Source organism: Cavia porcellus, unplaced genomic scaffold (assembly GCF_034190915.1).
Source record: "Cavia porcellus strain 051 isolate PalLab524CR breed Dunkin Hartley unplaced genomic scaffold, mCavPor4.1 scaffold_22, whole genome shotgun sequence".
NCBI classification, from domain to species: domain Eukaryota; kingdom Metazoa; phylum Chordata; class Mammalia; order Rodentia; family Caviidae; genus Cavia; species Cavia porcellus.
In genome coordinates, this window is record NW_026947505.1 from 3,063,034 (window position 1) to 3,207,212 (window position 144,179).

Genomic DNA, 144,179 nt, shown 5'->3' on the forward strand with positions numbered 1-144,179 from the left:
ACGTGATGTTTTTCTCACTCCTACTAGTGAATGTAATGTAACACACACCCATACAATGCGCACCACCCCGCGATGTTTTTCAGAAACCTATCCTACATTGCCACTGCATGTTCCCTGACTTCCCCATGCTGACCACCCCGCTGTGCTTTTCTCCATCCTACATTGCCACTCACTGCCTATCCTAATTCAGACCCTCCGATTCGCACCACCCCGTGATGTTTTTCTCACTCCTACTAGTGAATGTAATGTAACACACACCCATACAATGCTCAACTCCCCGCGATGTTTTTCTCACTCCTACTAGTGAATGTAATGTAACACACACCCATACAATGTGCACCACCCCGCGATGTTTTTCAGAAACCTATCCTACATTGCTACTGCATGTTCCCTGACCTCCCCATGCTGAGCACCTCTCGGTGCTTTTCTCCATCCTACATTGCCACTCACTGCCTATCCTAATTCAGACCCTCTGATTCACACCATCCCGTGATGTTTTTCTCAATCCTACTAGTGAATATAATGTAACACACACCCATACAATGCGCACCACCCCGCGATGTTTTTCAGAAACCTATCCTACATTGCCACTGCATGTTCCCTGACCTCCCCATGCTGACCACCCCGCTGTGCTTTTCTCCATCCTAAATTGCCACTCACTGCCTATCCTAATTCAGACCTTCCGATTTGCACCACCCCGTGATATTTTTCTCACTCCTACTAGTGAATGTAACGTAACACACAACCATACAATGCGCACCACCCCGTTATGTTTTTCTCACTCCTACTAGTGAATGTAATGTAACACACACCATTACAATGCGCACCACCCCGTGATGTGTTTCTCACTCCTACTAGTGAATGTAATGTAACACACACCCATACAATGTGCACCACCCCGTGATGTTTTTCTCACTCCTACTAGTGAATGTAATGTAACACACACCCATATAATGCGCACCACCCCGCGATGTTTTTCAGTAACCTATCCTACATTGCCACTGCATGTTCCCTGACCTCCCCATGCTGACCAGCCCGCGGTGCTTTTCTCCATCCTACATTGCCACTCACTGCCTATCCTAATTCACAGCCTCCAATTCACACCACCCCGTTATGTTTTTCTCACTCCTACTAGTGAATGTAACGTAACACACAACCATACAATGCGCACCACCCCGTGATGTTTTTCTCACTACTACTAGTGAATGTAATGTAACACACACCATTACAATGCGCACCACCCCGTGATGTGTTTCTCACTCCTACTAGTGAATGTAATGTAACACACACCCATACAATGTGCACCACCCCGCGATATTTTTCAGAAACCTATCCTACATTGCCACTGCATGTTCCCTGACCTCCCCATGCTGACCACCCCGCGGTGCTTTTCTCCATCCTACATTGCCACTCACTGCCTATCCTAATTCAGACCCTCCGATTCACACCTCCCCGTGATGTTTTTCTCACTCCTACTAGTGAAGGTGATGTAACACACACCCATACAATGCGCACCACCCCGTGATGTTTTTCTCACTCCTACTAGTGAATGTAATGTAACACACTCCCATACAATGCGCACCACCCCGTGATGTTTTTCTCACTCCTACTAGAGAATGTAATGTAACACACACCCATACAATGCGCACCAACCCCGCGATGTTTTTCAGAAACCTATCCTACATTTCCACTGCATGTTCCCTGACCTCCCCATGCTGACCACCCCGTGGTGCTTTTCTCCATCCTACATTGCCACTCTCTGCCTATCCTAATTCAGACCCTCCGACTCACACCACCCCGTGATGTTACTCTCACTCCTACTAGTGAATTTAATGTAACACACCCAAACAATGCGCACCACAACGTGATGTTTTTCTCACTCCTACTAGTGAATGTAATGTAACACACACCCATACAATGCGCACCACCCCGTGATGTTTTTCTCACTCCTACTAGTGAATATAATGTAACACACACCCATACAATGCGCACCACCCCGCGATGTTTTTCAGAAACCTATCCTACATTGCCACTGCATGTTCCCTGACCTCCCCATGCTGACCACCCCGCTGTGCTTTTCTCCATCCTAAATTGCCACTCACTGCCTATCCTAATTCAGACCTTCCGATTTGCACCACCCCGTGATGTTTTTCTCACTCCTACTAGTGAATGTAACGTAACACACAACCATACAATGCGCACCACCCCGTTATGTTTTTCTCACTCCTACTAGTGAATGTAATGTAACACACACCATTACAATGCGCACCACCCCGTGATGTGTTTCTCACTCCTACTAGTGAATGTAATGTAACACACACCCATACAATGTGCACCACCCCGCGATGTTTTTCAGAAACCTATCCTACATTGCCACTGCATGTTCCCTGACCTCCCCATGCTGACCACCCCGCGGTGCTTTTCTCCATCCTACATTGCCACTCACTGCCTATCCTAATTCAGACCCTCCGATTCACACCTCCCCGTGATGTTTTTCTCACTCCTACTAGTGAAGGTGATGTAACACACACCCATACAATGCGCACCACCCCGTGATGTTTTTCTCACTCCTACTAGTGAATGTAATGTAACACACTCCCATACAATGCGCACCACCCCGTGATGTTTTTCTCACTCCTACTAGAGAATGTAATGTAACACACACCCATACAATGCGCACCAACCCCGCGATGTTTTTCAGAAACCTATCCTACATTTCCACTGCATGTTCCCTGACCTCCCCATGCTGACCACCCCGTGGTGCTTTTCTCCATCCTACATTGCCACTCTCTGCCTATCCTAATTCAGACCCTCCGACTCACACCACCCCGTGATGTTATTCTCACTCCTACTAGTGAATTTAATGTAACACACCCAAACAATGCGCACCACAACGTGATGTTTTTCTCACTCCTACTAGTGAATGTAATGTAACACACACCCATACAATGCGCACCACCCCGTGATGTTTTTCTCACTCCTACTAGTGAATATAATGTAACACACACCCATACAATGCGCACCACCCCGCGATTTTTTTCAGAAACCTATCCTACATTGCCACTGCATGTTCCCTGACCTCCCCATGCTGACCACCCCGCTGTGCTTTTCTCCATCCTAAATTGCCACTCACTGCCTATCCTAATTCAGACACTCCGATTTGCACCACCCCGTGATGTTTTTCTCACTCCTACTAGTGAATGTAACGTAACACACAACCATACAATGCGCACCACCCCGTTATGTTTTTCTCACTCCTACTAGTGAATGTAATGTAACACACACCATTACAATGCGCACCACCCCGTGATGTGTTTCTCACTCCTACTAGTGAATGTAATGTAACACACACCCATACAATGTGCACCACCCCGTGATGTTTTTCTCACTCCTACTAGTGAATGTAATGTAACACACACCCATATAATGCGCACTACCCCGCGATGTGTTTCAGTAACCTATCCTACATTGCCACTGCATGTTCCCTGACCTCCCCATGCTGACCAGCCCGCGGTGCTTTTCTCCATCCTACATTGCCACTCACTGCCTATCCTAATTCAGACCCTCCAATTCACACCACCCCGTTATGTTTTTCTCACTCCTACTAGTGAATGTAACGTAACACACAACCTTACAATGCGCACCACCCCGTGATGTTTTTCTCACTACTACTAGTGAATGTAATGTAACACACACCATTACAATGCGCACCACCCCGTGATGTGTTTCTCACTCCTACTAGTGAATGTAATGTAACACACACCCATACAATGTGCACCACCACGCGATGTTTTTCAGAAACCTATCCTACATTGCCACTGCATGTTCCCTGACCTCCCCATGCTGACCACCCCGCGGTGCTTTTCTCCATCCTACATTGCCACTCACTGCCTATCCTAATTCAGACCCTCCGATTCACACCTCCCTGTGATGTTTTTCTCACTCCTACTAGTGAATGTAATGTAACACACACCCATACAATGCGCACCACCCCGTGATGATTTTCTCACTCTTACTAGTGAATGTAATGTAACACACACCCATACAATGCGCACCACCCTGCGATGTTTTTCAGAAATCTATCCTACATTGCCACTGGATGTTCCCTGACCTCCCCATGCTGACAAGCCCGCGGTGATTTTCTCCATCCTACATTGCCACTCACTGCCTATCCTAATTCAGACCCTCCGATTCACACCACCCCGTGATGTTTTTCTCACTCCTACTAGTGAAGGTGATGTAACACACACCCATACAATGCGCACCACCCCGTGATGTTTTTCTCACTCCTACTAGTGAATGTAATGTAACACACACCCATACAATGCGCACCACCCCGTGATGTTTTTCTCACTCCTACTAGAGAATGTAATGTAACACACACCCATACAATGCGCACCAACCCCGCGATGTTTTTCAGAAACCTATCCTACATTTCCACTGCATGTTCCCTGACCTCCCCATGCTGACCACCCCGTGGTGCTTTTCTCCATCCTACATTGCCACTCTCTGCCTATCCTAATTCAGACCCTCCGACTCACACCACCCCGTGATGTTATTCTCACTCCTACTAGTGAATGTAATGTAACACACCCAAACAATGCGCACCACAACGTGATGTTTTTCTCACTCCTACTAGTGAATATAATGTAACACACACCATTACAATGCGCACCACCCCGTGATGTTTTTCTCACTCCTACTAGTGAATGTAATGTAACACACACCCATACAATGTGCACCACCCCGTGATGTTTTTCTCACTCCTACTAATGAATGTAATGTAACACACACCCATATAATGCGCACCACCCCGCGATGTTTTTCAGTAACCTATCCTACATTGCCACTGCATGTTCCCTGACCTCCCCATGCTGACCAGCCCGCGGTGCTTTTCTCCATCCTACATTGCCACTCACTGCCTATCCTAATTCAGACCCTCCGATTCACACCACCCCGTTATGTTTTTCTCACTCCTACTAGTGAATGTAACGTAACACACAACCATACAATGCGCACCACCCCGTGATGTTTTTCTCACTACTACTAGTGAATGTAATGTAACACACACCATTACAATGCGCACCACCCCGTGATGTGTTTCTCACTCCTACTAGTGAATGTAATGTAACACACACCCATACAATGTGCACCACCCCGCGATGTTTTTCAGAAACCTATCCTACATTGTCACTGCATGTTCCCTGACCTCTCCATGCTGACCACCCCGCGGTGCTTTTCTCCATCCTACATTGCCACTCACTGCCTATCCTAATTCAGACCCTCCGATTCACACCTCCCCGTGATGTTTTTCTCACTCATACTAGTGAATGTAATGTAACACACACCCATACAATGCGCACCACCCCGTGATGTTTTTCTCACTCCTACTAGTGAATGTAATGTAACACACACCCATACAATGCGCACCACCCTGCGATGTTTTTCAGAAACCTATCCTACATTGCCACTGGATGTTCCCTGACCTCCCCATGCTGACAAGCCCGCGGTGATTTTCTCCATCCTACATTGCCACTCACTGCCTATCCTAATTCAGACCCTCCGATTCACACCACCCCGTGATGTTTTTCTCACTCCTACTAGTGAAGGTGATGTAACACACACCCATACAATGCGCACCACCCCGTGATGTTTTTCTCACTCCTACTAGTGAATGTAATGTAACACACTCCCATACAATGCGCACCACCCCGTGATGTTTTTCTCACTCCTACTAGAGAATGTAATGTAACACACACCCATACAATGCGCACCAACCCCGCGATGTTTTTCAGAAACCTATCCTACATTTCCACTGCATGTTCCCTGACCTCCCCATGCTGACCACCCCGTGGTGCTTTTCTCCATCCTACATTGCCACTCTCTGCCTATCCTAATTCAGACCCTCCGACTCACACCACCCCGTGATGTTATTCTCACTCCTACTAGTGAATGTAATGTAACACACCCAAACAATGCGCACCACAACGTGATGTTTTTCTCACTCCTACTAGTGAATGTAATGTAACACACACCCATACAATGCGCACCACCCCGTGATGTTTTTCTCACTCCTACTAGTGAATGTAATGTAACACACACCCATACAATGTGCACCACCCCGTGATGTTTTTCAGAAACCTATCCTACATTGCCACTGCATGTTCCCTGACCTCCCCATGCTGACCACCCCGCGGTGCTTTTCTCCATCCTACATTGCCACTCACTGCCTATCCTAATTCAGACCCTCCGATTCACACCACCCCGTGATGTTTTTCTCACTCCTACTAGTGAATGTAATGTAACACACACCCATACAATGCACCACCCCATGATGTTTTTCTCACTCCTACTAGTGAATGTAATGTAACACACACCCATACAATGCGCACCACCCCGCGATGTTTTTCAGAAACCTATCCTACATTGCCACTGCATGTTCCCTGACCTCCCCATGCTGACCAGCCCGCGGTGCTTTTCTCCATCATACATTGCCACTCACTGCCTATCCTAATTCAGACACTCCGATTCACACCACCCCGTGATGTTTTTCTCACTCCTACTAGTGAAGGTGATGTAACACACACCCATACAATGTGCACCACCCCATGATGTTTTTCTGACTCCTACTAGTTAATGTAATGTAACACACACCCATACAATGCGCACCACCCCGTGATGTTTTTCTCACTCCTACTAGTGAATGTAATGTAACACACACCCATACAATGCGCACCACCCCGCGATGTTTTTCAGAAACCTATCCTACTTTGCCACTGCATGTTCTCTGACCTCCCCATGCTGACCACCCAGCGGTGCTTTTCTCCATCCTACATTGCCACTCACTGCCTATCCTAATTCAGACCCTCTGATTCACACCATCCCATGATGTTTTTCTCACTCCTACTAGTGAATGTAATGTAACACACACCCATACAATACGCACCACCCCGCGATGTTTTTCAGAAACCTATCCTACATTGCCACTGCATGTTCCCTGACTTCCCCATGCTGACCACCCCGCTGTGCTTTTCTCCATCCTACATTGCCACTCACTGCCTATCCTAATTCAGACCCTCCGATTCGCACCACCCCGTGATGTTTTTCTCACTCCTACTAGTGAATGTAATGTAACACACACCCATACAATGCGCAACTCCCCGTGATGTTTTTCTCACTCCTACTAGTGAATGTAATGTAACACACACCATTACAATGCGCACCACCCCATGATGTTTTTCTCACTCCTACTAGTGAATGTAATGTAACACACACCCATACAATGTGCACCACCCAGCGATGTTTTTCAGAAACATATCCTACATTGCTACTGCATGTTCCCTGACCTCCCCATGCTGAGCACCTCTCGGTGCTTTTCTCCATCCTACATTGCCACTCACAGCCTATCCTAATTCAGACCCTCCGATTCACACCACCCCGTGCTGTTTTTCTCACTCCTACTAGTGAATGTAATGTAACACACACCCATACAATGCGCACCACCCCGTGATGTTTTTCTCACTCCTACTAGTGAATGTAATGTAACACACACCCATACAATGCGCACACCCCGCGATGTTTTTCAGAAACCTATCCAACATTGCCACTGCATGTTCCCTGACCTCCCCATGCTGACCAGCCCGCGGTCCTTTTCTCCATCCTACATTGCCACTCACTGCCTATCCTAATTCAGACCCTCTGATTCACACCACCCTGTGATGTTTTTCTCACTCCTACTAGTGAACGTAATGTAACACCCACCCATACAATGCGCACCACCCCGTGATGTTTTTCTCACTCCTACTAGTGAATGTAATGTAACACACACCATTACAATGCGCACCACCCCGCGATGTTTTTCAGAAACCTATCCTACATTGCCACTGCATGTTCCCTGACCTCCCCATGCTTACCTCCCCGCGGTGCTTTTCTCCATCCTACATTGCCACTCACTGTCTATCCTAATTCAGACACTCTGATTCACACCATCCCGTGATGTTTTTCTCACTCCTACTAGTGAATGTAATGTAACACACACCCATACAATGCGCACCACCCCGCGATGTTTTTCAGAAACCTATCCTACATTGCCACTGCATGTTCCCTGACCTCCCCATGCTGACCACCCCGCTGTGCTTTTCTCCATCCTACATTGCCACTCACTGCCAATCCTAATTCAGACCCTCCGATTCGCACCACCCCGTGATGTTATTCTCACTCCTACTAGTGAATGTAATGTAACACACACCCATACAATGCGCACAACCCCGTGATGTTTTTCTCACTCCTACTAGTGAATGTAATGTAACACACACCATTACAATGTGCACCACCCCGTGATGTTTTTCTCACTCCTACTAGTGAATGTAATGTAACGCACAGCCATACAATGCGCACCACCCTGTGATGTTTTTCTCACTCCTACTAGTGAATGTAATGTAACACACACCCATACAATGCGCACCCACCCCGCGATGTTTTTCAGAAACCTATCCTACATTTCCACTGCATGTTCCCTGACCTCCCCATGCTGACCACCCCGTGGTGCTTTTCTCCATCCTACATTGCCACTCACTGCCTATCCTAATTCAGACCCTCCGACTCACACCACCCGGTGATGTCATTCTCACTCCTACTAGTGAATGCAATGTAACACACCCAAACAATGCGAACCACCCCGTGATGTTTTTCTCACTCCTACTAGTGAATGTAATGTAACACACACCCATACAATGCGCACCACCCCGTGATGTTTTTCTCACTCCTACTAGTGAATGTAATGTAACATACACCCATACAATGTGCACCACCCCGTGATGTTTTTCAGAAACCTATCCTACATTGCCACTGCATGTTCCCTGACCTCCCCATGCTGACCACCCCGCGGTGCTTTTCTCCATCCTACATTGCCACTCACTGCCTATCCTAATTCAGACCCTCCGATTCACACCACCCCGTGATGTTTTTCTCACTCCTACTAGTGAATGTAATGTAACACACACCCATACAATGCGCACCACCCCGTGATGTTTTTCTCACTCCTACTAGTGAATGTAATGTAACACACACACATACAATGCGCACCACCCAGAGATGTTTTTCAGAAACCTATCCTACATTGCCACTGCATGTTCCCTGACCTCCCCATGCTGACCAGCCTGCGGTGCTTTTCTCCATCCTACATTGCCACTCACTGCCTATCCTAATTCAGACCCTCCGATTCACACCACCCCGTGATGTTTTTCTCACTCCTACTAGTGAAGGTGATGTAACACACACAAATACAATGTGCACCACCCCATGATGTTTTTCTCACTCCTACTAGTTAATGTAATGTAACACACACCCATACAATGCGCACCACCCCGTGATGTTTTTCTCACTCCTACTAGTGAATTTAATGTAACACACACCCATACAATGCACACCACCCCGTGATGTTTTTCAGAAACCTATCCTACTTTGCCACTGCATGTTCTCTGACCTCCCCATGCTGACCACCCAGCGGTGCTTTTCTCCATCCTACATTGCCACTCACTGCCTATCCTAATTCAGACCCTCTGATTCACACCATCCCGTGATGTTTTTCTCATACTACTAGTGAATGTAATGTAACACACACCCATACAATGCGCACCACCACGCGATGTTTTTCAGAAACCTATCCTACATTGCCACTGCATGTTCCCTGACCTCCCCATGCTGACCACCCCGCTGTGCTTTTCTCCATCCTACATTGCCACTCACTGCCTATCCTAATTCAGACCCTCCGATTCGCACCACCCCGTTATGTTTTTCTCACTCCTACTAGTGAATGTAATGTAACACACACCCATACAATGCGCACCTCCCCGTGATGTTTTTCTCACTCCTACTAGTGAATATAATGTAGAACACACCATTACAATGCGCACCACCCCGTGATGTTTTTCTCACTCCTACTAGTGAATGTAATGTAACACACACCCATACAATGTGCACACCCCGCGATGTTTTTCAGAAACGTATCCTACATTGCCACTGCATGTTCCCTGACCTCCCCATGCTGACCACCCCGCGGTGCTTTTCTCCATCCTACATTGCCACTCACTTCCTATCCTAATTCAGACCCTCCGATTGACACCACCCCGTGATGTTTTTCTCACTCCTACTAGTGAATGTAATGTAACACACACCCATAAAATGCGCACCACCCCGTGATGTTTTTCTCACTCCTACTAGTGAATGTAATGTAACACACACCCATACAATGCGCACCACCCCGCGATGTTTTTCAGAAACCTATCCTACATTGCCACTGCATGTTCCCTGACCTCCCCATGCTGACCAGCCCGCGGTCCTTTTCTCCATCCTACATTGCCACTCACTGCCTATCCTAATTCAGACCCTCTGATTCACACCACCCCATGATGTTTTTCTCACTCCTACTAGTGAAGGTGATGTAACACCCACCCATACAATGCGCACCACCCCGTGATGTTTTTCTCACTCCTACTAGTGAATGTAATGTAACACACACCCATAAAATGCGCACCACCCCGCGATGTTTTTCAGAAACCTATCCTACATTTCCACTGCATGTTCCCTGACCTCCCCATGCTGACCACACCGTGGTGCTTTTCTCCATCCTATATTGGCACTCACTGCCTATCCTAATTCAGACCCTCCAACTCAAACCACCCCGTGATGTTTTTCTCACTACTACTAGTGAATGTAATGTAACACACACCCATACAATGCGCACCAGCCCGCGATGTTTTTCAGAAACCTATCCTACATTGCCACTGCATGTTCTCTGACCTCCCCATGCTGACCACCACGCGGTGCTTTTCTCCATCCTACCTTGCAAATCACTGCCTGTCCTAATTCAGACCCTCTGATTCACACCATCCCGTGATGTTTTTCTCAATCCTACTAGTGAATATAATGTAACACACACCCATACAATGCGCACCACCCCGCGATGTTTTTCAGAAACCTATCCTACATTGCCACTGCATGTTCCCTGACCTCCCCATGCTGACCACCCCGCTGTGCTTTTCTCCATCCTAAATTGCCACTCACTGCCTATCCTAATTCAGACCCTCCGATTTGCACCACCCCGTGATGTTTTTCTCACTCCTACTAGTGAATGTAACGTAACACACAACCATAAAATGCGCACCACCCCGTTATGTTTTTCTCACTCCTACTAGTGAATGTAATGTAACACACACCATTACAATGCGCACCACCCCGTGATGTGTTTCTCACTCCTACTAGTGAATGTAATGTAACACACACCCATACAATGTGCACCACCCCGTGATGTTTTTCTCACTCCTACTAGTGAATGTAATGTAACACACACCCATATAATGCGCACCACCCCGCGATGTTTTTCAGTAACCTATCCTACATTGCCACTGCATGTTCCCTGACCTCCCCATGCTGAACAGCCCGCGGTGCTTTTCTCCATCCTACATTGCCACTCACTGCCTATCCTAATTCAGACCCTCCGATTCACACCACCCCGTTATGTTTTTCTCACTCCTACTAGTGAATGTAACGTAACACACAACCATACAATGCGCACCACCCCGTGATGTTTTTCTCACTCCTACTAGTGAATGTAATGTAACACACACCATTACAATGCGCACCACCCCGTGATGTGTTTCTCACTCCTACTAGTGAATGTAATGTAACACACACCCATACAATGTGCACCACCCCGCGATGTTTTTCAGAAACCTATCCTACATTGCCACTGCATGTTCCCTGACCTCCCCATGCTGACCACCCCGCGGTGCTTTTCTCCATCCTACATTGCCACTCAATGCCTATCCTAATTCAGACCCTCCGATTCACACCTCCCCGTGATGTTTTTCTCACTCCTACTAGTGAATGTAATGTAACACACACCATTACAATGCGCACCACCCCATGATGTTTTTCTCACTCCTACTAGTGAATGTAATGTAACACACACCCATACAATGTGCACCACACAGCGATGTTTTTCAGAAACCTATGCTACATTGCTACTGCATGTTCCCTGACCTCCCCATGCTGAGCACCTCTCGGTGCTTTTCTCCATCCTACATTTCCACTCACAGCCTATCCTAATTCAGACCCTCCGATTCACACCACCCCGTGCTGTTTTTCTCACTCCTACTAGTGAATGTAATGTAACACACACCTATACAATGCGCACCACCCCGTGATGTTTTTCTCACTCCTACTAGTGAATGTAATGTAACACACACCCATACAATGCGCACACCCCGCGATGTTTTTCAGAAACCTATCCAACATTGCCACTGCATGTTCCCTGACCTCCCCATGCTGACCAGCCCGCGGTCCTTTTCTCCATCCTACATTGCCACTCACTGCCTATCCTAATTCAGACCCTCTGATTCACACCACCCTGTGATGTTTTTCTCACTCCTACTAGTGAACGTAATGTAACACCCACCCATACAATGCGCACCACCCCGTGATGTTTTTCTCACTCCTACTAGTGAATGTAATGTAACACACACCCATACAATGCGCACCACCCCGCGATGTTTTTCAGAAACCTATCCTACATTGCCACTGCATGTTCTCTGACCTCCCCATGCTTACCACCCCGCGGTGCTTTTCTCCATCCTACATTGCCACTCACTGTCTATCCTAATTCAGACCCTCTGATTCACACCATCCCGTGATGTTTTTCTCACTCCTACTAGTGAATGTAATGTAACACACACCCATACAATGCGCACCACCCCGCGATGTTTTTCAGAAACCTATCCTACATTGCCACTGCATGTTCCCTGACCTCCCCATGCTGACCACCCCGCTGTGCTTTTCTCCATCCTACATTGCCACTCACTGCCAATCCTAATTCAGACCCTCCGATTCGCACCACCCCGTGATGTTATTCTCACTCCTACTAGTGAATGTAATGTAACACACACCCATACAATGCGCACAACCCCGTGATGTTTTTCTCACTCCTACTAGTGAATGTAATGTAACACACACCATTACAATGTGCACCACCCCGTGATGTTTTTCTCACTCCTACTAGTGAATGTAATGTAACACACAGCCATACAATGCGCACCACCCTGTGATGTTTTTCTCACTCCTACTAGTGAATGTAATGTAACACACACCCATACAATGCGCACCCACCCCGCGATGTTTTTCAGAAACCTATCCTACATTTCCACTGCATGTTCCCTGACCTCCCCATGCTGACCACCCCGTGGTGCTTTTCTCCATCCTACATTGCCACTCACTGCCTATCCTAATTCAGACCCTCCGACTCACACCACCCGGTGATGTCATTCTCACTCCTACTAGTGAATGCAATGTAACACACCCAAACAATGCGAACCACCCCGTGATGTTTTTCTCACTCCTACTAGTGAATGTAATGTAACACACACCCATACAATGCGCACCACCCCGTGATGTTTTTCTCACTCCTACTAGTGAATGTAATGTAACATACACCCATACAATGTGCACCACCCCGTGATGTTTTTCAGAAACGTATCCTACATTGCCACTGCATGTTCCCTGACCTCCCCATGCTGACCACCCCGCGGTGCTTTTCTCCATCCTACATTGCCACTCACTGCCTATCCTAATTCAGACCCTCCGATTCACACCACCCCGTGATGTTTTTCTCACTCCTACTAGTGAATGTAATGTAACACACACCCATACAATGCGCACCACCCCGTGATGTTTTTCTCACTCCTACTAGTGAATGTAATGTAACACACACACATACAATGCGCACCACCCAGAGATGTTTTTCAGAAACCTATCCTACATTGCCACTGCATGTTCCCTGACCTCCCCATGCTGACCAGCCTGCGGTGCTTTTCTCCATCCTACATTGCCACTCACTGACTATCCTAATTCAGACCCTCCGATTCACACCACCCCGTGATGTTTTTCTCACTCCTACTAGTGAAGGTGATGTAACACACACAAATACAGTGTGCACCACCCCATGATGTTTTTCTCACTCCTACTAGTTAATGTAATGTAACACACACCCATACAATGCGCACCACCCCGTGATGTTTTTCTCACTCCTACTAGTGAATTTAATGTAACACACACCCATACAATGCACACCACCCCGTGATGTTTTTCAGAAACCTATCCTACTTTGCCACTGCATGTTCTCTGACCTCCCCATGCTGACCACCCAGCGGTGCTTTTCTCAATCCTACATTGCCACTCACTGCCTATCCTAATTCAGAACCTCTGATTCACACCATCCCGTGATGTTTTTCTCATACTACTAGTGAATGTAATGTAACACACACCCATACAATGCGCACCACCACGCGATGTTTTTCAGAAACCTATCCTACATTGCCACTGCATGTTCCCTGACCTCCCCATGCTGACCACCCGGCTGTGCTTTTCTCCATCCTACATTGCCACTCACTGCCTATCCTAATTCAGACCCTCCGATTCGCACCACCCGTGATGTTTTTCTCACTCCTACTAGTGAATGTAATGTAACACACACCCATACAATGCGCACCTCCCCGTGATGTTTTTCTCACTCCTACAAGTGAATATAATGTAGAACACACCATTACAATGCGCACCACCCCGTGATGTTTTTCTCACTCCTACTAGTGAATGTAATGTAACACACACCCATACAATGTGCACACCCCGCGATGTTTTTCAGAAACGTATCCTACATTGCCACTGCATTTTCCCTGACCTCCCCATGCTGACCACCCCGCGGTGCTTTTCTCCATCCTACATTGCCACTCACTTCCTATCCTAATTGAGACCCTCCGATTGACACCACCCCGTGATGTTTTTCTCACTCCTACTAGTGAATGTAATGTAACACACACCCATAAAATGCGCACCACCCCGTGATGTTTTTCTCACTCCTACTAGTGAATGTAATGTAACACACACCCATACAATGCGCACCACCCCGCGATGTTTTTCAGAAACCTATCCTACATTGCCACTGCATGTTCCCTGACCTCCCCATGCTGACCAGCCCGCGGTCCTTTTCTCCATCCTACATTGCCACTCACTGCCTATCCTAATTCAGACCCTCTGATTCACACCACCCCGTGATGTTTTTCTCACTCCTACTAGTGAAGGTGATGTAACACCCACCCATACAATGCGCACCACCCCGTGATATTTTTCTCACTCCTACTAGTGAATGTAATGTAACACACACCCATAAAATGCGCACCACCCCGCGATGTTTTTCAGAAACCTATCCTACATTTCCACTGCATGTTCCCTGACCTCCCCATGCTGACCACACCGTGGTGCTTTTCTCCATCCTACCTTGCAAATCACTGCCTATCCTAATTCAGACCCTCTGATTCACACCATCCCGTGATGTTTTTCTCAATCCTACTAGTGAATATAATGTAACACACACCCATACAATGCGCACCACCCCGCGATGTTTTTCAGAAACCTATCCTACATTGCCACTGCATGTTCCCTGACCTCCCCATGCTGACCACCCCGCTGTGCTTTTCTCCATCCTAAATTGCCACTCACTGCCTATCCTAATTCAGACCCTCCGATTTGCACCACCCCGTGATGTTTTTCTCACTCCTACTAGTGAATGTAACGTAACACACAACCATAAAATGCGCACCACCCCGTTATGTTTTTCTCACTCCTACTAGTGAATGTAATGTAACACACACCATTACAATGCGCACCACCCCGTGATGTGTTTCTCACTCCTACTAGTGAATGTAATGTAACACACACCCATACAATGTGCACCACCCCGTGATGTTTTTCTCACTCCTACTAGTGAATGTAATGTAACACACACCCATATAATGCGCACCACCCCGCGATGTTTTTCAGTAACCTATCCTACATTGCCACTGCATGTTCCCTGACCTCCCCATGCTGACCAGCCCGCGGTGCTTTTCTCCATCCTACATTGCCACTCACTGCCTATCCTAATTCAGACCCTCCGATTCACACCACCCCGTTATGTTTTTCTCACTCCTACTAGTGAATGTAACGTAACACACAACCATACAATGCGCACCACCCCGTGATGTTTTTCTCACTCCTACTAGTGAATGTAATGTAACACACACCATTACAATGCGCACCACCCCGTGATGTGTTTCTCACTCCTACTAGTGAATGTAATGTAACACACACCCATACAATGTGCACCACCCCGCGATGTTTTTCAGAAACCTATCCTACATTGCCACTGCATGTTCCCTGACCTCCCCATGCTGACCACCCCGCGGTGCTTTTCTCCATCCTACATTGCCACTCACTGCCTATCCTAATTCAGACCCTCCGATTCACACCTCCCCGTGATGTTTTTCTCACTCCTAATAGTGAATGTAATGTAACACACACCCATACAATGCGCACCACCCCGTGATGTTTTTCTCACTCCTACTAGTGAATGTAATGTAACACACACCCATACAATGCGCACCACCCTGCGATGTTTTTCAGAAACCTATCCTACATTGCCACTGCATGTTCCCTGACCTCCCCATGCTGACAAGCCCGCGGTGATTTTCTCCATCCTACATTGCCACTCACTGCCTATCCTAATTCAGACCCTCCGATTCACACCACCCCGTGATGTTTTTCTCACTCCTACTAGTGAAGGTGTTGTAACACACACCCATACAATGCGCACCACCCCGTGATGTTTTTCTCACTCCTACTAGTGAATGTAATGTAACACACACCCATACAATGCGCACCACCCCGTGATGTTTTTCTCACTCCTACTAGTGAATGTAATGTAACACACACCCATACAATGCGCACCCACCCCGCGATGTTTTTCAGAAACCTATCCTATATTTCCACTGCATGTTCCCTGACCTCCCCATGCTGACCACCCCGTGGTGCTTTTCTCCATCCTACATTGCCACTCTCTGCCTATCCTAATTCAGACCTTCCGACTCACACCACCCCGTGATGTTATTCTCACTCCTACTAGTGAATGTAATGTAACACACCCAAACAATGCGCACCACAACGTGATGTTTTTCTCACTCCTACTAGTGAATGTAATGTAACACACACCCATACAATGCACACCACCCCGTGATGTTTTTCTCACTCCTACTAGTGAATGTAATGTAACACACACCCATACAATGTGCACCACCCCGTGATGTTTTTCAGAAACCTATCCTACATTGCCACTGCATGTTCCCTGACCTCCCCATGCTGACCACCCCGCGGTGCTTTTCTCCATCCTACATTGCCACTCACTGCCTATCCTAATTCAGACCCTCCGATTCACACCACCCCGTGATGTTTTTCTCACTCCTACTAGTGAATGTAATGTAACACACACCCATACAATGCACCACCCCATGATGTTTTTCTCACTCCTACTAGTGAATGTAATGTAACACACACCCATACAATGCGCACAACCCCGCGATGTTTTTCAGAAACCTATCCTACATTGCCACTGCATGTTCCCTGACCTCCCCATGCTGACCAGCCCGCGGTGCTTTTCTCCTTCCTACATTGCCACTCACTGCCTATCCTAATTCAGACCCTCCGATTCACACCACCCCGTGATGTTTTTCTCACTCCTACTAGTGAAGGTGATGTAACACACACCCATACAATGTGCACCACCCCATGATGTTTTTCTCACTCCTACTAGTTAATGTAATGTAACACACACCCATACAATGCGCACCACCCCGTGATGTTTTTCTCACTCCTACTAGTGAATGTAATGTAACACACACCCATACAGTGCGCACCACCCCGCGATGTTTTTCAGAAACCTATCCTACTTTGCCACTGCATGTTCTCTGACCTCCCCATGCTGACCACCCAGCGGTGCTTTTCTCCATCCTACATTGCCACTCACTGCCTATCCTAATTCAGACCCTCTGATTCACACCATCCCGTGATGTTTTTCTCACTCCTACTAGTGAATGTAATGTAACACACACCCATACAATGCGCACCACCTCGCGATATTTTTCAGAAACTTATCCTACATTGCCACTGCATGTTCCCTGACTTCCCCATGCTGACCACCCCGCTGTGCTTTTCTCCATCCTACATTGCCACTCACTGCCTATCCTAATTCAGACCCTCCGATTTGCACCACCCCGTGATGTTTTTCTCACTCCTACTAGTGAATGTAATGTAACACACACCCATACAATGCGCAACTCCCCGTGATGTTTTTCTCACTCCTACTAGTGAATGTAATGTAACACACACCCATACAATGTGCACCACCCCGCGATGTTTTTCAGAAACCTATCCTACATTGCTACTGCATGTTCCCTGACCTCCCCATGCTGAGCACCTCTCGGTGCTTTTCTCCATCCTACATTGCCACTCACTGCCTATCCTAATTCAGACCCTCTGATTCACACCATCCCGTGATGTTTTTCTCAATCCTACTAGTGAATATAATGTAACACACACCCATACAATGCGCACCACCCCGCGATGTTTTTCAGAAACCTATCCTGCATTGCCACTGCATGTTCCCTGACCTCCCCATGCTGACCACCCCGCTGTGCTTTTCTCCATCCTAAATTGCCACTCACTGCCTATCCTAATTCAGACCCTCCGATTTGCACCACCCCGTGATGTTTTTCTCACTCCTACTAGTGAATGTAACGTAACACACAACCATACAATGCGCACCACCCCGTTATGTTTTTCTCACTCCTACTAGTGAATGTAATGTAACACACACCATTACAATGCGCACCACCCCGTGATGTGTTTCTCACTTCTACTAGTGAATGTAATGTAACACACACCCATACAATGTGCACCACCCCGTGATGTTTTTCTCACTCCTACTAGTGAATGTAATGTAACACACACCCATATAATGCGCACCACCCCGCGATGTTTTTCAGTAACCTATCCTACATTGCCACTGCATGTTCCCTGACCTCCCCATGCTGACCACCCCGCGGTGCTTTTCTCCATCCTACATTGCCACTCACTGCCTTTCCTAATTCAGACCCTCTGATTCACACCACCCCGTTATGTTTTTCTCACTACTACTAGTGAATGTAACGTAACACACAACCATACAATGCGCACCACCCCGTGATGTTTTTCTCACTCCTACTAGTGAATGTAATGTAACACACACCATTACAATGCGCACCACCCCGTGATGTTTTTCTCACTCCTACTAGTGAATGTAATGTAACACACACCCATACAATGCGCACCACCCCGCGATGTTTTTCAGAAACCTATCCTACATTGCCACTGCATGTTCCCTGACCTCCCTATGCTGACCAGCCCGCGGTGCTTTTCTCAATCCTACATTGCCACTCACTGCCTATCCTAATTCAGGCCCTCCGATTCACACCACCCCGTGATGTTTTTCTCACTCCTACTAGTGAATGTAATGTAACACACACCCATAAAATGCGCACCACCCCGTGATGTTTTTCTCACTCCTACTAGTGAATGTAATGTAACACACACCCATACAATGCGCACCACCACGTCATGTTTTTCGCACTCCTACTAGTGAATGTAATGTAACACACACCCATACAATGCGCACCACCCCGCGATGTTTTTCAGAAACCTATCCTACATTGCCACTGCATGTTCCCTGACCTCCCCATGCTGACAACCCCGCGGAGCTTTTCTCCATCCTACATTGCCACTCACTGCCTATCCTAATTCAGACCCTCCGATTCACACCTTCCCGTGATGTTTTTCTCACTCCTTCCAATGAATGTAATGTAACACACACCCATACAATGCGCACCACCCCGTGATGTTATTCTCACTCCTACTAGTGAATGTAATGTAACACACACCCATACAATGCGCACCACCCGGTCATGTTTTTCTCATTCCTACTAGTGAATGTAATGTAACACACACACATACAATGCGCACCAACCCGCGATGTTTTTCAGTAACCTATCCTACATTGCCACTGCATGTTGTTACCTCCACATGCTGACCACCCCGCGGTGCTTTTCTCCATCCTATATTGGCACTCACTGCCTATCTTATTTTAGACCCTCCGATTCACACCACCCCGTGATGTTTTTCTCACTCCTACTAGTGAATGTAATGTAACACACACCCATACAATGCGCACCACCCCGCGATGTTTTTCAGAAACCTATCCTACATTACCACTGCATGTTCCCTGACCTCCCCATGCTGACCACCCCGCGGTGCTTTTATCCATCCTACATTGCCACTCACTGCCTATCCTAATTCACACACTCCGATTCACACCAACCCGTGATGTTTTTCTCAGTCCTACTCGTGAATGTAATGTAACACATACCCATACAATGCGCACCACCCTGTGATGTTTTTCTCACTCCTACTAGTGAATGTAATGTAATACACACCCATACAATGCGCAAAACCCCGCGATGTTTTTCAGAAACGTATCCTACATTACCACTGCATGTTCCCTGACCTCCCCATGCTGACCAGCCCGCGGTGCTTTTCTCCATCCTACATTGCCACTCACTGCCTATCCTAATTCAGACCCTCCGATTCACACCACCCCGTGATGTTTTTCTCACTCCTACTAGTGAAGGTGATGTAACACACACCCATACAATGTGCACCACCCCGTGATATTTTTCTCACTCCTACTAGTTAATGTAATGTAACACACACCCATACAATGCGCACCACCCCGTGATGTTTTTCTCACTCCTACTAGTGAATGTAATGTAACACACACCCATACAATGCGCACCACCCCGCGATGTTTTTCAGAAACCTATCCTACATTGCCACTGCATGTTCCCTGACCTCCCCATGCTGACAACCCCGCGGAGCTTTTCTCCATCCTACATTGCCACTCACTGCCTATCCTAATTCAGACCCTCCGATTCACACCTTCCCGTGATGTTTTTCTCACTCCTTCCAATGAATGTAATGTAACACACACCCATACAATGCGCACCACCCCGTGATGTTATTCTCACTCCTACTAGTGAATGTAATGTAACACACACCCATACAATGCGCACCACCCGGTCATGTTTTTCTCATTCCTACTAGTGAATGTAATGTAACACACACACATACAATGCGCACCAACCCGCGATGTTTTTCAGTAACCTATCCTACATTGCCACTGCATGTTGTTACCTCCACATGCTGACCACCCCGCGGTGCTTTTCTCCATCCTATATTGGCACTCACTGCCTATCTTATTTTAGACCCTCCGATTCACACCACCCCGTGATGTTTTTCTCACTCCTACTAGTGAATGTAATGTAACACACACCCATACAATGCGCACCACCCCGCGATGTTTTTCAGAAACCTATCCTACATTACCACTGCATGTTCCCTGACCTCCCCATGCTGACCACCCCGCGGTGCTTTTATCCATCCTACATTGCCACTCACTGCCTATCCTAATTCACACACTCCGATTCACACCAACCCGTGATGTTTTTCTCAGTCCTACTCGTGAATGTAATGTAACACATACCCATACAATGCGCACCACCCTGTGATGTTTTTCTCACTCCTACTAGTGAATGTAATGTAATACACACCCATACAATGCGCAAAACCCCGCGATGTTTTTCAGAAACGTATCCTACATTACCACTGCATGTTCCCTGACCTCCCCATGCTGACCAGCCCGCGGTGCTTTTCTCCATCCTACATTGCCACTCACTGCCTATCCTAATTCAGACCCTCCGATTCACACCACAGCGTGATGTTTTTCTCACTCCTACTAGTGAATGTAATGTAACACACACCCATACAATCCGCACCACTCCGTGATATTTTTCTCACTCCTACTAGTGAATGTAATGTAACACACACCCATACAATGCGCACCACCCCGCGATGTTTTTCAGAAACCTATCCTACATTGCCACTGCATGTTCCCTGACCTCCCCATGCTGACCAGCCCGCGGTGATTTTCTCCATCCTACATTGCCACTCACTGCCTATCCTAATTCAGACCCTCCGATTCACACCACCCCGTGATGTTTTTCTCACTCCTACTAGTGAAGGTGATGTAACACACACCCATACAATGTGCACCACCCCGTGATATTTTTCTCACTCCTACTAGTTAATGTAATGTAACACACACCCATACAATGCGCACCACCCCGTGATGTTTTTCTCACTCCTACTAGTGAATGTAATGTAACACACACCCATACAATGCGCACAACCCCGCGATGTTTTTCAGAAACCTATCCTACATTGCCACTGCATGTTCCCTGACCTCCCCATGCAGACCAGCCCGCGGTGCTTTTCTCCATCCTACATTGCCACTCACTGCCTATCCTAATTCAGACCCTCCGATTCACACCACCCCGTGATGTTTTTCTCACTCCTACTAGTGAAGGTGATGTAACACACACCCATACAATGTGCACCACCCCATGATGTTTTTCTCACTCCTACTAGTTAATGTAATGTAACACACACCCATACAATGCGCACCACCCCGTGATGTTTTTCTCACTCCTACTAGTGAATGTAATGTAACACACACCCATACAATGCGCACCACCCCGCGATGTTTTTCAGAAACCTATCCTACTTTGCCACTGCATGTTCTCTGACCTCCCCATGCTGACCACCCAGCGGTGCTTTTCTCCATCCTACATTGCCACTCACTGCCTATCCTAATTCAGACCCTCTGATTCACACCATCCCGTGATGTTTTTCTCACTCCTACTAGTGAATGTAATGTAACACACACCCATACAATGTGCACCACCCCGCGATGTTTTTCAGAAACCTATCCTACATTGCTACTGCATGTTCCCTGACCTCCCCATGCTGAGCACCTCTCGGTGCTTTTCTCCATCCTACATTGCCACTCACTGCCTATCCTAATTCAGACCCTCTGATTCACACCATCCCGTGATGTTTTTCTCAATCCTACTAGTGAATGTAATGTAACACACACCCATATAATGCGCACCACCCCGCGATGTTTTTCAGTAACCTATCCTACATTGCCACTGCATGTTCCCTGACCTCCCCATGCTGACCACACCGCGGTGCTTTTCTCCATCCTACATTGCCACTCACTGCCTTTCCTAATTCAGACCCTCCGATTCACACCACCCCGTTATGTTTTTCTCACTCCTACTAGTGAATGTAACGTAACACACAACCATACAATGCGCACCACCCCGTGATGTGTTTCTCACTCCTACTAGTGAATGTAATGTAACACACACCCATACAATGTGCACCACCCCGCGATGTTTTTCAGAAACCTATCGTACATTGCCACTGCATGTTCCCTGACCTCCCCATGCTGACCAGCCCGCGGTGCTTTTCTCCATCCTACATTGCCACTCACTGCCTATCCTAATTCAGACCCTCCGATTCACACCTCCCCGTGATGTTTTTCTCACTCCTACTAGTGAATGTAATGTAACACACACCCATACAATGCGCACCACCCCGTGATGTTTTTCTCACTCCTACTAGTGAATGTAATGTAACACACACCCATACAATGCGCACCACCCTGCGATGTTTTTCAGAAACCTATCCTACATTGCCACTGCATGTTCCCTGACCTCCCCATGCTGACAAGCCCGCGGTGATTTTCTCCATCCTACATTGCCACTCACTGCCTATCCTAATTCAGACCCTCCAATTCACACCACCCCGTGATGTTTTTCTCACTCCTACTAGTGAAGGTGATGTAACACACAACCATACAATGCGCACCACCCCGTGATTTTTTTCTCACTCCTACTAGTGAATGTAATGTAACACACACCCATACAATGCGCACCACCCCGTGATGTTTTTCTCACTCCTACTAGTGAATGTAATGTAACACACACCCATACAATGCGCACCCACCCCGTGATGTTTTTCAGAAACCTATCCTACATTTCCACTGCATGTTCCCTGACCTCCCCATGCTGACCACCCCGTGGTGCTTTTCTCCATCCTACATTGCCACTCTCTGCCTATCCTAATTCAGACCCTCTGACTCACACCACCCCGTGTTGTTATTCTCACTCCTACTAGTGAATGTAATGTAACACACCCAAACAATGCGCACCACAACGTGATGTTTTTCTCACTCCTACTAGTGAATGTAATGTAACACACACCCATACAATTCACACCACCCCGTCATGTTTTTCTCATTCTTACTAGTGAATGTAATGTAACACACACACATACAATGCGCACCACCCCGCAATGTTTTTCAGAAACCTATCCTACATTTCCACTGCATGTTCCCTGACCTCCCCATGCTGACCACCCCGTGGTGCTTTTCTCCATCCTACATTGCCACTCACTGCCTATCCTAATTCAGACCCTCCGATTCACACCACCCCGTGATGTTTTTCTCACTCCTACTAGTGAATGTAATGTAACACACACCCATACAATGCGCACCACCCCGTGATGTTTTTCTCACTCCTACTAGTGAATGTAATGTAACACACACCCATACAATGCACACCACCCCGTCATGTTTTTCTCATTCCTACTAGTGAATGTAATGTAACACACACACATACAATGCGCACCACCCCGCGATGTTTTTCAGTAACCTATCCTACATTGCCACTGCATGTTGTTACCTCCACATGCTGACCACCCCGCGGTGCTTTTCTCCATCCTATATTGCCACTCACTGCCTATCCTAATTCAGACCCTCCGATTCACACCACCCCGTGATGTTTTTCTCACTCCTACTAGTGAAGGTGATGTAACACACACCCATACAATGCGCACCACCCCGTGATGTTTTTCTCACTCCTACTAGTGAATGTAATGTAACACACACCCATACAATGCGCAGCACCCCGCGATGTTTTTCAGAAACCTATCCTACATTTCCACTGCATGTTCCCTGACCTCCCCATGCTGACCACCCCGTGGTGCTTTACTCCATCCTACCTTGCCATTCACTGCCTATCCTAATTCAGACCCTCCGACTCACACCACCCCGTGATGTTTTTCTCACACCTATAGTGAATGTAATGTAACACACACCCATACAATGCGCACCTCCCCGTGATGTTATTCTCACTCCTACTAGTGAATGTAATGTAACACACACCCATACAATGCGCACCACCCCGTGATGTTTTTCTTACTCCTACTAGTGAATGTAATGAAACACACCCATACAATGCGCACCACCCCGCGATGTTTTTCAGAAACCTATCCTACATTGCCACTGCATGTTCCCGGACCTCCCCATGCTGACAACCCCGCGGAGCTTTTTTCCATCCTACATTGCCACTCACTGCCTATCCTAATTCAGACCCTCCGATTCACACCTCCCCGTGATGTTTTTCTCACTCCTTCCAATGAATGTAATGTAACACACACCCATACAATGCGCACCACCCCGTGATGTTATTCTCACTCCTACTAGTGAATGTAATGTAACACACACCCATACAATGCGCACCACCCCGTCATGTTTTTCTCATTCCTACTAGTGAATGTAATGTAACACACACACATACAATGCGCACCAACCCGTGATGTTTTTCAGTAACCTATCCTACATTGCCACTGCATGTTGTTACCTCCACATGCTGACCACCCCGCGGTGCTTTTCTCCATCCTATATTGGCACTCACTGCCTATCTTATTTTAGACCCTCCGATTCACACCACCCCGTGATGTTTTTCTCACTCCTACTAGTGAATGTAATGTAACACACACTCATACAATGCGCACCACCTCGCGATGTTTTTCAGAAACCTATCCTACATTGCCACTGCATGTTCCCTGACCTCCCCATGCTGACCACCCCGCGGTGCTTTTATCCATCCTACATTGCCACTCACTGCCTATCCTAATTCAGACACTCCAATTCACACCACCCCGTGATGTTTTTCTCAGTCCTACTCGTGAATGTAATGTAACACATACCCATACAATGCGCACCACCCTGTGATGTTTTTCTCACTCCTACTAGTGAATGTAATGTAATACACACCCATACAATGCGCAAAACCCCGCGATGTTTTTCAGAAACCTATCCTACATTACCACTGCATGTTCCCTGACCTCCCCATGCTGACCACCCCGCGGTGCTTTTCTCCATCCTACATTGCCGCTCACTGCCTATCCTAATTCAGACCCTCCGATTCACACCACCCCGTGATGTTTTTCTCACTCCTACTAGTGAATGTAATGTAACACACACCCATACAATGCGCACCACTCCGTGATATTTTTCTCACTCCTACTAGTGAATGTAATGTAACACACACCCATACAATGCGCACCACCCCGCGATGTTTTTCAGAAACCTATCCTACATTGCCACTGCATGTTCCCTGACCTCCCCATCCTGACCACCCCGCGGTGCTTTCCTCCAGCCTACATTGCCACTCACTGCCTATCCTACTTCAGACCCTCCGATTCACACCACCCCGTGATGTTTTTCTCACTCCTACTAGTGAAGATGATGTAACACACACCCATACAATGCGCACCACCCCGTGATGTTTTTCTCACTCCTACTAGTTAATGTAATGTAACACACACCCATACAATGCGCACCAACCCGTGATGTTTTTCTCACTCCTACTAGTGAATGTAATGTAACACACACCCATACAATGCGCACCACCCCGCTATGTTTTTCAGAAACCTATCCTACTTTGCCCCTGCATGTTCCCTGACCTCCCCATGCTGACCACCCCGCTGTGCTTTTCTCCATCCTACATTGCCACTCACTGCCTATCCTAATTCAGACCCTCCGATTCGCACCACCCCGTGATGTTTTTTTCACTCTTACTAGTGAATGTAATGTAACACACACCCATACAATGCGCACCTCCCCGTGATGTTTTTCTCACACCTACTAGTGAATGTAATGTAACACACACCATTACAATGCGCACCACCCCGTGATGTTTTTCTCACTCCTACTAGTGAATGTAATGTAACACACACCCATACAATGTGCACCACCCCGCGATGTTTTTCAGAAACCTATCCTACATTGCTACTGCATGTTCCCTGACCTCCCCATGCTGACCACCCCGTGGTGCTTTTCTCCATCCTACATTGCCACTCACTGCCTATCCTAATTGAGACCCTACGATTCACACCACCCCGTGATGTTTTTCTCACTCCTACTAGTGAATGTAATGTAACACACACCCATACAATGCGCACCACCCCGTGATGTTTTTCTCACTCCTACTAGTGAATGTAATGTAACACACACCCATACAATGCGCAGCACCCCGTGATATTTTTCTCACTCCTACTAGTGAATGTAATGTAACACACACCCATACAATGCGCACCACCCCGCGATGTTTTTCAGAAACCTATCCTACATTGCCACTGCATGTTCCCTGACCTCCCCATGCTGAGCAGCCCGCGGTGATTTTGTCCATCCTACATTGCCACTCACTGCCTATCCTAATTCAGACCCTCCGATTCACACCACCCCGTGATGTTTTTCTCACTCCTACTAGTGAAGGTGATGTAAAACACACCCATACAATGCGCACCACCCCGTGATGTTTTTCTCACTCCTACTAGTTAATGTAATGTAACACACACCCATACAATGCGCACCACCCCGTGATGTTTTTCTCACTCCTACTAGTGAATGTAATGTAACACACACCCATACAATGCGCACCACCCCGTCATGTTTTTCTCATTCCTACTAGAGAATGTAATGTAACACACACACATACAATGCGCACCACCCCGCGATGTTTTTCAGTAACCTATCCTACATTGCCACTGCATGTTGTTACCTCCACATGCTGACCACCCCGCGGTGCTTTTCTCCATCCTATATTGCCACTCACTGCCTATCCTAATTCAGACCCTCCGATTCACAATACCCCGTGATGTTTTTCTCACTCCTACTAGTGAAGGTGATGTAACACACACCCATACAATGCGCACCACCCCGTGATGTTTTTCTCACTCCTACTAGTGAATGTAATGTAACACACACCCATACAATGCGCACCACCCCGCGATGTTTTTCAGAAACCTATCCTACATTTCCACTGCATGTTCCCTGACCTCCCCATGCTGACCACCCCGTGGTGCTTTTCTCCATCCTACCTTGCCATTCACTGCCTATCCTAATTCAGACCCTCCGACTCACACCACCCCGTGATGTTTTTCTCACACCTATAGTGAATGTAATGTAACACACACGAATACAATGTGCACCTCCCCGTGATGTTATTCTCACTCCTACTAGTGAATGTAATGTAACACACACCCATACAATGCGCACCACCCCGTGTTGTTTTTCTTACTCCTACTAGTGAATGTAATGAAACACACCCATACAATGCGCACCACCCCGCGATGTTTTTCAGAAACCTATCCTACATTGCCACTGCATGTTCCCTGACCTCCCCATGCTGACAACCCCGCGGAGCTTTTTTCCATCCTACATTGCCACTCACTGCCTATCCTAATTCAGACCCTCCGATTCACACCTCCCCGTGATGTTTTTCTCACTCCTTCCAATGAATGTAATGTAACACACACCCATACAATTCGCACCACCCCGTGATGTTATTCTCACTCCTACTAGTGAATGTAATGTAACACACACCCATACAATGCGCACCACCCCGTCATGTTTTTCTCATTCCTACTAGTGAATGTAATGTAACACACACACATACAATGCGCACCAACCCGCGATGTTTTTCAGTAACCTATCCTACATTGCCACTGCATGTTGTTACCTCCACATGCTGACCACCCCGCGGTGCTTTTCTCCATCCTATATTGGCACTCACTGCCTATCTTATTTTAGACCCTCTGATTCACACCACCCCGTGATGTTTTTCTCACTCCTACTAGTGAATGTAATGTAACACACACCCATACAATGCGCACCACCCCGCGATGTTTTTCAGAAACCTATCCTACATTGCCACTGCATGTTCCCTGACCTCCCCATGCTGACCACCCCGCGGTGCTTTTATCCATCCTACATTGCCACTCACTGCCTATCCTAATTCAGACACTCCGATTCACACCACCCCGTGATGTTTTTCTCAGTCCTACTCGTGAATGTAATGTAACACATACCCATACAATGCGCACCACCCTGTGATGTTTTTCTCACTCCTACTAGTGAATGTAATGTAATACACACCCATACAATGCGCAAAACCCCGCGATGTTTTTCAGAAACCTATCCTACATTACCTCTGCATGTTCCCTGACCTCCCCATGCTGACCACCCCGCGGTGCTTTTCTCCATCCTACATTGCCGCTCACTGCCTATCCTAATTCAGACCCTCCGATTCACACCACCTCGTGATGTTTTTCTCACTCCTACTAGTGAATATATTGTAACACACACCCATACAATGCGCACCACTCCGTGATATTTTTCTCACTCCTACTAGTGAATGTAATGTAACACACACCCATGCAATGCGCACCACCCCGCGATGTTTTTCAGAAACCTATCCTACATTGCCACTGCATGTTCCCTGACCTCCCCATGCTGACCAGCACGCGGTGATTTTCTCCATCCTACATTGCCACTCACTGCCTATCCTAATTCAGACCCTCCGATTCACACCACCCCGTGATGTTTTTCTCACTCCTACTAGTGAAGGTGATGTAACACACACCCATACAATGCGCACCACCCCGTGATGTTTTTCTCACTCCTACTAGTTAATGTAACGTAACACACACCCATACAATGCGCACCACCCCGTGATGTTTTTCTCACTCCTACTAGTGAATGTAATGTAACACACACCCATACAATGCGCACCACCCCGCGATGTTTTTCAGAAACCTATCCTACATTGCCCCTGCATGTTCCCTGACCTCCCCATGCTGACCACCCCGCTGTGCTTTTCTCCATCCTACATTGCCACTCACTGCCTATCCTAATTCAGACCCTCCGATTCGCACCACCCCGTGATGTTTTTTTCACTCTTACTAGTGAATGTAATGTAACACACACCCATACAATGCGCACCTCCCCGTGATGTTTTTCTCACACCTACTAGTGAATGTAATGTAACACACACCATTACAATGCGCACCACCCCGTGATGTTTTTCTCACTCCTACTAGTGAATGTAATGTAACACACACCCATACAATGTGCACCACCCCGCGATGTTTTTCAGAAACCTATCCTACATTGCTACTGCATGTTCCCTGACCTCCCCATGCTGACCACCCCGCGGTGCTTTTCTCCATCCTACATTGCCACTCACTGCCTATCCTAATTCAGACCCTCCGATTCACACCACCCCGTGATGTTTTTCTCCCTCCTACTAGTGAAGGTGATGTAACACCCACCCATACAATGCGCACCACCCCGTGATGTTTTACTCACTCCTACTAGTGAATGTAATGCAACACACACCCATACAATGCGCACCATCCCGCGATGTTTTTCAGAAACCTATCCTACATTTCCACTGCATGTTCCCTGACCTCCCCATGCTGACCACCCCCTGGTGCTTTTCTCCATCCTATATTGCCACTCACTGCCTATCCTAATTCAGACCCTCCGACTCACACCACCCCGTGATGTTTTTTTCACTCCTACTAGTGAATGTAATGTAACACACACCCATACAATGCGCACCACCCCGTGATGTTTTTCTCACTCCTACTAGTGAATGTAATGTAACACACACCCATACAATCTGCACCACCCCGTGATGTTTTTCTCACTCCTACTAGTGAATGTAATTTAACACACACCCATACAATGCGCACCACCCCGTGAAGTTTTTCTCACTCCTACTAGTGAATGTAATGTAACACACACCCATACAATGCGCACCACCCCGCGATGTTTTTCAGAAACCTATCCTACATTGCCACTGCATGTACCCTGACCTCCCCATGCTGACCAGCCCGCGGTGCTTTTCTCCATCCTACATTGCCACTCACTGCCTATCCTAATTCAGACCCTCCGATTCACACCACCCCGTGATGTTTTTCTCACTCCTACTAGTGAAGGTGATGTAACACACACCCATACAATGCGCACCACCCCGTTATGTTTTTCTCACTCCTACTAGTTAATGTAATGTAACACACACCCATACAATGCGCACCACCCCGTGATGTTTTTCTCACTCCTACTAGTGAATGTAATGTAACACACACCCATACAATCTGCACCACCCCGTGATGTTTTTCTCACTCCTACTAGTGAAGGTGATGTAACACCCACCCATACAATGCGCACCACCCCGTGATGTTTTACTCACTCCTACTAGTGAATGTAATGCAACACACACCCATACAATGCGCACCATCCCGCGATGTTTTTCAGAAACCTATCCTACATTTCCACTGCATGTTCCCTGACCTCCCCATGCTGACCACCCCCTGGTGCTTTTCTCCATCCTATATTGCCACTCACTGCCTATCCTAATTCAGACCCTCCGACTCACACCACCCCGTGATGTTTTTTTCACTCCTACTAGTGAATGTAATGTAACACACACCCATACAATGCGCACCACCCCGTGATGTTTTTCTCACTCCTACTAGTGAATGTAATGTAACACACACCCATACAATCTGCACCACCCCGTGATGTTTTTCTCACTCCTACTAGTGAATGTAATTTAACACACACCCATACAATGCGCACCACCCCGTGAAGTTTTTCTCACTCCTACTAGTGAATGTAATGTAACACACACCCATACAATGCGCACCACCCCGCGATGTTTTTCAGAAACCTATCCTACATTGCCACTGCATGTACCCTGACCTCCCCATGCTGACCAGCCCGCGGTGCTTTTCTCCATCCTACATTGCCACTCACTGCCTATCCTAATTCAGACCCTCTGATTCACACCACCCCGTGATGTTTTTCTCACTCCTACTAGTGAAGGTGATGTAACACACACCGATACAATGCGCACCACCCCGTTATGTTTTTCTCACTCCTACTAGTTAATGTAATGTAACACACACCCATACAATGCGCACCACCCCGTGATGTTTTTCTCACTCCTACTAGTGAATGTAATGTAACACACACCCATACAATGCGCACCACCCCGCGATGTTTTTCAGAAACCTATCCTACATTCCCACTGCATGTTCTCTGACCTCTCCATGCTGACCACCCCGCGGTGCTTTTCTCCATCCTACATTGCCACTCACTGCCTATCCTAATTCAGACCCTCTGATTCACACCATCCCGTGATGTTTTTCTCACTCCTACTAGTGAATGTAATGTAACACACACCCATACAATGCGCACCACGCCGCGATGTTTTTCAGAAACCTATCCTACATTGCCACTGCATGTTCCCTGATCTCCCCATGCTGACCACCGCACTGTGCTTTTCTCCATCCTACATTGCCACTCACTGCCAATCCTAATTCACACCCTCCGATTCGCACCACCCCATGATGTTTTTCTCACTCCTACTAGTGAATGTAATGTAACACACACGCATACAATGCGCACTACCCCGTGATGTTTTTCTCACTCCTACCTGTGAATGTAATGTAACACACACCATTACAATGCGCACCACCCCGTGATGTTTTTCTCACTCCTACTAGTGAATGTAATGTAACACACACCCATACAATGTGCACCACCCCGCGATGTTTTTCAGAAACCTATCCTACATTGCCGCTGCATGTTCCCTGACCTCCCCATGCTGACCATCCCGCGGTGCTTTTCTCCATCCTACATTGCCACTCACTGCCTATCCTAATTCAGACCCTCCGATTCACACCACCCCGTGATGTTTTTCTCACTCCTACTAGTGAATGTAATGTAACACACACCCATACAATGCGCACCACCCCGTGATGTTTTTCTCACTCCTACTAGTGAATGTAATGTAACACACACCCATACAATGCGCACCACCCCGCGATGTTTTTTAGAAACCTATCCTACATTGCCACTGCATGTTCCCTGACCTCCCCATGCTGACCAGCCCACGGTGCTTTTCTCCATCCTACATTGCCACTCACTGCCTATCCTAATTCAGACCCTCCGATTCACACCACCCCGTGATGTTTTTCTCACTCCTACTAGTGAAGGTGATGTAACACACACCCATACAATGCGCACCACCCCGTGATGTTTTTCTCATTCCTACTAGTGAATGTAATGTAACACACACCCATACAATGCGCACCACCCCGCGATGTTTTTCAGAAACCTATCCTGCATTTCCACTGCATGTTCCCTGACCTCCCCTGCTGACCACCCAGTGGTGCTTTTCTCCATCCTACCTTGCCATTCACAGCCTATCCTAATTCAGACCCTCCGACTCACAGCACCCCGTGATGTTTTTCTCACTCCTACTAGTGAATGTAATGTAACACACACCCATACAATGCGCACCACCCCGTGATGTTATTCTCACTCCTACTAGTGAATGTAATGTAACACACACCCATACAATGCGCACCACCCCGTGATGTTTTTCAGAAACCTATCCTACATTGCCAAAGCATGTTCCCTGACCTCCCCAGGCTGACCACCCCGCGGTGCTTTTCTCCATCCTACATTGCCACTCACTGCCTATCCTATTTCAGTCCCTCCGATTCACACCACCCCGTGATGTTTTTCTCACTCCTACTAGTGAATGTAATGTAACACACACCCATGCAATGCGCACCACCCCGTGATGTTTTTATCACTCCGACTAGTGAATGTAATGTAACACAAATCCATACATTGCGAACCACCCCGCGATGTTTTTCAGAAACCTATCCTACATTGCCAATGCATGTTCCCTGACCTCCCCTTGCTGAGTACCCCGCTGTGCTCTTCTCCATCCTACATTGCCACTCATTGCCTATCCTAATTCAGACCCTCCGATTCACACCACCCCGTGATGTTTTTCTCACTCCTACTAGTGAATGTAATGTAACACACACCCATACAATGCGCACCACCACGTGATGTTTTTCTCACTCCTACGAGTGAATGTAATGAAAAACACACCCAAACAATGCGCACCACCCCGTGATGTTTTTCTCACTCCTACTAGTGAATGTAATGTAACACGCACCCATACAATGCGCACGACTCCGCGATGTTTTTCAGAAACCTATCCTACATTGCCACTGCATGTTCCCTGACCTCCCCATCCTGACCACCCCGCGGTGCTTTCCTCCAGCCTACATTGCCACTCACTGCCTATCCTAATTCAGACACTCCGATTCACACCACCCCGTGATGTTTTTCTCACTCCTAATATTGAATGTAATGTAACACACACCCATACAACGCACACCACCCCGTGATGTTTTTCTCACTCCCACTAGTGAATGTAATGCAACACACACCCATACAATGGGCACCACCCCGCGATGTTTTTCAGAAACCTATCCTACATTGCCACTGCATGTTCCCTGACCTCCCCATGCTGAACAGCCCGCGGTGCTTTTATCCATCCTATATTTCCACTCACTGCCTATCCTAATTCAGACCCTCCGATTCACACCACCCCGTGATGTTTTTCTCATTCCTACTCGTGAATGTAATGTAACACACACCCATACAATGCGCACCACCCCGTGATGTTTTTCTCACTCCTACTAGTGAATGTAATGTAATACACACCCATACAATGCGCACCATCCCGCGATGTTTTTCAGAAACCTATCCTACATTGCCACTGCATGTTCCCTGACCTCCCCATGCTGACCACCCCGCGGAGCTTTTCTCCATCCTACATTGCCACTCACTGCCTATCCTAATTCAGATCCTCCGATTCACACCTCCCCGTGATGTTTTTCTCACTCCTTCCAATGAATGTAATGTAACACACAACCATACAATGCGCACCACCCCGTCATGTTTTTCTCATTCCTACTAGTGAATGTAAGGTAACACACACCCATACAATGCGCACCACCCCGTGATGTTTTTCTCACTCCTAGTAGTGAATGTAATGTAACACACACCCATACAATGTGCACCACCCTGCGATGTTTTTCAGAAACCTATCCTACATTTCCACTGCATGTTCCGTGACCTCCCCATGCTGACCACCCCGTGGTGCTTTTCTCCATCCTATATTGCCACTCACTGCCTATCCTAATTCAGACCCTCTGACTCACACCACCCCGTGATGTTTTTCTCACTCCTACTAGTGAAAGTAATGTAACACACACCCATACAATGCGCACCACCCCGTGATGTTATTCTCACTCCTACTAGTGAATGTAATGTTACACACACCCATACAATGCGAACCACCCCGTGATGTTTTTCTCACTCCTACTAGTGAATGTAATGTTACACACACCCACACAATGCGAACCACCCCGTGATGTTTTTCTCACTCCTACTAGTGAATGTAATGTAACACACACCCATACAATGCGCACCACCCCGTGATGTTTTTCTCACTCCTACTAGTGAATGTAATGTAACACACACCCATACAATGCGCACCACCCCGCGATGTTTTTCAGAAACCTATCCTACATTGCCACTGCATGTTCCCTGACCTCCGCATGCTGACCAGCCCGCGGTGCTTTTCTCCATCCTACATTGCCACTCACTGCCTATCCTATTTTAGACCCTCCGATTCACACCATCCTGTGATGTTTTTCTCACTGCTTCTAGTGAATGTATTGTTACACACCCATACAATGCGCACCAACACTCGATGTTTTTCAGAAACCTATCCTACATTGCCGCTGCATTTTTCCTGACCTCCCCATTCGGACCACCCCGTGGTGCTTTTCTCCATCCTACATTGCCACTCACTGCCTATCCTAATTCGGACCCTCTGATTCACACCACCCCGTGATGTTTTTCTCACTCCTAGTAGTGAATGTAATATTACACACCCATACATTGTGCACCACCCAGCAATGATTTTCAGAAACCTAACCTACATTGCCACTGGATGTTTCCTGACCTCCCCATGATGAACACCCCGTGGTGCTTTTCTCCATCCTACATTGCCACTCACTGCCTATCCTAAATCAGACCCTCCGATTCACATCATGCCGTGATGTTTTTCTCACTCCTACTAGTGAATGGAATGTTACACACCAATAAAATGCACACCACCCCGCGATGTATTTCAGAAACCTATCCTACATTTCCACTACATATTTCCTGACCTCCCCATGCTGACCACGCCGTGGTGCTTTTGTCTATCCTAGATTGCCACTTACCCTCTATTCTAATTCAGATCCTATGATTCACACCACCCTGTGATGTTTTTCTCACTCCTACTAGTGAATATCCTTTTAGAAACCCTTACAATGCGAACCACCCCACGATGTTTTTCAGAAACCTATCCTACATTGCCAATGCATGTTTCCTGACCTCCCCATGCTGATCACCCCGTGGTGCTTTTCTCCATCATAGATGGCCACTCACTGCCTATTCTAATTCAGATCCTATGATTCACACCACCCCGTGATGTTTTTTCACTCCTACTAATGAATATCCTATTAGAAATCCTTACAATGTGCACCACCCCGCGATGTTTTTCAGAAACCTATCCTATATTGCCACTGCATGTTTCCGACCTCCCCATGCTGACCACCCCGTGGTGCTTTTCTCCATCCTACATTGCCACTCACTGCCTCTCCTAAATCAGACCCTCGGATTCACCCCACCCTCTGATGATTTTCTCACTCCTACTAGTGAATGGCCTGTTAGAAACCCTTAAAATGCGCACCACCCCACGATGTTTCTCAGCAATCTATCCTACATTGCCACTGCATGCTTCCTGACCTCACCATGCTGACAACCCCGTGGTGCTTTTCTCCTTCCTACATTGCCACTCACTACCTATTCTAATTCAGATCCTATGATTCACACCACCCCGTGATGTTTTTCTCACTCCTACTAGTGAATGTAATGTTACACACCCATACAATGCGCACCAACACACGATGTTTTTCATAAACCTATCCTACATTGCCACTGCATGTTTCCTGACCTCCCAATGCGGACCACCCCGTGGTGCTATTCTCCATCCTACATTGCCACTCACTGCCTATGCTAATTCAGATCCTATGATTGAAAACACGACGTGATGTTTTTCTAACTCCCACTAGTGAATGTAATGTTACACACCCATACAATGCGCACCACCCCGCGATGTTTTCAGAAACCTATCCTACATTGCCAATGAATGTTTCCTGACCTCCCCATGCTGACCACCCCGTGGTGCTTTTCTCCATCCTACATTGCCACTCACTGCCTAACCTAATTCAGACCGTCCATTCACACCACCCCGTGATGTTTTTCTCTCTCCTACTAGTGAATGTAATGTTACACACCCATACAAAGCGCACCACCCCGCGATGTTTTTCAGAAACCTATCCTACATTGCCACTGCATGTTTCCTGACCTCCCCATGCTGACCAACCCATGGTCCTTTTCTCCATGCTAGATGGCCACTCACCGCCTATTCTAATTCAGATCCTATGATTCACAACACCCCGGGATGTTTTTTCACTCCTACTAATGAATATCCTGTTAGAAACCCTTACAATGCGCACCACCCCTCGATATTTTTCAGAAACATATCCTACATTGCCACTGCATGTTTCCTGACCTATCCATGCTGATCACCCCGTGGTGCTTTTCTCCATCCTACATTGCCACTCACTGCCTATCCTAAATCAGACCCTCCGATTCACACCACCCCCTGATGATTTTCTCACTCCTACTCGTGAATGGCCTGTTAGAAACCCTTAAAATGCGCAACACCCCGCGATGTTTCTCAACAATCTATCCTACATTGCCACTGCATGTTTCCTGATCTCCACATGCTGACTACCCCGTCTTGCTTTTCTCCTTCCTACATTGCCACTCACTGCCTATACCAATTCAGACCCTCTGATTCACACCACCCTGTGGTGTTTTTCTCACTGCTTCTAGTGAATGTATTGTTACACATCCATACAATGCGCACCAACCCTCGATGTTTTTCAGAAACCTATCCTACATTGCCGCTGCATTTTTCATGACCTCCCCATTCGGACCACCCCGTGGTGTTTTTCTCCATCCTACATTGCCACTCACTGCCTATCCTAAATCAGACCCTCCGATTCTCATCATGCCGTAATGTTTTTCTCACTCCTACTAGTGAATGGAATGTTACACACCAATAGAATGCGCACCACCCCGCGATGTATTTCAGAAACCTACCCTACATTTCCACTACATGTTTCCTGACCTCCCCATGCTGACCACCCCGTGGTGCTTTTCTCTATCCTAGATTGCCACGTACCCTCTATTCTAATTCAGATCCTATGATTCACACCACCCTGTCATGTTTTTCTCACTCCTACTAGTGAATATCCTATTAGAAACCCTTACAATGCGAACCACCCCACGATGTTTTTCAGAAACCTATCCTACATTGCCAATGCATGTTTCCTGACCTCCCCATGCTGATCACCCCGTGGTGCTTTTCTCCATCATAGATGGCCACTCACTGCCTCTTCTAATTCAGATCCTATGATTCACACCACCCCGTGATGTTTTTTCACTCCTACTAATGAATATCCTATGAGAAATCCTTACAATGTGCACCACCCCGCGATGTTTTTCAGAAACCTATCCTATATTGCCACTGCATGTTTCCTGACCTCCCCATGCTGACCACCCCGTGGTGCTTTTCTCCATCCTACATTGCCACTCACTGCCTCTCCTAAATCAGACCCTCGGATTCACCCCACCCCCTGGTGATTTTCTCACTCCTACTAGTGAATGGCCTGTTAGAAACCCTTAAAATGCGCAACACCCCGCGATGTTTCTCAGCAATCTATCCTACATTGCCACTGCATGCTTCCTGACCTCACCATGCTGACAACCCCGTGGTGCTTTTCTCCTTCCTACATTGCCACTCACTACCTATTCTAATTCAGATCCTATGGTTCACACCACCCCGTGATGTTTTTCTCACTCCTACTAGTGAAAGTAATGTAACACACACCCAGACAATGTGCACCACCCCGCGATGTTTTTCATAAACCTATCCTACATTGCCAATGCATGTTTCCTGACCTCCCAATGCGGACCACCCCGTGGTGCTATTCTCCATCCTACATTGCCACTCACTGCCTATGCTAATTCAGATCCTATGATTGAAAACACGACGTGATGTTTTTCTAACTCCCACTAGTGAATGGAATGTTACACACCCATACAATGCGCACCACCCCGCGATGTTTTCAGAAACCTATCCTACATTGCAACTGGATGTTTCCTGACCTCCCCATGCTGACCACCCCGTGGTGCTTTTCTCCATCCTACATTGCCGATCACTGCCTATCCTAATTCAGACCCTCCGATTCACTTCACCCCGTGATGTTATTCTCACTCCTACTAGTGAATCGAATGTTACACACCAATACAATGTGCACCACCCCGCGATGTTTTTCAGAAACCTATCCTACATTGCCACTGCATGTTTCCTGACCTCCCCATGCTGACCACCCCGTGGTGCTTTAATCTATCCCAGATTGCCACTCACCATCTATTCTAATTCAGATCCTATGATTCACACCACCCCGTGATGTTTTTCTCACTCCTACTAGTGAATATCCTATTAGAAAGCCTTACAATGCGCAACAACCCAAGATGTTTTTCAAAAACCTATCCTACATTGAAACTGCATGTTTCCTGACCTCCCCATGCTGACCAACCCGTGGTGTTTTTCTCCATCCTAGATGGCCACTCACCGCCTATTCTAATTCAGATCCTATGATTCACAACACCCCGGGATGTTTTTTCACTCCTACTAATGAATATCCTGTTAGAAACCCTTACAATGCGCACCACCCCGCGATGTTTTTCAGAAACATATCCTACATTGCCACTGCATGTTTCCTGACCTCCCCATGCTGACCACCCCGTGGTGCTTTTCTCCATCCTACATTGCCACTCACTGCCTATCCTAAATCAGACCCTCCGATTCACACCACCCCCTGATGATTTTCTTACTCCTACTAGTGAATGGCCTGTTAGAAACCCTTAAAATGCGCAACACCCCGCGATGTTTCTCAACAATCTATCCTACATTGCCACTGCATGTGTCCTGATGTCCCCATGCTGACTATCCCGTCGTGCTTTTCTCCTTCCTACATTGCCACTCACTGTTTATACTAATTCAGACCCTCCGATTCACACCTCCCTGTGATGTTTTTCTCACTGCTTCTAGTGAATGTATTGTTACACACCCATACAATGCGCACCAACACTCGATGTTTTTCAGAAACCTATCCTACATTGCCTCTGCATTTTTCCTGACCTCCCCATTCGGACCACCCCGTGGTGCTTTTCTCCATCCTATATTGCCACTCACTGCCTATCCTAATTCAGACGCGCTGAATCACACCACCCCGTGAAGTTTTTCTCACTCCTAGTAGTGAATGTAATGTTACACACCCATACAATGTGCACCACCCAGCAATGATTTTCAGAAACCTATCCTACATTGCCACTGGATGTTTCCTGACCTTCACATACTGACCACTCCATGGTGCTTTTCTCCATCCTACATTGCCACTCACTGCCTATCCTAAATCAGACCCTCCGATTCTCACCACCCCCTGATGATTTTCTCACTCCTACTAGTGAATGGCCTGTTAGAAACCCTTAAAATGCGCAACACCCCCTGAGGTTTCTCAACAATCTATCCTACATTGCCACTGCATGTTTCCTGATCTCCACATGCTGACTACCCCGTCGTGCTTTTCTCCTTCCTACATTGCCACTCACTGCCTATACTAATTCAGATCCTCCGATTCACACCACCCTGTGATGTATTTCTCACTGCTTCTAGTGAATGTATTGTTACACACCCATACAATGCGCACCAACCCTCGATGTTTTTCAGAAACCTATCCTACATTGCCGCTGCATTTTTTCTGACCTCATCATTCGGACCACCCCGTGGTGCGTTTCTCCATCCTACATTGCCACTCACTGCCTATCCTAATTCGGACCCTCTGATTCACACCACCCCGTGATGTTTTTCTCACTCCTAGTAGTTAATGTAATATTACACACCCATACAATGTGCACCACCCAGCAATGATTTTCAGAAACCTATCCTACATTGCCACTGGATGTTTCCTGACCTCCCCATGATGAACACAACGTGGTGCTTTTCTCCATCCTACTTTGCCACTCACTGCCTATCCTAAATCAGACCCTCCGATTCACATCATGCCGTGATGTTTTTCTCACTCCTACTATTGAATGGAATGTTACACACCAATACAATGCGCACCACCCCGCGATGTATTTCAGAAACCTATCCTACATTTCCACTACATGTTTCCTGTCCTCCCCATGCTGACCACCCCGTGGTGCTTTTCTCTATCCTAGATTGCCACTTACCCTCTATTCTAATTCAGATCCCATGATTCACACAACCCTGTGATGTTTTTCTCACTCCTACTAGTGAATATCCTATTAGAAACCCTTACAATGCGAACCACCCCACGATGTTTTTCAGAAACCTATCCTACATTGCCAATGCATGTTTCCTGACCTCCCCATGCTGATCACCCCGTGGTGCTTTTCTCCATCATAGATGGCCACTCACTGCCTATTCTAATTCAGATCCTATGATTCACACCACCCCGTGATGTTTTTTCACTCCTACTAATGAATATCCTATTAGAAATCCTTACAATGTGCACCACCCCACGATGTTTTTCAGAAACCTATCCTATATTGCCACTGCATGTTTCCTGACCTCCCCATGCTGACCACCCCGTGGTGCTTTTCTCCATCCTTCATTGCCACTCACTGCCTCTCCTAAATCAGACCCTCGGATTCACCCCACCCCCTGATGATTTTCTCACTCCTACTAGTGAATGGCCTGTTAGAAACCCTTAAAATGCGCACCACCCCGCGATGTTTCTCAGCAAGCTATCCTACATTGCCACTGCATGCTTCGTGACCTCACCATGCTTACAACCCCGTGGTGCTTTTCTCCTTCCTACATTGCCACTCACTACCTATTCTAATTCAGATCCTATGATTCACACCACCCCGTGATGTTTTTCTCACTCCTACTAGTGAATGTAATGTTACACACCCATACAATGCGCACCAACACACGATGGTTTTCATAATCTATCCTACATTGCCACTGCATGTTTCCTGACCTCCCAATGCGGACCACCCCGTGGTGCTATCCTTCATCCTACATTGCCACTCACTGCCTATGCTATTTCAGATCCTATGATTGAAAACACGACGTGATGTTTTTCTAACTCCCACTAGTGAATGTAATGTTACACACCCATACAATGCGCACCACCCCGCGATGTTTTCAGAAACCTATCCTACATTGCCACTGAATGTTTCCTGATCTCCCCATGCTGACCACCCCGTGGTGCTTTTCTCCATCCTACATTGCCACTCACTGCCTAACCTAATTCAGACCGTCCATTCACACCACCCCGTGATGTTTTTCTCACTCCTACTAGTGAATGTAATGTTACACACCCATACAAAGCGCACCACCCCGCGATGTTTTTCAAAAACCTATCCTACATTGCCACTGCATGTTTCCTGACTTCCCCCTGCTGACCACCCCGTTGTGCTTTTCTCCATCCTACATTGCCACTCACTGCCTATCCTAATTCGGACCCTCTGATTCACACCACCCCGTGATGTTTTTCTCACTCCTAGTAGTTAATGTAATATTACACACCCATACAATGTGCACCACCCAGCAATGATTTTCAGAAACCTATCCTACATTGCCACTGGATGTTTCCTGACCTCCCCATGATGAACACAACGTGGTGCTTTTCTCCATCCTACTTTGCCACTCACTGCCTATCCTAAATCAGACCCTCCGATTCACATCATGCCGTGATGTTTTTCTCACTCCTACTATTGAATGGAATGTTACACACCAATACAATGCGCACCACCCCGCGATGTATTTCAGAAACCTATCCTACATTTCCACTACATGTTTCCTGTCCTCCCCATGCTGACCACCCCGTGGTGCTTTTCTCTATCCTAGATTGCCACTTACCCTCTATTCTAATTCAGATCCCATGATTCACACAACCCTGTGATGTTTTTCTCACTCCTACTAGTGAATATCCTATTAGAAACCCTTACAATGTGAACCACCCCACGATGTTTTTCAGAAACCTATCCTACATTGCCAATGCATGTTTCCTGACCTCCCCATGCTGATCACCCCGTGGTGCTTTTCTCCATCATAGATGGCCACTCACTGCCTATTCTAATTCAGATCCTATGATTCACACCACCCCGTGATGTTTTTTCACTCCTACTAATGAATATCCTATTAGAAATCCTTACAATGTGCACCACCCCACGATGTTTTTCAGAAACCTATCCTATATTGCCACTGCATGTTTCCTGACCTCCCCATGCTGACCACCCCGTGGTGCTTTTCTCCATCCTTCATTGCCACTCACTGCCTCTCCTAAATCAGACCCTCGGATTCACCCCACCCCCTGATGATTTTCTCACTCCTACTAATGAATGGCCTGTTAGAAACCCTTAAAATGCGCACCACCCCGCGATGTTTCTCAGCAAGCTATCCTACATTGCCACTGCATGCTTCGTGACCTCACCATGCTTACAACCCCGTGGTGCTTTTCTCCTTCCTACATTGCCACTCACTACCTATTCTAATTCAGATCCTATGATTCACACCACCCCGTGATGTTTTTCTCACTCCTACTAGTGAATGTAATGTTACACACCCATACAATGCGCACCAACACACGATGGTTTTCATAATCTATCCTACATTGCCACTGCATGTTTCCTGACCTCCCAATGCGGACCACCCCGTGGTGCTATCCTTCATCCTACATTGCCACTCACTGCCTATGCTATTTCAGATCCTATGATTGAAAACACGACGTGATGTTTTTCTAACTCCCACTAGTGAATGTAATGTTACACACCCATACAATGCGCACCACCCCGCGATGTTTTCAGAAACCTATCCTACATTGCCACTGAATGTTTCCTGATCTCCCCATGCTGACCACCCCGTGGTGCTTTTCTCCATCCTACATTGCCACTCACTGCCTAACCTAATTCAGACCGTCCATTCACACCACCCCGTGATGTTTTTCTCACTCCTACTAGTGAATGTAATGTTACACACCCATACAAAGCGCACCACCCCGCGATGTTTTTCAAAAACCTATCCTACATTGCCACTGCATGTTTCCTGACTTCCCCCTGCTGACCACCCCGTTGTGCTTTTCTCCATCCTACATTGCCACTCACTGCCTATCCTAATTCGGACCCTCTGATTCACACCACCCCGTGATGTTTTTCTCACTCCTAGTAGTTAATGTAATATTACACACCCATACAATGTGCACCACCCAGCAATGATTTTCAGAAACCTATCCTACATTGCCACTGGATGTTTCCTGACCTCCCCATGATGAACACAACGTGGTGCTTTTCTCCATCCTACTTTGCCACTCACTGCCTATCCTAAATCAGACCGTCCGATTCACATCATGCCGTGATGTTTTTCTCACTCCTACTATTGAATGGAATGTTACACACCAATACAATGCGCACCACCCCGCGATGTATTTCAGAAACCTATCCTACATTTCCACTACATGTTTCCTGTCCTCCCCATGCTGACCACCCCGTGGTGCTTTTCTCTATCCTAGATTGCCACTTACCCTCTATTCTAATTCAGATCCCATGATTCACACAACCCTGTGATGTTTTTCTCACTCCTACTAGTGAATATCCTATTAGAAACCCTTACAATGCGAACCACCCCACGATGTTTTTCAGAAACCTATCCTACATTGCCAATGCATGTTTCCTGACCTCCCCATGCTGATCACCCCGTGGTGCTTTTCTCCATCATAGATGGCCACTCACTGCCTATTCTAATTCAGATCCTATGATTCACACCACCCCGTGATGTTTTTTCACTCCTACTAATGAATATCCTATTAGAAATCCTTACAATGTGCACCACCCCACGATGTTTTTCAGAAACCTATCCTATATTGCCACTGCATGTTTCCTGACCTCCCCATGCTGACCACCCCGTGGTGCTTTTCTCCATCCTTCATTGCCACTCACTGCCTCTCCTAAATCAGACCCTCGGATTCACCCCACCCCCTGATGATTTTCTCACTCCTACTAGTGAATGGCCTGTTAGAAACCCTTAAAATGCGCACCACCCCGCGATGTTTCTCAGCAAGCTATCCTACATTGCCACTGCATGCTTCGTGACCTCACCATGCTTACAACCCCGTGGTGCTTTTCTCCTTCCTACATTGCCACTCACTACCTATTCTAATTCAGATCCTATGATTCACACCACCCCGTGATGTTTTTCTCACTCCTACTAGTGAATGTAATGTTACACACCCATACAATGCGCACCAACACACGATGGTTTTCATAATCTATCCTACATTGCCACTGCATGTTTCCTGACCTCCCAATGCGGACCACCCCGTGGTGCTATCCTTCATCCTACATTGCCACTCACTGCCTATGCTATTTCAGATCCTATGATTGAAAACACGACGTGATGTTTTTCTAACTCCCACTAGTGAATGTAATGTTACACACCCATACAATGCGCACCACCCCGCGATGTTTTCAGAAACCTATCCTACATTGCCACTGAATGTTTCCTGATCTCCCCATGCTGACCACCCCGTGGTGCTTTTCTCCATCCTACATTGCCACTCACTGCCTAACCTAATTCAGACCGTCCATTCACACCACCCCGTGATGTTTTTCTCACTCCTACTAGTGAATGTAATGTTACACACCCATACAAAGCGCACCACCCCGCGATGTTTTTCAAAAACCTATCCTACATTGCCACTGCATGTTTCCTGACTTCCCCCTGCTGACCACCCCGTTGTGCTTTTCTCCATCCTACATTGCCACTCACTGCCTATCCTAATTCGGACCCTCTGATTCACACCACCCCGTGATGTTTTTCTCACTCCTAGTAGTTAATGTAATATTACACACCCATACAATGTGCACCACCCAGCAATGATTTTCAGAAACCTATCCTACATTGCCACTGGATGTTTCCTGACCTCCCCATGATGAACACAACGTGGTGCTTTTCTCCATCCTACTTTGCCACTCACTGCCTATCCTAAATCAGACCGTCCGATTCACATCATGCCGTGATGTTTTTCTCACTCCTACTATTGAATGGAATGTTACACACCAATACAATGCGCACCACCCCGCGATGTATTTCAGAAACCTATCCTACATTTCCACTACATGTTTCCTGTCCTCCCCATGCTGACCACCCCGTGGTGCTTTTCTCTATCCTAGATTGCCACTTACCCTCTATTCTAATTCAGATCCCATGATTCACACAACCCTGTGATGTTTTTCTCACTCCTACTAGTGAATATCCTATTAGAAACCCTTACAATGCGAACCACCCCACGATGTTTTTCAGAAACCTATCCTACATTGCCAATGCATGTTTCCTGACCTCCCCATGCTGATCACCCCGTGGTGCTTTTCTCCATCATAGATGGCCACTCACTGCCTATTCTAATTCAGATCCTATGATTCACACCACCCCGTGATGTTTTTTCACTCCTACTAATGAATATCCTATTAGAAATCCTTACAATGTGCACCACCCCACGATGTTTTTCAGAAACCTATCCTATATTGCCACTGCATGTTTCCTGACCTCCCCATGCTGACCACCCCGTGGTGCTTTTCTCCATCCTTCATTGCCACTCACTGCCTCTCCTAAATCAGACCCTCGGATTCACCCCACCCCCTGATGATTTTCTCACTCCTACTAGTGAATGGCCTGTTAGAAACCCTTAAAATGCGCACCACCCCGCGATGTTTCTCAGCAAGCTATCCTACATTGCCACTGCATGCTTCGTGACCTCACCATGCTTACAACCCCGTGGTGCTTTTCTCCTTCCTACATTGCCACTCACTACCTATTCTAATTCAGATCCTATGATTCACACCACCCCGTGATGTTTTTCTCACTCCTACTAGTGAATGTAATGTTACACACCCATACAATGCGCACCAACACACGATGGTTTTCATAATCTATCCTACATTGCCACTGCATGTTTCCTGACCTCCCAATGCGGACCACCCCGTGGTGCTATCCTTCATCCTACATTGCCACTCACTGCCTATGCTATTTCAGATCCTATGATTGAAAACACGACGTGATGTTTTTCTAACTCCCACTAGTGAATGTAATGTTACACACCCATACAATGCGCACCACCCCGCGATGTTTTCAGAAACCTATCCTACATTGCCACTGAATGTTTCCTGATCTCCCCATGCTGACCACCCCGTGGTGCTTTTCTCCATCCTACATTGCCACTCACTGCCTAACCTAATTCAGACCGTCCATTCACACCACCCCGTGATGTTTTTCTCACTCCTACTAGTGAATGTAATGTTACACACCCATACAAAGCGCACCACCCCGCGATGTTTTTCAAAAACCTATCCTACATTGCCACTGCATGTTTCCTGACTTCCCCCTGCTGACCACCCCGTTGTGCTTTTCTCCATCCTACATTGCCACTCACTGCCTATCCTAATTCGGACCCTCTGATTCACACCACCCCGTGATGTTTTTCTCACTCCTAGTAGTTAATGTAATATTACACACCCATACAATGTGCACCACCCAGCAATGATTTTCAGAAACCTATCCTACATTGCCACTGGATGTTTCCTGACCTCCCCATGATGAACACAACGTGGTGCTTTTCTCCATCCTACTTTGCCACTCACTGCCTATCCTAAATCAGACCGTCCGATTCACATCATGCCGTGATGTTTTTCTCACTCCTACTATTGAATGGAATGTTACACACCAATACAATGCGCACCACCCCGCGATGTATTTCAGAAACCTATCCTACATTTCCACTACATGTTTCCTGTCCTCCCCATGCTGACCACCCCGTGGTGCTTTTCTCTATCCTAGATTGCCACTTACCCTCTATTCTAATTCAGATCCCATGATTCACACAACCCTGTGATGTTTTTCTCACTCCTACTAGTGAATATCCTATTAGAAACCCTTACAATGCGAACCACCCCACGATGTTTTTCAGAAACCTATCCTACATTGCCAATGCATGTTTCCTGACCTCCCCATGCTGATCACCCCGTGGTGCTTTTCTCCATCATAGATGGCCACTCACTGCCTATTCTAATTCAGATCCTATGATTCACACCACCCCGTGATGTTTTTTCACTCCTACTAATGAATATCCTATTAGAAATCCTTACAATGTGCACCACCCCACGATGTTTTTCAGAAACCTATCCTATATTGCCACTGCATGTTTCCTGACCTCCCCATGCTGACCACCCCGTGGTGCTTTTCTCCATCCTTCATTGCCACTCACTGCCTCTCCTAAATCAGACCCTCGGATTCACCCCACCCCCTGATGATTTTCTCACTCCTACTAGTGAATGGCCTGTTAGAAACCCTTAAAATGCGCACCACCCCGCGATGTTTCTCAGCAAGCTATCCTACATTGCCACTGCATGCTTCGTGACCTCACCATGCTTACAACCCCGTGGTGCTTTTCTCCTTCCTACATTGCCACTCACTACCTATTCTAATTCAGATCCTATGATTCACACCACCCCGTGATGTTTTTCTCACTCCTACTAGTGAATGTAATGTTACACACCCATACAATGCGCACCAACACACGATGGTTTTCATAATCTATCCTACATTGCCACTGCATGTTTCCTGACCTCCCAATGCGGACCACCCCGTGGTGCTATCCTTCATCCTACATTGCCACTCACTGCCTATGCTATTTCAGATCCTATGATTGAAAACACGACGTGATGTTTTTCTAACTCCCACTAGTGAATGTAATGTTACACACCCATACAATGCGCACCACCCCGCGATGTTTTCAGAAACCTATCCTACATTGCCACTGAATGTTTCCTGATCTCCCCATGCTGACCACCCCGTGGTGCTTTTCTCCATCCTACATTGCCACTCACTGCCTAACCTAATTCAGACCGTCCATTCACACCACCCCGTGATGTTTTTCTCACTCCTACTAGTGAATGTAATGTTACACACCCATACAAAGCGCACCACCCCGCGATGTTTTTCAAAAACCTATCCTACATTGCCACTGCATGTTTCCTGACTTCCCCCTGCTGACCACCCCGTTGTGCTTTTCTCCATCCTACATTGCCACTCACTGCCTATCCTAATTCGGACCCTCTGATTCACACCACCCCGTGATGTTTTTCTCACTCCTAGTAGTTAATGTAATATTACACACCCATACAATGTGCACCACCCAGCAATGATTTTCAGAAACCTATCCTACATTGCCACTGGATGTTTCCTGACCTCCCCATGATGAACACAACGTGGTGCTTTTCTCCATCCTACTTTGCCACTCACTGCCTATCCTAAATCAGACCGTCCGATTCACATCATGCCGTGATGTTTTTCTCACTCCTACTATTGAATGGAATGTTACACACCAATACAATGCGCACCACCCCGCGATGTATTTCAGAAACCTATCCTACATTTCCACTACATGTTTCCTGTCCTCCCCATGCTGACCACCCCGTGGTGCTTTTCTCTATCCTAGATTGCCACTTACCCTCTATTCTAATTCAGATCCCATGATTCACACAACCCTGTGATGTTTTTCTCACTCCTACTAGTGAATATCCTATTAGAAACCCTTACAATGCGAACCACCCCACGATGTTTTTCAGAAACCTATCCTACATTGCCAATGCATGTTTCCTGACCTCCCCATGCTGATCACCCCGTGGTGCTTTTCTCCATCATAGATGGCCACTCACTGCCTATTCTAATTCAGATCCTATGATTCACACCACCCCGTGATGTTTTTTCACTCCTACTAATGAATATCCTATTAGAAATCCTTACAATGTGCACCACCCCACGATGTTTTTCAGAAACCTATCCTATATTGCCACTGCATGTTTCCTGACCTCCCCATGCTGACCACCCCGTGGTGCTTTTCTCCATCCTTCATTGCCACTCACTGCCTCTCCTAAATCAGACCCTCGGATTCACCCCACCCCCTGATGATTTTCTCACTCCTACTAGTGAATGGCCTGTTAGAAACCCTTAAAATGCGCACCACCCCGCGATGTTTCTCAGCAAGCTATCCTACATTGCCACTGCATGCTTCGTGACCTCACCATGCTTACAACCCCGTGGTGCTTTTCTCCTTCCTACATTGCCACTCACTACCTATTCTAATCCAGATCCTATGATTCACACCACCCCGTGATGTTTTTCTCACTCCTACTAGTGAATGTAATGTTACACACCCATACAATGCGCACCAACACACGATGGTTTTCATAATCTATCCTACATTGCCACTGCATGTTTCCTGACCTCCCAATGCGGACCACCCCGTGGTGCTATCCTTCATCCTACATTGCCACTCACTGCCTATGCTATTTCAGATCCTATGATTGAAAACACGACGTGATGTTTTTCTAACTCCCACTAGTGAATGTAATGTTACACACCCATACAATGCGCACCACCCCGCGATGTTTTCAGAAACCTATCCTACATTGCCACTGAATGTTTCCTGATCTCCCCATGCTGACCACCCCGTGGTGCTTTTCTCCATCCTACATTGCCACTCACTGCCTAACCTAATTCAGACCGTCCATTCACACCACCCCGTGATGTTTTTCTCACTCCTACTAGTGAATGTAATGTTACACACCCATACAAAGCGCACCACCCCGCGATGTTTTTCAAAAACCTATCCTACATTGCCACTGCATGTTTCCTGACTTCCCCCTGCTGACCACCCCGTTGTGCTTTTCTCCATCCTACATTGCCACTCACTGCCTATCCTAATTCGGACCCTCTGATTCACACCACCCCGTGATGTTTTTCTCACTCCTAGTAGTTAATGTAATATTACACACCCATACAATGTGCACCACCCAGCAATGATTTTCAGAAACCTATCCTACATTGCCACTGGATGTTTCCTGACCTCCCCATGATGAACACAACGTGGTGCTTTTCTCCATCCTACTTTGCCACTCACTGCCTATCCTAAATCAGACCGTCCGATTCACATCATGCCGTGATGTTTTTCTCACTCCTACTATTGAATGGAATGTTACACACCAATACAATGCGCACCACCCCGCGATGTATTTCAGAAACCTATCCTACATTTCCACTACATGTTTCCTGTCCTCCCCATGCTGACCACCCCGTGGTGCTTTTCTCTATCCTAGATTGCCACTTACCCTCTATTCTAATTCAGATCCCATGATTCACACAACCCTGTGATGTTTTTCTCACTCCTACTAGTGAATATCCTATTAGAAACCCTTACAATGCGAACCACCCCACGATGTTTTTCAGAAACCTATCCTACATTGCCAATGCATGTTTCCTGACCTCCCCATGCTGATCACCCCGTGGTGCTTTTCTCCATCATAGATGGCCACTCACTGCCTATTCTAATTCAGATCCTATGATTCACACCACCCCGTGATGTTTTTTCACTCCTACTAATGAATATCCTATTAGAAATCCTTACAATGTGCACCACCCCACGATGTTTTTCAGAAACCTATCCTATATTGCCACTGCATGTTTCCTGACCTCCCCATGCTGACCACCCCGTGGTGCTTTTCTCCATCCTTCATTGCCACTCACTGCCTCTCCTAAATCAGACCCTCGGATTCACCCCACCCCCTGATGATTTTCTCACTCCTACTAGTGAATGGCCTGTTAGAAACCCTTAAAATGCGCACCACCCCGCGATGTTTCTCAGCAAGCTATCCTACATTGCCACTGCATGCTTCGTGACCTCACCATGCTTAAAACCCCGTGGTGCTTTTCTCCTTCCTACATTGCCACTCACTACCTATTCTAATTCAGATCCTATGATTCACACCACCCCGTGATGTTTTTCTCACTCCTACTAGTGAATGTAATGTTACACACCCATACAATGCGCACCAACACACGATGGTTTTCATAATCTATCCTACATTGCCACTGCATGTTTCCTGACCTCCCAATGCGGACCACCCCGTGGTGCTATCCTTCATCCTACATTGCCACTCACTGCCTATGCTATTTCAGATCCTATGATTGAAAACACGACGTGATGTTTTTCTAACTCCCACTAGTGAATGTAATGTTACACACCCATACAATGCGCACCACCCCGCGATGTTTTCAGAAACCTATCCTACATTGCCACTGAATGTTTCCTGATCTCCCCATGCTGACCACCCCGTGGTGCTTTTCTCCATCCTACATTGCCACTCACTGCCTAACCTAATTCAGACCGTCCATTCACACCACCCCGTGATGTTTTTCTCACTCCTACTAGTGAATGTAATGTTACACACCCATACAAAGCGCACCACCCCGCGATGTTTTTCAAAAACCTATCCTACATTGCCACTGCATGTTTCCTGACTTCCCCCTGCTGACCACCCCGTTGTGCTTTTCTCCATCCTACATTGCCACTCACTGCCTATCCTAATTCGGACCCTCTGATTCACACCACCCCGTGATGTTTTTCTCACTCCTAGTAGTTAATGTAATATTACACACCCATACAATGTGCACCACCCAGCAATGATTTTCAGAAACCTATCCTACATTGCCACTGGATGTTTCCTGACCTCCCCATGATGAACACAACGTGGTGCTTTTCTCCATCCTACTTTGCCACTCACTGCCTATCCTAAATCAGACCGTCCGATTCACATCATGCCGTGATGTTTTTCTCACTCCTACTATTGAATGGAATGTTACACACCAATACAATGCGCACCACCCCGCGATGTATTTCAGAAACCTATCCTACATTTCCACTACATGTTTCCTGTCCTCCCCATGCTGACCACCCCGTGGTGCTTTTCTCTATCCTAGATTGCCACTTACCCTCTATTCTAATTCAGATCCCATGATTCACACAACCCTGTGATGTTTTTCTCACTCCTACTAGTGAATATCCTATTAGAAACCCTTACAATGCGAACCACCCCACGATGTTTTTCAGAAACCTATCCTACATTGCCAATGCATGTTTCCTGACCTCCCCATGCTGATCACCCCGTGGTGCTTTTCTCCATCATAGATGGCCACTCACTGCCTATTCTAATTCAGATCCTATGATTCACACCACCCCGTGATGTTTTTTCACTCTTACTAATGAATATCCTATTAGAAATCCTTACAATGTGCACCACCCCACGATGTTTTTCAGAAACCTATCCTATATTGCCACTGCATGTTTCCTGACCTCCCCATGCTGACCACCCCGTGGTGCTTTTCTCCATCCTTCATTGCCACTCACTGCCTCTCCTAAATCAGACCCTCGGATTCACCCCACCCCCTGATGATTTTCTCACTCCTACTAGTGAATGGCCTGTTAGAAACCCTTAAAATGCGCACCACCCCGCGATGTTTCTCAGCAAGCTATCCTACATTGCCACTGCATGCTTCGTGACCTCACCATGCTTACAACCCCGTGGTGCTTTTCTCCTTCCTACATTGCCACTCACTACCTATTCTAATTCAGATCCTATGATTCACACCACCCCGTGATGTTTTTCTCACTCCTACTAGTGAATGTAATGTTACACACCCATACAATGCGCACCAACACACGATGGTTTTCATAATCTATCCTACATTGCCACTGCATGTTTCCTGACCTCCCAATGCGGACCACCCCGTGGTGCTATCCTTCATCCTACATTGCCACTCACTGCCTATGCTATTTCAGATCCTATGATTGAAAACACGACGTGATGTTTTTCTAACTCCCACTAGTGAATGTAATGTTACACACCCATACAATGCGCACCACCCCGCGATGTTTTCAGAAACCTATCCTACATTGCCACTGAATGTTTCCTGATCTCCCCATGCTGACCACCCCGTGGTGCTTTTCTCCATCCTACATTGCCACTCACTGCCTAACCTAATTCAGACCGTCCATTCACACCACCCCGTGATGTTTTTCTCACTCCTACTAGTGAATGTAATGTTACACACCCATACAAAGCGCACCACCCCGCGATGTTTTTCAAAAACCTATCCTACATTGCCACTGCATGTTTCCTGACTTCCCCCTGCTGACCACCCCGTTGTGCTTTTCTCCATCCTACATTGCCACTCACTGCCTATCCTAATTCAGACCCTCCGATTCACTTCACCCCGTGATGTTATTCTCACTCCTACTAGTGAATCGAATGTTACACACCAATACAATGTGCACCACCCCGCGATGTTTTTCAGAAACCTATCCTACATTGCCACTGCATGTTTCCTGACCTCCCCATGCTGACCACCCCGTGGTGCTTTTCTCTATCCTTGATTGCCTCTCACCATCTATTGTAATTCAGATCCTATGATTCACACCACCCCGTGATGTTTTTCTCACTCCTACTAGTGAATATCCTATTAGAAAACCTTACAATGCGCAACACCCCAAGATGTTTTTCAAAAACCTATCCTACATTGCCACTGCATGTTTCCTGACCTCCGCATGCTGACCAACCCGTGGTGTTTTTCTCCATCCTAGATGGCCACTCACCGCCTATTCTAATTCAGATCCTATGATTCACAACACCCCGGGATGTTTTTCACTCCTACTAATGAATATCCTGTTAAAAACCCTTACAATGCGCACCACCCCGTGATGTTTTTCAGAAATGTATCCTACATTGCCACTGTATGTTTCCTGAACTCCCCATGCTGACCACCCCGTGGTGCTTTTCTCCATCCTACATTGCCACTCACTGCCTATCCTAAATCAGACCCTCCGATTCACACCACCCCCTGATGATTTTCTTACTCCTACTAGTGAATGGCCTGTTAGAAACCCTTAAAATGCGCAACACCCCGCGATGTTTCTCAACAATCTATCCTACATTGCCACTGCATGTTTCCTGATCTCCCCATGCTGACTACCCCGTCTTGCTTTTCTCCTTCCTACATTGCCACTCACTGCCTATCCTAATTCAGACCCTCCCATTCACACCACCCTGTGATGTTTTTCTCACTGCTTCTAGTGAATGTATTGTTACACATCCATACAATGTGCACCAACCCTCGATGTTTTTCAGAAACCTATCCTACATTGCCACTGCATTTTTCCTAACCTCCCCATTCGGACCACCCCGTGGTGCTTTTCTCCATCCTACATTGCCACTCACTGCCTATCCTAATTCAGACCCTCTGAATCACACCACCCCGTGATGTTTTTCTCACTCCTAGTAGTGAATGTAATGTTACACACCCATACAATGTGCACCACCCAGCAATGATTTTCAGAAACCTATCCTACATTGCCAGTGGATGTTTCCTGACCTCCACATACTGACCACCCCATGGTGCTTTTCTGCATCCTACATTGCCACTCACTGCCTATCCTAATTCAGGTCCTAGGATTGAAACCACGCCGTAATGTTTTTCTCACTCCTACTAGTGAATGTAATGTTACGCACCCATACAATGCGCAGCAACACACGATGTTTTTCAGAAACCTATCCTACATTGCCACTGCATGTTTCCTGACCTCCCAATGCAGACCACCCCTTGGTGCTTTTCTCCATCCTACATTGCCACTCACTGCCTATCCTAATTCAGACCGTCCGATTCACACCAACCCATGATGTTTTTCTCACTCGTACTAGTGAATGTAATGTTACACACCCATGCAATGCACACCACCCCGCTATGTTTTTCAGAAACCTATCCTACATTGCCACTGCATGTTTCTTGACCTCCCCATGCTGACCACCTCGTGGTACTTTTTCCATTCTAGATTGCCACTCACACTCTATTCTAATTCAGATCCTATGATTCACACCACCCCGTGATGTTTTTTCACTCCTAGTAGTGAATATCCTGTAAGAAACCCTTACAATGCGTACCACCCCACAATGTTTTTCAGAAACCTCTCCTACATTGCCACTGCATGTTTCCTGACCTCCCCATGCTGACCACCCCGTGGTGATTTTCTCCATCCTAGATTGCCACTCACTGCATGTCCAAATTGACATCCAATGATTCTCACCACCCCGTGATGTTTTTCTCACTCCTACTAGTGAATAGCACACCACCCCACGATGTTTTCCAGAAACCTATCCTACATTGCCACTGCATGTTTCCTGAACTCCCCATGCTGACCACCCCGTGGTGCTTTTCTCCATCCTAGATGGCCACTCACCGCCTATTCTAATTCAGATCCTATGATTCACAGCACCCCGTGATGTTTTTTCAATCCTACTAGTGAATATCCTGCAAGAAACCCTTACAATGCGCACCACCCTGCGATGTTTTTCAGAAACCAATCCTACATTGCCACTGGATGTTTCCTGACTGCCCCATGCTGACCACCCCGTGGTGCTTTTCTCCATCCTACATTGACACTCACTGTCTATCCTAAATCAGACCCTCCGATTCACACCACCCCCTGATAATTTTCTCACTCCTACTAGTGAATGGCCTGTTAAAAACCCTTAAAATGCGCACCACCCCGCGATGTTTCTCAGCAACCTATCCTACATTGCCACAGCATGTTTCCTGACCTCCCCATGTTGACCACCCCGTGGTGCTTTTCTCTACCGTACATAGCCACTCACTGCCTATCCTAATTCAGACACTCCGATTCACAACAACCTGTGATGTTTTTCTCACTGCTTCTAGTGAATGTAATGTTACACAACCATACAATGTGCACCACCCAGCGATAGTTTTCAGAAATCTATCCTACATTGCCACTGGATATTTCCTGACCTCCCAATGCTGATCACCCCGTGGTGCTTTTCTCCATCCTACATTGCCACTCACTGCCGATCCTAATTCAGACCCTCCGATTCACACCACTCTGTGATGTTATTTTCACTCCTACTAGTGAATGGAATGTTACACACCCATACAATGCGAACCAACCCGCGATGTTTTTCAGAAACCTATCCTACATTGCCACTGCATTTTCCTGACCTCCCCATGTGGACCACCCGTGGTGCTTTTCTCCATCCTACATTGCCAATCACTGCCTATCCAAATTCAGATCCTATGATTGAAAACACGCCGTGATGTTTTTCTCTCTCCCACTAGTGAATGTAATGTTACACACCCATACAATGCGCACCACCCCGCGATGTTTTTCAGAAACCTATCCTACATTACAACTGCATGTTTCCTGACATCCCCATGCTGACCAGCCCGTGGTGCTTTTCCCCATCCTACATTCCTACACACTGCCCATCCTAATACAGACCCTCCGATTCACACCACGCCGTGATGTTATTCTCTTTCCTACTAGAGAATGGAATATTACACACCAATAAAGTGCGCACCACCCCGCGATGTTTTTCAGAAACCTATCCTACATTTCCACTGCATGTTTCCTGACCTCCCCGTGCTGACCACCCCGTGGTGCTTTTCTCCATCCTAGATTGCCATTCACACTCTATTCTCATTCAGATCCTATGATTCACACCACCCCGTGATGTTTTTTCACTCCTACTAGTGAATATCCTGTAAGAAACCCTTACAATGCGGACCACCCCACGATGTTTTTCAGAAACCTATCTTACTTTGCCACTGGATGTTTCCTGACCTCCCCATGCTGACCACCCCGTGGTGCTTTTCTCCATTCTAGATTGCCTCTCACTGCCTGTCCTAATTCAGATTCAATGATTCACACCACCCCGTGATGTTTTTCTCACTCCTACTAGTGAATATCCTTTTAGAAACCCTTACAATGCGCACCACCCCCCAATGTTTTTCAGAAACCTTTCCTAAATTGCCACTGCATGTTTCCTGACCTCCCCGTGCTGACTACCCCGTGGTGCTTTTCTCCAACATAGATGGCCACTCATCGCCTATTCTAATTCAGATCCTATGATTCACACCACCCCGTGAGGTTTTTTCACTCCTACTAGTGAATATCCTGTTAGAAACCCTTACAATGCGCACCACCCCGCGATGTTTTTCAGAAACCTATCCTAGATTGCCACTGCATGTTTCATGACCTCCCCACACTGACTACCCCGTGGTGCTTTTCTCCATCCTACATTGCCACTCACTGCCTATCCTAAATCAGACACTCTGATTCACACAACCACCTGATGATTTTCTCACTCTTACTTGTGAATGGCCTGTTAGAAACCCTTAAAATGCGCACCACACCGAGATGTTTCTCAGCAATCTATCCTACATTGCCAATGCATGTTTCCGGACCTCCGCATGCTGACTACCCCGTGGTGCTTTTCTCCTTCCTACATTGCCACTCACTGCATATTCTAATTCAGACCCTCCCATTCACACCACCCCATGAGGTTTTCTCTCTCCTACTAGTGAATGTAATGTTACACACCCATACAATGAACAACACCCTGCGATGCTTTTCAGAAACCTATCCTACATTGCCACTGCATGTTTCCTGACCTCCCCCTGATGACCACCCCGTGGTGCTTTTCTCCATTCTACATTGCCACTCACTGCCTATCCTAATTCAGACGCTCCGATTCACATCACCCCGTGATTTGTTTCTCACTGCTACTAGTGAATGTAATGTTGCACACCCATACAATGCGCACCACCCCGCGATGTTTTCACTAACCTATCCTACATTGCCACTGCATGTTTAAGGACCTCCCCATGCTGACCACCCCGTGGTGCTTTTCTCCATCCTAGATTGCCACTCACTGCATGTCCAAATTCAGATCCAATGATTCTCACCACCCCGTGATGTTTTTTTCACTCCTACTAGTTACTATCCTGTTAGAAACCCTTACAATGCGCACCACCCCACGATGTTTTTCAGAAACCTATCCAAAATTGCCACTGCATGTTTCCTGACCTCCCCATGCTGACTACACCATGGTACTTTTCTCCATCCTAGATGGCCACTCACTGCCTATTCTAATTCAGATCCTATGATTCACAGCACCCCGTGATGTTTTTTCAATCCTACTAGTGAATATCCTGCAAGAAACCCTTACAATGCGCACCACCCCGCGATTTTTTCAGAAACCGATCCTACATTGCCACTGCATGTTTCCTGACCTCCCCGTGCTGACCACCCTGAGGTGCTTTTGTCCATCCTACATAGACACTCACTGCCTATCCTAATTCAGACCCTCCGATTCACAACACCCTGTCATGTTTTTCTCACTGCTTCTAGTGAATGTAATGTTACACAACCATACAATGCGCACCACCGCACGATGTTTTTCAGAAACCTATCCTACATTGCCACTGGATGTTTCCTGACCTCCCCATGCTGATCACCCCGTGGTGCTTTTCTCCATCCTACATTGCCACTCAATACCCATCCTAATTCAGACCCTCTGATTCCCATCACGCCTTGATGTTATTTTCACTCCTACTAGTGAATGGAATGTTACACACCCATACAATGCCCACCAACCCGCGATGTTTTTCAGAAACCTATCCTACATTGCCACTGCATTTTTCCTGACCTCCCCATGCGGACCACCCCATGGTGGTTTTCTCCATCCTACATTGTCATTCACTGCCTATCCTAATTCGGACCCTCTGATTCCCACCACCCCGTGATGTATTTCTCACTCCTAGTAGTGAATGGCCTGTTAGAAACCCTTAAAATGCGGACCACTCCCGATGTTTCTCAGGAACATATCCTACATTGCCACTGCATTTTTCCTGACCTCCACATGCGGACCATCCCGTGGTGCTTTTCTCCATCCTACATTGCCACTCACTGCCTATCCTAATTCGGACCCTCTGATTCACACCACCCCGTGATGTTTTTCTCACTCCTAGTAGTGAATGTAATGTTACACACCCATACAATGTGCACTACCCCGCATTGTTTTTCAGAAACCTATCCTACATTGCCACTGGATGTTACCTGACCTCCACATGCTGATCACACTGTGGTGCTTTTCTCCATCCTACATTGCCACTCACTGCCTATCCTAATTCAGATCCTGTGATTGAAAACACGCCGTGATGTTTTTCTCACTCCTAGTAGTGAATGTAATGTTACACACCCATACAATGTGCACTACCCCGCATTGTTTTTCAGAAACCTATCCTACATTGCCACTGCATGTTTCCTGACCTCCCCATGCTGACTACACCATGGTGCTAGTCTCCGTCCTAGATTGCCACTCACACTCTATTCTAATTCAGATCCTATGATTCACACAACCCCGTGATGTTTTTTCACTCCTAAAAGTGAATATCCTGTAAGAAACCCTTACACTGTGGTGCTTTTCTCCATCCTACATTGCCACTCACTGCCTATCCTAATTCAGATCCTATGATTGAAAACACGCCGTGATGTTTTTCTCACTTCTACTAGTGAATGTAATGTTACACACCCATACAATGCGCTCCATCCCGCGATGATTTCAGAAACCTATCCTAGATTGCCACTGAATGTTTCCTGACCTCCCCATGCTGACCACCCCGTGGTGCTTTTCTCCATCCTACTTTGCCACTCACTGCCTATCCTAATTCAGATCGTCCATTCCCACCACCCCGTGATGTTTTTCTCACTCCTACTAGTGAATGTAATGTTACACAACCATACAATGCGAACCACCCCGCGATGTTTTTCAGAAACCTATCCTACATTGCTACTGCATGTTTCCAGACATCCCCATGCTGACCACCCCGTGGTGCTTTCCTTGATCCTACATAGCTACACACTGCCCATCCTAATACAGACCCTCCGATTCACACCACGCCGTGATGTTATTCTCACTCCTACTAGTGAATGGAATGTTACAGACCAATACAATGCGCACCACCCCACGATGTTTTTCAGAAACCTATCCTACATTGCCACTGCATGTTTCCTGACCTCCCCATGCTGACTACACCATGGTGCTTTTCTCCATCCTAGATTGCCACTCACACTCTATTCTAATTCATATCCTATGATTCGCACAACCCCGTGATGTTTTTCACTCCTAGTAGTGAATATCCTGTAAGAAACCCTTACAATTCGGACCAACCCACGATGTTTTTCAGAAACCTATCTTACGGTGCCACTGGATGTTTCCTGACCTCCCATGATTACCACCCCATGGTGCTTTTCTCCTTTCTAGATTTCCTCTCACTGCCTGTCCTAATTCAGATCCAATGATTCACACCGCCCCATGATGTTTTTCTCACTCCTACTAGTGAATATCCTATTAGAAAACCTTACAATGCGCACCACCCCACGATGTTTTTCAGAAACCTTTCCTACATTGCCACTGCATGTTTCCTGACCTCCCCGTGCTGACCACCCCGTGGTGCTTTTCTCCACCTTAGATGGCCACTCATCGCCTATTCTAATTCAGATCCTATGATTCACACGACCCCGTGAGGTTTTTTCACTCCTACTAGTGAATATCCTGTTAGAAACCCTTACAATGCGCACCACCCCACGATGTTTTTCAGAAACCTATCCTAGATTGCCACTGCATGTTTCCTGACCTCCCCATGCTGACCACCCCGTGGTGCTTTTCTCCATCCTACATTGCCACTCACTGCCTATCCTAAATCAGACCCTCCGATTCACACAACCCCCTGATGATTTTCTCACTCTTACTTGTGAATGGCCTGTTAGAAACCCTTAAAATGTGCACCACACCGAGATGTTTCTCAGCAATCTATCCTACATTGCCAATGCATGTTTCCTGACCTCCCCATGCTGACTACCCCGTGGTGCTTTTCTCCTTCCTACATTGCCACTCACGGCGTATTCTAATTCAGTCCCTCCCATTCACACCACCCCATGAAGTTTTTCTCTCTCCTACTAGTGAATGTAATGTTACACACCCATACAATGTGCAACACCCCGCGATGTTTTTCAGAAACCTATCCTAGATTGCCACTGCATGTTTCCTGACCTCCCCATGCTGACCACCCCGTGGTGCTTTTCTCCATCCTTCATTGCTACACACTGCCCATCCTAATAAAGACCCTCCGATACACACCACGCCGTGATGTTATTCTCACTCCTTCTAGTGAATGGAATGTTGCACACCCATACAAAGGGGACCATCGCACGATGTTTTTCAGAAACCTATCCTACATTGCCACTGCATGTTTCCTGACCTCCCCATGCTGACCACACCGTGGTGCTTTTCTCCATCCTAGATTGCCACTCACTGCATGTACAAATTCAGATCCAATGATTCTCACCACACCGTGATGTTTTTCTCACTCCTACTAGTGAATATCCTGTTAGAAACCCTTACAATGCGCACCACCCCATGATGTTTTTCAGAAACATTTCCTATATTGCCACTGCATGTTTCCTGACCTCCCCGTGCTGACTACACCATGGTGCTTTTCTCCATCCTAGATGGCCACTCACCGCCTATTCTAATTCAGATCCTATGATTCACAGCACCCCGTGATGTTTTTTCAATCCTACTAGTGAATATCTTGCAAGAAACCCTTACAATGCGCACCACCCCGCGATGTTTTTCAGAAACCTATCCTAGATTGCCACTGCATGTTTCCTGACCTCCCCATACTGACCACCCCGTGGTGCTTTTCTCCATCCTACATTGCCACTCACTGCCTATCCTAAATCAGACCCTCCGATTCACACAACCCCCTGATGATTTTCTCACTCTTACTTGTGAATGGCCTGTTAGAAACCCTTAAAATGCGCACCACACCGAGATGTTTCTCAGCAATCTATCCTACATTGCCAATGCATGTTTCCTGACCTCCCCATACTGACTACCCCGTGGTGCTTTTCTCCTTCCTACATTGCCACTCACTGCGTATTCTAATTCAGTCCCTCCCATTCACACCACCCCCTGAGGTTTTTCTCTCTCCTACTAGTGAATGTAATGTTACACACCCATACAATGCGAAACACCCCGCGATGTTTTTCAGAAACCTATCCTAGATTGCCACTGCATGTTTCCTGACCTCCCCATGCTGACCACCCCGTGGTGCTTTTCTCCATCCTACATTGCTACACACTGCCCATCCTAATACAGACCCTCCGATACACACCACGCCGTGATGTTATTCTCACTCCTACTAGTGAATGGAATGTTGCACACCCATACAATGGGGACCATCGCACGATGTTTTTCAGAAACCTATCCTACATTGCCACTGCATGTTTCCTGACCTCCCCATGCTGACCACACCGTGGTGCTTTTCTCCATCCTAGATTGCCACTCACTGCATGTACAAATTCAGATCCAATGATTCTCACCGCACCGTGATGTTTTTCTCACTCCTACTAGTGAATATCCTGTTAGAAACCCTTACAATGCGCACCACCCCATGTTGTTTTTCAGAAACATTTCCTATATTGCCACTGCATGTTTCCTGACCTCCACGTGCTGACTACACCATGGTGCTTTTCTCCATCCTAGATAGCCACTCACGACCTATTCTAATTCAGATCCTATGATTCACAGCACCCCGTGATGTTTTTTCAATCCTACTAGTGAATATCTTGCAAGAAACCCTTACAATGCGCACCACCCCGAGATTTTTCTCAGCAACCTATCCTACATTGCCACTGCATGTTTACTGACATCCACATGCTGACCATCCCGTGGTGCTTTTCTCCATCCTACATAGCCACTCACTGCCTATCCTAATTCAGACCCTCCGATTCACAACACCCTGTGATTTTTTTCTCACTGCTTCTAGTGAATGTAATGTTACACATCCATACAATGCGCACCACCCAGCGATGTTTTTCAGAAACCTATCCTAAATTGCCACTGCATGTTTCCTGACCTCCCCATGCTGATCACACCGTGGTGCTTTTCTCCATCCTACATTGTCACTCACTGCCCATCCTAATTCAGACCCTCCGATTCCCACCACGCCCTGATGCTATTTTCACTCCTCCTAGTGAATGGAATGTTACACACCCATACAATGCTCACCAACCCGCGATGTTTTTCAGAAAGCTATCCTACATTGCCACTGCATTTTTCCTTACCTCACCATGCGGACCACCTCGTGGTGCTTTTCTCCATCCTACATTGCCACTCACTGCTTATCCTAATTCAGACCCTCTGATTTACACCACCCTGTGATGTATTTCTCACTCCTAGTAGTAAATGGCCTGTTAGAAAACCTTAAAATGCGCACCACCCCCCGATGTTTCTCAGGAACATATCCTACTTTGCCACTGCATTTTTCCTGACCTCCCCATGCGGACCATCCCGTGGTGCTTTTCTCCATCCTACATTGCCACTCACTGCCTATCCTAATTCGGACACTCTGATTAACACCACCCCATGATGTTTCTCTCACTCCTAGTAGTGAATGTAATGTTACACACCCATACAAGGTGCACCACCCCGCAATGTTTTTCAGAAACCTATCCTACATTGCCACTGGATGTTTCCTGACCTCCACATGCTCACCACACGTTGGTGCTTTTCTCCATCCTACATTGCCACTCACTGCCTATCCTAATTCAAATCTTATGATTGAAAACACGCCGTGATCGTTTTCTCACTCCTACTAGTGAAAGTAATGTTACACACCCATACAATGCGCACCATCCCGCGATGTTTTCTGAAACCTATCCTACATTGCCACTGAATGTTTCCTGACCTCCCCATGGTGACCACCCCGTGGTGCTTTTCTCCATCATACATTGCCACTCACTGCCTATCCTAATTCAAATCGTCCATTCACACCACCCCGTGATGTTTTGCTCACTCCTACTAGTGAATGTAATGTTACACACCCATACAATGCGCACCACCCGCGATGTTATTCAGAAACCTATCCTACATTGACACTGAATGTTTCCTGACCTCCTCCTGCTGACCACCCCGTGGTGCTTTTCTCCATCCCACATTGCCACTATCTGCCTATACTAATTCAGTCCCTCCGATTCACACCACCCCATGATGTTTTTCTCAATCCTACTAGTGAATGTAATGTTGCACACCCATACAATGCGCACCACCACGCGATGTTTTTCAAAAACCTATCCTATATTGCCACTGCATGTTTCCTGATCTCCCCATGCTGACCACCCCGTGGTGCTTTTCTCCATCCTAGATTGCCACTCACCTTTTATTCTAATTCAGATCCTATGATTCACACCACCCCGTGATGTTTTTTCACTCCTACTAGTGAATATCCTGTAAGAAACCCTTACAATGCGGACCACACCACAATGTTTTTCAGACACCTATCTTACATTGCCACTGGATGTTTCCTGACCTCCCAATGCTGACCACCCCGTGGTGCTTTTCTCCATCCTAGATTGCCTCTCACTGCCTGTACTAATTCAGATCCAATGATTCACACCACCCCGTGATGTTTTTCTCACTCCTACTAGTGAATATCCTGTTAGAAACCCTTACAATGCGCACCACCCCATGATGTTTTTCAGAAACATTTCCTATATTGCCACTGCATGTTTCCTGACCTCCCAGTGCTGACCACCCCGTGGTGCTTTTCTCCAACATAGATGGCCACTCACCGCCTATTCTAATACAGATCCTATGATTAACACCACCCCGTGATGTTTTTTCACTCCTACTAGTTAATATCCTGTTAGAAACACTTACAGTGCACACCACCCCATGATGTGTTTCAGAAACCTATCCTAGATTGCCACTGCATGTTTCCTGACCTCCCCATGCTGACCACCCCGTGGTGCTTTTCTCAATCCTACATTGCGACTCACTGCCTATCCTAAATCAGACCCTCCGATTCACACAACCCCCTGATGATTTTCTCACTCTTACTAGTTAATGGCCTGTTAGAAACCCTTAAAATGCGCACCACCCCGCGATGTTTCTCAGCAATCTATCCTACATTGCCAATGCATGTTTCCTGACCTCCCCATGCTGAGTACTCCGTGGTGCTTTTCTCCTTCCTACATTGCCACTCAATGCCTATTCTAATTCAGACCCTCCCATTCACACCACCCCATGTGGTTTTTCTCACTCCTACTAGTGAATGTAATGTTACACACCCAAACAATGCCCACCATCCTGCGACGTTTTTCAGAAAAATATCCTAAATTGCCACTGCATGTTTCCTGACCTCCCCATTCTGACCACCCCGTGGTGCTTTTCTCCATCCTACATTGCCACTCACTGCGCATCCTAATTCAGACCCTCAGATTCACACCACGCCGTGATGTTATTCTCACTCCTACTAGTGAATGGAATGTTAAACACCAATACAATGCGCATCACCCTGCGATGTTTTTCAGAAACCTATCCTACATTTCCACTGCATGTATCCTGACCCCCCCATGCTGACCACCCCGTGGTGATTTTCTCTAAAATAGATTGCCACTCACCCTCTATTCTAATTCAGATCCTATGATTCACACCACCCCTTGATGATGTTCTCACTCATAGTAGTGAATGGCCTGTTAGAAACCCTTAAAATGCGCACCACCCCCCGATGTTTCTCAGCAACCTATCCTACATTGCCACTGCATTTTTCCTGACCTCCCCATGCAGACCAACCCGTGGTGCTTTTCTCCATCCTACATTGCCACGCACTGCCTATTCTAAATCAGAACCAGTGATTCACACCACCCCGTGACGTTTTTCTCACTCCTACTAGTGAATATCCTGTTAGAAACCCTTACAATGCGCACCACCACATGATGTTTTTCAGAAACCTATACTACATTGCCACTGCATGTTTCCTGACATCCCCATGCTGATCACTCCGTGGTGCTTTTCTCCATCCTAGATTGCCACTCACCGCCTATTCTAATTCAGATCCTATGATTCACACCACCCTGTGATGTTTTTTAACTCCAACTAGTGAATATCCTGTTAGAAACACTTTCAATGCGCACCACCTCGAGATGTTTTTCAGAAACCTATCCTACATTGCCCCTGGATGTTTCCTGACCTCCCCATGCTGACCACCCCGTAGGGCTTTTCTCCATCCTACATTGCTACACACTGCCCATCCTAATTCAGACCCTCCGATTCACACCACGCCAATATGTTATTCTCACTCCTACTAGTGAATGGAATGTTACACACCCATACAATGCGCACCACCCCGCGATGTTTTTCAGAAACCTATCCTACATTGCCCCTGGATGTTTCCTGACCTCCCCATGCTGACCACCCCGTGGTGCTTTTCTCCATCCTACATTGCCACTCACTGCCTATCCTAAATGAGACCCTCCGATTCACAACACCCCCTGATGATTTTCTCACTCCCACTCGTGAATGGCCTGTTACAAATCCTTAAAAGCTGCACCACACCCTGATGTTTCTCAGCAACCGATCCTACATTGCCACTGCATGTTTCCTGACCTACCCATGCTGACCCCCCCGTGGTGCTTTTCTCTATCCTATATTGCCACTCACTGATTATTCTAATTCAGACCGTCTGATTCACACCACCCTGTTATGTTCTTCTCACTGCTTCTAGTGAAAGAAATATTACACACCCATACAATGCGCACCACCCAGCGATGTTTTTTAGAAACCTATCCTACATTGCCACTGCATGTTGCCTGACCTTCCCGTGCTGTCCACCCCGTGGTGCTTTTCTCCATCCTACACTGCCACTCACTGCCTATCCTAAATCAGAATCTCCGATTCACACCACCCCCTGATGATTTTCTAACTCCTACTAGTGATTGGCCTGTTAGAAACCCTTAAAATGCGCACCACCCCGCGATTTTTCTCATCAACCTATCCTACATTGCCCCTGCATGTTTCCTGACCTCCCCATGCTGACCATCCCTTGGTGCTTTTCTCCATCCTACATAGCCACTCACTGCCTATCCTAATTCAGACCCTCCAATTCACAACACCCTGTGATGTTTTTCTCACTCCTAGGAGTGAATGCAATGTTACACACCAATACAATGTGCACCACCCCGCAATGTATTTCAGAAACTTATCCTACATTGCCACTGGATGTTTCCTGACCTCCACATGCTGACCACACCGTGGTGCTGTTCTCCATCCTACATTGCCACTCACTGCCTATCCTAATTCAGATCCTATGATTGAAAACACGCCATGATGTTTTTCTCACTCCTACTAGTGAATGTATAGTTACACACCCATACAATGCGCACCACCCCGCGATGTTTCCAGAAACCTATCCTACATTGCCACTGAATGTTTCCTGATCTCCCCATGCTGACCACCCCGTGGTGCTTTTCTCCATCCTACATTGCCACTCACGGCCTATCCTAATTCAGATCGTCCATTCAAAACACCCAGTGATGTTTTTTCTCACTCCTACTAGTGAATGTAATGTTACACACCCATACAATGCGCACCACCCGCGATGTTTTTCAGAAACCTATCCTACATTGATACTGCATGTTTCCTGACCTCCCCATGCTGACCACCCCGTGGTGCTTTTCTCCATCCCACATTTCCATTCTCTGCGTATCCTAATTCAGACCCTCCGATTCAAACCACCCCATGATGTTTTTCTCACTCCTACTAGTGAATGTAAGGTTGCACAACCATACAATGCGCACCACCCCGCGATGTTTTTCAGAAACCTATCTTACATTGCCACTGCATGTTTCCTGATATCCCTATGCTGACCACCCCGTGGTGCTTTTCTCCATCCTACATTGCTACACACTGCCCATCCTTATACAGACCCTCCGATTCACACCACGCCGTGATGTTATTCTCACTCCTACTAGTGAATGGAATGTTACACACCAATACAATGCGCACCACCCAGCGATGTTTTTCAGAAACCTATCCTACATTTCCACTGCATGATTCTGAACCTCCCCATGCTGACCACCCTGTGGTGCTTTTCTGCATCCTACATTGCCACTAACCCTCTATTCTAATTCAGATTCTATGATTCACACCACCCCGTGATGTTTTTTCACTCCTACTAGTGAATATCCTGTAAGAAACCCTTACAATGTGGACCACCCCACGATGTTTTTCAGAAACCTATCTTACATTGCCACTTGATGTTTCCTGACCTCCCCATGCTGACCACCCCGTGGTCCTTTTTTATATCTTAGATTGCCTCTCACTGCCTGTCCTAACTCAGATCCAATGATTCACACCACTCCGTGATGTGTTTCTCACTCCAACTAGTGAATATCCTGTTAGAAACCCTTACAATGCTCACCACCCCACGATGTTTTTCAGAAACATATCCTACATTGCCACTGCATGTTTCCTGACCTCCCCATGCTGACCACCCCGTGGTGCTTTTCTCCAACATAGATGGCCAATCACCGCCTATTCTAATTCAGATCCTATGATTCACACCACCCCGTGATGTTTTTTCACTCCTACTAGTGAATATCCTGTTAGAAACCCTTACAAAGCACACCATCACGAGATGTGTTTCAGAAACCTATCCTAGATTGCCACTGCAGGTTTCCTGACCTCCCCATGCTGACCACCCCGTGGTGCTTTCCTCCATCCTACATTGCCACTCACTGCCTATCCTAAATCAGACCCTCTGATTCACACAAGCCCCTGATGATTTTCTCACTCTTACTAGTGAATGGCCTGTAAGAAACCTTTAAAATGCCCAGGACACCGAGATGTTTCTCAGCAATCTATCCTACATTGCCAATGCATGTTTCCTGACCTCCCCATGCTGACTACCCCTAGGTGCTTTTCTCCTTCCTACATTGCCACTCACTGCCTATTCTAAATCAGACCCTCCGATTCACACAACCCCCTGATGATTTTCTCACTCCTACTAGTGAATGGCCTGTTAGAAACCCTTAAAATGCGCACCACCCCGCGATGTTTCTCAGCAATCTATCCCACATTGCCACTGTATGTTTCCTGACCTCTCCATGCTGACTACCACGTGGTGCTTTTCTCCTACCTACATTGCCACTCACTGCCTATTCTAATTCAGACCCTCCCATTCACACCACGCTGTGATGTTATTCTCACTCCTACTAGTGAATGGAATGTTACACACAAATACAATGCGCACCACCCCGCGATGTTTTTCAGAAACCTATCATACATTTCCACTGCATGTTTCCTGACCCCGCCATGTTGACCACCCCGTGTTGCTTTTCTCTGTCCTAGATAGCCACTCACCCTCTATTCTAATACAGATACTATGATTCACACCACCCCTTGATGTTTTTCTCACTCCTAGTAGTGAATGGCCTGTTAGAAACACTTAAAATGCGCACCAACCCCCGATGTTTCTCAGCAACCTATCCTACATTGCGACTGCATTTTTCCTGACCTCCCCATGCGGACCACCCCGTTGTGCTTTTCTCCATCCTACCTTGCCACTCACTGCCTATCCTAATTCGGACCCTCTGATTCACACCACCCCGTGATGTTTTTCTCACTCCTAGTAGTGAATGTAATGTTACACACACATACAATGTGCACCAGCCGGCAATGTTTTTCAGAAACCTATCCTACATTGCCACTGGATGTTTCCTGACCTCCACATGCTGACCAACCTTTTCTGCTTTTCTCCATCCTACATTGCCACTCACTGCCTATCCTAATTCATATACTATGATTGAAAACACGCCGTGATGTTTTTCTCACTCCCACTAGTGAATATAATGTTACACACCCATAAAATACACACCACCCCGCGATGTTTTCACTAACCTATCCTACATTGCCACTGCATGTTTCCTGACCTGCCCATGCTGACCAGCCTATGGTGCTTTTCTCCATTCTACAGTGCCATTCACTGCCTATCCTAATTCCGACCGTCCATTCACACCACGCCGTGATGTTTTTCTCACTCCTACTAGTGAATATCCTGTTAGAAACACTTACAATGCGCACCACCCCACAATGTTTTTGAGAAACGTATCCTACATTGCCACTGCATGTTTCCTGAATTCCTCATGCTGACCACCCCGTGGAGCTTTTCTACATCATAGATTGCCACTCACCGCCTATTCTAATTCAGATCCTATGATTCACACCACCCTGTGATGTTTTTTCACTCCTAGTAGTGAATATCCTGTTAGAAACACTTACAATGCGCACCACCCCGCGATGTTTTTCAGAAACAAATCCTACATTGCCCCTGGATGTTTCCTGACCTCCCCATGCTGACCACCCCGTGGTGTTTTTCTCCATCCTACATTGCCTCTCACTTCCCATCCTAATTCAGACCCTCCGATTCACACCACGCCGTGATGTTATTCTCACTCCTACTAGTGAATGGAATGTTACACACCCATACAATGCGCACCACCCCGCGATGTTTTTCAGAAACCTATCCTACATTGCCACTGCATGTTTCCTGACCTCCCAATGCTGACCACCCAGTGGTGCTTTTCTTCATCCTACATTGCCACTCACTGCCTATCCTAATTCAGACCCACGGATTCACACCACCCTCTGATGTATTTCTCACTCCTACTAGTGAATGTAATGTTACACACCCATACAATGCGCACCATCCTCCGATGTTTTTCAGAAACCTATCCTACATTGCCAATTCAGGTTTCCTGACCTCCCGATGCTGACCACCCCGTGGTGCTTTTCTCCATTCTACATTGCCACACACTGCCCATCCTAATTCAGACCCTCCGATTCACACCACGCCGTGATGTTATTCTCACTCCTACTAGTGAATGGAATATTACACACCAATACAATGTGCACCACCCCGAGATGTTTTTCAGAAACCTATCCTACATTTCCACTGCATGTTTCCTGACCCCCTCCAATGCTGACCACCCCGTGGTGCTTTTCTCTGACCTCGATTGCCACTCACCCTCTATTCTAATTCAGATCCTATGATTCACACCACCCCTTGATATTTTTCTCACTCCTAGTAGTGAATGGCCTGTTAGAAACCTTTAAAATGCGCACCACCCCCCCAATGTTTCTCAGCAACCTATCCTACATTGCGACTGCATTTTTCCTGACCATGCCATGCGGACCACCCCGTGGTGCTTTTCTCCATCTTACATTGCCACTCACTGCCTATCCTAATTCGGACCCTTTGATTCACACCACCCCGTGATGTTTTTCTCACTCCTAGTAGTGAATGTAATGTTACACACCCATACAATGTGCACCAGCCCGCAATGCTTTTCAGAAACCTATCCTACATTGCCACTTGAAGTTTCCTGACCTCCACATGCTGACCAACCCGTGGTGCTTTTCTCCATCCTACATTGCCACTCACTGCCTATCCTAATTCAGATCCGATGATTGAAAACACGCCGTGATGTTTTTCTCACTCTCACTAGTGAATGTAATGTTACACACGCATACAATGCGCACCACCCCGCAATGTTTTCACTAACCTATCCTACATTGCCACTGCATGTTTCCTGACCTCCCTATGCTGACCACCCCATGGTGCTTTCCTCCATCGTACATTGCCATTCACTGCCTATCCTAATTCAGACTGTCCATTCACACCACCCCGTGATGTTTTTCTCACTCCTACCAGTGAATGTAATGTTACACACCCATACAATGCGCACAACCTCGCGATGTTTTTCAGAAACCTATCCTACATTGCCACTGCATTTTTCCTCACCTCCCCATGCGGACCACCCCGTGGTGCTTTTCTCCATCCTACATTGCCACTCAGTGCCTATCCTAATTCGGACCCTCTGATTCACACCACCCCGTGATGATTTTCTCACTCGTAGTAGGGAATGTAATGTTACACACCCATACAATGTGCACCACTCCTCAATGTTTTTCAGAAACCTATCCTACATTGCCACTGCATGTTTCCTGACCTCCACATGTTGACCACCCCGTGGAGCTTTTCTCCATCCTACATTGCCATTCACTGCCTATCCTAATTCAGATCCTATGATTGAAACCACGCCGTGATGTTTTTCTCACTCCTACTAGTGAATGTAATGTTACACACCCATACAATACGCACCACGCCACGATTTTTTTCAGAAACCTATCCTACATTGGCAGTGCATGTTTCCTGACATCCCCATGCTGACCACCCCGTGGTGCTTTTCTCCATCCTACATTGCCACTCACTGCCTATCCTAAATCAGACACTCCGATTCACACAACCCCCTGATGATTTTCTCACTCCTACTAGTGAATGGCCTGTTAGTAACCCTTAAAATGCACACCACCCCGCGATGTTTCTCAGGAATCTATCCAACATTGCCACTGTATGTTTACTGACCTCCCCATGCTGACCACCCCGTGGTGCTTTTCTCCATCCTACATTGCCACTCACTGCCTAGCCTAATTCAGACCCTCCGATTCACTTCACCCCGTGATGTTATTCTCACTCCTACTAGTGAATCGAATGTTACACACCAATACAATGTGCACCACCCCTCGATGTTTTTCAGAAACCTGTCCTACATTTCCACTGCATGTTTCCTGACCTCCCCATGCTGACCACCCATGGTGCTTTTCTCTATCCTAGATTGCCACTCACCATCTATTTTAATTCAGATCCTATGATTCACACCACCCCGTGATGTTTTTCTCACTCCTACTAGTGAATATCCTATTAGATACCCTTACAATGCGCAACACCCCAAGATGTTTTTCAAAAACCTATCCTACATTGCCACTGCATATTTCCTGACCTCCCCATGCTGACCAACCCGTGGTGCTTTTCTCCATCCTAGATGGCCACACACCGCCTATTCTAATTCAGATCCTATGATTCACAACACCCCGGGATGTTTTTTCACTCCTCCTAATGAATATCCTGTTAGAAACCCTTACAATGCGCACCACACCGCGATATTTTTCAGAAACATATCCTACATTGCCACTGCATGTTTCCTGACTTCCCAATGATAACCACCCCGTGGTGCTTTTCTCCATCCTACATTGCCACTCACTGCCTATACTAAATCAGACACTCCGATTCACACCACCCCCTGATGATTTTCTTACTCCTACAAGTGAATGGCCTGTTAGAAAACCTTAAAATGCGCAACACCCCGCGATGTTTCTCAACAATCTATCCTACATTGCCACTGCATGTTTCTTGACCTCCCCATGCTGTCCAACCCATGGTACTTTTTCCATTCCAGATTGCCACTCACCTTCTATTCTAATTCAGATCCTATGATTCACACCACCCCGTGATGTTTTTTCACTCCTAGTAGTGAATATCCTGTAAGAAACCCTTACAATGCGTACCACCCCATTATGTTTTTCAGAAACCTCTCCTACATTGCAACTGCATGTTTCCTGACCTCCCCATGCTGAACACCCCGTGGTGCTTTTCTCCATCCTACATTGCCACTCACTGCCTATCCTAAATCAGACCCTCCGATTCACACCACCCCCTGATGATTTTCTCACTCCTACTAGTGAATGGCCTGTTAGAAACCCTTAAAATGCGCACCATCCCGCGATGTTTCTCAGCAACCTATCCTACATTGCCACTGCATGTTTCCTGACCTCCCCATGCTGACCACCCCGTGGTGCTTTTCTCTATCCTACCTAGCCACTCACTGCCTATCCTAATTCAGACACTCTGATTCACAACAACCTGTGATGTTTTTCTCACTGCTTCTGGTGAATGTAATGTTACACAACCATACAATGCGCACCACCCAGCGATATTTTTCAGAAACCTATCCTACATTGCCACTGGATATTTCCTGACCTCCCAATGCTGATCACCCCGTGGTGCTTTTCTCCATCCTACATTGCCACTCACTGCCCATCCTAATTCAGACCCTCCGATTCACACCACGCCGTGATGTAATTTTCACTCCTACTAGTGAATGGAATGTTACACACCCATACAATGCGCACCACCCGCGATGTTATTCAGAAACCTATCCTACATTGACACTGAATGTTTCCTGACCACCTCCTGCTGACCACCCCGTGGTGCTTTTCTGCATCCCACATTGCCACTATCTGCCTATACTAATTCAGACCCTCCGATTCACACCACCCCATGATGTTTTTCTCACTCCTACTAGGGAATGTAATGTTGCACACCCATACAATGCACACCACGACGCGATGTTTTTCAGAAACCTATCCTATATTGCCACTGCATGTTTCCTGATCTCCCCATGCTGACCACCCCGTGGTGCTTTTCTCCATCCTAGATTGCCACTCACCCTTTATTCTAATTCAGATCCTATGATTCACACCACCCCGTGATGTTTTTTCACTCCTACTAGTGAATATCCTGTAAGAAACCCTTACAATGTGGAATATGCACCAGCCAGCAATGTTTTTCAGAAACCTATCCTACATTGCTACTGCATGTTTCCTGACCTCCACATGCTGACCACCCCGTTTTGCTTTTCTCCATCCTACATTGCCACTCACTGCCATCCTAATTCAGATCCTATGATTGAAAACACGCCGTGATGTTTTTTTCACTCCTACTAGTGAATGTAATGTTGCACACCCATACAATGCGCACCATCCCACGATGTTTTTCAGAAACCTATCTTACATTGCCACTGCATGTTTCCTGACCTCCCCATGCTGACCACCCCGTGGTGCTTTTCTCCATCCTACATTGCCACTCACCGATCATCCTAATTCAGACCGTCCGATTCACACCACGCCGTGATGTTATTCTCACTCCTACTAATGAATGGAATGTTACACACCCATACAATGCGCACCACCCCGCGATGGTTTTCAGAAACCTATCCTACATTTCCACTGGATGTTTCCTGACCTATACTGCTGACCACCCCGTGGTGCTTTTCTCCATCCTACATTGCCACTCACTGCCTATCCTAATTCAGATCCAGTGATTCACACCACCCTGTGATGTTTTTCTCACTCCTACTAGTGAATATCATGTTAGAAACCCTTACAATGCGCACCACCTCACGATGTTTTTCAGAAACCTATCCTACATTGCCACTGCATTTTTCCTGACCTCCCAATGCTGACCACCCAGTGGTGCTTTTCTCCATCCTACATTGCCACTCACTGCCTATCCTAATTCAGACCGTCCGATTCACACCACCCAGTGATGTTTTTCTCCCTGCTTCTAGTAAATGTCATGTTACACACCCATACAATGCGCACCTCACAGCGATGTTTTTCAGAAACCTATACTACATTGCCACTGGATGTTTCCTCACCTCCACATGCTGACCACCGCGTGGTGCTTTTCTCCATCCTAGATTGCCAATCACTGCCTATTCTAATTCAGATCCAATGATTCACACCACCCCCTGATGATATTCTCACTCCCACTAATGAATGGCCTGTTAGAAACCCTTAAAAGTTGCACCACACCCTGATGTTTCTCAGCAACCTATCCTACATTGCCACTGCATGTTTCCTGACCTCCCCATGCTGACCACCCCGTGGTGCTTTTCTGCATCCTACATTGCCACTCACTGCCGATTCTAATTCAGACCGTCCGATTCACACCACCCTGTGATGTTCTTCTCACTGCTTCTCGTGAAAGAATTATTACACACCCATACAATGCGCACCACCCAGCGATGTTTTTCAGAAACCTATCCTACATTGCCACTGGATGTTTCCAGACCTCCCCATGCTGACAACCCCGTGGTGCTTTTCTCATTCCTAAATTGCCACACACCGCCTATTCCAATTGAGATCCTATGATTCACATCACCCTGTGATGTTTGTGTCACTCCTACTAGTGAATATCCTGTTAGAAATCCTTACAATGCTTTTCTACATCCTAGATTGCCACTCACTGCCTATCCTAATTCGGACCCTCTGATTCACACCAATCCGTGATGTTTTTCTCACTCCTAGTAGTGAATGTAATGTTACACACCCATACAATGTGCACTACCCTGCCTTGTTTTTCAGAAACCTATCCTACATTGCCACTGGATGTTAACTGACCTCCACATGCTGACCACACTGTGGTGCTTTTCTCCATCCTACATTGCCACTCACTGCCTATCCTAATTCAGATCCTATGATTGAAAACACGCCGTGATGTTTTTCTCACTTCTACTAGTGAATGTAATGTTACACACCCATACAATGCGCACCACCCCGCGATGATTTCAGAAACCTATCCTAGATTGCCACTGAATGTTTCCTGACCTCCCCATGCTGACCACCCCGTGGTGCTTTTCTCCATCCTACATTGCCACTCACTGCATATCCTAATTCAGATCGTCCATTCCCACCACCCCGTGAGGTTTTTCTCACTCCTTCTAGTGAATGTAATGTTACACACCCATACAATGCGCACCACCCGTGATGTTTTTCAGAAACCTATCCTACATTGACACTGCATGTTTCCTGACCTCCCCCTGCTGACCACGCCGTGGTGCTTTTCTCCATCCCAAATTGCCACTCTCTGCCTATCCTAATTCAGTCCCTCCGATTCACACCACCCCATGATGTTTTTCTCACTCCTACTAGTGAATGTAACGTTGCACAACCATACAATGCGAACCACCCCGCGATGTTTTTCAGAAACCTATCCTACATTTCCACTGCATGTTTCCAGACATCCCCATGCTGACCACCCCGTGGTGCTTTTCTTGATCCTACATAGCTACACACTGCCCATTCTAATACAGACCCTCCGATTCACACCACGCCGTGATGTTATTCTCACTCCTACTAGTGAATGGAATGTTACACACCAATACAATGCGCACCACCCCACGATGTTTTTCAGAAACCTATCCTACATTGCCACTGCATGTTTCCTGACCTCCCCATGCTGACTACACCATGGTGCTTTTCTCCATCCTAGATTGCAACTCACACTCTATTCTAATTCAGATCCTATGATTCACACAACCCCGTGATGTTTTTTCACTCCTACTAGTGAATATCCTGAAAGAAACCCTTACAATGCGGACCAACCCGCGATGTTTTTCAGAAACCTATCTTACGTTGCCACTGGATGTTTCCTGACCTCCCATGATCACCACCCCATGGTGCTTTTCTCCTTTCTAGATTTCCTCTCACTGCCTGTCCTAAATCAGATCCAATGATTCACACCACCCCATGACGTTTTTCTCACTCCTACTAGTGAATATCCTGTTAGAAACCCTTACAATGCGCACCAACCCGCGATGTTTTTCAGAAACCTATCCTACTTTGCCACTGCATGTTTCCTGACCTCCCCGTGCTGACCACCCCGTGGTGCTTTTCTCCATCCTACATTGCCACTCACTGCGTATCCTAAATCAGACCCTCCGATTCACACAACACCCTGATGATTTTCTCACTCTTACTTGTGAATGGCTTGTTAGAAACCCTTAAAATGCGCACCACACTGAGATGTTTCTCAGCAATCTATCCTACATTGCCAATGCATGTTTCCTGACCTCCCCGTGCTGACTACACCATGGTGCTTTTCTCCATCCTAGATGGCCACTCACCGCCTATTCTAATTCAGATCCTATGATTCACAGCACCCCATGATGTTTTTTCAATCCTACTAGTGAATATCTTGCAAGAAACCCTTACAATGTGCACCACCCCGCGATGTTTTTCAGAAACCTATCCTAGATTGCCACTGCATGTTTCCTGACCTCCCCATACTGACCACCCCGTGGTGCTTTTCTCCATGCTACATTGCCACTCACTGCCTATCCTAAATCAGACCCTCCGATTCACACAACCCCCTGATGATTTTCTCACTCTTACTTGTGAATGGCCTGTTAGAAACCCTTAAAATGCGCACCACACCGAGATGTTTCTCAGCAATCTATCCTACATTGCCAATGCATGTTTCCTGACCTCCCCATACTGACTACCCTGTGGTGCTTTTCTCCTTCCTACATTGCCACTCACTGCGTATTCTAATTCAGTCCCTCCCATTCACACCACCCCCTGAGGTTTTTCTCTCTCCTACTAGTGAATGTAATGTTACACACCCATACAATGCGCAACACCCCGCGATATTTTTCAGAAACCTATCCTAGATTGCCACTGCATGTTTCCTGACCTCCCCATGCTGACCACCCTGTGGTGCTTTTCTCCATCATACATTGCTACACACTGCCCATCCTAATACAGACCCTCCGATACACACCACGCCGTGATGTTATTCTCACTCCTACTAGTGAATTGAATGATGCACACCCATACAATGGGGACCATCGCACGATGTTTTTCAGAAACCTATCCTACATTGCCACTGCATGTTTCCTGACCTCCCCATGCTGACCACACCGTGGTGCTTTTTTCCATCCTAGATTGCCACTCACTGCATGTACAAATTCAGATCCAATGATTCTCACCACACCGTGATGTTTTTCTCACTCCTACTAGTGAATATCCTGTTAGAAACCCTTACAATGCGCACCACCCCATGATGTTTTTCAGAAACATTTCCTATATTGCCACTGCATGTTTCCTGACCTCCCTGTGCTGACTACACCATGGTGCTGTTCTCCATCCTAGATGGCCACTCACTGCCTATTCTAATTCAGATCCTATGATTCACAGCACCCCGTGATGTTTTTTCAATCCTACTAGTGAATATCTTGCAAGAAACCCTTAGAGTGCGCACCACCCCGCGATGTTTTTCATAAACCTATCCTACATTGCCACTGCTTGTTTCCTGAGCTCCCCCTGCTGACCACCCCGAGGTGCTTTTCTCCATCCTACATTGCCACTCACTTCCTATCCTAAATCAGACCCTCCGATTCACAACATCCCCTGATGATTTTCTCACTCCTACTCGTCAATGGCCTGTTAGAAACCCTTAAAATTCGCACCACCCCGCGATTTTTCTCAGCAACCTATCCTACATTGCCACTGCATGTTTCCTGACATCCACATGCTGACCATCCCGTGGTGCTTTTCTCCATCCTACATAGCCACTCACTGCCTATCCTAATTCAGACCCTCCGATTCCCACCACTCCGTGATGTTAGTTTCATTCCTCCTAGTGAATGGAATGTTACACACCCATACAATGCTCACCAACCCGCGATTTTTTTCAGAAAGCTATCCTACATTGCCACTGCATTTTTCCTTACCTCACCATGCGGACCACCTCGTGGTGCTTTTCTCCATCCTACATTGCCATTCACTGCCTATCCTAATTCGGACCCTCTGATTTACACCACCCCGTGATGTATTTCTCACTCCTAGTAGTGAATGGCCTGTTAGAAACCCTTAAAATGCGCACCACCCCCCGATGTTTCTCAGGAACATATCCTACTTTGCTACTGCATTTTTCCTGACCTCCCCATGCGGACCATCCCGTGGTGCTTTTCTCCATCCTACATTGCCACTCACTGCCTATCCTAATTCGGACCCTCTGATTCACACCACCCCGTGATGTTTTTCTCACTCCTAGTAGTGAATGTAATGTTACACACCCATACAATGCGCACCACCCGCGATGTTATTCAGAAACCTATCCTACATTGACACTGAATATTTCCTGACCTCCTCCTGCTGACCACCCCGTGGTGCTTTTCTGCATCCCACATTGCCACTATATGCCTATACTAATTCAGACCCTCCGATTCACACCACCCCATGATGTTTTTCTCACTCCTACTAGTGAATGTAATGTTGCACACCCATACAATGCGCACCACCACGCGATGTTTTTCAGAAACCTATCCTATATTGCCACTGCATGTTTCCTGACCTCCCCATGCTGACCACCCCGTGGTGCTTTTCTCCATCCTAGATTGCCACTCACCCTTTATTCTAATTCAGATCCTATGATTCACACCACCCCGTGATGTTTTTTCACTTCTACTAGTGAATATCCTGTAAGAAACCCTTACAATGCGGACCACACCACAATGTTTTTCAGAAACCTATCTTACATTGCCACTGGATGTTTCCTGACCTCCCAATGCTGACCACCCCGTGGTGCTTTTCTCCATCCTAGATTGCCTCTCACTGCCTGTACTAATTCAGATCCAATGATTCACACCACCCCGTGATGTTTTTCTCACTCCTATTAGTGAATATCCTGTTAGAAACCCTTACAATGCGCACCACCCCATGATGTTTTTCAGAAACATTTCCTATATTGCCACTGCATGTTTCCTGACCTCCCCGTGCTGACCACCCCGTGGTGCTTTTCTCCAACATAGATGGCCACTCACCGCCTATTCTAATTCAGGTCCTATGATTAACACCACCCCGTGATGTTTTTTCACTCCTACTAGTTAATATCCTGTTAGAAACCCTTACAGTGCACACCACCACACGATGTGTTTCAGAAACCTATCCTAGATTGCCACTGCACGTTTCCTGACCTCCCCATGCTGACCACCCCGTGGTGCTTTTCTCCATCCTACATTGCCACTCACTGCCTATCCTAAATCAGACCCTCCGATTCACACAACCCCCTGATGATTTTCTCACTCTTACTAGTTAATGGACTGTTAGAAACCCTTAAAATGCGCACCTCCCCACGATGTTTCTCAGCAATCTATCCTACATTGCCAATGTATGTTTCCTGACTTCCCCATGCTGAGTACGCCGTGGTGCTTTTCTCCTTCCTACATTGCCACTCAATGCCTATTCTAATTCAGACCCTCCCATTCACACCACCCAATGAGGTTTTTCTCACTCCTACTAGTGAATGTAATGTTACACACCCATACATTGCCCACCATCCAGCGATGTTTTTCAGAAACCTATCCTAAATTGCCACTGCATGTTTCCTGACCTCCCCATTCTGACCACCCCGTGGTGCTTTTCTCCATCCTACATTGCCACTCACTGCCCATCCTAATTCAGACCCTCAGATTCACACCACGCCGTGATGTTATTCTCACTCCTACTAGTGAATGGAATGTTAAACACCAATACAATGCGCATCACCCCGCGATGTTTTTCAGAAACCTATCCTACATTTCCACTGCATGTTTCCTGACCCCCCCATGCTGACCTCCCCGTGGTGAATTTCTCTAACCTAGATTGCCACTCACCCTCTATTCTAATTCAGATCCTATGATTCACACCAACCCTTGATGTTTTTCTCACTCCTAGTAGTGAATGGCCTGTTAGAAACCCTTAAAATGCGCACCACCCCCCGATGTTTCTCAGCAACCTATCCTACATTGCCACTGCATTTTTCCTGACCTCCCCATGCAGACCACCCCGTGGTGCTTTTCTCCATCTTACATTGCCACTCACTGCCTATCCTAATTCAGCCCCTCTGATTCACACCACCCCGTGATGTTTTTCTCACTCCTAGTAGTGAATGTAATGTTGCACACCCTTACAATGCGCACCATCCCGCGATGTTTTTCAGAAAGCTATCCTACATTGCCACTGAATGTTTCCTGACCTCCCCATGTTGACCACCCCGTGGTGCTTTTCTCCATCCTACATTGCCACGCACTGCCTATCCTAAATCAGATCCAGTGATTCACACCACCCCGTGATGTTTTTCTCACTCCTACTAGTGAATATCCTGTTAGAAACCCTTACAATGCGCACCACCCCATGATGTTTTTCAGAAACCTATACTACGTTGCCACTGCATGTTTCCTGACATCCCCATGCTGATCACTCCGTGGTGCTTTTCTCCATCCTAGATTGCCACTCACCGCCTATTCTAATTCAGATCCTATGATTCACACCACCCTGTGATGTTTTTTAACTCCAACTACTGAATATCCTGTTAGAAACACTTTCAATGCGCACCACCCCGAGATGTTTTTCAGAAACCTATCCTACATTGACCCTGGATGTTTCCTGACCTCCCCATGCTGACCACCCCGTGGTGCTTTTCTCCATCCTACATTGCCAATCACTGCCTATCCTAAATGAGACCCTCTGATTCACAACACCCCCTGATGATTTTCTCACTCCCACTCGTGAATGGCCTGTTACAAATCCTTAAAAGCTGCACCACACCCTGATGTTTCTCAGCAACCTATCCTACATTGCCACTGCATGTTTCCTGACCTACCCATGCTGACCCCCCCGTGGTGCTTTTCTCCATCCTATATTGCCACTCACTGATTATTCTAATTCAGACCGTCTGATTCACACCACCCTGTGATGTTCTGCTCACTGCTTCTAGTGAAAAAAATATTACACACCCATACAATGCGCACCACCCAGCGATGTTTTTCAGAAACCTATCCTACATTGCCACTGCATGTTTCCTGACCTCCCCGTGCTGTCCACCCCGTGGTGCTTTTCTCCATCCTACACTGCCACTCACTGCCTGTCCTAAATCAGAATCTCCGATTCACACCACCCCCTGATGATTTTCTAACTCCTACTAGTGATTGGCCTGTTAGAAACCCTTAAAATGCGCACCACCCCGCGATCTTTCTCATCAACCTATCCTACATTGCCCCTGCATGTTTCCTGACCTCCCCTTGCTGACCATCCCTTGGTGCTAGTCTCCATCCTACATAGCCACTCACTGCCTATCCTAATTCAGACCCCCCGATTCACAACACCCTGTGATGTTTTTCTCACTCCTAAGAGTGAATGCAATGTTACACACCCATACAATGTGCACCACCCCGCAATGTTTTTCAGAAACTTATCCTACATTGCCACTGAATGTTTCCTGACCTCCACATGCTGACCACACGGTGGTGCTGTTCTCCATCCTACATTGCCACTCACTGCCTATCCTAATTCAGATCCTATGATTGAAAACACGCCATGATGTTTTTCTCACTCCTACTAGTGAATGTATAGTTACACACCCATACAATGCGCACCACCCCGCGATGTTTTCAGAAACCTATCCTACATTGCCACAGAATGTTTCCTGACCTCCGTATGCTGACAATCCCGTGGTGCTGTTCCAATTCCTAAATTGCCACACACCGCCTATTCCAATTCTATCCTATGATTCACACCACCCTCTGATGATTTTCTCACTCCTACTAGTGAATGGCCTGTTAGAAACCCTTAAAATGCGCACCACCTCGCGATGTTTCTCAGGAATCTATCCGACATTGCCACTGCATGTTTCCTGACCTCCCCATGCTGAATACACCGTGGTGCTTTTCTCCTTCCTACATTGCCACTTACTGCCTATTCTCATTCAGACCCTCCCATTCACACCACCCCATGAGGTTTTTCTCACTCCTACTAGTGAATGTAATGTTACACACCCATACAATGCGCACAACCCCGCGATGTTTTTCAGAAACCTATCCTACATTGCCACTGCATGTTTCCTGACCTCCCCATGCTGACCACCCCGTGGTGCTTTTCTCCATCCTACATTGCCACTCACTGCCTATCCTAATTCAGACCCACCGATTCACACCACCCTGTGATGTATTTCTCACTCCTACTAGTGAATGTAATGTTGCACACCCATACAATGCGCACCATCCCCCGATGTTTTTCAGAAACCTATCCTACATTGCCACTTCAGGTTTCCTGACCTCCCGATGCTGACCACCCCGTGGTGCTTTTCTCCATTCTACATTGCCACACACTGCCCATCCTAATTCAGACCCTCCGATTCACACCACGCCGTGATGTTATTCTCACTCCTACTAGTGAATGGCATATTACACACCAATACAATGCGCACCACACCGAGATGTTTTTCAGAAACCTATCCTACATTTCCACTGCATGTTTCCTGACCCCCTCCAATGCTGACCACCCCGTGGTGCTTTTCTCTGACCTAGATTGCCACTCACCCTCTATTCTAATTCAGATCCTATGATTCACAACACCCCTTGATGTTTTTCTCACTCCTAGTAGTGAATGGCCTGTTAGAAACCTTTAAAATGCGCACCACTCCCCGATGTTTCTCAGCAACCTATCCTACATTGCGACTGCATTTTTCCTGACCTCCCCATGCGGACCACCCCGTGGTGCTTTTCTCCATCTTACATTGCCACTCACTGCCTATCCTAAATCGGACCCTTTGATTCACACCACCCCGTGATGTTTTTCTCACTCCTAGTAGTGAATGTAATGTTACACACCCATACAATGTGCACCAGCCCACAATGCTTTTCAGAAACCTATCCTACATTGCCACTGGAAGTTTCCTGACCTCCACATGCTGACCAACCCGTGGTGCTTTTCTCCATCCTACATTGCCACTCACTGCCTAGCCTAATTCAGATCCTATGATTGAAAACACGCCGTGATGTTTTTCTCACTCCCACTAGTGAATGTAATGTTACACACGCATGCAATGTGCACCACCCCGCGATGTTTTCACTAACCTATCCTACATTGCCACTGCATGTTTCCTGACCTCCCTATGCTGACCACCCCATGGTGCTTTTCTACATCGTACATTGCCATTCATTGCCTATCCTAATTCAGACCGTCCATTAACACCACCCCGTGATGTTTTTCTCACTCCTACTAGTGAATGTAATGTTACACACCCATACAATGCGCACAACCTCGCGATGTTTTTCAGAAACCTATCCTACATTGCCACTGCATTTTTCCTGACCTCCCCATGCGGACCACCCCGTTTTGCTTTTCTCCATCCTACATTGCCACTCAGTGCCTATCCTAATTCGGACCCTCTGATTCACACCACCCCGTGATGATTTTCTTACTCCTAGTAGGGAATGTAATGTTACACACCCATACAATGTTCACCACTCCTCAATGTTTTTCAGAAACCTATCCTACATTGCCACTGAATGTTTCCTGTCCTCCATATGTTGACCACCCCGTGGAGCTTTTCTCCATCCTACATTGCCATTCACTGCCTATCCTAATTCAGATCCTATGATTGAAACCACGCCGTGATGTTTTTCTCACTCCTACTAGTGAATGTAATGTTACACACCCATACAATGCGCACCACCCCACGATTTTTTTCAGAAACCTATCCTACATTGGCAGTGCATGTTTCCTGACGTCCCCATGCTGACCACCCCGTGGTGCTTTTCTCCATCCTACATTGCCACTCACTGCCTATCCTAAACCAGACACTCCGATTCACACAACCCCCTGATGATTTTCTCACTCCTACTAGTGAATGGCCTGTTAGAAACCCTTAAAATCCGCACCACCCCGCGATGTTTCTCAGGAATCTATCCGACATTGCCACTGCATGTTTCCTGACCTCCACATGCTGACCACCCCGTGGTGCTTTTCTCCATCCTATATTGCCACTTACTGCCTATCCTAATTCAGATCCTATGATTGAAAACACGCCGTGATGTTTTTCTCACTCCTACTAGTGAATGTAATGTTGCACACCCATACAATGCGCACCACCCCGCGATGTTTTCAGAAACCTATCCTACATTGCCACAGAATGTTTCCTAACCTCCCCATGCTGACTAACCCGTGGTGCTTTTCTCCATCCTACATTTCCACTCACTGCATATCCTAATTCAGACCGTCCATTCACACCACCCCATGATGTTTTTCTCACTCCAACTAGTGAATGTAATGTTACACACCCATACAATGCGCACCACCCCGCGATGTTTTTCAGAAACCTATCCTACATTGGCAGTGCATGTTTCCTGACGTCCCCATGCTGACCACCCCATGGTGCTTTTCTCCATCCTACATTGCCACTCACTGCCTATCCTAAATCAGACACTCCGATTCACACAGCCCCCTGATGATTTTCTCACTCCTGCTAGTGAATGGCCTGTTAGAAACCCTTAAAATGCGCACCACCCCGCGATGTTTCTGAGGAATCTATCCGACATTGCCACTGCATGTTTCCTGACCTCCCCATGCTGACTACACGGTGGTGCTTTTCTCCTTCCTACATTGCCACTTACTGCCTATTCTAATTCAGACCCTCCCATTCACACCACCCCTTGTGGTTTTTCTCACTCCTACTAGTGAATGTAATGTTACACACCCATACAATGCGCACCACCCCGCGATGTTTTTCAGAAACCTATCCTACATTGCCATTGCATGTTTCCTGACCTCCCCATGCTGACCACCCCGTGGTGCTTTTCTCCATCCTACATTGCCACTCACTGCCTATCCTAATTCAGACCCACCGATTCACACCACCATGTGATGTATTTCTGACTCCTACTAGTGAATGTAATGTTGCACACCCATACAATGCGCACCGTCCTGCGATGTTTTTCAGAAACCTATCCTACATTGCCACTTCAGGTTTCCTGACCTCCCGATGCTGACCACCCCGTGGTGCTTTTCTCTATTCTACATTGCCACTCACTGCCCATCCTAATTCAGACCCTCCGATTCACACCACGCTGTGATGTCATTCTCACTCCTACTAGTGAATGGAATATTACACACCAATACAATGCGCACCACCCCGAGATGTTTTTCAGAAACCTATCCTACATTTCCACTGCATGTTTCCTGAAACCCTCCAATGCTGACCACCCCGTGGTGCTTTTCTGTGACCTAGATTACCACTCACCCTCTATTCTAATTCAGATCCTATGATTCACACCACCCCTTGATGTTTTTCTCACTCCTAGTAGTGAATGGCCTGTTAGAAACCTTTAAAATGCGCACCACCCCCCGATGTTTCTCAGCAACCTATCCTACATTGCGACTGCATTTTTCCTGACCTCCCCATGCGGACCACCCCGTGGTGCTTTTCTCCATCCTACATTGCCACTCACTGCCTATCCTAATTCGGACCCTTTGATTCACACCACCCCGTGATGTTTTTCTCACTCCTAGTAGTGAATGTAATGTTACACACCAATACAATGTGCACCAGCCCGCAATGTTTTTCAGAAACCTATCCTACATTGCCACTGGAAGTTTCCTGACCTCCACATGCTAACCAACCCGTGGTGCTTTTCTCCATCCTACATTGCCACTTACTGCCTATCCTAATTCAGATCCTATGATTGAAAACACGCCGTGATGTTTTTCTCACTCCCACTAGTGAATGTAATGTTACACACGCATACAATGCGCACCACCCGCGATGTTTTCACTAACCTATCCTACATTGCCACTGCATGTTTCCTGACCTCCCCATGCGGACCAGCCCGTGGTGCTTTTCTCCATCCTACATTCCCACTCACTGCCTATCCTAATTCGGACCCTCTGATTCACACCACCCCGTGATGATTTTCTTACTCCTAGTAGGGAATGTAATGTTACACACCCATACAATGTGCACCACTCCTCAATGTTTTTCAGAAACCTATCCTACATTGCCACTGGATGTTTCCTGACCTCCACATGTTGACCACCCCGTGGAGCTTTTCTCCATCCTACATTGCCATTCACTGCCTATCCTAATTCAGATCCTATGATTGAAACCACGCCGTGATGTTTTTCTCACTCCTACTAGTGAATGTAATGTTACACACCCATACAATGCGCACCACCCCACGATTTTTTTCAGAAACCTATCCTACATTGCCACTGCATGTTTCCTGACGTCCCCATGCTGACCACCCCGTGGTGCTTTTCTCCATCCTACATTGCCACTCACTGCCTATCCTAAATCAGACACTCCGATTCACACAACCCCCTGATGATTTTCTCACTCCTACTAGTGAATGGCCTGTTAGAAACCCTTAAAATCCGCACCACCCCGCGATGTTTCTCAGGAATCTATCCGACATTGCCACTGCATGTTTCCTGACCTCCCCATGCTGACTACACCGTGGTGCTTTTCTCCTTCCTACATTGCCACTCACTGCCTATTCCAATTCACATCCTATGATTCACATCACCCTGTGATGTTTTTCTCACTCCTACTAGTGAATATCCTGTTAGAAATCCTTACAATGCTTTTCTACATCTTAGATTGCCACTCACTGCCTATCCTAATTCGGACCCTCTGATTCACACCACGCGGTGATGTTTTTCTCACTCCTAGTAGTGAATGTAATGTTACACACCCATACAATGTGCACCACCCCGCAATGTTTTTCAGAAAACTATCCTACATTGCCACTGGATGTTTCCTGACCTCCACATGCTGACCACCCCGTGGTGCTTTTCTCCATCCTACATTGCCACTTACTGCCTATCCTAATTCAGATCCTATGATTGAAAACACGCGGTGATGTTTTTCTCACTCCTACTAGTGAATGTAATGTTGCACACACATACAATGCGCACCACCCCGCGATGTTTTCAGAAACCTATCCTACATTGCCACAGAATGTTTCCTAACCTCCCCATGCTGACTAACCCGTGGTGCTTTTCTCCATCCTACATTGCCACTCACTGCCTATCCTAAATCAGACACTCCGATTCACACAACCCCCTGATGATTTTCTCACTCCTGCTAGTGAATGGCCTGTTAGAAACCCTTAAAATGCGCACCACCCCGCGATGTTTCTGAGGAATCTATTCGACATTGCCACTGCATGTTTCCTGACCTCCCCATGCTGACTACACGGTGGTGCTTTTCTCCTTCCTACATTGCCACTTACTGCCTATTCTAATTCAGACCCTCCCATTCACAGCACCCCTTGTGGTTTTTCTCACTCCTACTAGTGAATGTAATGTTACACACCCATACAATGCGCACCACCCTGCGATGTTTTTCAGAAACCTATCCTACATTGCCACTGCATGTTTCCTGACCTCCCCATGCTGACCACCCCGTGGTGCTTTTCTCCATCCTACATTGCCACTCTCTGCCTATCCTAATTCAGACCCACCGATTCACACCACCATGTGATGTATTTCTGACTCCTACTAGTGAATGTAATGTTGCACACCCATACAATGCGCACCGTCCAGCGATGTTTTTCAGAAACCTATCCTACATTGCCACTTCAGGTTTCCTGACCTCCCGATGCTGACCACCCCGTGGTGCTTTTCTCTATTCTACATTGCCACTCACTGCCCATCCTTATTCAGACCCTCCGATTCACACCACGCTGTGATGTTATTCTCACTCCTACTAGTGAATGGAATATTACACACCAATACAATGCGCACCACCCCGAGATGTTTTTCAGAAACCTATCCTACATTTCCACTGCATGTTTCCTGAAACCCTCCAATGCTGACCACCCCGTGGTGCTTTTCTGTGACCTAGATTACCACTCACCCTCTATTCTAATTCAGATCCTATGATTCACACCACCCCTTGATGTTTTTCTCACTCCTAGTAGTGAATGGCCTGTTAGAAACCTTTAAAATGCGCACCACCCCCCGATGTTTCTCAGCAACCTATCCTACATTGCGACTGCATTTTTCCTGACCTCCCCATGCGGACCACCCCGTGGTGCTTTTCTCCATCCTACATTGCCACTCACTGCCTATCCTAATTCGGACCCTTTGATTCACACCACCCCGTGATGTTTTTCTCACTCCTAGTAGTGAATGTAATGTTACACACCCATACAATGTGCACCAGCCCGCAATGTTTTTCAGAAACCTATCCTACATTGCCACTGGAAGTTTCCTGACCTCCACATGCTAACCAAACCGTGGTGCTTTTCTCCATCCTACATTGCCACTCACTGCCTATCCTAATTCAGATCCTATGATTGAAAACACGCCGTGATGTTTTTCTCACTCCCACTAGTGAATGTAATGTTACACACGCATACAATGCGCACCACCCGCGATGTTTTCACTAACCTATCCTACATTGCCACTGCATGTTTCCTGACCTCCCTATGATGACCACCCCATGGTGCTTTTCTCCATCCTACATTGCCATTCACTGCCTATCCTAATTCAGACCGTCCATTCACACCACCCCGTGATGCTTTTCTCACTCCTACTATTGAATGTAATGTTACACACCCATACAATGCGCACCACCCCGCGATGTTTTTCAGAAACCTATCCTACATTGCCACTGCATTTTTCCTGACCTCCCCATGCGGACCACCCCGTGGTGCTTTTCTCCATCCTACATTGCCACTCACTGCCTATCCTCATTCGGACCCTCTGATTCACACCACCCCGGGATGATTTTCTCACTCCTAGTAGGGAAGGTAATGTTACACACCCATACAATGTGCACCACTCCTCAATGTTTTTCAGAAACCTATCCTACATTGTCACTGGATGTTTCCTGACCTCCACATGTTGACCACCCCGTGGTGCTTTTATCCATCCTACATTGCCACTCACTGCCTATCCTAATTCAGATCCTATGATTGACACCACGCCGTGATGTTTTTCTCACTCCTACTAGTGAATGTAATGTTACACACCCATACAATGCGCACCACCCCGTGATTTTTTTCAGAAACCTATCCTACATTGGCATTGCATGTTTCCTGACGTCCCCATGCTGACCACCCCGTGGTGCTTTTCTCCATCCTACATTGCCACTCACTGCCTATCCTAAATCAGACACTCAGATTCACACAACCCCCTGATGATTTTCTCACTCCTACTAGTGAATGGCCTATTAGAAACCCTTAAAATGCGCACCACCCCGCCATGTTTCTCAGGAATCTATCCGACATTGCCACTGCATGTTTCCTGACCTCCCCATGCTGACTACACCGTGGTGCTTTTCTCCTTCCTACATTGCCATTCACTGGCTATTCTAATTCAGACTCTCCCATTCACACCACCCCATGAGGTTTTTCTCACTCCTACTAGTGAATGTAATGTTACACACCCATACAATGCGCACCACCCCGCGATGTTTTTCAGAAACCTATCCTACATTGCCACTGCATGTTTCCTGACCTCCCCATGCTGACCACCCCGTGGTGCTTTTCTCCATCCTACATTGCCACTCACTGCCTATCCTAATTCAGACCCACTGTTTCATACTACCCTGTGATGTATTTCTCACTCCTACTAGTGAATGTAATGTTGCACACCCATACAATGCACACCATCCTGCGATGTTTTTCAGAAACCTATCCTACATTGCCACCTCAGGTTTCCTGACCTCCCCATGCTGACCACCCCGTGGTGCTTTTCTCCGTCCTACATTGCCACTCACTGCCCATCCTAGTTCAAACCCTCCGATTCACACCACGCCGTGATGTTATTCTCACTCCTACTAGTGAATGGAATATTACACACAAATACAATGCACACCACCCCGAGATGTTTTTCAGAAACCTATCCTACATTTCCACTGCATGTTTCCTGACCCCCTCCAATGCTGACCACCCCGTGGTGCTTTTCTCTGACCTAGATTGCCACTCACCCTCTATTCTAATTCAGATCCTATGATTCACACCACCCCTTGATATTTTTCTCACTCCTACTAGTGAATGGCCTGTTAGAAACCCTTTAAATGTGCACCACCCAGCGATGTTTCTCAGGAATTTATCCGACATTGCCACTGCATGTTTCCTGACCTCCCCACGCTGACTACACCGTGGTGCTTTTCTCCTTCCTACATTGCCACTCACTGCCTATTCTAATTCAGACCCTCCCATTCACACCAGCACATGAGGTTTTTCTCACTCCTACTAGTGAATGTAATGTTACACACCCATACAATGCGCACCACCCCGCGATGTTTTTCAGAAACCTATCCTACATTGCCACTTCAGGTTTCCTGACCTCCCCATGCTGACCACCCCGTGGTGCTTTTCTCCATCCTACGTTGCCACTGACTGCCTATCCTAATTCGGACCCTCTGATTCACACCACCCCGTGATGTTTTTCTCACTCCTAGTAGTGAATGTAATGTTACACACCCATAAAATGTGCACCAGCCCACAATGTTTTTCAGAAACCTATCCTACATTGCCACTGGAAGTTTCCTGACCTCCACAAGCTGACCAACGCGTGGTGCTTTTCTCCATCCTACATTGCCACTCACTGCCTATCCTAATTCAGATCCTATGATTGAAAACACACCGTGATGTTTTTCGCACTCCCACTAGTGAATGTAATGTTGCACACCCATACAATGCGCATCACCCCGCGATGTTTTCACTAACCTATCCTACATTGCCACTGCATGTTTCCTGACCTCCCCATGCTGACCACCCCATGGTGCTTTTCTCCATCCTACATTGCCATTCACTGCCTATCCTAATTCAGACAGTCCATTCACACCACCCCGTGATGTTTTTCTCACTCCTACTAGTGAATGTAATGTTACACACCCATACAATGCGCACCACCCCGCGATGTTTTTCAGAAACGTATCCTATATTGCCTCTGCATGATTCCTGACCTCCCCTTGCTCACCACTCCGTGGTGCTTTTCTTCATCCTACATTGTCACTCACTGCGTATCCTAATTCAGACACTCCGATTCACACCACCCCTTGATGTTTTTCTCACTCCTCCTAATGAATGTAATGTTGCACACCCATACAATGCGCAACATCCCGTGATGTTTTACAGAAACCTATCCTACATTGCCACTGCATTTTTCCTGACCTCCCCATGCGGACCACCCTGTGGTGCTTTTCTCCATCCTACATTGCCACTCACTGCCTATCCTAATTCAGACCTTCGATTTCACACCACCCGGTGATGTTTTTCTCACTCCTACTAGTGTATATCCTGTTAGAAACCCTTACAATGCGCACCACCACGCGATGTTTTTCAGAAACCTATCCTACATTGCCACTGCATGTTTCCTGATCTCCCCATGCTGACCAACCCGTGGTGCTTTTATCCATCCTACATTGCCACTCACTGCCTATCCTAAGTGAGATACTATGATTGAAACCACGCCGCTATGTTTTTCTCACTCCTACTAGTGAATGTAATGTTGCACACCCATACAATGCGCACCCCACCCCGATGTTTAGCAGTAACCTATCCTACATTGCCACTGCATTTTTCCTGACCTCCCCATGCGGACCACCCCGTGGTGCTTTTCTCCATCCTAGATTGCCACTCACTGCCTATCCTAATTCGGCCCCTCTGATTCACACCACCCTGTGATATTTTTCTCACTCTTAGTAGTGAATGTAATGTTACACACCCATACAATGTGCACCATCCCGCAGAGTTTTTCAGAAACCTATCCTACATTGCTACTGGATGTTTCCTGACGTCCACATGCTGACCACCCCGTTTTGTTTTCTCCATCCTACATTGCCACTCACTGCCTATCCTAATTCAGTTCCTATGATTGAAAACACGCCGTGAAGTTTTTCTCGCTCCTACTAGTGAATGTAGTGTTGCACACGCATACAATGCTCACCATGAAGCGATGTTTTTCAGAAACGTATCCTACATTGCCACTGCATGTTTCCTGACCTCCCTATGCTGACCAACCCGTGTTGCTTTTCTCCATCCTACATTGCCACTCACTGATCATCCTAATTCAGACCCTCCGATTCATACCAAGCCGTGATGTTATTCTCACTCCTACTAGTGAATGGAATGTTACACACCAATACAATGCGCACCACCCCGCGATGTTTTTCAGAAACCTATCCTACATTTCCACTGGATGTTTCCTGACCTCCACTGCTGACCACCCCTTGGTGCTTTTCTCCATCCTATATTGCCACTCACTGCCTATCCTAATTCAGATCCAGTGATTCACTCCACCCCGTGATGTTTTTCTCACTCCTACTAGTGAATATCCTGTTAGAAACACTTACAATGCACACCACCCTACGATGCTTTTCAGAAACCTATCCTACATTGCCACTGCATGTTTGCTGACCTCCTCATGCTGACCACCCCGTGGTGCTTTTCTCCATCCTAGATTGCGACTCACCACCTATTCTAATTCAGATCCTATGATTCACACCACCCCCTGATGATTTTCTCACTCCCACTACTGAATGGCCTGTTAGAAACCCTTAAAATGTGCACCACACCCTGATGTTTCTCAGCAACCTATCCTACATTGCCACTGCATGTTTCCTGACCTCCCCCTGCTGACCACTCTGTGGTGCTTTTCTCCATCCTAAATTGCCACTCACTGCCTATTCTAATTCATATACAATGATTCACCCCACCCCGTGATGTTTTTCTCACTCCTACAAGTGAAAATCCTGTTAGAAACCCTTACAATGCGCACCTCCCCATCATGTTTTTCAGAAACCTATCCTACATTGCCACTGCATGTTTCCTGACCTCCCCATGCTGACCACCCCGTGGTGATTTTCTCCATCCTAAATTGCCACTCACTGCCTATTCTAATTCATATCCAATGATTCACACCACCCCGTCATGTTTTTCTCACTCCTACTAGTGAATATCCTGTTAGAAACCCTTACAAAGCGCACCTCCCCACGATGTTTTTCAGAAACCTATCCTATATTGCCACTGCATGTTTCCTGACCTCCCCATGCTGACCATCCCGTGGTGCTTTTCTCCATCCTACATTGCCAATCACTGCCTATCCTAAATCTGACCCTCCGATTCTCACCACCCCCTGATGATTTTCTCACTCCTACTAGTGAATGGCCTGTTAGAAACCCTTAAAAGGTGGAACACAACCCGATGTTTCTCAGCAACCTATCCTACATTGCCACTGCATGTTTCCTCACCTCCCCATGCTGACCACCCCGTGGTGCTTTTCTCCATCCTAGATTGCCACTCACCACCTATTCTAATTCAGATCGTATGATTCACAACACCCTGTGATGTTTTTTCACTCCTACTAGTGAATATCCTGTTAGAAACACTTACAATGCGCACCACCCCGCGAGGTTTTTGAGAAACCTATCCTACATTGCCACTGCATGTTTCCTGACCTCCCCATGCTCACCACCCGGTGGTGCTTTTCTCCATCCTAGATTGCCACTCACTGCCTATCCTAATTCAGATCCTATGATTCACACAACCACGTGATATTTTTCTCACTCCTACTAGTGAATGTAATGTTGTACACCCATACAATGCGCACTATCCCGCGATGTTTTTCAGAATCCTATCCTACATTGCCACTGCATGTTTCCTGACCTCCCCCTGCTGACCACTCCGTGGTGCTTTTCTCTATCCTACATTGCCACTCACTGCCTATCCTAATTGGGACCCTTCGATTCACAACACCCTGTGATGTTTTTCTCACTCCTAGTAGTGAATGTAACGTTAGACACCCATACAATGTGCACCACCCCGCAATGTTTTTCAGAAAACTATCCTACATTGCCACTGGATGTTTCATGACTTCCACATGCTGACCAATCCGTAGTGTTTTCTCCATCCTACATTGCCACTCATTGCCTATACTAATTCAGATCCTATGATTGAAAACACGCGGTGAAGTTTTTCTCACTCCTACTAGTGAATGTAATGTTACACAGCCATACAATGCGCACCACCCCGCGATGTTTTCAGAAACCTATCCTACATTGCCACTGAATGTATACTGACCTTCCCATGCTGACCTCCCCATGGTGCTTTTCTCCATCCTACATTGCCACTCACTGCGTATCCTAATTCAGACCGTCCATTCACAACACTCCGTTATGTTTTTCTCACTCCTACTAGTGAATGTAATGTTACACAACCATCAATGTGCACCACTCCGTGATGTTTTCAGAAACCTATCCTACATTGCCACTGAATGTTTCCTGACCTCCCCATGCTGACCATCCCGTGGTGCTTTTCTCCATCCTACATTGCCACTCACTGCCCATCCTAATTCTGACCCTCCGATTCACACCATTACCTGATGTTATTCTCACTGCTACTACTGAATGGAATGTTACACACCCATACGTTGCGCAACACCCCACGATGTTTTTCAGAAACCTATCCTACATTGCCACTGCATGTTTCCTGACCTCCCCTTGCTGATCAACCCGTGGTGCTTTTCTCCTTCCTACATTGCCACTCACTGCCCATCCTAATTCAGACCCTCTGATTCACACCACTCCGTGATGTTATTCTCACTCTTACTAGTGAATGGAATGTTACACACCCATACAATGTGCACCAACCTGCGATGTTTTTCAGAAACCTATCCTACATTGCCACTGCATTTTTCCGGACCTCCCAATGCGGACCACCCTCTGCAGCTTTTCTCCATCCTACATTGCCACTCACTGCCTATTCTAATTCGGACCCTCTGATTCACACCACCCCATGATGTTTTTCTCACTCCTAGTAGTGAATGGCCTGTTAGAAACCCTTCAAATGCGCACCACCCCCCGATGTTTCTCAGCAACCTATCCTACATTGCCACTGCATTTTTCCTAACCTCCCCATTCGGACCACCCGGTGGTGATTTTCTCCATCCTACATTGGCGCTCACTGCATATCCTAATTCAGATAGTCCATTCACACCACCCCGTTATGTTTTTCTCACTCCTACTAGTGAATGTAATGTTACACACCCATACAATGTGCACCACCCCGCGATGTTTTCAGAAACCTACCCAACATTGCCACTGAATGTTTCCTGACCTCCCCATGCTGACCATCCTGTGGTGCTTTTCTCCATCCTACATTGCCACACACTGCCCATCCTAATATAGACCCTCCGATTCACACCACGCCATGATGTTATTCTCACTGCTACTAGTGAATGGAATGTTACACACCCATACATTGCGCAAAACCCCGCGATGTTTTTCAGAAACCTATCCTACATTGCCACTGCATGTTTCCTGACCTCCCCCTCATGACCAACCCGTGGTGCTTTTCTCCATCCTACATTGCAACCCACTGCCTATCTTAATTCAGACCCTCCGATTCACACCACCCCGTGATGTTTTTCTCCCTCCTATTAGTGAATGTAATGTTGCACACCCATACAATGCGAACCATCCAGCGATGTTTTTCAGAAACCTATCCTACATTGCCACTGCATGTTTCCTGACCTCCACATGCTGACCATCCCTGGTGCTTTTCTCCACCCTACATTGCCACTCACTGCCCATTCTAATTCAGACCGTCCTATTCACACCATGCCGTGATGTTATTCTCACTCCTACCAGTGAATGGAATGCTACACACCTATACAATGTGCACCACCCCGCAATGTTTTTCAGAAACCTATCCTACATTGCCACTGCATGTTTCCTCACCTCATAATGCTGACTACCCAATGGTGCTTTTCTCCATGCTAGATTGCCGATCACTGCCTATTCTATTTCATATCCAATGATTCACACCACCCCGTGATGTTTTTCTCACTCCTACTAGTGAATATCCTGTTAGAAAACCTTACAATGCGTACCTCCCCACGATGTTTTTCAGAAACCTATCCTACATTGCCACTGCATGTTTCCTGACCTCCCCATGCTGACCACCCCGTGGTGCTTTGCTCCATCCTAGATTGCCACTCACCGCCTATTCTAATACAGATCCTGTGATTCACACCACCCGGTGATGTTTTTTCACTCCTACTAGTGAATATCCTGTTAGAAACCCTTACAATGCGCACCACCCCGGGTTGTTTTTAAGAAACCTATCCTACATTGCCACTGCATGTTTGCTGACCTCCCCGTGCTGACCACCCCGTGGTGCTTTTCTCCATCCTACATTGCCATTCACTGCCTATCCTAAATCAGACCCTCCGATTCACACCACCCCCTGATGATTTTCTCACTCCTACTAGTGAATGGCCTGTTAGAAATCCTTAAAAGGAGGAACACAACCCGATGTTTCTCAGCAATCTATCCTACATGGCCAGTGAATGTTTCCTGACCTCCCCATGCTGACCACCCCGTGGTGCTTTCCTCCATCCTACATTGCCACTCACTGCCTATCCTAATTCAGACCGTCCGATTCACATCACCCTGTGATGTTCTTCTAACTGCTTCTAGTGAAAGAAATGTTACACACCCATACAATGCGCACCACCCCGCAATGTTTTTCAGAAACCTATTCTACATTGCCATTGCATGTTTCCTGACCTCCCCCTCATGACCAAACCGTGGTGCTTTTCTCCATCCTACATTGCCACTCACTGCCTATCTTAATTCAGACCCTCCGATTCACACCACACAGTGATGTTTTTCTCCCTCCTACTAGTGAATGTAATGTTGCACACCCATAAAATGGGAACCATCCCGCGATGTTTTTTAGAAACCTATCCTACATTGCCACTGCATGTTTCCTGACCTCCCCATGCTGACCATCCCGTGGTGCTTTTCTCCATCCTACATTGCCACTCACTGCCCATCCTAATTCAGACACTCCGATTCACACCACGCCGTAATGTTATTCACACTCCTACTAGTGAATATCCTGTTAGAAACCTTTACAATGCGCACCTCCCCACGATGTTTTTCAGAAACCTATCCTATATTGCCACTGCATGTTTCCTGACCTCCCCATGCTGACCATCCCGTGGTGCTTTTCTCCATCCTACATTGCCAATCACTGCCTATCCTAAATCAGACCCTCCGATTCACACCACCCCCTTATGATTTTCTCACTCCTACTAGTGAATGGCCTGTTAGAATCCCTTAAAAGGTGGAACACAACCCGATGTTTCTCAGCAACCTATCCTACATTGCCACTGCATGTTTCCTCACCTCCCCATGCTGACCGCCCTGTGGTGCTTTTCTCCATCCTAGATTGCCACTCACCACCTATTCTAATTCAGATCGTATGATTCACAACACCCTGTGATGTTTTTTCACTCCTACTAGTGAATATCCTGTTAGAAACACTTACAATGCGCAAGACCCCGCGAGGTTTTTGAGAAACCCATCCTACATTGCCACTGCATGTTTCCTGACCTCCCCATGCTCACCACCCCGTGGTGCTTTTCTCCATCCTAGATTGCCACTCACTGCCTATCCTAATTCAGATCCTATGATTCACACAACCACTTGATATTTTTCTCACTCCTACTAGTGAATGTAATGTTGCACACCCATACAATGCGCACTATCCCGCGATGATTTTCAGAATCCTATCCTACATTGCCACTGCATGTTTCCTGACCTCCCCCTGCTGACCACTCCGTGGTGCTTTTCTCTATCCTACATTGCCACTCACTGCCTATCCTAATTGGGACCCTTCGATTCACAACACCCTGTGATGTTTTTCTCACTCCTAGTAGTGAATGTAACGTTAGACACCCATACAATGTGCACCACCCCGCAATGTTTTTCAGAAAACTATCCTACATTGCCACTGGATGTTTCCTGACTTCCACATGCTGACCAATCCGTAGTGTTTTCTCCATCCTACATTGCCACTCATTGCCTATACTAATTCAGATCCTATGATTGAAAACACGCGGTGAAGTTTTTCTCACTCCTACTAGTGAATGTAATGTTACACAGCCATACAATGCGCACCACCCCGCGATGTTTTCAGAAACCTATCCTACATTGCCACTGAATGTATACTGACCTTCCCATGCTGACCTCCCCATGGTGCTTTTCTCCATCCTACATTGCCACTCACTGCGTATCTTAATTCAGACCGTCCATTCACACCACTCCGTTATGTTTTTCTCACTCCTACTAGTGAATGTAATGTTACACAACCATACAATGCGCACCACTCCGCGATGTTTTCAGAAACCTATCCTACATTGCCACTGAATGTTTCCTGACCTCCCCATGCTGACCATCCCGTGGTGCTTTTCTCCATCCTACATTGCCACTCACTGCCCATCCTAATTCTGACCCTCCGATTCACACCATTACCTGATGTTATTCTCACTGCTACTAGTGAATGGAATGTTACACACCCATACGTTGCGCAACACCCCACGATGTTTTTAGAAACCTATCCTACATTGCCACTGCAGGTTTCCTGACCTCCCCTTGCTGATCAACCCGTGGTGCTTTTCTCCTTCCTACATTGCCACTCACTGCCCATCCTAATTCAGACCCTCTGATTCACACCACTCCGTGATGTTATTCTCACTCCTACTAGTGAATGGAATGTTACACACCCATACAATGTGCACCAACCTGCGATGTTTTTCAGAAACCTATCCTACATTGCCACTGCATGTTTCCTCACCTCCCAATGCTGACTACCCAGTGGTGATTTTCTCCATTTTAGATTGCCACTCACTGCCTATTCTAATTCATATCCAGTGATTCACACCACCCCGTGATGTTTTTCTCCCTCCTATTAGTGAATGTAATGTTGCACACCCATACAATGCGAACCATCCCGCGATGTTTTTCAGAAACCTATCCTACATTGCCACTGCATGTTTCCTGACCTCCCCATGCTGACCATCCCGTGGTGCTTTTCTCCACCCTACATTGCCACTCACTGCCCATCCTATTTCAGACCATCCATTTCACACCATGCCGTGATGTTATTCTCACTCCTACCAGTGAATAGAATGCTACACACCTATACAATGCGCACCACCCCGCGATGTTTTTCAGAAACCTATCCTACATTGCCACTGCATGTTTCCTGACCTCCCCCTCATGACCAACCCGTGGTGCTTTTCTCCATCCTACATTGCCACCCACTGCCTATCTTAATTCAGACCCTCCGATTCACACCACCCCGTGATGTTTTTCTCCCTCCTATTAGTGAATGTAATGTTGCACACCCATACAATGCGAACCATCCCGCGATGTTTTTCAGAAACCTATCCTACATTGCCACTGGATGTTTCCGGACCTCCCCATGCTGACCACCCCGTGGTGCTTTTCTCCATCCTAGATTGCCACTCACCGCCTATTCTAATTCAGATCCTATGATTCACACCACCCTGTGATGTTTTTTCACTCCTACTAGTGAATATCCTATTAGAAACAATTACAATGCGCACCACCCCGCGATGTTTTTCAGAAACCTATCCTATATAGCCACTGGATGTTTTCTGACCTCCCCATGCTGACCACCCCGTGGTGCTTTTCTCCATCCTACATTGCCACTCAATGCGTATCCTAATTCAGCCCCTCTGATTCCCACCACCCCGTGATGTTATTCTCACTCCTACTAGTGAATGGAATGTTGCACACCCTTACAATGCGCACCATCCCGCGATGTTTTTCAGAAACCTATCCTACATTGCCACTGAATGTTTCCTGACCTCCACATGCTGACCATCCCGTGGTGCTTTTCTCCATCCTACATTGCCACTCACTGCCCATCCTAATTCTGACCCTCCGATTCACACCATTACGTGATATTATTCTCACTGCTACTAGTGAATGGAATGTTACACACCAATACAATGCGCATCACCCCGCGATGTTTTTCAGAAACCTATCCTACATTGCCACTGTATGTTTCCTGAACTCCCCAAGCTGATCAACCCGTGGTGCTTTTCTCCATCCTACATTGCCACTCACTGCCCATCCTAATTCAGACCCTCCGATTCACACCACTCCGTGATGTTATTCGCACTCCTACTAGTGAATGGAATGTTGCACACCCTTACAATGCGCACCATCCCGCGATGTTTTTCAGAAAACTATCCTACATTGGCACTGAATGTTTACTGACCTCCCCATGCTGACCATCCCGTGGTGTTTTCTCCTTCCTACATGCCACTCACTGCCCATCCTAATTCAGACCCTCTGATTCACACCACTCCGTGATGTTATTCTCACTCCTACTAGTGAATGGAAAGTTACACACCCATACAATGTGCACCAACCTGCGATGTTTTTCAGAAACCTATCCTACATTGCCACTGCATGTTTCCTCACATCCCAATGCTGACTACCCAGTGGTGATTTTCTCCATCCTAGATTGCTACTCACTGCCTATTCTAATTCATATCCAGTGATTCACACCACCCCGTGATGTTTTTCTCCCTCCTATTAGTGAATGTAATGTTGCACACCCATAAAATGCGAACCATCCCGCGATGTTTTTCAGAAACCTATCCTACATTGCCACTGCATGTTTCCTGACCTCCCCATGCTGACCATCCCGTGGTGCTTTTCTCCACCCTACATTGCCACTCACTGGCCATCCTAATTCAGACCATCCGTTTCACACCATGCCGTGATGTTATTCTCACTCCTACCAGTGAAAGGAATGCTACACACGTATACAATGCGCACCACCCCGCGATGTTTTTCAGAAACCTATCCTACATTGCCACTGCATGTTTCCTGACCTCCCCCTCATGACCAACCCGTGGTGCTTTTCTCCATCCTACATTGCCACCCACTGCCTATCTTAATTCAGACCCTCCGATTCACACCACCCCGTGATGTTTTTCTCCCTCCTATTAGTGAATGTAATGTTGCACACCCATACAATGTGAACCATCCCGCGATGTTTTTCAGAAACCTATCCTACGTTGCCACTGGATGTTTCCGGACCTCCCCATGCTGACCACCCCGTGGTGCTTTTCTCCATCCTAGATTGCCACTCACCGCCTATTCTAATTCAGATCCTATGATTCACACCACCCTGTGATGTTTTTTCACTCCTACTAGTGAATATCCTATTAGAAACAATTACAATGCGCACCACCCCGCGATGTTTTTCAGAAACCTATCCTATATTGCCACTGGATGTTTTCTGACCTCCCCATGCTGACCACCCCGTGGTGCTTTTCTCCATCCTACATTGCCACTCAATGCGTATCCTAATTCAGCCCCTCTGATTCACACCACCCCGTGATGTTATTCTCACTCCTACTAGTGAATGGAATGTTGCACACCCTTACAATGCGCACCATCCCGCGATGTTTTTCAGAAACCTATCCTACATTGCCACTGAATGTTTCCTGACCTCCACATGCTGACCATCCCGTGGTGCTTTTCTCCATCCTACATTGCCACTCACTGCCCATCCTAATTCGGACCCTCTGATTCACACCACCCCGTACTGTTTTTCTCACTCCTAGTAGTGAATGTAACCTTACACACCCATACAATGTGCACCTCCCCGCAATGTTTTTCAGAAACCTATCCTACATTGCCACTGGATGTTTTATGACCTCCACATGCTGACCAATCCTTAGTGCTTTTCTCCATCCTACATTGCCACTCATTGCCTATCCTAATTCAGATCCTATGATTGAAAACACGCCGTGACGTTTTTCTCAATCCTACTAGTGAATGTAATGTTACACACCCATACAATGCGCACCACCCCGCGATGTTTTCAGAAACCAATCCTACATTGCCACTGAATGTATCCTGACCTTCCCATGCTGACCACCCCGTGGTGCTTTTCTCCATCCTACATTGCCACTCACTGCATATCCTAATTCAGACCGTCCATTCACACCACTCCGTTATGTTTTTCTCACTCCTATTAGTGAATGTAATGTTACACAACCATACAATGCGCACCACCCCGCGATGTTTTCAGAAACCTATCCTACATTGCCACTGCATGTTTCCTGACCTCCCCATGATGACCACCCCGTGGTGCTTTTCTCCACCCTACATTGCCAATCACTGCCTATCCTAAATCAGACCCTCCGATTCACACCACCCCCGATGATTTTCTCACTCCTACTAGTGAATGGCCTGTTAGAAACCCTTAAAATTTGGAACACAACCCGATGTTTCTCAGCAACCTATCCTACATGGCCACTGAATGTTTCCTGACCTCCCCGTGCTGACCACCCCGTGGTGCTTTCCTCCATCCTACATTGCCACTCACTGCCTATCCTAATTCAGACCGTCCAATTAACACCACCCTGTGATGTTCTTCTCACTGCTTCTAGTGAAAGAAATATTACACACCCATACAATGCGCACCACCCAGCGATGTTTTTCAGAAACCTACCCTACGTTGCCACTGGATGTTTCCGGACCTCCCCATGCTGACCACCCCGTGTTGCTTTTCTCCATCCTAGATTGCCACTCACCGCCTATTCTAATTCAGATCCTATGATTCACACCACCCTGTGATGTTTTTTCACTCCTACCAGTGAATATCCTATTAGAAACAATTACAATGCGCACCACCCCGCGATGATTTTCAGAAACCTATCCTACATTGCCACTGCATGTTTCCTGACCTCCCCATGCTCACCACCCCGTTGTGCTTTTCTCCATCCTAGAATGCCAGTCACTGCCTATCCTAATTCAGATCCTATGATTCACACCACCACGTGATATTTTTCTCACTCCTACTAGTGCATGTAATGTTGCACACCCATACAATGCGCACCATCTCGCGATGTTTTTCAGAATCCTATCCTACATTGATACTGCATGTTTCCTGACCTCCCCCTGCTGACCACCCTGTGGTGCTTTTCTCCATCCTACATTGCCACTCACTGCCTATCCTAATTCGGACCCTCCGATTCACAACTCCCTGTGATGTTTTTCTCACTGCTTCTAGTGAATATAATGTTACACAAACATACAATTCGCACCACCCATCGATATTTTTCAGAAAAATATCCTACATTGCCACTGGATGTTTCCGGACCTCCCGATGCTGACCACCCCGTGGTGCTTTTCTCCATCCGAGATTGCCACTCACTGCCTATCCTAATTCAGATCCTATGATTCACACCACCCCGTGATGTTTTTCTCACTCCTACTAGTGAATGTAATGTTACACACCCATACAATGCGCACCAACCCGCGATGGTTATCTGAAACCTATACTACATTGCCACTGCATTTTTCCTGACCTCCCCATGCGGACCCACCCCGTGGTGCTTTTCTCCATCCTACATTGCCACTCACTGCCTATCCTAATTAGTACCCTCTGATTCACACCACCCCGTGATGTTTTTCTCACTCCTAGTAGTTAATGGTCTGTTAGAAACCCTTAAACTTCGCACCACCCCACGATGCTTCTCAGCAACCTATCCTACATTGCCACTGCATTTTTCCTGACCTCCCCATTCGGACCACCCCGTGGTGCTTTTCTCCATCCTACATTGCCACTCACAGCCTATCCTAATTCGGACCCTCTGATTCACACCACCCCGTAATGTTTTTCTCACTCCTAGTAGTGAATGTAACCTTACACACCCATACAATGTGCACCACCCTGCAATGTGTTTCAGAAACCTATCCTACATTGCCACTGGATGTTTTCTGACCTCCACATGCTGACCAATCCGTAGTGCTTTTCTCCATCCTACATTGCCACTCATTGCCTATCCTAATTCAGATCCTATGATTGAAAACACGCCGTGAAGTTTTTCTCAATCCTACTAGTGAATGTAATGTTTCACACCCATACAATGCGCACCACCCCGCGATGTTTTCAGAAACCTATCCTACATTGCCACTGAATGTATCCTGATCTTCCCATGCTGACCACCCCGTGGTGCTTTTCTCCATCCTACATTGCCACTCACTGCATATCCTAATTCAGACCGTCCATTCACACCACTCCGTTATGTTTTTCTCACTCCTATTAGTGAATGTAATGTTACACAACCATACAATGCGCACTACCCCGCGATGTTTTCAGAAACCTATCCTACATTGCCACTGAATGTTTCCTGACCTCCACATGCTGACCATCCCGTGGTGCTTTTCTCCATCCTACATTGCCACTCACTGCCCATCCTAATTCAAACCCTCCGATTCACACCACTCCGTGATGTTATTCTCACTCCTACTAGTGAATGGAATGTTACACACCCATACAATGTGCACCAAACTGCGATTTTTTTCAGAAACCTATCCTATATTGCCATTGCATTTTTCCTGACCTCCCCATTCGGACCACTCCGTGGTGCTTTTCTCCATCCTACATTGCCACTCACTGCCTATCCTAATTCGGACCCTCTGATTCACACCACCCCGTAATGTTTTTCTCACTCCTAGTAGTGAATGTAACCTTACACACCCATACAATGTGCACCTCCCCGCAATGTTTTTCAGAAACCTATCCTACATTGCCACTGGATGTTTTCTGACCTCCACATGCTGACCAATCCTTAGTGCTTTTCTCCATCCTACTTTGCCACTCATTGCCTATCCTAATTCAGATCCTATGATTGAAAACACGCCGTGAAGTTTTTCTCAATCCTACTAGTGAATGTAATGTTACACACCCACACAATGCGCACCACCCCGCGATGTTTTCAGAAACCTATCCTACATTGCCACTGAATGTATCCTGACCTTCCCATGCTGACCACCCCGTGGTGCTTTTCTCCATCCTACATTGCCACTCACTGCATATCCTAATTCAGACCGTCCATTCACACCACTCCGTTATGTTTTTCTCACTCCTATTAGTGAATGTAATGTTACACAACCATACAATGCGCACCACCCCGCGATGTTTTCAGAAACCTATCCTACATTGCCACTGCATGTTTCCTGACCTCCCCATGCTGACCACCCCGTGGTGCTTTTCTCCATCCTACATTGCCAATCACTGCCTATCCTAAATCAGACCCTCCGATTCACACCACCCCCTGATGATTTTCTCACTCGTACTAGTGAATGGCCTGTTAGAAACCCTTAAAAGTTGGAACACAACCCGATGTTTCTCAGCAACCTATCCTACATGGCCACTGAATGTTTCCTGACCTCCCCATGCTGACCACCCCGTGGTGCTTTCCTCCATCCTACATTGCCACTCACTGCCTATCCTAATTCAGACCGTCCAATTCACACCACCCTGTGATGTTCTTCTCACTGCTTCTAGTGAAAGAAATGTTACACACCCATACAATGCGCACCACCCAGCGATGTTTTTCAGAAACCTATCCTACGTTGCCACTGGATGTTTCCGGACCTCCCCATGCTGACCACCCCGTGTTGCTTTTCTCCATCCTAGATTGCCACTCACCGCCTATTCTAATTTAGATCCTATGATTCACACCACCATGTGATGTTTTTTCACTCCTACCAGTGAATATCCTATTAGAAACAATTACAATGCGCACCACCCCGCGATGTTTTTCAGAAACCTATCCTGCATTGCCACTGCATGTTTCCTGACCTCCCCATGCTCACCATCCCGTGGTGCTTTTCTCCATCCTAGAATGCCACTCACTGCCTATCCTAATTCAGATCCTATGATTCACACCACAACGTGATATTTTTCTCACTCCTACCAGTGCATGTAATGTTGCACACCCATACAATGCGCACCATCTCGTGATGTTTTTCAGAATCCTATCCTACATTGATACAGCATGTTTCCTGACCTCCCCCTGCTGACCACCCTGTGGTGCTTTTCTCCATCCTACATTGCCACTCACTGCCTATCCTAATTCGGACCCTCCGATTCACAACACCCTGTGATGTTTTTCTCACTGCTTCTAGTGAATATAATGTTACACAAACATACAATTCGCACCACCCAGCGATGTTTTTCAGAAACCTATCCTGCATTGCCACTGGATGTTTCCGGACCTCCCAATGCTGACCACCCCGTGGTGCTTTTCTCCATCCGAGATTGCCACTCACTGCCTATCCTAATTCAGATCCTATGATTCACACCACCCCGTGATGTTTTTCTCACTCCTACTAGTGAATGTAATGTTACACACCCATACAATGCGCACCAACCCGCGATGGTTATCTGAAACCTATACTACATTGCCACTGCATTTTTCCTGACCTCCCCATGCGGACCACCCCGTGGTGCTTTTCTCCATCCTACATTGCCACTCACTGCCTATCCTAATTAGGACCCTCTGATTCACACCACCCCGTGATGTTTTTCTCACTCCTAGTAGTTAATGGTCTGTTAGAAATCATTAAACTTCGCACCACCCCACGATGTTTCTCAGCAACCTATCCTACATTGCCACTGCATTTTTCCTGACCTCCCCATTCGGACCACCCCGTGGTGCTTTTCTCCATCCTACATTGCCACTCACAGCCTATCCTAATTCGGACCCTCTGATTCACACCACCCCGTAAAGTTTTTCTCACTCCTAGTAGTGAATGTAACCTTACACACCCATACAATGTGCACCACCCTGCAATGTGTTTCAGAAACCTATCCTACTTTGCCACTGGATGTTTTCTGACCTCCACAGGCTGACCAATCCGTAGTGCTTTTCTCCATCCTACATTGCCACTCATTGCCTATCCTAATTCAGATCCTATGATTGAAAACACGCCGTGAAGTTTTTCTCAATCCTACTAGTGAATGTAATGTTACACACCCATACAATGCGCACCACCCCGCGATGTTTTCAGAAACCTATCCTACATTGCCACTGAATGTATCCTGATCTTCCCATGCTGACCACCCCGTGGTGCTTTTCTCCATCCTACATTGCCACTCACTGCATATCCTAATTCAGACCGTCCATTCACACCACTCCGTTATGTTTTTCTCACTCCTATTAGTGAATGTAATGTTACACAACCATACAATGCGCACTACCCCGCGATGTTTTCAGAAACCTATCCTACATTGCCACTGAATGTTTCCTGACCTCCACATGCTGACCATCCCGTGGTGCTTTTCTCCGTCCCACATTGCCACTCACTGCCCATCCTAATTCTGACCCTCCGATTCACACCATTACGTGATGTTATTCTCACTGCTACTAGTGAATGGAATGTTACACACCAATACAATGCCCATCACCCCGCGATGTTTTTCAGAAACCTATCCTACATTGCCACTGTATGTTTCCTGAACTCCCCATGCTGATCAACCCGTGGTGCTTTTCTCCATCCTACATTGCCACTCACTGCCCATTCTAATTCAGACCCTCCGATTCACACCACTCCGTGATGTTATTCTCACTCCTACTAGTGAATGGAATGTTACACACCCATACAATGTGCACATACCTGCGATTTTTTTCAGAAACCTATCCTATATTGCCACTGCACTTTTCCGGACATCCCAATGCGGACCACCCTGTGGTGCTTTTCTCTATCCTACATTGCCACTCACTGCCTATTCTAATTCAGACCCTCTGATTCACACCACCCCATGATGTTTTTCTACTCCTAGTAGTGAATGTAATGTTACACATCCATACAATGTGCACCATCCTGCAATGTTTTTCAGTAAACTTATCCTACAATGTCACTGGATGTTTCCTAACCTCCTCATTCTGTCCACCCCGTGGTGCTTTTCTCCATCTTACATTGCCACTCACTGCCTATCCTAATTCAGATCCTATGATTGAAAACACGCCGTGATGTTTTTCTCACTCCTACTAGTGAATGTAATGTTACACACCTATACAATGCCCACCACCCCTCGATGTTTTCAGAAACCTATCCTACATTGCCACTGAATGTTTCCTGACCTCCCCATGCTGACCACCCCGTGGTTATTTTCTCCATCCTACATTGCCACTCACTGCATATCCTAATTCAGACCGTCCAATAACACCACCCTGTGATGTTTTTCTCACTCCTACTAGTGAATGTAATGTTACACACCATACAATGCACACCACCCTGCGATGTATTTCAGAAACCTATTCTACATTGCCACTGCATGTTTCCTGACCTCCCCCTCCTGACCACCCCGTGGTGCTCTTCTCCATCCTACATTGCCACTCACTGCCTATCTTAATTCAGACCCTCCGATTCACACCACCCCGTGATGTTTTTCTCCCTGCTAGTAGTGAATGTAATGTTGCACACCCATACAAAGCGAACCATCCCGCGATGTTTTTTAGAAAACTATCCTACATTGCCACTGCATGTTTCCTGACCTCCACATGCTGACCATCCCCTGGTGCTTTTCTCCATCCTACATTGCCACTCACTGCCCATCCTAATTCAGACCGTCTGATTCACAACATGCCATGATGTTATTCTCACTCCTACCAGTGAATGGAATGCTACACACCTATACAATGCACACCACCCCGCTATGTTTTTCAGAAACCTATCCTACATTGCCACTGCATGTTTCCTGACCTCCCCATGCTGACCAACCCGTGGTGCTTTTCTCCATCCTAGATTGCCACTCACCGCGTATTCTAATTCATATCCAATGATTCACACCACCCCGTGAGGTTTTTTCACTCCTACTAGTGAATATCCTGTTAGAAACCCTTATTATGCGCACTACCCCGCGATGTTTTTCAGAAACCTATCCTACATTGCCACTGCATGTTTCCTGACCTCCCCATGCTGACCACCCTGTGGTGCTTTTCTCCATCCTACATTGCCACTCACTTCCTATCCTAATTCAGACCGTCCGATTCACACCACCCTGTGATGTTATTCTCACTGCTTCTATTGAATGTTATGTTACACACCATACAACGGGCACCACCCAGCGATGTTTTTCAGAATCCTATCCTACATTGCCACTGGATGTTTCCGGACCTCCCCATGCTGACCACCCCTTGGTGCTTTTCTCCATCCTAGATTGCCACTCACCGCCTATTCTAATTCAGATCCTATGATTCTCACCACCCTGTGATGTTTTTTCACTCCTACTAGTGAATATCCTGTTAGAAACACTTACAATGCCCACCACCCAGCGATGTTTTTTCAGAAACCTATCCTACATTGCCACTGAATGTTTCCTGACCTCCCTATTCTCACCATCCCGTGGTGCTTTTCTCCATCCTACATTGCCACTCACTGCATATCCTAATTCAGACCGTCCATTCACACCACTCCGTTATGTTTTTCTCACTCTTATTAGTGAATGTAATGTTACACAACCATACAATGCGCACCACCCCGCGATGTTTTCAGAAACCTATCCTACATTGCCACTGAATGTTTCCTGACCTCCCCATGCTGACCACCCCGTGGTGCTTTTCTCCATCCTAGATTGCCACAAACCGCCTATTCTAATTCATAACCAATGATTCACACCACCCCGTGAGGTTTTATCACTCCTACTAGTTAATATCCTTTTAGAAACCCTTATAATGCGCACCACCCCGCGATATTTTTCAGAAACCTTTCCTACATTGCCACTGGATGTTTCCGGACCTACCCATGCTGACCACCCCGTGGTGCTTTTCTCCATCCTAGATTGCCACTCACCGCCTATTCTAATTCAGATCCTATGATTCTCACCACCCTGTGATGTTTTTTTACTCCTACTAGTGAATATCCTGTTAGAAACACTTACAATGCGCACCACCCCGCGAAGTTTTTTCAGAAACCTATCCTACATTTCCACTGAATGTTTCCTGACCTCCCTATGCTCACCATCCCGTGGTGCTTTTCTCCATCCTAGATTGCCACTCACTGCCTATTCTAATTCAGATCCTATGATTCACACCACCCCGTGATATTTTTCTCACTCCTACTAGTGAATGTAATGTTACACAACCATACAATTCGCACCACCCAGCGATGTTTTTCAGAAACCTATCCTACATGGCCAATGGATATGTCCTGTCCTCCCCATGCTGACCACCCCGTGATGCTTTTCTCCATCCGAGATTGCCACTCACTGCCTATCCTAAATCGGACCCTCTGATTCACACCACCCCGTGATGCTTTTCTCACTCCTAGTAGTTATTGGTCTGTTAAAAACCCTTACAATGCGCACCAACCCCCGATGTTTCTCAGCAACCTATCCTATATTGCCACTGCATTTTTCCTGACCTCCCCATTCGGACCACCCCGTGGTGCTTTTCTCCATCCTACATTGCCACTCACTGCCTATTCTAATTCAGATCCTATGATTCACACCACCCCGTGATATTTTTCTCACTCCTACTAGTGTATGTAATGTTACACAACCATACAATTCGCACCACCCAGCGATGTTTTTCAGAAACCTATCCTACATTGCCAATGGATGTTTCTTGACCTCCCCATGCTGACCACCCCGTGATGCTTTTCTCCATCCGAGATTGCCACTCACTGCCTATCCTAATTCGGACCCTCTGATTCACACCACCCCGTGATGTTTTTCTCACTCCTAGTAGTTAATGGTCTGTTAGAAACCCTTATAATGCGCACCACCCCCCGATGTTTCTCAGCAACCTATCCTATATTGCCACTGCATTTTTCCTGACCTCCCCATTCGGACCACCTCGTGGTGCTTTTCTCCATCCTACATTGCCACTCACTGCCTATCCTAATTCGAACCCTCTGATTCACACCACCCCGTAATGTTTATCTCACTCCTAGTAGTGAATGTAACGTAACACAACCATACAATGTACACCACCCCGCAATGTTTTTCAGAAACCTATCTTACATTGCCACTGGATTTTTCCTGACCTCCACAGGCTGACCAATACGTAGTGCTTTTCTGCATCCTACATTGCCACTCACTGCCTAGCCTAATTCGGACCCTCTGATTCACACCACCCCGTAATGTTTTTCTCACTCCTAGTAATGAATGTAACGTTACACACACATACAATGCGCACCACCCCGCGATGTTTTCATAAACCTATCCTACATTGCCACTGAATGTATCCTGACATTCCCATGGTGACCACCCCGTGGTGCTTTTCTCCATCCTACATTGCCACTCACTGCATATCCTAATTCAGGCCGTCCATTCACACCACCCCGTTATGTTTTTCTCACTCCTACTAGTGAATGAAATGTTACACACGCATACAATGGGCACCACCCCGCGATGTTTTCAGAAACCTATACTACATTGCCACTGAATGTTTCCTGACCTCCCCATGCTGACCATCCTGTGGTGCTTTTCTCCATCGTACATTGCCACTCACTGCCCAGCCTAATTCAGACACTCCAATTCACACCACGCCGTGATGTTATTCTCAATGCTACTATTGAATGGAATGTTACACACCCATACAATGCGCACCACCTTGCGATGTATTTCAGAAACCTATCCTACATTGCCACTGCATGTTTCCTGACATTCCCATGCTCACCACCTCGTGGTGCTTTCTCCATCCTAGATTGCAACTAGCTGCCTATTCTAATTCAGATCCTATAATTCACACCACCCCGTGATATTTTTCTCACTCCTACTAGTGAATGTAATGTTGCACACCCATACAATGCGCACCAAGCCGCGAAGTTTTTCAGAATCCTATCCTACATTGCCATTGCATGTTTCCTGACCTCCCCCTGCTGACCACCCCGTGGTGCTTTTATCCATCCTACATTGCCACTCACTGCCTATCCTTATTCGGACCCTCCGATTCACAACACCCTGTGATGTTTTTCTCACTGCTTCTAGTGAATGTAATGTTACAATGCCATACAATTCGCATCACCCAGCGATGTTTTTCAGAAACCTAGCCTACATTGCCACTGGATGTTTCCTGACCTCCCCAGGCTGACCACCCCGTGGTGCTTTTCTCCAACCGTGATTGCCACTCACTGCCTATAATAATTCAGATCCTATGATTCACACCACCCCGTGATATTTTTCTCACTCCTACTAGTGAATGTAATGTTACCCACCCATAGCATGCGCACCAAACCGCGATGGTTATCTGAAACCTATACTACATTGCCACTGCATTTTTCCTGACCTCCCCATGCGGACCACCCCGTGGTGCTTTTCTCCATCCTACATTGCCACTCACTGCCTATCCTAATTCGAACCCTCTGAATCACACCACCCCGTGATGTTTTTCTCACTCCTAGTAGTTAATGGTCTGTTAGAAACCCTTAAAATGCTCACAACCCCCTGATGTTTCTCAGCATCCTATCCTACATTGCCACTGCATTTTTCCTGACCTCCCCATTCGGACCACCCCGTGGTGCTTTTCTCCATCCTACTTTGCCACTCACTGTCTATCCTAATTCGGACCCTCAGATTCACACCAACCCGTGATGTTTTTCTCAGTCCTAGGAGTGAATGTAATGTTACACACCCATACAATGTGCACCACCCCGCAATGTTTTTCAGAAACCTATCCTACATTGCCCCTGGATGTATCCTGAGCTCCACATGCTGATCAATCCGTAGTTCTTTTCTCCATCCTACATTGCCACTCATTGCCTATCCTAATTCAGATCCTATGATTGAAAACACGCCGTGAAGTTTTTCTCCCTCCTACTAGTGAATGTAATGTTACACACCCACACAATGCGCACCACCCCGCGATGTTTTCAGAAACCTATCCTATATTGCCACTGAATGTATCCTGACCTCCCCATGCTGACCACCCCGTGGTGCTTTTCTCCATCCTACATTGCTACTCACTGCATATTCTAATTCAGACCGTCCATTTACACCACCCCATTATGTTTTTCTCACTCCTACTAGTGAATGAAATGTTACACAGCCATACAATGCGCACCACGCCGCGATGTTTTTAGAAACCTATCCTACATTGCCACTGAATGTTTCCTGACATCCCCATGCAGACCATGCCGTAGTGCTTTTCTCCGACCTACATTGCCACTCACTGCCCTTCCTAATTCAGACCCTCCGATTCACACCTCACCGTGATGTTATTCTCACTGCTACTAGTGAATGGAATATTACACACCCATACAATGTGCACCACCCCGCGATGTTTTTCAGAAACCTATCCTACATTGCCACTGCATGTTTCCTGACCTCCCACTCCTGACCACCCCGTGGTGCTTTTCTCCATCCAACATTGCCACTCACTGCCTATCCTAATTCAGACCCTCCGATTCACACCACCCCGTGATGCTTTTCTCACTCCTACTAGTGAATGTAATGTAACACACACCCATACAATGCGTACCACCCTGCGATGTTTTTCAGAAACCTATCCTACATTGCCACTGCATGTTTCCTGACCTCCACATGTTGACCATCCCGTGGTGCTTTTCTGCATCCTACATTGCCACTCACTGCCCATCCTAATTCGGACCGTCTAATTCACACCATGCCGTGATGTTATTCTCACTCCTACCAGTGAATGGAATGCTACACACCTATACAATGCGCAACACCCAGCGATGTATTACAGAAACCAATCCTACATTGCCACTGCATGTTTCCTCACCTTCCAATGCTGACCACCCAGTGGTGCTTTTCTCCATCCTACATTGCCACTCACTGCCTATCCTAATTCAGACCGTCCGATTCACACCACCCCGTGATGTTTTTCGCACTCCTGCTAGTGAATGTAATTTTACAAACCCATACAATGCACACCACCCCGCTATGTTTTTCAGAAACCTATCCTACATTGCCACTGCATGTTTCCTGACCTCCCCATGCTGACCACCCCGTGGTGCTTTTCTCCATCCTACATTGCCAATCACTGCCTATCCTAAATCAGACCCTCCGATTCACACCAACCCCTGATGATTTTCTCACTCCTACTAGTGAATGGCCTGTTAGAAACTCTTAAAATGTGGAGCACAACCTGATGTTTCTCAGCCACCTATCCTACATTGCCACTGCATGTATCCTGACCTCCCCCTCTGACCACCCCGTGGTGCTTTTCTCCATCCTACATTGCCACTGACTGCCTATCCTAATTCAGCCCCTCCGGCTCACACCACCCCGTGATGTTTTACTCCCTCCTACTAGTGAATGTAATGTTGCACACACATACAATGCGCACCATCCAACGATGTTTTTCAGGAACCTATCTTACATTGCATCTGCATGTTTCCTGACTCCCCATGCTGACCACCCCGTGGTGCTTTTCTCCATCCTACATTGCCACTCACTGCCCATCCTAATTCAGACACTCCGATTCACACCACGCTGTGATGTTATTCTCACTCCTACTAGTGAATGTAATGTTACACACCCATAAAATGCACACCACCCCGCTATGTTTTTCAGAAACTTATCCTACATTGCCACTGCATTTTTCCTGACCTCCACATGCTGACCACCCCGTGGTTCTTTTCTCCATGCTGGATTTCCACACATTGCCTATTCGAATTCAGATCCAATGATTCACACCACCCCGTGATGTTTTTCTCACTCCTACTAGTGAATAGTCTGTTAGAAACCCTTACAATGTGCACCTCCCCACGATGTTTTTCAGAAACCTATCCTACATTGCCACTGCATTTTTCCTGACCTCCCCATGGTGCTTTTCTCCATCCTAGATTGCCTCTCACCCTCTATTCTAATTCAGATCCTATGATTCACACCACCCCGTGATATTTTTCTCACTCCTACTAGTCAATGTAATGTTGCACACCCATACAATGCGCACCATCCCGCGATGTTTTTCAGAATCCTATCCTACATTACGACTGCATGTTTCCTGACCTCCCCCTGCTGACCACCCCGTGATGCTTTTCTCCATCCGAGATTGCCACTCACTGCCTATCCTAATTCAGATCTTATGATTCACACCACCCCGTGATGTTTTTCTCACTCCTACTAGTGAATGTAATGTTACACACCCATACAATGCGCACCAACCCGCGATGGTTATCAGAAACCTATACTATATTGCCACTGATTTTTCCTGACCTCCCCATGCGGACCACCCCATGGTGCTTTTCTCCATCGTACATTGCCACCCACTGCCTATCCTAATTCGGACCCTCTGATTCACACCACCCCGTGATGTTTTTCTCACTCCTAGTAGGTAATGGTCTGTTAGAAACCCTCAAAATGTGCACCACCGCCCGATGTTTCTCAGCAACCTATCCTACATTGCCACAGCATTTTTCCTGACCTCCCCATTCGGACCACCCCGTGGTGCTTTTCTCCATCCTACATTGCCACTCACTGCCTATCCTAATTCGGACCCTCTGATTCACACGTCCCCGTAATGTTTTTCCCACTCCTAGTAGTGAATGTAACGTTACACACCAATACAATGTACACCACCCCGCAATGTTTTTCAGAAACCTCTCCTGCATTGCCACTGGATGTTTCCTGACCTCCACATGCTGACCAATCCGTAGTGCTTTTCTCCATCCTAAATTGCCACTCACTGCCTATCCTAATTCGGAGCCTCTGATTCACACCCCGCCGTAATGTTTTTCTCACTCCTAGTAGTGAATGTCATGTTACACACCCATACAATGCGCACCGCCCCGCGATGTTTTCAGAAACCTATCCTACATTGCCACTGAATGTATCCTGACCTTCCCATGCTGACAACCCCGTGGTGCTTTTCTCCATCCTACATTGCCACTCACTGCATATCCTAATTCAGACCGTCCATTCACACCACCCCGTTATGTTTTTCTCACTCCTACTAGTGAATGTAATGTTACACACCCATACAATGCGCACCACCCCGCGATGTTTTCAGAAACCTATCCTACATTGCCACTGAATGTTTCCTGACCTCCCCATGCTGACCATCCCGTGGTGCTTTTCTCCATCCTACATTGCCAGTCACTGCCCATCCTAATTCAGACCCTCCGATTCACACCATGCCGTGATGTTATTCTCACTGCTACTAGTGAATGGAATGTTACACACCCATACAATGCACACCACCCCGCGATATTTTTCAGAAACCTATCCTACATTGCCACTGCATGTTTCCTGACCTCCCCCTCATGACCACCCCGTGGTGCTTTTCTCCATCCTACATTGCCTCTCACTGCCTATCTTAATTCAGACCCTCCGATTCACACCACCCCGTGATGTTTTTCTCCCTCCTACTAGTGAACGTAATGTTGCACACCCATACAATGCGAACCGTCCCGCGATGTTTTTCAGAAACCTATCCTAAATTGCCACTGCATGTTTCCTGACCTACCCATGCTGACCACCCCGTGGTGCTTTTCTCCATCCTAGATTGCCACTCACACCCTATTCTAATACAGATCCTGTGATTCACACCATCCCATGATGTTTTTTCACTCCTACTAGTGAATATCCTGTTAGAAACCCTTACAATGCGCACCAACCCACGATGCTTTTCAGAAACCTATCCTACATTGCCACTGCATGTTTCCTGACTTCCCCATGCTGACCACCCCGTGGTGCTTTTCTCCATCCTACATTGCCAATCACTGCCTATCCTAAATCAGACCCTCCAATGACACCACCCCCTGACGATTTTTTCACTCCCACTAGTGAATGGCCTGTTAGAAACCCTTAAAAGTTCGAACACAACCCGATGTTTCTCAACAACCTATCCTACATTGCCACTGAATGTTTCCTGACCTCCCCATGCTGACCACTCCGTGGTGCTTTTCTCCATCCTACATTGCCACTCACTGCCTATCCTAATTCATACCGTCCGATTCACACCACCCTGTGATGTTCTTCTCACTGCTTCTAGTGAAAGAAATGTTACACACCCATACAATGTGCACCACCCAGCGATGTTTTTCAGTAACCTATCCTACATTGCCACTGGATGTTTCCGGACCTCCCCATGTTGACCACCCCGTGGTGCTTTTCTCCATCCTAGATTGAGACTCACCGCCTATTCTAATTCAGATCCTATGATTCACACCACCCTGTGATGTTTTCTCACTCCTACTAGTGAATATCCTGTTAGAAACAATTACAATGCACACTACCCCGCGATGTTTTTCAGAATCCTATCCTGCATTGTCACTGCATGTTTCCTGACCTCCCCCTGCTGACCACCCTGTGGTGCGTTTCTCAATCCTACATTGCCACTCACTGCCTATCCTAATTCGGTCCCTCCGATTCACAACACCCTGTGATGTTTTTCTCACTGCTTCTAGTGAATGTAATGTTACACACCCATACAATGCGCACCAAACCGGGATGGTTATCTGAAACCTATACTACATTGCCACTGCATTTTTCCTGACCTCCCCATGCGGACCACCCCGTGGTGCATTTCTCCATCCTACATTGCCACTCACTGCCTATCCTAATTCGGACCTTCTGATTCACACCACCCCTTGATGTTTTTCTCACTCCTAGTAGTTAATGGTCTGTTAGAAACCCTTAAAATGCGCACCACCCCCTGATGTTTCTCAGCAAACTATCCTATATTGCCACTGCATTTTTCCTGACCTCCCAATTCGGACCACCCCGTGGTGCTTTTCTCCATCCTACATTGCCACTCACTGCCTATCCTAATTCGGACCCTCTGATTCACACCACCCGTAATGTTTTTCTCACTCCTAGTAGTGAATGTAACGTTACACACCCATACAATGTGCACCACCCCGCAATGTTTTACAGAAACCTATCCTACATTGCAACTGGATGTTTCCTGACCTCCTCATGCTGATCAATCCGTAGTGCTTTTCTCCATCCTACATTGCCACTCATTGCCTATCCTAATTCAGATCCTATGATTGAAAACACGCCGTGAAGTTTTTCTCACTCCTAGTAGTGAATGTAATGTTACACACCCACAAAATGCACACCACCCCGCGATGTTTTCAGAAACCTATCCTACATTGCCACTGAATGTATCCTGACATCCCCATGCTGACCACCCCGTGGTGCTTTTCTCCATCCTACATTGCCACTCACTGCATATTCTAATTCAGACCGTCCATTCGCACCACCCCGTTATGTTTTTCTCACTCCTACTAGTGAATGTAATGTTACACACCCATACAATGCGCACCACGCCGCGATGTTTTCAGAAACCTATCCTACATTGCCACTGAATATTTCCTGACCTCCCCATGCTGACCATCCCGTAGTGCTTTTTTCCAACCTACATTGCCACTCACTGCCCTTCCTAATTCAGACCCTCCGAATCACACCACGCCGTGATGTTATTCTCACTGCTACTAGTGAATGGAATGTTACACACCCATACAATGCGCACCACCCCGCGATGTTTTTCAGAAACCTATCCTACATTGCCACTGCATGTTTCCTGACCTCTCCATGCTGATCAACCCGTGGTGCTTTTCTCCATCCTACATTGTCACTCACTGCCCATCCTAATTCAGACCCTCTGATTCACACCACTCTGTGATGTTATTCTCACTCCTACTAGTGAATGGAATGTTACACACCCATACAATGCCCACCAACCCGCGATGTTTTTCAGAAACCTATCCTATGTTGCCACTGCATTTTTCCTGACCTCCCCATGCGGACCACCCTGTGGTGCTTTTCTCCATCCTACAATGCCACTCACTGCCTATTCTAATTCGGACCCTCTGATTCACACAACCCCATGATGTTTTTCTCACTCCTAGTAGTGAATGTAATGTTACACACCCATACAATGTGCACCACTTCCCAATGTTTTTCAGAAACCTATCCTACATTGTTACTGGATGTTTCCTGAAATCCCCATGCTCACCAAATCTTGGTGCTTTTCTCCATCCTAGATTGCCACTCACTGCCTATTCTAATTCATGTCCAATGATTCACACCACTACGTGATATTTTTCACACTCCTACTAGTGAATATCCTGTTAGAAACCCTTACGATGCGCACCACCCCGCGATGTTTTTCAGAAACCTATCCTACATTGCCACTGCATGTTTCCTGACCTCCCCATGCTGACCACCCCGTGGTGCTTTTCTCCATCCTACATTGCCAATCACTGCCTATCCTAAATTAGACCCTCCGATTCAAACCACCCCCTGATGATTTTCTCACTCCTACTAGTTAATGGCCTGTTAGAAACCCTTAAAAGGTGGAGCTCAACCCGATGTTTCTAGGCAACCTATCCTACATTGCCACTGCATGTTTCCTGACCTCCCCATGCTGACCACCCTGTGGTGCTTTTCTCCATCCTAGATTGCCACTCACTGCCTATCCTAATTCAGATTCTATGATTCCAACCACCCCGTGATATTTTTCTCACTCCTACTAGTGAATGTAATGTTGCACACCCATACAATGCGCACCATCCCACGATGTTTTTCAGAATCCTATCTTACATTGCCACTGCATGTTTCCGGACATCCCCCTGCTGACCACCCCGTGGTGTTTTTCTCCATCCTACATTGCCACTCACTGCCTATCCTAATTCAGACACTCCGATTCACACCACCCCGTGATGTTTTTCTCCCTCCTACTAGTGAATGTAATGTTGCACACACATACATTGCGCACCATCCCGCGATGTTTTTCAGGAACCTATCTTACATTGCATCTGCATGTTTCCTGACCTCCCCATGCTGACCACCCCGTGGTGCTTTTCTCCATCCTACATTGCCACTCACTGCACATACTAATTCAGACACTCCGATTCACACCACGCTGTGATGTTATTCTCACTGCTTCTAGTGAATTTAATGTTACACAACCATACAATGCGCACCACCCCGCGATGTTTTTCAGAAACCTATCCTACATTGCCACTGCATGTTTCCAGACCTCCACATGCTGACCACCCCGTGGTGCTTTTCTCCATCCTGGATTTCCACTCACTGCCTATTCAAATTCAGATCCAATGATTCACACCACCCCGTGATATTTATCTCACTCCTACTAGTGAATAGTCTTTTAGAAACCCTTAAAATGCGCGCCTCCCCACGATGTTTTTCAGAAACCTATCCTACATTGCCACTGCATTTTTCCTGACCTCCCCATGCTGACCAACTCATGGTGCTTTTCTCCATCCTAGATTGCCACTCACCCTCTATTCTAATTCAGATCCTATGATTCACACCACCCCGTGATGTTTTTCTCACTCTTACTCGTGAATATCCTGTTACAAACGCTTACAATGCGCACCACCCAAGGATGTTTTTCAGAAACCTATCCTACATTGCCACTGCATGTTTCCTGACCTCCCCATGCTGACCCCCCCATGGTGCTTTTCTCCATCCTAGAAGGCCACTCACCGCCTATTCTAATTCAGATCCTATGATTCACAGCACCCCGTGATGTTTTTCCTCTCCTACTAGTGAATATCCTGCTAGAAACACTTACAATGCGCACCACCCCGCGATGTTTTTCAGAAACCTATCCTACATTGCTACTGGATGTTTCCTGACCTCCCCAAGCTAACCACCCCGTGGTGGTTTTCTCCATTCTACATTGCCACTCACTGCCTATCCTAATTCAGACCCTCCGATTCACACCACACCGTAATGTTATTCTCACTCCTACTAGAGAATGGAATGTTACACACCCATACAATGCGCACCAACGCGCGATGTTTTTCAGAAACCTATCCTACATTGCCACTGCATTTTTCCTGACAACCCCATGCGGACCACCCCGTGGTGCTTTTCTCCATCCTACATTGCCACTCACTGCCTATCCTAATTCAGACCCTCTGATTAAAACCACCCCCTGATGTTTTTCTCACTCCTAGTAGTGAATGGTCGGTTAGAAACCCTTAAAATGCGCACCACCCCCCGATGTTTCTCAGCAACGGATCCTACATTGCCAATGCATTTTTCTTTACCTCCCCATGCGGACCACCCCGTGGTGCTTTTCTACATCCTACATTGCCACTCACTGCCTATCCTAATTAGGACCCTCTGATTCACACCACCCCGTGATGTTTTTCTCACTCCTAGCAGTGAATGTAATGTTACACACCCATACAATGTGCACCACCCCGCAATGTTTTTCAGAAACCCATCCTAACATTGCCACTGGATATTTCCTGACCTCCACATGCTGACCACCCCATGGTGCTTTTCTCCATGCTACATTGCCACTCACTGCCTATCCTAATTCAGATCCTATGATTGAAAACACGCTGTGATGTTTTTCTCACTCCTACTAGTGAATGTAATGTTACACACCCATACAATGCGCACCACCCCGCGATGTTTTCAGAAACCTATCCTACATTCCCACTGAATGTTTCCTGACCTCCCCATGCTGTCCACCAGATGGTGCTTTTCTCCATCCTACATTGTCACTCACTGCATATCCTAATTCAGACCGTTCATTCACACCACCCTGTGATGTTTTTCTCACTCCTACTAGTAAATGTAATGTTAAACACCCATTCAATGCGCACCACCCCGCGATGTTTTTCAGAAACCTATCCTACATTGCCGCTGCATGTTTCCTGACCTCCCCCTGCTGACCACCCCGTGGTGCTTTTCTTCATCCTACATTGCCAGTCACGGACTATCCTAATTCAGACCCTCCGATTCACAAGACCCCGTGATGTTTTTCTCCCTCCTACTAGTGAATATAATGTTGCACACCCATACAATGCGCACCATCCCGCGATGTTTTTCAGAAACCTATCCTGCATTGCCACTGCATGTTTCCTGACCTCCCCATGCTGACCACCCCGTGGTGCTTTTCTCCATCCTACATTGCCACTCACTGCCCATCCTAATACAGACCCTCCAATTCACACCACGCCGTGATGTTATTCTCACTCCTACTAGTGAATGGAATGTTACACACCAATACAATGCGCACCATCCCGCGATGTTTTTCAGAAACCTATCCTACATTGCCACTGCATGTTTCCTGAACTCCCCATGCTGACCACCCCGTGGTGCTTTTCTCCATCCTAGATTGCCACTCACCCTCCATTCTAATTCAGATCCTATGATTCACACCACCCCGTGATTTTTTCTCACTCCTACAAGTGAATGTAATGTTACACACCCATACAATGCGCACCACCCCGCGATGTTTTTCAGAAAACTATCCTACAAGGCCACTGCATTTTTCCTGACCTCCACATGCTGACCACCCCGTGGTGCTTTTCTCCACCCTAGATGGCCACACACCTCCTATTCTAATTCAGATCCTATGATTCACACCACCCCGTGATGTTTTTTCACTCCTAGTAGTGAATATCCTGTTAGAAACCCTTACAATGCGCACCACCCTGCGAAGTTTTTCAGAAACCTATCCTATATTGCTACTGGATGTTTCCTGACCTCCCAATGCTGACCACCCCGTGGTGCTTTTCTCCATCCTACATTGCCACTCACTGCCTATCCTAAACCCGACACTCCGAATCACACCATCCCCTGATGATTTTCTCACTCCTACTATTGAATGGCCTGTTAGAAACCCTTAAAATGCGCACCACCCTGCGAAGTTTCTCAGCAGTCTATCCTACATTGCCAATGCATTTTTCCTGACGTCCCCATGCTGACTACCCCGTGGTGCTTTTCTCCTTCCTTCATTGCCACTCACTGCCTATCCTAATTCAGACCCTCCGATTCACACCACCCTGTGATGTTTTTCTCACTGCTTCTTGTGAATGTAATGTTACACACCCATACAATTCGCACCACCATGCGACGTTTTTCAGAAACCTATCCTATATTGCTACTGGATGTTTCCTGACCTCCCAATGCTGACCACCCCGTGGTGCTTTTCTCCATCCTACGTTGCCACTCACTGCCTATACTAATTCAGACCCTCCAATTCACACCAACCTGTGATGTTTTTCTCACTGTTTCTACTGAATGTAATGTTACAATTCCATACAATGCGCACCACCTAGCGATGTTTTTCAGAAACCTATCCTACATTGCCATTGGATGTTTCCTGACCTCCCCAGGCTGACCACAAATTTGTGCTTTTCTCCATCCTAGATTGTCACTCACCGCCTGTTCTAATTCATGTCCTATGATTCACACCACCCTATGATGTTTTTTCACTCCTTCTAGTGAATATCCTGTTAGAAATATTTACAATGCGCACCATCCCGCGATGTTTTTCAGAAACCTATCCTACATTGCCACTGGATGTTTCCTGACCTGACCATGCTGACCACCCCGTGGTGCTTTTCTCCATCCTACAGTGCCACTCACCGCCTATCTTAATTCAGATCCTATGATTCACACCACCCTGTGATGTTTTTTCACTCCTACTAGTGAATATCCTGTTAGAAACACTTACAATGCGCATCAACCCGCGATGTTTTTCAGAAACATTTCCTACATTGCCACTGGATGTTTCATGACCTGCCAATGCTTACCACCCCGTGGTGCTTTTCTCCATGCTACATTGCCACTCACTGCCCATCCTAATTCAGACTCTCCGATTCACACCACGACGTGATGTTATTCTCACTCCTACTAGTGAATGGAATGTTACACTCCAATACAATGCGCACAACCCCGCGATGTTTTTCAGAAACCTATCCTACATTGCCACTGGATGCTTCCTGACCTCCCCATGCTGACCAACCCGTGGTGCTTTTCTCCATCCTAGATTGCCACTCACCACCTATTCTAATTCAGATCCTATGATTGACACCACCTTGTGATGTTTTTTCACTCCTACTAGTGAATATCCTGTTAGAAACCCTTACAATGCACACCACCCCACGATGTTTTTCAGAAACCTGTCCTACATTGCCACTGCATGTTTCCTGACCTCCCCATGCTGACCACCCCGTGGTGCTTTTCTCCATCCTAGATTGCCACTCATCCCCTATTCTAATACAGATCCTATGATTCACACCATCCCATGATGTTTTTTCACTCCCACTAGTGAATATCCTGTTAAAAACCTTTACAATGCGCACCACACCGCGATGTTTTTCAGAAACCTATCGTACATTGCCACTGCATGTTTCCTGACTTCCCCATGCTGACTACCCCGTGGTGCTTCTCTCCATCCTACTTTTCACTAACTGCCTATACTAATTCAGACCCTCCGATTCACACCACCCTGTGATGTTTTTCTCACTGCTTCTAGTGAATGTAATGTTACACCCCCATACAATGCGCAACTCACAGCGATGTTTTTCAGAAACCTATACTACATTGCCACTGGATGTTTCCTAACCTCCCCATGCTGACCACCCCGCGGTGTTTTTCTCCATCCTACATTGCCACTCACTGCCTATCCTAATTCAGACCCTCCGATTCACACCACCCTGTGATGTTTTTCTCACTGCTTCCAGTGAATGTAATGTTACACACCCACACAATTCGCACCTCGCATCGATGTTTTTCAGAAACCTATTCTACATTGGCACTGGATGTTTTCTGACCTCCCCATGCTGACCAACCCGTGGTGTTTTTCTCCATCCTAGATTGCCACTCACCGCCTATTCTAATTCAGATCCTATGATTCACAGCACCCCGTGATGTTTTTCCACTCCTACTAGTGAATATCCTGCTAGAAACACTTACAATGCGCACCACCCCGCGATGTTTTTCAGAAACCTATCCTACATTGCTACTGGATGTTTCCTGACCTCCCCAAGCTAACCACCCCGTGGTGGTTTTCTCCATTCTACATTGCCAATCACTGCCTATCCTAATTCAGACCCTCCGATTCACACCACGCCGTAATGTTATTCTCACTCCTACTAGAGAATGGAATGTTACACACCCATACAATGCGCACCAACCTGCGATGTTTTTCAGAAACCTATCCTACATTGGCACTGCATTTTTCCTGACAACCTCATGCGGACCACCCCGTGGTGCTTTTCTCCATCCTACATTGCCACTCACTGCCTATCCTAATTCAGACCCTCTGATTAAAACAATCCCCTGATGTTTTTCTCACTCCTAGTAGTGAATGGTCGGTTAGAAACCCTTAAAATGCGCACCACCCCCCGATGTTTCTCAGCAACGGATCCTACATTGCCAATGCATTTTTCTTTACCTCCCCATGCGGACCACCCCGTGGTGCTTTTCTACATCCTACATTGCCTCTCACTGCCTATCCTAATTAGGACCCTCTGATTCACACCACCCCGTGATGTTTTTCTCACTCCTAGCAGTGAATGTAATGTTACACACCCATACAATGTGCACCATCCCGCAATGTTTTTCAGAAACACATCCTAACATTGCCACTGGATATTTCCTGACCTCCACATGCTGACCACCCCATGGTGCTTTTCTCCATGCTACATTGCCATTCACTGCCTATCCTAATTCAGATCCTATGATTGAAAACACGCTGTGATGTTTTTCTCACTCCTACTAGTGAATGTAATGTTACACACCCATACAATGCGAACCACCCCGCGATGTTTTCAGAAACCTATCCTACATTCCCACTGAATGTTTCCTGACCTCCCCATGCTGTCCACCAGATGGTGCTTTTCTCCATCCTACATTGTCACTCACTGCATATCCTAATTCAGACCGTTCATTCACACCACCCTGTGATGTTTTTCTCACTCCTACTAGTAAATGTAATGTTAAACACCCATACAATGCGCACCACCCCACGATGTTTTTCAGAAACCTATCCTACATTGCCACTGCATGTTTCCTGACCTCCCCCTGCTGACCACCCCGTGGTGCTTTTCTTCATCCTACATTGCCAGTCACGGACTATCCTAATTCAGACCCTCCGATTCACAAGACCCCGTGATGTTTTTCTCCCTCCTACTAGTGAATATAATATTGCACACCCATACAATGCGCACCATCCCGCGATGTTTTTCGGAAACCTATCCTACATTGCCACTGCATGTTTCCTGACCTCCCCATGCTGACCACCCCGTGGTGCTTTTCTCCATCCTACATTGCCACTCACTGCCCATCCTAATACAGACCCTCCAATTCACACCACCCCGTGATGTTATTCTCACTCCTACTAGTGAATGGAATGTTACACACCAATACAATGCGCACCATCCCGCGATGTTTTTCAGAAACCTATCCTACATTGCCACTGCATGTTTCCTGAACTCCCCATGCTGACCACCCCGTGGTGCTTTTCTCCATCCTAGATTGCCACTCACCCTCCATTCTAATTCAGATCCTATGATTCACACCACCCCGTGAGGTTTTTTCACTCCTACTGAGAATATCCTGTTAGAAACACTTACAATGCACACCACCCCGCGATGTTTTTCAGAAACCTATTCTACATTGCCACTGGATATTTCCTGACCTCCCCATGCTGAACACCCGTGGTGCTTTTCTCCATCCTACATTGCCACTCACTGCCTATCCTAATTCAGATCCTATGATTGAAACCACGTCGTGATGTTTTTCTGACTCCTACTAGTGAATGTAATTTTACACACCCATACAATGCTCACCACCCGGCGATGTTTTTCAGAAACCTATCCTATATTGCCACTGCATGTTTCCTGACCTCCCGATGCTGACCACCCCGTGGTGCTTTTCTCCATCCTAGATTGCTACTCGCCGCCTATTCTAATACAGATCCTGTGATTCACACCACCCCGTGATGTATTTTCACTCATACTAGTGAATATCCCGTTAGAAACCCTTACAATGCGCACCACCCCGCGATGTTTTTCAGAAAACTATCCTACATTTCCACTGCATGTTTCCTGACCTCCCCATGCTGACCACCCCGTGGTGCTTTTCTCCATCCTACATTGCCAATCACTGCCTATCCTAAATCAGACCCTCCGATTCACACCACCCCCTGATGATTTTCTCACTCCTACTAGTGAATGGCTTGTTAGAAACCCTTAAAAGGTGGAACACAACCCGATGTTTCTCAGCAACCTATCCTACATTGCCACTGCATGTTTCCTGACCTCCACATGCTGACCACCCCGTGGTGCTTTTCTCCATACTGGATTTCCACTCACTGCCTATTCGAATTCAGATCCAATGATTCACACCACCCCGTGATGTTTTTCTCACGCCTACTAGTGAATATCCTGTTAGAAACACTTACAATGCACACCTCCCCACGATGTTTTTCAGAAACCTATCCTACATTGCCACTGCATTTTTCCTGACCTCCCCATGCTGACCACCCCATGGTGCTTTTCTCCATCCTAGATTGCCACTCACCCTCTATTCTAATTCAGAACCTGTGATTCACACCACTCCGTGATGTTTTTTTACTCCTACTAGTGAATATCCTGTAAGAAACCCTTACAATGCGGACCACGCCATGATGTTGTTCAGAAACCTATCCTACATTGCCACTGGATGTTTCCTGACCTCCCCATTATGACCACCCCGTGGTGCTTTTCTCCATCCTACATTGCCATTCACTGCCTATCCTAATTTTGACCCTCCGATTCACAACACTCTGTGATGTTTTTCTCACTGCTTCTAGTGAATTTAATGTTACACAACCATACAATGCGCACCACCCCGCGATGTTTTTCAGAAACCTATCCTACATTGCCACTGCATGTTTCCTGACCTCCTCATGCTGATCAGCCTGTGGTGCTTTTCTCCATCCTACATTGCCACTCACTGCCCATCCTAATTCAGACCCTCCGATTCACACCACGCCGTAATGTTATTCTCACTCCTACTAGTGAATGGAATGTTACACACCCATACAATGCGCACCAACCTGCGATGTTTTTCAGAAACCTATCCTACATTGGCACTGCATTTTTCCTGACAACCTCATGCGGACCACCCCGTGGTGCTTTTCTCCATCCCACATTGCCACTCAATGCCTATCCTAATTCGGACCCTCTGATTCAAACCACCCCGTGATGTTTTTCTCACTCCTAGTAGTGAATGGCCGGTTAGAAACTCTTAAAATGAGCACCACCCCCCGATGTTTCTCAGCAACCTATCCTATATTGCCACTGCATTTTTCCTGACCTCCCCATGCGGACCAACCCGTGGTGCTTTTCTCCATCCTACATTGCCACTCACTGCCTATCCTAATTCGGACACTCTGATTCACACCACCCCGTGATGTTTTTCTCACTCCTAGTAGTGAATGTAATGTTACACACCCATACAATGTGCACCACCCCGCAATGTTTTTCAGAAACCTATCCTAACATTGCCACTGGATATTTCCTGACCTCCACATGCTGACTACCCAGTGGTGCTTTTCTCCATCCTACATTGCCACTCACTGCCTATCCTAATTCAGATCCTATCATTGAAAACACGCTGTGATGTTTTTCTCACTCCTACTAGTGAATGTAATGTTACACACCCATACAATGCGTACCACCCCGCGATATTTTCAGAAACCTATCCTACATTCCCACTGAATGTTTCCTGACCTCCACATGCTGACCACCAGATGGTGCTTTTCTCCATCCTACATTGCCACTCACTGCATATCCTAATTCAGACCTTTCATTCACACCACCCCGTGATGTTTTTCTCACTCCTACTAGTAAATGTAATGTTGCACACCCATACAATGCGCATCACCCCGTGATGTTTTTCAGAAACCTATCCTACATTGCCACTGCATGTTTCCTGACCTCCACCTGCTGACCACCCCTTGGTGCTTTTCTTCATCCTTTCTTTGCCACTCACTGACTATCCTAATTCAGACCCTCCGATTCACACCACCCCGTGATGTTTTTCTCCCTCCTACTAGTGAATATAATGTTGCACACTCATGCAATGCGCACCATCCCGCGATGTTTTTCAGAAACCTATGCTACATTGCCACAGCATGTTTCCTGACCTCCCCATGCTGACCACCCCGTTGTGCTTTTCTCCTTCCTACATTGCCACTCACTGCCCATCCTAATACAGACCCTCCAATTCACACTACGCCATGATGTTATTCTCACTCCTACTAGTGAATGGAATGTTACACACCAATAAAATGCGAACCATCCCGCGATGTTTTTCAGAAACCTATCCTACATTGCCACTGCATGTTTCCTGACCTCCCATGCTGACCATCCCGTGGTGCTTTTCTCCATCCTAGATTGCCACTCACCCTCCATTCTAATTCAGATCCTATGATTCACATCACCCCGTGAGGTTTTTTCACTCCTACTAGTGAATATCCTGTAAGAAACCCTTCAGTGTGGACCACCCCACGATGTATTTTAGAAATCTATCTTACATTGCCACTGGATGTTTCCTGACCTCCCCATGCTGACTACCCCGTGGTGCTTCTCTCCATCCTACTTTCCACTAACTGCCTATACTAATTCAGACCCTCCGAATCACACCACCCTGTGATGTTTTTCTCACTGCTTCTAGTGAATGTAATGTTACACCCCCATACAATGCGCAACTCGCAGCGATGTTTTTCAGAAACCTATACTACATTGCCACTGGATGTTTCCTGACCTCCCTATGCTGACCAACCCGTGGTGCTTTTCTCCATTCTAGATTTCCACTCACCACCTATTCTAATTCAGATCCTATGATTCACACCACCTTGTGATGTTATTTCACTCCTACTAGTGAATATCCTGTTAGAAACACTTACAATGTGCACCACACCACGATGTTTTTCAGAAACCTATCCTACATTGCCACTGGATGTTTCCTGATCTCCCCATGCTGACCACCCCGTGGTGCTTTTCTCCATTCTAGATTGCCACTCATCGCCTATTCTAACTCAGATCCTATGATTCACACCACCCTGTGATGTTTTTTCACGCCTACTAGAGAATATCCTGTTAGAAACACTTACAATGTGCACCACACCACGATGTTTTTCAGAAACCTATCCTACATTGCCACTGGATGTTTCCTGATCTCCCCATGCTGACCACCCCATGGTGCTTTTCTCCATCCTACATTGTAACTCACTGCCTATCCTAAATCAGACCCTTCGATTCACACCACCCCCTGATGATTTTCGAACTCCTACTAGTGAATGGCCTGTAAGAAACCCTTAAAATGGGCACCACTCCCCGATGTTTCTCAGCAACCTATGCTACATTGCCACTGCATGTTTCCTGACTTCCCCATGCTGACTACCCCGTGGTGCTTTTCTCCATCCTACTTTGCCACTCACTGCCTATCCTAATTCAGACCCTACGATTCACACCACCCTGTGATGTTTTTCTCACTGCTTCCAGTGAATGTAATGTTACACACCCATACAATTCGCACCTCGCAGCGATGTTTTTCATAAACCTATTCTACATTGGCACTGGTTGTTTTCTGACCTCCCCATGCTGACCAACCTGTGGTGTTATTCTCCATCCTAGATTGCCACTCACCGCCTATTCTAATTCAGATCCTATGAGTCACAACACTCTGAGATGTTTTTTCACTCCTACTAGTGAATATCCTGTTAAAAACACTTACAATGCGCACCACCCCACGATTATTTTCAGAAACCTATCCTACATTGCCACTGGATGTTACCTGACCTCCCCATGCTGACCACCCCATGGTGCTTTTCTTCAATCTAGATTGCCACTCATCGCCTATTCTAATTCATCCTATGATTCACACCACCCTGTGAGGTTTTTTCACTCCTACTGAGAATATCCTGTTAGAAACACTTACAATGCGCACCACCCCGCGATGTTTTTCAGAAACCTATCCTACATTGCCACTGGATATTTCCTGACCTCCCCATGCTGAACACCCGTGGTGCTTTTCTCCATCCTACATTGCCACTCACTGCCTATCCTAATTCAGATCCTATGATTGAAACCACGTCGTGATGTTTTTCTGACACCTACTAGTGAATGTAATGTTACACACCCATACAATGCTCACCACCCGGCGATGTTTTTCAGAAACCTATCCTATATTGCCACTGCATGTTTCCTGACCTCCCGATGCTGACCACCCCGTGGTGCTTTTCTCCATCCTAGATTGCCACTCGCCGCCTATTCTAATACAGATCCTGTGATTCACACCACCCCGTGATGTATTTTCACTCATACTAGTGAATATCCCGTTAGAAACCCTTACAATGCGCACCACCCCGCGATGTTTTTCAGAAAACTATCCTACATTTCCACTGCATGTTTCCTGACCTCCCCATGCTGACCACCCCGTGGTGCTTTTCTCCATCCTACATTGCCAATCACTGCCTATCCTAAATCAGACCCTCCGATTCACACCACCCCCTGATGATTTTCTCACTCCTACTAGTGAATGGCTTGTTAGAAACCCTTAAAAGGTGGAACACAACCCGATGTTTCTCAGCAACCTATCCTACATTGCCACTGCATGTTTCCTGACCTCCACATGCTGACCACCCCGTGGTGCTTTTCTCCATACTGGATTTCCACTCACTGCCTATTCGAATTCAGATCCAATGATTCACACCACCCCGTGATGTTTTTCTCACGCCTACTAGTGAATATCCTGTTAGAAACACTTACAATGCACACCTCCCCACGATGTTTTTCAGAAACCTATCCTACATTGCCACTGCATTTTTCCTGACCTCCCCATGCTGACCACCCCATGGTGCTTTTCTCCATCCTAGATTGCCACTCACCCTCTATTCTAATTCAGAACCTGTGATTCACACCACTCCGTGATGTTTTTTTACTCCTACTAGTGAATATCCTGTAAGAAACCCTTACAATGCGGACCACGCCATGATGTTGTTCAGAAACCTATCCTACATTGCCACTGGATGTTTCCTGACCTCCCCATTATGACCACCCCGTGGTGCTTTTCTCCATCCTACATTGCCATTCACTGCCTATCCTAATTTTGACCCTCCGATTCACAACACTCTGTGATGTTTTTCTCACTGCTTCTAGTGAATTTAATGTTACACAACCATACAATGCGCACCACCCCGCGATGTTTTTCAGAAACCTATCCTACATTGCCACTGCATGTTTCCTGACCTCCTCATGCTGATCAGCCTGTGGTGCTTTTCTCCATCCTACATTGCCACTCACTGCCCATCCTAATTCAGACCCTCCGATTCACACCACGCCGTAATGTTATTCTCACTCCTACTAGTGAATGGAATGTTACACACCCATACAATGCGCACCAACCTGCGATGTTTTTCAGAAACCTATCCTACATTGGCACTGCATTTTTCCTGACAACCTCATGCGGACCACCCCGTGGTGCTTTTCTCCATCCCACATTGCCACTCAATGCCTATCCTAATTCGGACCCTCTGATTCAAACCACCCCGTGATGTTTTTCTCACTCCTAGTAGTGAATGGCCGGTTAGAAACTCTTAAAATGAGCACCACCCCCCGATGTTTCTCAGCAACCTATCCTATATTGCCACTGCATTTTTCCTGACCTCCCCATGCGGACCAACCCGTGGTGCTTTTCTCCATCCTACATTGCCACTCACTGCCTATCCTAATTCGGACACTCTGATTCACACCACCCCGTGATGTTTTTCTCACTCCTAGTAGTGAATGTAATGTTACACACCCATACAATGTGCACCACCCCGCAATGTTTTTCAGAAACCTATCCTAACATTGCCACTGGATATTTCCTGACCTCCACATGCTGACTACCCAGTGGTGCTTTTCTCCATCCTACATTGCCACTCACTGCCTATCCTAATTCAGATCCTATCATTGAAAACACGCTGTGATGTTTTTCTCACTCCTACTAGTGAATGTAATGTTACACACCCATACAATGCGTACCACCCCGCGATATTTTCAGAAACCTATCCTACATTCCCACTGAATGTTTCCTGACCTCCACATGCTGACCACCAGATGGTGCTTTTCTCCATCCTACATTGCCACTCACTGCATATCCTAATTCAGACCTTTCATTCACACCACCCCGTGATGTTTTTCTCACTCCTACTAGTAAATGTAATGTTGCACACCCATACAATGCGCATCACCCCGTGATGTTTTTCAGAAACCTATCCTACATTGCCACTGCATGTTTCCTGACCTCCACCTGCTGACCACCCCTTGGTGCTTTTCTTCATCCTTTCTTTGCCACTCACTGACTATCCTAATTCAGACCCTCCGATTCACACCACCCCGTGATGTTTTTCTCCCTCCTACTAGTGAATATAATGTTGCACACTCATGCAATGCGCACCATCCCGCGATGTTTTTCAGAAACCTATGCTACATTGCCACAGCATGTTTCCTGACCTCCCCATGCTGACCACCCCGTTGTGCTTTTCTCCTTCCTACATTGCCACTCACTGCCCATCCTAATACAGACCCTCCAATTCACACTACGCCATGATGTTATTCTCACTCCTACTAGTGAATGGAATGTTACACACCAATAAAATGCGAACCATCCCGCGATGTTTTTCAGAAACCTATCCTACATTGCCACTGCATGTTTCCTGACCTCCCATGCTGACCATCCCGTGGTGCTTTTCTCCATCCTAGATTGCCACTCACCCTCCATTCTAATTCAGATCCTATGATTCACATCACCCCGTGAGGTTTTTTCACTCCTACTAGTGAATATCCTGTAAGAAACCCTTCAGTGTGGACCACCCCACGATGTATTTTAGAAATCTATCTTACATTGCCACTGGATGTTTCCTGACCTCCCCATGCTGACTACCCCGTGGTGCTTCTCTCCATCCTACTTTCCACTAACTGCCTATACTAATTCAGACCCTCCGAATCACACCACCCTGTGATGTTTTTCTCACTGCTTCTAGTGAATGTAATGTTACACCCCCATACAATGCGCAACTCGCAGCGATGTTTTTCAGAAACCTATACTACATTGCCACTGGATGTTTCCTGACCTCCCTATGCTGACCAACCCGTGGTGCTTTTCTCCATTCTAGATTTCCACTCACCACCTATTCTAATTCAGATCCTATGATTCACACCACCTTGTGATGTTATTTCACTCCTACTAGTGAATATCCTGTTAGAAACACTTACAATGTGCACCACACCACGATGTTTTTCAGAAACCTATCCTACATTGCCACTGGATGTTTCCTGATCTCCCCATGCTGACCACCCCGTGGTGCTTTTCTCCATTCTAGATTGCCACTCATCGCCTATTCTAACTCAGATCCTATGATTCACACCACCCTGTGATGTTTTTTCACGCCTACTAGAGAATATCCTGTTAGAAACACTTACAATGTGCACCACACCACGATGTTTTTCAGAAACCTATCCTACATTGCCACTGGATGTTTCCTGATCTCCCCATGCTGACCACCCCATGGTGCTTTTCTCCATCCTACATTGTAACTCACTGCCTATCCTAAATCAGACCCTTCGATTCACACCACCCCCTGATGATTTTCGAACTCCTACTAGTGAATGGCCTGTAAGAAACCCTTAAAATGGGCACCACTCCCCGATGTTTCTCAGCAACCTATGCTACATTGCCACTGCATGTTTCCTGACTTCCCCATGCTGACTACCCCGTGGTGCTTTTCTCCATCCTACTTTGCCACTCACTGCCTATCCTAATTCAGACCCTACGATTCACACCACCCTGTGATGTTTTTCTCACTGCTTCCAGTGAATGTAATGTTACACACCCATACAATTCGCACCTCGCAGCGATGTTTTTCATAAACCTATTCTACATTGGCACTGGTTGTTTTCTGACCTCCCCATGCTGACCAACCTGTGGTGTTATTCTCCATCCTAGATTGCCACTCACCGCCTATTCTAATTCAGATCCTATGAGTCACAACACTCTGAGATGTTTTTTCACTCCTACTAGTGAATATCCTGTTAAAAACACTTACAATGCGCACCACCCCACGATTATTTTCAGAAACCTATCCTACATTGCCACTGGATGTTACCTGACCTCCCCATGCTGACCACCCCATGGTGCTTTTCTTCAATCTAGATTGCCACTCATCGCCTATTCTAATTCATCCTATGATTCACACCACCCTGTGAGGTTTTTTCACTCCTACTGAGAATATCCTGTTAGAAACACTTACAATGCGCACCACCCCGCGATGTTTTTCAGAAACCTATCCTACATTGCCACTGGATATTTCCTGACCTCCCCATGCTGAACACCCGTGGTGCTTTTCTCCATCCTACATTGCCACTCACTGCCTATCCTAATTCAGATCCTATGATTGAAACCACGTCGTGATGTTTTTCTGACACCTACTAGTGAATGTAATGTTACACACCCATACAATGCTCACCACCCGGCGATGTTTTTCAGAAACCTATCCTATATTGCCACTGCATGTTTCCTGACCTCCCGATGCTGACCACCCCGTGGTGCTTTTCTCCATCCTAGATTGCCACTCGCCGCCTATTCTAATACAGATCCTGTGATTCACACCACCCCGTGATGTATTTTCACTCATACTAGTGAATATCCCGTTAGAAACCCTTACAATGCGCACCACCCCGCGATGTTTTTCAGAAAACTATCCTACATTTCCACTGCATGTTTCCTGACCTCCCCATGCTGACCACCCCGTGGTGCTTTTCTCCATCCTACATTGCCAATCACTGCCTATCCTAAATCAGACCCTCCGATTCACACCACCCCCTGATGATTTTCTCACTCCTACTAGTGAATGGCTTGTTAGAAACCCTTAAAAGGTGGAACACAACCCGATGTTTCTCAGCAACCTATCCTACATTGCCACTGCATGTTTCCTGACCTCCACATGCTGACCACCCCGTGGTGCTTTTCTCCATACTGGATTTCCACTCACTGCCTATTCGAATTCAGATCCAATGATTCACACCACCCTGTGATGTTTTTCTCACGCCTACTAGTGAATATCCTGTTAGAAACACTTACAATGCACACCTCCCCACGATGTGTTTCAGAAACCTATCCTACATTGCCACTGCATTTTTCCTGACCTCCCCATGCTGACCACCCCATGGTGCTTTTCTCCATCCTAGATTGCCACTCACCCTCTATTCTAATTCAGAACCTGTGATTCATGCCACTCCGTGATGTTTTTTTACTCCTACTAGTGAATATCCTGTAAGAAACCCTTAAAATGCGGACCACGCCATGATGTTGTTCAGAAACCTATCCTACATTGCCACTGGATGTTTCCTGACCTCCCCATTATGACCACCCCGTGGTGCTTTTCTCCATCCTACATTGCCATTCACTGCCTATCCTAATTTTGACCCTCCGATTCACAACACTCTGTGATGTTTTTCTCACTGCTTCTAGTGAATTTAATGTTACACAACCATACAATGCGCACCACCCCGCGATGTTTTTCAGAAACCTATCCTACATTGCCACTGCATGTTTCCTGACCTCCCCATGCTGATCAGCCTGTGGTGCTTTTCTCCATCCTACATTGCCACTCACTGCCCATCCTAATTCAGACCCTCCGATTCACACCACGCCGTAATGTTATTCTCACTCCTACTAGTGAATGGAATGTTACACACCCATACAATGCGCACCAACCTGCGATGTTTTTCAGAAACCTATCCTACATTGCCACTGCATTTTTCCTGACAATCTCATGCGGACCACCCCGTGGTGCTTTTCTCCATCCCACATTGCCACTCAATGCCTATCCTAATTCGGACCCTCTGATTCAAACCACCCCGTGATGTTTTTCTCACTCCTAGTAGTGAATGGCCGGTTAGAAACTCTTAAAATGAGCACCACCCCCCGATGTTTCTCAGCAACCTATCCTATATTGCCACTGCACTTTTCCTGGCCTCCCCATGCGGACCAACCCGTGGTGCTTTTCTCCATCCTACATTGCCACTCACTGCCTATCCTAATTCGGACCCTCTGATTCACACCACCCCGTGATGTTTTTCTCACTCCTAGTAGTGAATGTAATGTTACACACCCATACAATGTGCACCACCCCGCAATGTTTTTCAGAAACCTATCCTAACATTGCCACTGGATATTTCCTGACCTCCACATGCTGACTACCCCGTGGTGCATTTCTCCATCCTACATTGCCACTCACTGCCTATCCTAATTCAGATCCTATCATTGAAAACACGCTGTGATGTTTTTCTCACTCCTACTAGTGAATGTAATGTTACACACCCATACAATGCGTACCACCCAGCGATATTTTCAGAAACCTATCCTACATTCCCACTGAATGTTTCCTGACCTCTACATGCTGACCACCAGATGGTGCTTTTCTCCATCCTACATTGCCACTCACTGCATATCCGAATTCAGACCTTTCATTCACACCACCCCGTGATGTTTTTCTCACTCCTACTAGTAAATGTAATGTTGCACACCCATACAATGCGCATCACCCCGTGATGTTTTTCAGAAACCTATCCTACATTGATACTGCATGTTTCCTGACCTCCACCTGCTGACCACCCCTTGGTGCTTTTCTTCATCCTTTCTTTGCCACTCACTGACTATCCTAATTCAGACCCTCCAATTCACACCACCCCATGATGTTTTTCTCGCTCCTACTAGTGAATATAATGTTGCACACTCATGCAATGCGCACCATCCCGCGATGTTTTTCAGAAACCTATGCTACATTGCCACAGCATGTTTCCTGACCTCCCCATGCTGACCACCCCGTGGTGCTTTTCTCCTTCCTACATTGCCACTCACTGCCCATCCTAATACAGACCCTCCAATTCACACTACGTCGTGATGTTATTCTCACTCCTACTAGTAAATGGAATGTTACACACCAATAAAATGCGAACCATCCCGCGATGTTTTTCAGAAACCTATCCTACATTGCCACTGCATGTTTCCGGACCTCCCATGCTGACCATCCCGTGGTGCTTTTCTCCATCCTAGATTGCCACTCACCCTCCATTCTAATTCAGATCCTATGATTCACATCACCCCGTGAGGTTTTTTCACTCCTACTAGTGAATATCCTGTAAGAAACCCTTCAGTGCGGACCACCCCACGATGTTTTTTAGAAATCTATCTTACATTGCCACTGGATGTTTCCTGACCTCCCCATGCTGACCACCCCGTGGTGCTTTTCTCCATAGTAGATTGCCACTCACTGCCTGTTCTAATTCAGATCCAATAATTCACACCACCTCGTGATGTTTTTCTCACTCCTACTAGTGAATTTCCTGTTAGAAACCCTTACAATGCGCACCACCCCACGATGTTTTTCAGAAAACTATCCTACAATGCCACTGCATGTTTCCTGACCTCCACATGCTGACCACCCCGTGGTGCTTTTCTCCATCCTAGATGGCAACACACCGCCTATTCTAATTCTGATCTTATGATTCACACCACCCCGTGATGTTTTTTCACTACTACTAGTGAATATCCTGTTAGAAACCCTTACAATGCGCACCACCTCACGATGTTTTTCAGAAACCTATCCTACAATGCCACTGCATGTTTCCTGACCTCCACATGCTGACCACCCCATGGTGCTTTTCTCCATACTGGATTTCCACTCACTGCCTATTCGAATTAAGATCCAATGATTCACACCACCCCGTGATGTTTTTCTCACGCCTACTAGTGAATATCCTGTTAGAAACACTTACAATGCACACCTCCCCACGATGTTTTTCAGAAACCTATCCTACATTGCCACTGCATTTTTCCTGACCTCCCCGTGCTGACCACCCCGTGGTGCTTTTCTCCAACATACATGGCCACTCACCACCTATTCTAATTCAGATCCTATGATTCACACCACCCCGTGATGTTTTTTTACTCCTACTAGTGAATATCCTGTTAGAAACCATTACAATGCGCACCACCCCGCAATGTTTTTCAGAAACCTATCCTAGATTGCCACTGCATGTCTCCTGACCTCCCCATGCTGACCACCCCGTGGTGCTTTTCTCCATCCTACATTGCCACTCACTGCCTATCCTAAATCAGACCCTCCGATACACACAACCCCCTGATGATTTTCTCACTCTTACTAGTGAATGGCCTGTTAGAAACCCTTAAAATGCGCACCATACCGAGATGTTTCTCAGCAATCTATCCTGCATTGCCAATGCATGTTTCCTGACCTCCCCATGCTGACTACTCCGTGGTGCTTTTCTCCTTCCTACATTGTCACTCACTGCCTATTCTAATTCAGACCGTCCCATTCACACCACCCCATGAGGTTTTTGACACTCCTACTAGTGAATGTAATGTTACACACCAATACAATGCGCACCACCCCGCGATGTTTTTCAGAAACCTATCCTATATTGCCACTGCATGTTTCCTGACCTCCCCCTGAATACCACCCCGTGGTGCTTTTCTCCATCTTACATTGCCACTCACTGCCTATCCTCATTCAGACCCTCCGATTCACACCACCCCGTGATGTATTTCTCACTGCTACTAGTGAATGTAATGTTGCACACCCATACAATGCGCACCATCCCGCGATGTTTTTCAGAAACCTATCCTACATTGCCACTGCATGTTTCCTGACCTCCCCATGCTGACCACCCCGTGGTGCTTTTCTCCATCCTACATTGCCACTCACTGCCCATCCTAATTCAGACCCTCAGATTCACACCACGCCGTGATGTTATTCTCACTCCTACAAGTGAATGGAATGTTACACACCAATACAATGCGCATCACCCCACGATGTTTTTCAGTAACCTATCCTACATTTCCACTGCATGTTTCCTGACCCCCCTCCCATGCTGACCACCCCGTGGTGATTTTCTCTATCCTAGATTGCCACTCACCCTCTATTCTAATTCAGATCCTATGATTCACACCACCCCTTGATGTTTTTCTCACTCCTAGTACTGAATGGCCTGTTAGAAACCCTTAAAATGCGCACCACCCCCCGATGTTTCTCAGCAACCTATCCTACATTGCCACTGCATTTTTCCTGACCTCCCCATGCAGACCACCCCGTGGTGCTTTTCTCCATCCTACATTGCCACTCACTGCCTATCCTAATTCAGACCCTCTGATTCACAGCACCCCGTGATGTTTTTCTCACTCCTAGTAGTGAAAGTAATGTTACACACCCATACAATGTGCACCATCCTGCAATGTTTTTCAGAAACCTATCCTACATTGCCACTGGATGTTTCCTGACCTCCACATGCTGACCACCCCGTGGTGCGTTTCTCCATCCTACATTGCCACTCACTGATCATCCTAATTCGGATCCTATGATTGAAAACACGCCATGATGTTTTTCTCACTCCTACTAGTGAATGTAGTGTTGCACACCCATACAATGCGCACCATCCCGCGATGTTTTTTAGAAACCTATACTACATTGCCACTGCATGTTTCCTGACATCCCCATGCTGACAACCCTGTGGTACTTTTCTCCATCCTACATTGCCACTCACTGATCATCCTAATTCAGACCCTCCGATTCACACCACGCCGTGATGTTCTTCTCACTCCTACTAGTGAATGTAGTGTTGCACACCCATACAATGCGCATCATCCCGCGATGTTTTTCAGAAACCTATCCTACATTTCCAGTGCATGTTTCCTGACCTCCACTGCTGACCACCCCGTGGTGCTTTTCTCCATCCTACATTGCCACTCACTGCCTATCCTAATTCAGGTCCTGTGATTCACACCACCCCGTGATGTTTTTCTCACTCCTACTAGTGAATATCCTGTTAGAAACCCTTACAATGCGCACCACCCCACGATGTTTTTCAGAAACCTATCCTACATTGCCACTGCATGTTTCCTGACCCCCCCCCATGCTGACCACTCCGTGGTGCTTTTCTCTATCCTAGATTGCCACTCACCGCCTATTCTAATTCAGATCCTCAGATTCACATCACATTGTGATGCTTTTTCACTCCTACTAGTGAATATCCTGTTAGAAACCATTACAATGCGCACCACCCCGCGATGTTTTTCAGAAACCTATCCTAAATTGCCACTGCATGTTTCCTGACCTCCCAATGCTGACCACCCAGTGGTGCTTTTCTCCATCCTACATTGCCACTCACTGCCTATCCTAATTCAGACTGTCCGATTCACACCACCCCGTGATGTTTTTCTCACTCCTACTAGTGAATGTAATGTTACGCACCCATACAATGCACACCACCCCGCTATGTTTTTCAGAAACCTATCCTGCATTGCCACTGCATGTTTCCTGACCTCCCAATGCTGACCACCCCGTGTTGCTTTTCTCCATCCTAGATTGCCAATCACTGCCTATTCTAATTCAGATCCAATGATTCACACCACCCCGTGATATTTTTCTCACTCCAACAAGTGAATATCCTGTTAGAAATCCATACAATGCTCACCATCCCGCGATGTTTTTCAGAAAACTATCCTACAATGCCACTGCATGTTTCATGACCTCCCCATTCTGCCCACCCCGTGGTGCTTTTCTCCATCCTACATTGCCACTCACTGCCTATACTAAATCAGTCCCTCCGATTCACACCACCCCCTGAAGATTTTCTCACTTCCACTCGTGAATGGCCTGTTAGAAACCCTTAAAAGGTGCACCACACCCTGGTGTTTCTCAGCAACCTATCCTACATTGCCACTGCATGTTTCCTGACCTCCCCATGCTGACCACCCCGTGGTGCTTTTCTCCATGCTACATTGCCACTCACTGCCTATTCTAATTCAGACCGTCCGATTCACACCACCCTGTGATGTTCTTCTCACTGCTTCTAGTGAAAGAAAGTTACACACCCATACAATGCGCACCACACAGCGATGTTTTTCAGAAACCTATCCTACATTGCCACTGGATGTTTCCAGTCCTCCCCATGCTGAACACCCCGTGGTGCTATTCTCCATCCTAGATTGCCACTGACCGCCTATTCTAATTCAGATCCTATGATTCACACAACCCTGTGATGTTTTTCTCACTCCTACTAGTGAATGGCCTGTTAGAAACCCTTAAAATGTGGAACACAACCCGATGTTTCTCAGCAACCTATCCTACATTGCCACTGCATGTTTCCTGACCTCCACATGCTGACCACCCCGTGGTGCTTTTCTCCATACTGGATTTCCACTCACTGCCTATTCGAATTCAGATCCAATGATTCACACCACCCTGTGATGTTTTTCTCACGCCTACTAGTGAATATCCTGTTAGAAACACTTACAATGCACACCTCCCCACGATGTGTTTCAGAAACCTATCCTACATTGCCATTGCATTTTTCCTGACCTCCCCATGCTGACCACCCCATGGTGCTTTTCTCCATCCTAGATTGCCACTCACCCTCTATTCTAATTCAGAACCTGTGATTCATGCCACTCCGTGATGTTTTTTTACTCCTACTAGTGAATATCCTGTAAGAAACCCTTAAAATGCGGACCACGCCATGATGTTGTTCAGAAACCTATCCTACATTGCCACTGGATGTTTCCTGACCTCCCCATTATGACCACCCCGTGGTGCTTTTCTCCATCCTACATTGCCATTCACTGCCTATCCTAATTTTGACCCTCCGATTCACAACACTCTGTGATGTTTTTCTCACTGCTTCTAGTGAATTTAATGTTACACAACCATACAATGCGCACCACCCCGCGATGTTTTTCAGAAACCTATCCTACATTGATACTGCATGTTT